The sequence below is a fragment of the Psittacula echo genome (assembly GCF_963264785.1).
Source record: "Psittacula echo genome assembly, chromosome: 7".
Taxonomy (NCBI): Eukaryota; Metazoa; Chordata; class Aves; order Psittaciformes; family Psittacidae; genus Psittacula; species Psittacula echo.
Window position 1 is genome coordinate 38,564,995 of NC_137740.1, and position 144,179 is coordinate 38,709,173.

General features: G+C 43.1%; 4 protein-coding genes across 7 annotated transcripts; 2 read left to right on the forward strand and 2 right to left on the reverse strand.

Moving 5' to 3' along the window:
- Nucleotides 1-6,207: 6,207 nt before the first annotated feature.
- Nucleotides 6,208-86,355, forward strand: VEPH1 (ventricular zone expressed PH domain containing 1; the record flags this gene model as incomplete). Of its 2 annotated transcripts, XM_080623199.1 has the most annotated exons (13): nt 6,208-6,345; nt 8,096-8,311; nt 12,434-12,608; nt 26,916-27,082; nt 28,633-28,842; nt 38,406-38,626; nt 45,323-45,532; nt 46,454-46,848; nt 62,606-62,745; nt 66,673-66,807; nt 72,265-72,382; nt 81,673-81,809; nt 86,119-86,355. In XM_080623199.1, 13 exons carry the CDS (start codon nt 6,208-6,210, stop codon nt 86,353-86,355), a joined length of 2,499 nt encoding a protein of 832 aa, XP_080479325.1. The 2 variants fall into 2 exon arrangements, with proteins under 2 accessions (XP_080479325.1, XP_080479326.1); XM_080623200.1 differs by lacking the exon at nt 66,673-66,807.
- Nucleotides 16,934-21,706, reverse strand: PTX3 (pentraxin 3; the record flags this gene model as incomplete). The annotated part of the gene is made up of 3 exons (XM_080623647.1): nt 16,934-17,544; nt 20,621-21,154; nt 21,559-21,706. 3 exons carry the CDS (start codon nt 21,704-21,706, stop codon nt 16,934-16,936), a joined length of 1,293 nt encoding a protein of 430 aa, XP_080479773.1.
- A 21,063-nt stretch (nt 86,356-107,418) lies between the features above and the next one.
- Nucleotides 107,419-112,634, reverse strand: LOC308224361 (uncharacterized protein; the record flags this gene model as incomplete). Of its 2 annotated transcripts, none has more annotated exons than XR_013957466.1 (2): nt 107,419-108,161; nt 112,343-112,477. XR_013957466.1 is itself a non-coding variant. In XM_080624192.1 (2 exons), the coding sequence occupies 2 exons, from the start codon at nt 112,632-112,634 to the stop codon at nt 108,772-108,774; spliced, it is 375 nt and encodes a 124-aa protein (XP_080480318.1). In that variant the 3' UTR covers nt 108,278-108,771. The 2 variants fall into 2 exon arrangements, 1 of the variants encoding a protein (XP_080480318.1); XM_080624192.1 differs by lacking the exon at nt 107,419-108,161 and adding an exon at nt 108,278-108,854 and having other exon boundaries at nt 112,343-112,634.
- Nucleotides 110,958-125,865, forward strand: CCNL1 (cyclin L1). Of its 2 annotated transcripts, XM_080624190.1 has the most exons (11): nt 110,962-112,976; nt 113,178-113,252; nt 113,455-113,564; nt 119,786-119,906; nt 120,310-120,374; nt 121,707-121,806; nt 121,944-122,048; nt 122,277-122,418; nt 123,741-123,852; nt 123,998-124,096; nt 125,071-125,865. In XM_080624190.1, exons 1-11 carry the CDS (start codon nt 112,710-112,712, stop codon nt 125,417-125,419), a joined length of 1,545 nt encoding a protein of 514 aa, XP_080480316.1. In that variant the 5' UTR covers nt 110,962-112,709; the 3' UTR covers nt 125,420-125,865. The 2 variants fall into 2 exon arrangements, with proteins under 2 accessions (XP_080480317.1, XP_080480316.1); XM_080624191.1 differs by lacking the exon at nt 123,998-124,096 and having other exon boundaries at nt 110,958-112,976.
- The last annotated feature ends 18,314 nt before the right edge of the window (nt 125,866-144,179 follow it).

Genomic DNA, 144,179 nt, shown 5'->3' on the forward strand with positions numbered 1-144,179 from the left:
TTGTGGATATTGCTGCAGGGGTGAGCCAGCTCAGGAATGACTGATCAGAGGGCTGGCGCACCCCTCCTATGAACACAGGCTGGGAGACCTGAGGTTTTTCAGCCTGGAGAAGCAAAGGTGCTGGAGAGACCTTAGAGCAACTTTCCAGTACCTAAAGGGGCCTACAAGAAAGCTGGAGAGAAACCTTTTACAAGAGCATGTAGTGGTAGGACAAGGGGGAATGGCTTTAAACTGACAGAGGGAAGATTTACATTAGGTATTAGGAAGAAATTCTTCGCTATGAAAATGGTGAAACGTTGGAACAAGTTGCCCAGAGAAGTTCTGGGTGCCCCATCCCTGACAATGTTCAAGGCTAGGTTGGACAGGGCTTTGAGCAACCTGGTCTAGTGGAAGGTGCCTCTGCCCATGGCAGGGGTTTGGAACTAGATGATCTTTAAGGTCCTTTCCAATCTGAAGCAGTCTGTGATTCTATGACTTAGTACTGTGTTTGCTTAATCTCCTTCTGAAATGCAGTATTACATCAGTTCACACGCAAGATTGGTTCAGCAGTGTAGTAAGGTTTTAATTGCTTCTTGCTTTGCAGACTAGGTGATACTATAAGGTTGACTTAACATGAGCTCCAGGTTGCTTCTATTTCTTAAAATTCGTTAAATATAGTGAGGGTTTTATCGATTTATGTTGCTTAGCATGGAACGATATTAACAATATTATTGCACAGTTCTACGAGAGTTGCACTTTTGTTTTCAATGGGACTGCAGCATCTGCTAAAATCAAGCAACTATACTTACATTTCAAGTCTTTTCAAAGTTAAGGAAATTATTCTAACTTCCTGCAGCATTTCCTTCAATGTAAATTTATTTTTTTTTATCCTCTCCACTTCTTTTTTGATTTGAAAGATATCTTTTTTTGGTTGTTTGTCCTTCTAAAGTCATTCTGAAGAATCTGTGGTTCTGTTAAACTGTAAGTCTCAGTCTTTTAGCTCAAAGTTCAATTGGCTTTTGGATGTCCTTAGGACCAACTGCCCTTCTACATGGAATTTTTATTGTTAATCTCCTATTATTGGGGGAATTATTTTGCAAACAGACCAATTCAGTTGCTTCAAGCTATGAAACCTGTCAGGCTAGCTTTTATTCTGATTGTTTCTGTGATAAGGACCTTTGGTAAGAACGCTGTGCCTCCAGCAAGCTGAGAGACTCACCTTGGAGGGAAGCAGATTCAAGGTCCAGTATGGCTCTTTTGGCTTGTCATGAAAAGGGAAACTAGATGTTAAAAATCCTTTTGTAAACTTTGAATTAGATGTGGGACTTCAATGCAAACAAGTGGAAACGGCCTGTGTTGTAAGCTGTCTTTTTTTATCTCTTTGCCTCTTTTCCATTGTGTACATGTGACACAAATGTAACTCACCCGTATCAGACACTGATATGGTAATCTATGTCCTATCTGAATGAGAACATATTGGTGTTTTGGAGTTGAGATGATGAGACATCTCAGGAACCATACACTGAAGTGATTTTGTCATCTAATCTGACCCTTTAAAAAGAAAGTTAAAATACGGTATTTTAGAAGACACGTGTGTTATGTTTTTCCTTTTCCTCAGTGCCAGTTACCTATTAATAGGAAACAGTACAATCTTATAGTGAGAAAAGAGAAGTTTAGAGGACAATTTTCTCCCTTTAAGACCTATGCAAGAAAAGTATTTTAGGCAGTGTTACATAATGTAAGTATTAAGAAGATTTTCTATAATTCCATTTCAAAGAGCTTATAGTAAGTAAATGTTTTTCTGTATTGTCCTTAGTGTTGTCTAAAAAACTTACATTAAAAAGTGTCTGTTCATCAAATGGAGAACAGGGCCTTTCTGAGAAACTGTTTTGCAGAAGCACATTGAGTAGAGTATCATTTGCAAAAGGCCAAGAATGGGTTGCTGTGTTTCAGTGCAGCTGATCCAGGGGAGGGTTCAAATGGATCTTTGTTCCTAGAACTGTGTTCTAAATTATGTGTTCAGATTTTGTTGTGCTACTTATGATAGTAAGGTTAAAAGCAAAAGCAAAGTTCTAGCCAATTTGGTATTAATGTAAAATGCTACAGAACAATAGCATTTATTCCTTTGCACAGAAAATCTTTTCTGAACAAGTTTGCTCACTTGTTCTTTTTCCTTCAAACAGTGTGAGTTTACTGAAGTGGTTTTGGATTTTTTTTTTACCTTCTTCCCAGGAAGGATAGCTTTCCACTAATACAGAGAGTTCTGTTTTCTCTATTAAAAACAACTGCCTCAAGTGGAGTAAGCTTTGTCCTAGTAACAGAGCGTTTCATTCAGAGATAAGGCCTCTCTGCATTTAGGTTCCTGTAGTCACCTGACAGAGCCATTGGTAACTTTTAGGCTGCTTTAGTCTGCATTCCTGAAATTCCTGAATCCTGGCACTGCAGCTAACAGCTTCAGGTTCACTGCTTGCCACCCCATTCCACTCGCTGTGCCCCAGTGCTGCCTGGCATAGCAGGAGAGCAAAGCAAATGGTCAGGTTTTGTTTAAAGAGCACAAACTTTGCACCTCTGACCATCACTGAGGATGTCATAATGGAATCATGAACAGGTAAAAAAGTCAGTTTGTATCAGTGGCTTTTTGAACTTTTATTTTTGAATTGAGAATTGCTGCAAATGAGTACAATGGACTTATCTCCTCTCTTCTTAAGCCATCCCCTTCAGTCTGGTGACTGGTGATCTATGCCATAGCAATTATCAGGAGGACGTAGCCTGTTGTGCTTCTGTGTTTGCAGTCTTATTAGCTCTTTTCTCCTTCTGTCCTGTTGCAAATAATCCAACTAAAAATCCTGTGTAATGATATTAGTGGATTTGGGAAAATTAAAAAACACTTACAATAAAGCTTTGGGCAGATCAAATGTAAGGTGCTGCCTATGCTACTGAAAAGAGATTGCTTCATTTAATAGTTTCCAGAAGGTTCTCAGTGTTTTGCATTGGTTTTGCCCCTTATTTGAAACTTCGGGTTTGTTTTGGTGGTTTTTTTTTTTTTTTTTTTTTTTTTGTGGGTTTTGTGGTTTTTTGGTAATTTGGTTTTTGAGGGTTTTTTTGGTGTTTTCATGTGTTCCTCCACCTCCCCTGCCCTGAACAGTAACATAAAACAGGTTAACAGGGATTAAGGATACTCTGTATCTCAATAATCACAAGAGATCTAGTTTGTGACAATGTAGTATTTTGTTCATGGCCTCAAGAAAAGAACTTAGAGGAGTTGGCCATGAATCCACATGAGCCATCTGGAAGTCGTGCTTGGTAGATCTCTTCCTGGCCCCAGAATCAGTAAATACTCTATATTAGATTAGTAACTGAAGACAAAGAGAAAGTTTTAATTTATGACAGTATTTTAATGCGTGTTCTCATGTCAAGATGCACCTGGGTTTGAAACACATTTGCAGAGCTTCCTGCGGGCCGCTAGTGCTCCAGTGGGCAGGACATCTGTGCCTGCCCCACTTGGCACATGCCGTCAAGGTGCCAGTGGCTGTACACTGCTACAAAAGGTTCATCTAATGCAAGCCTGTCTGGAAAATGTGGTGATGTTCAAGGCCTTTGTCACACCCAGCCTCTTCATCACTCTGTCCAGATTACAAATAGCCTATTTTTCATTATATTCCTATTTCTGTTGTGTTTTATTTCAGTAATATATGTCAAATCTCAGACATTTCTCTTTCCTCTCTATAACGCTACAGTGAAATTTTACTCATTGTAAACATAGTCTAAGTCATTCAAGCGATGTGCAGAAAGGCAGACTGATCCTGTTCAAGTAGCTGCTTTTCCAAAGCATAACCTTTGACGCTAACTCAAACTCCTGGATTAATGAATATCAGAGTGTGCCTATGTTAATGTCATAATTTTGTCAGCTGGATGTCATGTATCTCATATTCCTGCAAAGACAGCCATTAGTGGCTAAGATGAAACTTTCAGATTGTTGTACATCTGAAGGTAAAGGACATATATATGCATACATATATGTATGTTCTTCGTATTTAGGTATGTTTGTTTCAGAAATATATTTTTATTCACAAAACAGCGACTAACAGCAGCCTGCTTCAGTTTCTCTGAATGATGCTGTTGTGTTTATCTTCCCAAAATTCACTGTAGAGAAAATATTGATGATGCGGAAGATGTTGGTGTTGAAGGAATGAGAATGATAACTTATGCACTAAAAGATGGCCAACACAGGTGCAGTTAAAGCCAAAGGGAACTTGAAGTGACCATTGGGCAGAACTTGTTTAGAGTGAGCTTGTTGAGCTGTGCAGCAGCTTCCCAGGACACAGGTTACAGCATTCCCGTCTGTAACCTCTCCTTTAAGCTTACTCAGGGGCATGGCACTATGTGTATTTGTGTCCGCTTTGGCTGGCAAAAACTCAGTGTGCTTCTTCTAGCCAGTGTGGCTGCTGTGAGTGCTGGTGAATGTTCTCTGTGTGGTTCAGCCCTTTCTCAGTAGGGTCTCCAACAACAGGGTCTTCTGCTTCCCTGTGTCCCTCACAGCCCTGTCTGAAGTGCTAGCAGCCTCTGGAGGGCACTGCACTTACAGATGCTCTTTGGGGCTGAGAAATTGTGGCTTACTGGGCTTCTTTGTCACTATGAATAGCTTTGGTGGGAAAGGATGGAAGAAGACAGGAGAAGAGAGCTGGGGTTGTTCAGCCTGGAGAAGAAAGGGCTCCAGGGAGACCTTAGAGCAACTTTCCAGTACCTAAAGGGGCCTACAAGAAAGCTGAAGAGAAACCTTTTACAAGAGTGTGTAGTGGTAGGACAAGGGGGAATGGCTTTAAACCGACATAGGGGAAATTTACATTAGATATTTGGAAGAAATTCTTTGCTATGAAAGTGATGAGACATTGGAACAAGTTTCTCAGAGAAGCTGTGGTTGCCCCATCCCTGTCACTGTTCAAGGCTAGGTTGGACAGGGCTTTGAGCAACCTGGTCTAGTGGAAGGTGTCCCTGCCTATGGCAGGGGGGTTGGTACTTCATGATCTTTAGGGTCCTTTCCAACCCAAACCGTTCTATGATTTTATGAAGTGCAGTACAATGAGGAGCTGAGGGAGGAGGGATGGCCCTTATCGTTTTTCCTGCTTGTAGGACCATCATGGATACCCTTGGAAGACTCAAGGACAGACACTTTCTGCCTGCATGAATTTTACCTGCCTTGGCAAAGTTTAGTGGCAGTGTTCAAGCCCTGTGGGATTTTCTGGTCTTGAAGGACCCTGTGCTGTTGGCCTCTTTCTCATGTGCACTGTGGTTGGCCATGAAGACTCTTGCTTCAAAGGTGTCCAAGTAGAGGGGACCCATCAGTGTAAGGCAAGTCCTAGCAGGTTTGGAATAACAAATAACACTTCTGAGGTATGGAAAATCCAAACTTCTCATATAATCAAGGCAAACGTCTCCTCTGCAGATGCTTTGAACACCAGAGTTTGGGGACACAAGTGAAGACTGTCCTCTCACAAGTGTGTTCATGGTGCCGAGCCTGGCTCCACGTGGCCTGGCTTTTGGTAAATTCTCTGGCCAAAAAGTGCATAGTTTCAGCTCAGCCAACTGTTTGTTTTACATGAGTTGAAAAGACTGCAGGGATCATTTTGGCAACAAAGCTGACTTTTTCTGACAAAAACCATTATCTTCTCAATCTTGCTAATGTATTTCTGGAGTCAAGACACAACAACTCAGAAAACAGAGGAAGCAGCTTCACCTGCCCCCTCTAGCTCTGCTACTGGAGCTAGAAACCGCAGAAAGGCAGTTCAGTTCATCTAGTCACTATCCTGCCCAGGTAATATGCATTGAAATGAAAAATACTTGGGTTTATGTCTTAAAAGTTATGTATTGTTTAGCTCATTTTAAGCTATTTAGTGTTTGAAGGCAAAAGGTCCTTCAACATGCAGTTTGTGATATGTGCTTAAGGAGGTCCCTGAATCAGGGCATCTTGTATGCTGTGTACAGACACTATTTAAAAGGCTTTGCTAATCTGAAATATGGCAGTCAATGCATTTGTTAATTCTGCCCCTCACACCCTTTTTTCTTTTTCCTTTTAGATTGGGGCCAAGGAAGTCTTGAAATATGCCCTAGATTTATTCTTCATATTAGATTGATTGCTAGTCCACAGGATTGTTTCCATTCTGTCCTCATCTGAATCATTCATGCGCGTGGTGCATGCAGAGATCTAGCTGAGTGACAGTGAATGCAGCCATGCATCATCTGTTTGGGCTGGTTTTGGCACAAAAGGACCTTTCACGTGCAGGGGATCTTTTCTCATTAGAGGATGCTGAAATTGAAGGAAGCCTCTCTGAAGCTCTTGAACAAATAAGAATAATTAGTTCATCTGCGGTAAGTGAAACACTCTTCTTAATCATATTTCATGAGAATAAATGTATAAATAAAATACTAAGAGGACATGCACAATTTAAGTTTCTAGAAAAGCCTAAAGAATGCCAAGCAAAGTGTAATATTTAAAGATGTGGTAACCAAATCTAGTTCCAACTAGCTGGATTTCCTTGAAAGGTATTTCAAGTTCATCTTTATCATAAGTTTTATTCAATAGCTGTTTAAGGCATATTGAAGAGGTTACAGGTCCACTGTACATACACTGTGTATTCTGTTTGCAGCAGAAAGTGTTCTGAATGACGTTACAAAACCTGACTCATCCGTCAGGACAGCCACTGTTCGCTGGCTCTTCTCTAGTCATTTCTTTGGCAACAGTTACATCAGCAGACTTCAGAACATTAATCAAGTTGTTTTGGCCATTGCCTTTGCTGTTTGTGAAGTACTTCAACTCATCTAACTGCAGGTTATCAGGAACTTGACACAAATTCCCCTTAATATACTTTTTGAGAGAAAATGCAGGCATTCACTACAAAATGTTTTTGCAAACACACCAGTCTGAGCTAAGGAGCTGAAGCATCCCAGAAAGCTATCCCCTCACCTCGAGCTGTGATTCCCACCAGAGGGCTCCAGAGATCGGGGAGCTGCTCCAGCGCTGCCCCATCCCTGCAGCTTGGCTTTGACATGTATTTCTCCCCAAATGGAATAATTCCACAGCAGTGTGGACGGGACTGCTCTGCTCTCCATGTCCACATGCAGCCAGAGACCAGGATTCTTGCCAGGGGTTCACTCTTGTGCCATCCCAGCCAGTGGCTGTTAACTTGTTCACCTCTTTATCAATGGGTAACCTTATACAAAACAAAAAGTGTGTTTTCCTTTTTTTTAGTAAGTGTATGGATTTTTCATGCACTCCATGCAGAGTTTGTAGAGGGCTATCTGTGAATAAAGGCAGAGAATTGCTTTGAGACGGACCGAAACATCATGGCTATGTCTGCAATATGCTGTACCACAGTGCAGTGCAGAACCCCAGGCCTAGCTCTGGAGCTGTGCTTGTACAAGCTAGTGCTGAACTTGGTTCCAGCCCTTTAAAAACATACATGCTTTATCTAGCAAAGCCAATGTGTTTTAATACTTCAGTCTGTCTTTCATCTTTGCTGCTTTTTAGGGTAGTATAGCTTAAGTTAGACTGAGGCACAGTGATTGCATGTTCTGAGTCTTTCAGTTATGGAACAGTGCTGCTATTTCATGCCCACATGGCATCTGTGTCAATAATTACAGGGGATTACAGGATTTTTTTAATTAACTTTTATTCATGTTACACTGATACTAATTGAAACTAAGTCTGTTCACATCAGGGACTTAACATGATATGAAATATTTGGGACCCTGCATTTGGCTGTATATATTGTGGATATAGCCATTTCAGTTTTAAGACGGTTATGGGAGAAGAGGCCTGTGTGAGTGGTTCTAAGGTGTGCAGCTGCAGTCTTTGCTCAAGAAGACTGTACTTCAAGATAGGCTACTAAAAACCATTTGGCAATGCAATACCTCTACAGTAACAAGGACTAAGACCTAAACCAGTAAATTGTCTACGGGATGAATAATTTCTGTGTTTAAGCACACTAACCATTTGTTTTAAAGGTGGAAGTGAGAAAATGACAGTGGACAGTTAGAAAAACTTTGTCTTCAAGTTAATTATTTGGGGCCCTTGGAAAGGGTGGGCATGCATTGGCAACTCTCTTTTCACTTGAACCAGGACTACCAGACCAATGACAATGACCAGGCTGTGGTGGAAATCTGCATCACTCGCATCACCACTGCCATAAGGGAGACGGCATCCATAGAAAAGCATGGGAAAGCCCTTGTGGCTCTCTGGGAGTCATGTCTAGAGCACAACTTGAAGCCTTCTGGGAAAGATGAGGATGCACCACATGCAAAAATTGCATCCGATATCATGAGCTGTATCTTGCAGGTAAGACTGAGCTGAGAGTGTAATGCGTTTGTTGGCTATTCAGTTTCATCTTTTAAAATGTGGTTGTACTTCATGGTTTCTGAGGGAGCATGGGAATGGTTGCATTTGTTTAGAATCAAGAATATGACCCCAAATGTTAATGTATATTATTACAATGTATATGGCATCTATTGCAGTGAATAAAAACTTTTTACGTCTTCCTTATCTTTAGAAATGTCTTGAAGGTTTAGTGCCAGATTTTGTTAATTCTCTGTTAATTCTAAGTATTTGCATTTCATGTAAATATTAAAGTGGGAGACATATGACTATAATTTTCTGTGGTTACGGAAAGATTCATTTGAGACCACTTAATATCAGGGAAGAGGTTATTCTTTCAAATCATTCTGGAAAGCAGCAAAATGCTGAAGATATTTTAGTGACATGAAATTTAGGTCAGTAGATTATCTGTCAGTAAGGAGGATCTCTCAACATTTTGATTGTAAATGCTGAGTCCAGATACAACAGAGAAAACTGATTTCTGAACTAAAATCTATTTTCTACTACTCTAAACAGAGGACTAGAAAGAAGTTATGCTCTGGCCAAGAGTGTTGAAATAATTTCTTACAATATTTTACAAAATGTTAGAGGCAACAAGAAGATCAAAAAGTTATTTTGGTCCTTTGAATGCAAGACCTTTCTTGGAATTGGCTATTCCAAGGCTTTCTAAGAAATAAGTTGAGGGTGAAGAGACATTTGAAAGGGGAGTGTGTGGAAGCCTGATATTAAATCACGGTAAGTTTGGCAGGGGTTTTTGCTTTTATTTGTGGTTTGGTGGTTTTTTTTAGCTGGGACTGCAGGCAACATCTTTCTCTGTTGAGTAAGGAATGTAACACACTGGAGACACCCACAGAGAAACCTATGTGCAGTTCTCTAACTGGAAGTGAAAATGAGGGCTGTTTCTAAAGTTTCAGCTGTGGGTACAATTCATGGGGATGAGTTCCATGGCAGATGCAGAAACAGTATTGTGCTTGCTTAGCTCCTTGTAGGGCATAGTGTTCCATAAACTTGAGGTTCCTCTTCTGCTTTGGCTGAAAGTGTTTGAAGTCCAAAAGAAACAAGGAGTTTCAGAAATAATAACAACAATGCTGAATTTGCTTCAATGAATTTTTAGTTTTGTATGGTCAGTTTTGTTTAATCCCAGTACATCACTCTGAAGAGGCACAAAAAAGTGTATTATAGTATATTAAAAGATGGAAAAAACCTGCTTTTCTGAAGCCTCAGTTTCTGTTCATTTTAATCTGGGAAACGTAGAGATTTATTCTAGCCAGACTAGGTCAAGACTGTGGATGAGGTTTAGCAAGATTTCTTCTGTACCACACTGGCATCCCCGAGCCACAAACCATAACCTGCACCCCAGCGCAGAGCACAGAAGCACATCCTGTGAAAGTCATCTGCTTACCACAGCTTGCCCAGTGAGTGACTGGTTTTGGCAGGGACCCCGCTTTCCAATAGGCAAACATGTTCCTGGAGGCATTGGTTGTGTCGCCTTCTGTCTTGCATCCCTAGAGGTGAGACAGTAACTGGTTTTGGATACCAGTAGCTGCTTAGCTTAAACTTTCCAGATGAGACTCTCTACATCTGCACAGATGTACACACTGCACAAATGTTGTCTTTGCAGTACTTTAGCATTCTTATGAAATATGTTTTCTAAAGTATGCCGTGGCTTGTCTAAGCTTTCAGTTTTTGCTGTTGGTGACTGGGTGCCTAAATCAAGATAGCTCATATCCAAATTTTTTTGAGGATTGCATTCTGTTGCAGATTACTTTGAGAAAGGGGTTCATTGAAGTGAAATGAGCAACTTCTAAAAATACTTTTGCTGCTCCCTGAAACAGAGCTATTATCAGTGAATTCCTTTGCATAAAAAAAAAAAAAAAGGCATAAAATGAGTTTTCATACAATACGTGAGGGGTAGTCGAAGTAGTAATGAACATCTGACAGCTGGGTTGAATCTCACAGCATTTCTGTTGATACTACCAGCAGGGAGGTCCCCTAGGTTTGCAAACATCACTATATCATATTATTGAAATCTGTTTTTCATTGTCACCTTCCCATTTTCTTAAGTATGCATTCATGCCCTGATATTTATAATGGAACAAATGAAACTTTTTTCCTTCCATCTGAATTCAAACATATTCTTAACTATTTTATTTTTATTGTAGGAAAAAAGAATAATAAATTGGTCTTTGGAATTTTCTTAGAACTTTTAAATCCTAGTCAGAAGCTCAAACCTTATCTTCCTATTCTTTTTGCATGGAGTCCTAAAGTATAACTTGGAGGCAGAATTTGGCTTTATTCAATACTGCCTCTCAGCCAAATATAATGAGGCATTATGTAGATTTAAACATGCTGCTGTATAAAGCTCTATTCATTTTAAGGCCTTTTCTCATTAAAAATGTGGCTCTTGGTCATATAGCAGTTGCCATGATGAGCTGTCTTGACACCTGTGTGTTGTTGCAGCCCCTTCTTCCTCAGGGGCCAGCAGAAAAGGACTGTCCCAGAGCAGGTGCTGTATTCTATTGCTTGGCAGGTCTCCCTTGCAAGGAAAAAACATCATAGCCACTTAAACTTGGCTCTTTTGCCTAGTTGAGTAGCATAATGCAGCCTTAATTAGGGTGAGTCCTGCTCTCTGTGAGGCTGATGGCAAAGGCAGTTACTGCTGATGGAGATAGAACTGGCCTAGGAGGCAATGTAGCATCATATATGGAATGACAGATTTGTTTTTTCTCAGGTCCAAATTTATTCATTCAGCGCTGCTCCAGAATGAGCATGTGTTCAGTCTGGGCTGCCTTTCTTTGTACTATTTTCTTGCTTTCTGAAACATCTGGATTCCAGTGGCTGTCTGTGATTTCAGATGCTAATTAAATATAATCATGTTGCAGGATTATTTTCAAAAACAGTGATGTACTCCAGTTTCAAAGAGATGTCCAAATCTGAGTGAAGGGCAGAGAAAAGCACTGATTACGGAGTCTCCAGAGAGAATATAGGTCCTCAGTTACACATAAACATACCCTGCTAGTTTCAAGGGCAGTTATGTATGGGAACTTCATGGGTAATAGATGTGTATAATCTGTGCACGCAATTTCATGTATGCAGATAGTTGTAGAAAACCTTTTATGACCTTAATGTCAAACCCCAAGTGTATGTGCAGATGCCCCTGAGATTGCTGAAGCTTGGTGCCATTTTGACAACAGAAGTTAGCAGTCCTGAAAAATTTCAGTTTACCCTACTGTTCAGAGAAATTGGCTGGAGTTTCAAAAAGTCCTAATTATTATAGGAAAGGGGATGATCAATGCTAAAGCTGTTACCCTGCGAGCAAGTCTCCAAGTACACTTATCCATGCATACTCTTTTTCCTCATGTGACCAGTTTGCCTTTGATTTAGTCCAGTGGCTTATCATGAGATCTTGTTCTGGGAACAGAGGGGTCCTTTCTTCATGTGTTGCCTGTCAGCATAAAGATAGGATGAAACTCAGAGTGGTAGCACACTTCAGTTTAGATAAGGTAAGATGTGACTTGCATTGAGGAAGATTTACCCATGCTTGAAATTGTTTCCCTGAGCCTTGAGCCTGCACTTGGGGCTGGACATGGGCATGGGCAGAACCCTGCGACGCAGGAACAAAAGGCAGCAGTGCCTCTCCTACTGCAGGGAGCAATATTTACCAGTCACCAGCATGAGTGATTGTTCCAAGGTGTTTGCTATGCTTTTGGATGAAAATTGCCTACTCTGTGTCGATGATGGATACAGCTTCTGCTGTCTTCTCTGAAAGCACCAAACACAAAATGTCTTGTTAGAAATGCTACAGCAATTAGCACTTAAGTAGTGCACTTCATATTTTCTCCTCTTGCAGAAGTCAAAAAGAGGTGCATCATTAGCATTTCCTGGTGCAGTAGTTTTAAATTCCTTGACTTGCTGTTTGTTTGAACATGCCTTCAGTAGTGTTACCAAAACATAACCTTTCTTGACTTTTTTTCCTTGTTTTCCCTGTTGTTTTGATTTTTGTTTTTCTACTCTGTTCAGCATGAAACTTTATTTTAATAATTTTTACAGCTCCTTATTTTTCAGTGCTTTTCCATGTTCTTATAGAATTACAACCGACCTCCAGTAATGGCCTTAGCTGTTCCAGTGGCAGTGAAATTTCTTCAGAGGGGCAATAAGGAATTGTGCAGAAACATGTCAAGTTATCTGTCCTTGGCTGCAATCGCTAAAGCAGATCTGCTGGCTGATCACACAGACACCATTGTCAACAGTGTCCTTCAAGGTACGAATGCACTGAGATTTTTGGTTTTAGTCCTGCAGCATGCCCACCATTAGCTTAGTTAGGCATATGTAGAATTTAACATGCTACATAGAAAAATATCTAAGAGGCATGTATGTATAAAGCAGACATATGGACATATCTGCAAACATCTAAGACAGTCTAAAACCAGACTATATCAAAGGAGACCTTTCAAGAATATGTGGATTTACTGAACCTTGTTGAATATGGAAGTTTCATTATAGATTGGATGACCCACAGAGCAGAAAACACATCTGTACTTTTTAGTATACTATACTAATGGACAACAAATTATAAGCCATGATGTGAGACCCTAGCTACCAGGCTCTTATCCTTTCTTTTGGTGTCATTGGCAATACTCCAAAATATAAATGGGGAGGAAATTAATCCCATTCTGTGGCAAAATAGTCAGATGTAAGATACAACAGGATTGTAGTGGTTCTTTAATTTTGCCTACATTATTAGCTTTACACAGAATATTGTTGTTAACTCTGTATGTTTTATTTTTGTGGTTTACCTCTACAAAAGGAAGTCCAATTTAGTTGAAGTAGTAAAGTTCCATGGTATTTGTTACAATACAGTGCTACAGTGATAGTAAAATCATTGTTTGTTTTTCTTCAGGTACAGGTAGTAGCTCTTTCTCTATTCCAAGAACATTGTTATGAACATGTTAAGCACTCAAATTAAATGTGTGCATCCTGTATTTATTAAAAAAAAGGAATCGAGTGTATTATGGAGGGACAGTTAAGCTAGAAAGTAATTTTGTCCTTATGACATTATGGTAAGAGCTTTCATATTTCTGTCTGCTTTGTTTAAGGACAAATGTGTGATAAACATGATAAATATGTATGAGCTATGTGATAATACTAATAGGTAGAGTCCAAGAACAGAATATTGCTAACAATTTTCAAAGCCACATGGATAACTCTTAAGACTCATGATGTTACCATTTATGTGTTAACATTGTGCATTACCACTTGTAACTCAGTGCTATTAATAGGGTAAAAGGTTTTTTGATATGGTCATAGGTTTGGGAAAGTAATGCCCACTCACAACTGAAGGTTTGATCATGACTGTGCCTGCTCGGTTTTGTGTATTAATGTTATTCTACCAGCAGGTGTTGCTGTGGACATCAGGTTTGGAAATTCCAGACTGGAAGAGGGCACTTTGAATAGTCAAAGTGCTTTGTTTTGCAGTGGCTTAATTGCACTGTACATAATTTGTAATTCAGGCATGAAAAGTTTGATTTGCAGCAGGCTAAGAGCTGTGCTTAAAGACTGAGTGTTTGCTGAAGGGAGAAGGAAAGCAAGAGGATAAAGCTGCTAAAGCTGAATTTAGAAAGCAGCGTGGAGACAAAGAGTCCTGTTCTGGTGCTGCACACACATGGCTCAGCCTAATGGCACCAGTGAGACTGATAGTAGACTTTGGCCCATTGCCTGGGAGTGTTTGAGAGCTAACTGGATTTTTTGATTACTTGGGGCAACTGTCTGGCTGCATAATTAGTTTCTTATCTTATTAGCTGAAAAACAGCTCTTTAGAAAGAGTGTTTACCTACTCTGTTGCAGTTACTGTGAACTCAGCTTCTAAATATGCAAGCATCTGTACCACGCTGTCGATGTTGACAGGCCCTGTGCTGACACCTTCCATCAGCATAAGGGATCAGGCAGATTTATTCCCAGTTCCAGTGGATAGCAGGAAACCTACCCTGCAGTCATTGCTGTAATCTGAGACTTCCACTGCTGCTCAACCTTCCAAAGGAGTTTAAGCAAGGAATGTGGATGTAGAATTCAGAGAGGCTTGTTAGAGTGCAAAACTGGGCTTAGCAGCATATCCCAGGCATGCACATCTTGTGTTTGCTCCTTCATTTCTATGTCTGCAGTAAAAGAGCAGGGTTGCCGTGGCTTTTTCATGTTTGGAGCCCAAACTCCCTCAAAATACTATCTGCCCAGGGTTTCCCAAACAGGAAAAGTGACCGTTGACAAATTAAAATAAAGTTAGTCTGGGAAGGAAAGAGAGAAGCATGCTGATAGAGATGACTTGTAGTGCTGGGCAAGAGGGCGTAGACTGTGTGAAAGCTTTGCTAGACCACAATGGTGATAAAGGAATAGCAAAACATGGGATGAAGGGAGTTTTCCAGCTGAGCCAGTGAGAATGAGAGGACTGGCTTTGCATTTGATCATTTGCCAAAGCAGAAGAGAGACAGGAAAAGGCTACTTCCAAGACAAAGCATTTCAGGTATGAAGTACAGTAAGAAAAGTAACCAGGAAGGACTTTCAGTAATCTTTTTGAGGATTTTGCTTTTTCTGCTTTGTTTTATGGACATTTGTTTTCATTTACTGAAGGGCACTGTATGGAAAGAGGATTTGAGAGTGGTTTTGCACATACACAGTGTTGGGACATCAAGTGTCTTTTGTAGCTCTGGAGATCTGTTTTCTGGCTGAAATGAGATGAACGAAGGTAATCTTTCATTGTTCTTTAGTTAAGGTTGTCTACAGCTATGACTTAGTAAGGGATTTTTTTGTCGTACTAAGCATTTATAATTTAGATACGTTTTTTATTACAGGGTAATAGGAGAAATTCCATCAATTGGAGCAGTTATTCTTATCTTAAACAGTGTCGCCAAAACTTTGGAGCAGGTCATATAACTTTAGGTATGAAGCACAGCCCCCTTGAATGGCATAGTAAAGCGGAAATTACCTTGTCATAGCTTTTTCTTACTACTTTGGTATTGTAGAGGAAGGATCTGGTAGCTGCGTCATATTTGGGAATAAGCACAGCAGCAACATGTCAAGAAACTTTTCAAAGTGCATTCTTAGGACGTCTGTAGAGAATGAGAAAGACAGAGAAACATGTGAATACAGCAGAAGGGTAGGCTGCTTCCAGTGGGAATGAGAATTGCTTTGAATAAGACATTCTCAACAATAAACTGTTCAGAGGCTTCGACAGGTAGTGAATAATCATTCTTATCATAAATGATAACATATCCAATGAAAAACTGTTCATCATTTCAACTTCTGCTCTGTTCTCTACACACAAATCACCACCAAAATCTTGGCTCTCTGCATCTGCTTCTTAGGCACTGTATCCAGCCGTATGTTTTTATTCATTTTTGGATAAGCTTGTGATTGTGAGACAAGAAAGCTGCTGCCACCAAATATTTATCAATCAGCCTTGTACAAACTTCCTGTTAGCACCAAACAAGTTGGTTACTTTGCATATCTAAATGTATCTTAAAACAGAGTATGTCCTTCTCAGATGGCCAGCATTATGGGAAGGGTATCGACTGACTTTTTTTTTTTTGTTCAAAAGCAATCCTTCCTTCAGCCTCCAGTGCACGCACGTCAGTATGTCAAAGCATCTCTTCTGTACAAGTGACCGTGTCCACATGGGAGAACTAGAGCGGCAGATCCTTGCACATGGCAGTGTTCACAAGAGGGATTGTTATCATGAAGGGTCTTTAAAGCTGCCTCTAGCTAATGCTTGGATTTCAGTCCTCTGAAGGTCTTTCTCTTTGTATGAGATGTATATGTTTCTACTGGCAGCTAACACTGTATGGTACAAAATGGAAAAATTCAGTTTCAGAGTTTCAGTTCATAAGAACCATGGAAACTTTTAGTATAGTAAAGTACCTTTATTTACAGAACAACTTTACAAAAATAATTTCAATAAAGTTATCAAAAAGTAAATTTACAATATAATACAGCTGCATTTTCTCCAAATGTGACATCAGATTAAGATGGGGAATATCACTCCTACATGTTAGGTCAACCTGTGGCATAAATATTGTTTTAAACAATGAGCTAGGTTTTTTTACAGTCTACAAATTGCTAACAACGGTTAATAAAACACATTTCTTGGTTTATGTAGTTCCTCTGTACAATTCACATTAGTACTATAAACCCCAGTGACTGGAGGAGCTTAGAAGGAGTGCATCCTTCTGTAGAGACTGGTCAGCTGGATAGGTTTGCCTCGGCAGGTATGCCAGGGGCACCATTCAGCTCCGAAATGTCCACAGTGGCACTTGCTTTTATACATCAGAAAACATCGTGCTAGAGAGACAGCAGTCATCTGACCTCAGGAACAGCTTTTTCCAATGTCATGCCTTGATGTATTGTTTTTTCAGTGTTTTGCCAAAACAGCAGGCAGAGAAAAAATCCTGTCTCTACAGTACCTCGTTTTGTAAACTTGCAATGATAATCTTCCTTGGGAATTGGAGCAATGTGGGCTCCTACATGTTTACTTGCATGGATTGGTGTTCAGCTCTTCATGAAATATGTTCTCTGCTTCAGAAACTGCCTTGCCAGAATTTAAGAAATGTACTGGGCTCCTCCGTATAGCAAAATTTCTGTGACTCCCCACCCGACAATGTTGCCCCTCATACTGCATGCATCTTCTCTCTGTGCTGCTATCTCTTTTGCACTGAGCACTCTGTCCCACATGTTAAAGCCAGTTAATTTTCCAGAGAAAGCTAAAGCTTCATCAAATCCACCTCCAACACAGCATCCATTCTTTTCTTGACCAATCTGCAAAATCCCTCCATTTGGAACGGTATGAGCATCGGCAATGTCCAAGGCGGTGGCTGTAAGCTCTCCATTCAGCCACAGGGATGCAGATCCATTCTCTGAGCTCCAGGTGCCACAGAGATGGATCCATTTCCCAGGAACAACTATGTTTTTGACAACTAACTTGTGCTGGTCACCACCAACAACAAGCACTGCAGACTCTTGGCTGAGATAAAGTTGGATTTCATACGGATTTAACTTGGTTCCGTACGAGAAGACAATAGTTTTGTTCAAAGCCTCAGTCACCTTGATCCAGATGCAAGCAGTAAAGGAGCAAAGGGTCATTCCAGCAGTTGGATGAACACTTCCAAATATTTTTTTTGAACGCATGGGGAATAGAATTGCTGTTTCGCACCCTGAAAAAGTTAGAAAGATTGTTAGGTAAATAAAAACTAGACTATTTGTACACATACAATTAGGACCCTTGACATATGCTCACTTCTGGGCTTTTCAAAGGGAGCTGAGAGCTCAGCTTATCCAGCAGCATGTAGGATGTTTTGAAGAAGCTGTCAGATCTAACACTATAGCAACAGGTCTAGGGGCTAATCAGGCTGCAGGAACAAGGCTTAGCTCTTCCTTCATTGCAACACTAGCATCTTCTATATAGGCTGTGCAAAGCGTTATTTACATTTACTGCTGCCTGTCTGCCCTGGTGCTTGCCTGGGGAAGTTGGGATACGCTGAAGGTCTGTGTGAGGCAGGTGCCTTCTGCTCTGACATACCTCTTAGGAGAGCTGCTCTTTTGCTGGTTCACCTAGAGAAATTAGCACTGACATTGGGTAATTATGTTGGATAGGTCTCTCTGTTTCATTTAGGTCTTGGTATAGCCTCCGTGTTATTTTTCAGTACAGAGTGATAAAAACAGCATTATGGTGTGGGGATGGGTTCAGTGGTCTATCAAACAGCAGGTTTAGTAACTGTGCCGTTCCTGGGACAGCAGAATGAAACTGCTGATGCAGCTGGAGAAGCGGAGCAGATTTGAGAAATGGAGCACTGGATAGTTGTGGCTCGAGCAGCATCCGCAGCTGTGTCCTGTGGATGTCCCATGGATAACTGGGCAGCAGAGGGGAAGAGGACATGGGCTACTGAAGAGCAGGCACAGGGAACATGAGCAGGAGCATGCTGAGATGTGTGCATATTATAATGACTCCTATTCCTGACTCTGCCTTTAGGGTTATTGGTTATGACTTTTTTTTGCTTAAGCACAGGAAATGTAGAAAATTACTGATAGTCTTAAAACAGTTCAGCTCTCATCTCCAACTAATCAACATGGTGATAGTAGAAATTAATTAAAAGCACTAAGATAAACTAATTAAACTTGGAAACATAACTGATGGTCACTAAACCCAAGCCATTTTTGGTATTCTGTGTACTATTCCCTAGCTGTATAGTCTATATATGCTTCACAGTCTAGGTGATGGGGTGGGGGTGGAAAGTAGCCCCCTGCTACAGTTAGGCTGGTCTGTTTCTTGTTTAGACAAGCTAGAAGATCCAAAATGTCTAAAATGTGTGTGGAAATTTCTGCTTCAGTGAATGAAGGACTCTTTGTGTCCTCCAGGATTGTGCTTCTGTGTTATTTTGCAGACTGCTTCCTTTAAATTTTGAGCAGATTTTATGTTTCTTCATTGGCTTTATTGAGGAGGGGCATGGTCAGTGAGCAACTGTTGGATACTCCTTAAAATGCTACTTAAGAACACTATTATGAAAAAGCTTTTAATTAACAAGCTTTCAGGCTTTATTATCAAGGCCTAAGTAAAATTAAAATCAGCCTCACTGAAGAACAAAAAGTGTGATTAGAAAATCTCTTAAGAGTATGGCTGGCAGTAATTCAAGATGTGAGAAATTAAAGTCAGTTGCTAAAATTTCCCTTGGAAAAAAAAAAAAAATCCAGAGAGACGCTCTGGAAGTACTTAAAATATATCCTTTAAATTAAAAGCTATGAACATTTTATATAAAACCATGTGGGAACCAATGGAAATAATCTGGATTTCCACTGATGAGACTGAGACTGTTAATGCTGATCAAATTTGTTACTCTCACCTAGCACTGAGTAACTGTTTGCAAGGCTGGCTGTGTTACAGGAGAGAGATACAGAATGAGATCATGCTTTCTGGAAGGCAAGATGTGTTTGGGGAGGAAAGGAATATGCTCTAAGATCAACCCCCCAGTATTGGTGTAATGCAAACATTACTAAAGCATTATGACAAATAAAGCAGTAAAAGTAATTTACCTATAAAGCTGATTTCATGCCCTACATGAATGCACACATTCATATTAGATTGTTAAACACTTCATGTAAACTAATGTTATGTTGAGTATATATTGTAAGTGGCTTGTGTAAGTTGTTGCCTTTGCTTTAGCAGTTACAAGAAGCAATCGTCCTTGCTCACCCATGTAGGAGCTCACGCTGGTGGTGCTGCTAAGTGTTGGTGGTGAGGTTAGTGTAACTTCCCACTAACTTCCTAATTTGCACACACAATGTGGGATTCTGTGAGTGTGAATTTCTGTGGGGTTTTCAAGCTGCAGTAACTTACATTTGTGGAAAAGGCAGTCATTAAGGACATGTTAAAATATATCAGGGTAGGAGCTGTCTGACAGGTAGAGTTATGATCAATATGATTATATTGGGCATGTAGCAATTTTGCACCCACATTTGGAATAGAAGGGGGCTGCTCTGCCATACCCAAGTTGCTGTAGGTGCTTTTTGGTGTAATGTCACACTGCGCAGAAAAATCGACATGAAATTTCAGATATGAGCTCATCTTTCTATGGCCGCCTCGCCTGCTGACTAATGCAAAGATTTTGGAAGGGGAAACAAAACCCCAACAATACCACAGTGTTACTAATTTTTCCATGCTTGAGGAAATGTTCTGTCCTGACAGTTGCCTATGCAGCAAATGTGCCCTCCCTGCTGCGGGAAGCGTGCTTAGCTGGTTGACATCAGCAGCATGTCCTGAGATCTCACTCTGCTCTTGGGCATTTGGAGTTGGTGAGGAGATAATATTTAGTTTAGGAAGAGGAAGGAGTGGGTACATGCATGAAGAGAACAGGAGAGCTCAGTTACTACTGCATATGCAAAGGAGTTACCAGCTGGGAAAGTAAAAGGTGAAAGCATATAATTTGTATGTTTAAAATACATTTCTTGCTCTCTGGCAACCATTTTGATCTGGGACAGCCTGAAAGAGATGGGAGCCTTCCTTGATTAAACCCTTCTTTGATCCCACATTTGAAAATCTCAGCACCTCTTTTTAAAGAACAGATAATAGGTTTTCTCCATATGTGTGCAGGCTGCCCAAAGCTGCTGTGCTGTTCGTAAGATTGCTTTGGAGTCATATGCAGAGGAAGATGCGTAAGAAGGGTGTCTATAGGATATACGTTCTGACAGGGTCACGAACGAGAGCTCTCCGGTAAAGCATAGCACATGTGGACTTACCTCCTGGCAGTAAGTGCTGAGCTGCCCATTTCTGTGATGCTTTCAGTTCTGTTCTGGTTTGCTGTAGCTCTTTCCACAGGGAGTTCAAAATGGGATCATCTCCTCTGGTAGGACTGAATTTATCCTGATGAAAAGCTGTTTCTTGAGCCTCTGGCTCACACCTCCTCAGCCAAGAGCTTTCCAGCCGGCCGAGCCTGCTGGACACATTGTGACTGAGCAGCAGAATGTGCTCGAGAAGCTTTCCTTGCTCAGACTTGTGAAGCCTCTTGGCTTCTCCAGTTGGATCACTGTTACTCACAAGCGCCTGCTCTACCTGTGACACAATGTGGGAAGTGACTTTCTCAACCGTGGCGGCCAAGGTGCCCGAAAGGTTGGTGGTGAGCTGGCTCAGCTCTGTTTTCAGGGTCTGCAGGTCCACCTTCAGGATCTCATCCATTGCCTGCAGCATCATGTTCTCTTTCATCTGCGAGTTCTCAAGCATGATGAAGAGCTTGTCCCATTTGGTGTGCTCTCGCTGGCAGTCACATGAAACAGCTGGAATGGGAGATACAGATGTTGCTATTCCTTTGTACTTACATTTTTAAACAGGAGTATTTGACAAAATCTGGCTCCATGCAAGGCTTATGTGCTCCAGACTGTCAATGTATTTCCCTCTACATCAAAACAGAAAAGTAAAGGAGCGTACATTATAGCAATTCTAAAACTAAGTATCATCGTCAGTCTTTTGCAGGCAACCTAAAAAATAAAGAGGATAAAGAAAATTCCAAGACACCATCCAAGTGCTTTAGCATTTGCTATCCATACCAATCTACTGGTACAAGCAGATGCTTCTTCCTTTGGGGAAAAAAAATAATGTTTGCAACAATAACTGCTATAAGAGCTAGGCAACAAATAATGCAATTCTGCACTTAAGACAAATTTAGTTTAAATCTACTTACTTTCCTCAGTACCAAGAACAGGACCTTCAATTTCATTATCCAGGTTCACATACATGAGATTATAATCATCATCTTCATCCAGAACAGAAACTGAAGCCCTGAAAACACAGAACAGGGTAAGCAGAGAAAGTATTTCTTGGGGCAGCATTCTCTAGCTGCTTTCTGAAAATAGCTGTGCTGTCTGGAGCTTTAGTCCAAGTCAGACTTCAGCAGAGACAAGACTGCGAGTGAGATGCAGTGAGCCCTTAGCAAATGCTCCAAGCGCCTCGGCTTGAATGAATGAGCAGTGCTAGTGCCAGTGGTGTAATAAGAGCACTTCTGACTGTTGGTTTTGGCTGAGAGGAGAAGGGGGCGTGCAGCTTGCTCAATTCCAGCCTTTCAGGTTTGCACTGTGGGAGATGTACTGACTCGCAGAGGGGAAGAAACGGGGAAAGCTGCTCTTGTTAACTACCACTTCCCCTCTGAGAACAGATTGCTGTAACGTGCAGCAATGCGAGGGTGAGCATGGGGGGTGAAATAATTTGCTGCCTACAAGCACTGGCTGCATCGGGTATGTTCTTTTGTGTTATTTGTGAAAAGGAAAGTGTTCTCCGCAAACTCATTTTGTAGTTGGTATGCGCCAGCACTCTGGAGGAAATCTGTAGAAAAATAAACATACCTGGAGTTGGTTTGGATACACATGTATGGTTTAACTCAATATTGTAGCTGGGTTTTTTTGATAGCTATGTATAGAAACTTCTGTTACATACTAACAGTTTACTCTTTAAGAAGTGAACGAGAACTCATAAAGACAGCTTGTTAGCGCTTTGCTTTTCTAGCCCTAATTACCAATAACAACATCCTAACTATGTGGGTGATACATCACTACTAGTATTTTGTTTTGGGAATGTGTAGATTAGCAGCTGCATGACTAGAGTTGATTCTGTTAACTCTGACAAAGACCCCTGAAACCAAGGCACTCCGGAATTAGATGTTAATCTAGTGCTAAACATTATTGTTATTGGTGCTAATCTGTTGTAAATTCTGGAAAACTTTTTAGTTCCACAGGCCATTAATTATTTCAGAGGTGCATTGCTTAGGTCAGGTTAGGTGTAACATTGTACAGGTTATATATGGGCTATGAAATAGAGAATAGCAAAAAAAGTAAATAATACCACATAATTCCATCTAACTTGCAGTCTGTGTTGCCTTTCCACTTGAGTCTCTGGGTTAGCCCCTTGTCACTGTACACACAGTGTGTGAAGAGGGCCATGTGCTCCTTTTCTTGGTCATTCTGCCTCTGATATCTGGGCCACAAGTGGGAGGTATGGCTGCATGAGGCAGCAGAGATGGTGTGTGTGGCCTCAATCATTGCCCATCCTGCAATGGGGCCAAGAGGCACTTTGCAGGTGTCACCTTTTGCTGAGGAGGCAGGTAGAGCCAGAGCTGCCTGTTCCCCAGCTCCCCCAGGCTTGCCTCATACAGCCTGGGGCAGCCCACTGCTCTGGCTGCTGCAGAAGGCTGCTGAGAGTCTGGTACTGCTGCACCAGATGCCTCCCAGCATACAGCCTTGCTTCTGCAAACCTGAGCTACCCACACATTGGACTGTGGGCCACGATACTGTGCTATTCCTGCATGCCACACCATTGCAGTTTCACCCTATGTGTGTATGGGATTTCTGCCATTGTGGTGCCTCCAGCTGGTCTCCTGTGAACACAGAAAATAAATAAGAATGTCAACACAATATGTTAGAAACCTCAAGTGTTTGGTAAAGCAGAGGTGAATGTTTCTGGGGATGTATGTGCCCAACTTGAGTCCTTCTGGGGAAAAAAAAAGTCTTGGTGCTTGGGCTTTTATCTTTGAATACTCAGTTTTGAGTGAATGTCAAACCACCACCATATAGCTCCTCCTGCGCATGCTGTCTGTTTGCAGAGTGGTTTTTACAAGCACTCTGTGCTGCTGGGCTGGCCAGAGCAGAGGCAGAGCCGAAGGCAACATACGCAATTCATATGTGCAGAGGGAGTATGGCCAGAGCACACCCAGGGCATGGTCCTGGGGCAGCTGGGGGGCACTGGCACCATTGCAGCACTCAGTTGTGGTTGCTCCTGCCATACGTGCTTCCTCCCTCCCTGACTTGCAGCCAACTGTGCAAAGCCATTGAATGTCCCCAACTGTACATTAGTTTCTGCCTGAATTGCATAATTCCCAGTGTGTGGTCTGCTTGGAAAGTCTGAGAAAATCTAATCTGGAAAGTACTGGGGGTGAGGAAGGAAAAGGGAAAGAAGGTAATTAAGGAGTTTACTATAACGTTTTTCCATTCTCAGACAACAAACATACTTTTCGGGCTCTTAGTTTAGACAGATGAAGCAAGATTGGAAAAAAGTGGATTTCTTGGGAACGGGCTCAATATTGTTTCTCTCTGCACAAGCTCTGAGATCAAAAGGTTGGTGAGCTGCATGTGCGTAAACCCCTTAGAAACTGGAAAGGTGTGACAAACAGATGGCAAGAGGTACTGGGAGCCAATTCAAAACATGAAAATACAATAAAATAGTGTATCGGGTTGTGCTTCATGACCTTTCTTAAGTTATATTAACAACAGATACAAACTGTGGTATCTGCTTGGATTGTTTACAAGTCCGTATATTCAAATTCAATATTCAATTCAGGTTATTCAATTAAAGGCAATTCCATGTCAGTGAGGTCACTTAAATGTCACTCCAAAGTGATGAAGTTGCTTCTAAATTGCCTTTGCTGTTCATTTCTCTTGGTTAGTGAATATAAACCCAGGAATGTTTGCTGAAGGAAACTGCCCCAATTTGCATTTGTGCAGAGTATTTTTGTTCAGAGAAGTTTCATGGATGCTCTCTATCATGTCGTGTCATGTAAAATTGCATCAGTACTCTAATACATCCAACACTTCAAATCACAGAATCACAGAATCTCAAGGGTAGGGAATTGCTTGAGAGAGTCCAGCGCAGAGCCACAAAGATGATTAGGGGAGTGGAACATCTCCCTTATGAGGAGAGGCTGAGGGAGCTGGGTCTCTTTAGCTTGGAGAAGAGGAGACTGAGGGGTGACCTCATCAATGTTTACAAATATGTAAAGGGTGAGTGTCAGGATGATGGGGCGAGGCTTTTCTCAGTGATGTCCAGTGATAGGACAAGGGGTAATGGGTGTAAACTGGAGCATAAGAGGTTCCATGTGAACATCAGGAAAAACTTCTTTACTGTGAGAGTGACAGAGCACTGGAACAGGTTGCCCAGGGGGGTTGTGGAGTCTCCTACGCTGGAGATATTCAAGGCCCGGCTGGACAAGTTCCTGTGTGATGTACTCCAGGTTACTTGTTTTCTCAGATTGAATAATTAGTCTTACTTTCCAGATACCTTCTGATCTGTGACATCCCAGTTTAGGCAACAGCATGTCTCAGGTTAGTGGCTTGGTAAAGAGTCCTTGTTTAAAGCTGCTAGGTTTTGTTACTCTTGGCTGAATTCGTTTTCTCTACACTTTTTTCAGCTCAGATGAATTTTGCCTGTCCAAGGACATGGGAATTTCATCTTTTGCAATTGTTACTATTGCTCAAATTCAACTGGAGATTGAGGGCTGTGTTCCAGATGGGCAGAAAAGTTCCAGTGGAAACTAAACGTGTGCAAGTGCAAAGGAAGGACTTATTTCTGTACACACTAAATTAGCTGGAGAAGAAAATTTTTAGTGTATTCAGTTACAAAAGCTTTCAATTTCAAACTCAGGTGTGAGTCTAGAAAAGTTGAAGTAAATACATTCTCTCATCGTTGTAGTTCTAACGTTGGATGAATTGGTGCTTTGCAGGAATCCCACGGTATAGTAGTGACACTCGTGAGAGTGGTAACCCTTTTTCATACAGATTGACTTGTACCATCAGGAAGAGATTTACACAAACAATGTGGCTAGAAAATGGCCAGAACTGAACAGTTTGCTAATCTGTTTAGGTAATTAATCAGCAAATCTCTTCCTTTGCAGCTGACTTTTGAGCTTTATTTGTAGAACAGAATGGCAGAAAATCACTATGTCCATGGCACTATAGGTGGGATCTGAACCTTGCCTTTAGTGCTGCAGCAGCTGCATGGAAGGCTCAGAGCTGACTCCAAAGAGAAGCCAATGATTCTTCAAGCAGCAAAAATGCTTCAGGATAGGATGCAGAAGTGTGGCTGGCTGAATAGTGTGGAGGCACTCCTCTGAAGCTTAAGGACCCCTTAAGGATCATTACAAGCTCTTTCACTAAAAGTTGTCTGAATCTGCAATGAATTATATGTTAGTTACTTGCCTCAGAGGTGATGGGTGATATTGCAAGACCTAACAGTGTCTTGTGGTTCATTTTATGTATCTGGTAACAGCACAATGTAGTCCAGTTTGAGCCCCTATATCATTTTTCTACCATCCCTGAAGTGACCTGCTTATCTTCCAAAATTATAAAATTTAATGGGAGAAAAAGCAGCAGGATCTTCCAAAATTATAAGATTTAAATGGGAGAAAAAGCAGCAGGCCAGAGAGCTAGTTCCTATTAGAAACCAAATCCAAAGAGACCTTAAGGACTTTCAAAAGTTTACAAAAAAGGAGCCATACTGCATTTCAACAGGCAGATGTTTTCCATATGTTGTTCAAGTGAAACTTAAATATATTGAGGCAGGCATGTACAGCAATGTGAAGTTATATATTTTGGTATGAGCCTGGGTTTCAATTTGAGTTATGCACAGACATCTTAAGAAAATGTGTGACAGAGGGTTTTGCATATCTTTGTCTGTCTGCAGTTGACTCTCTCTGGCTCCTTTCTATTCCTGGAAATAGCACCCTTAACTATTTACATTCAAATTTATTGTCATGTGTATTTAGTTCTTTTAATAGCTAACTATTCTTTCCACATGCTGCTTATTTAATTTGAAAGTCCAAATCTCAACAAAGGAGAAAAATGGCTTTTATATGCTTTCTAGGTTCTTTTTTCTTTTCTTTATTTTTTTTTGTTAATTTAAATCGCACTTTAGTTTAGTCTAGAACTCAACAGAACATCATCCAAATCTGAAAGCTCCTTAAGCAGCCTTCTCATGATATCATACTGGAGAATGGAAATTATAATTTATAGGATTTTATTTTCTTTTCTCTTTTTTTTTTTTTTTTTTTACTCATGTTGTTATACATGCAATGATTCATTCATTTTTTGTTATTTATTGAGCTTCTCGCCCCAGTGTATGTTTTTCTATTGTGTGTTTCGTGTGTCCCTGGTTTTGTACTGATGGTTCTTTTAAAACTGGTCTCTGCAGGTGTGTGCTGGTTTTCCAGGAAGCTCTTCAAGTGTAGGGTATTGACTTGACAGCAAGTCACTGGCCTCTCATTTGCTCTGTTCTCAGGGAACTCGATGCTGCTGCGTGTCCTGCCTGCTCTGTATGAGAAGCAACCGCAGCCAATAAACCTCCATCTGAGGGAGCTGGTAGCACTGATGGCTCAGCTGGATCAAGCTGAACAACATCATCTCCTCAGGCTCCTCCAGACCGTGGCTAGGCAAAAGGAACTTGGGGTAAGGCTCTGTTTGGAATATCTTATTGCTAAATACCGCACCTCCTTTTAGAGGAGTTTGTTTCAGATGACTGGGCAAGGTCTGTCTTTTAGCCACTCTCCAGAAAATGAGGAGTCCTATAACATGCATGATAGTGCTTTCCTATGTTAATTCTCCATGAATTCTTTAATTCCATTCCACATTCTCCATCTAATCATAAAGAACATGACAATGAGTCCGCTGGACCAAAAATGTTTGTGTTAAACCAGAACTATTTTCATCTTTTTTGGCTCTTTCACTTTCAGCTGAGCATGAATTCCCATAACTATGTTTTTGTTAGACTATATGAACTGTATTAAATTACATATCAAGGGAAATTAAAATGAGTTAGGAACTGATAAGAAGTAAGCTGGAGAATAATTATCTAAGGCAAAATATGTCGTGCTTTCAAAACTGCATGTCACTGACAGCACCCAGTGCATTAGAACAAGGCACAAAATTACCTGCTTTGTGAATTTATGAAATTCATAACATTCTTAGAAAAGAAGAATTAACAGTAGTTAGTATCTAGATAGCCAAGGAAACTTTATTGTAATACACAGTTCCAGAGGAAATATAGCTCCTTTCAGAAGTGAGGGAATTGTCAGCTGGAGGGGTCTGGGGTGTATCTCTGGCAATTGCAGGGCTCCATACTGAAGATGACACAACTGAAGTAGTTTTGTAGTCTAACTATTATTGTCATTTATTACTACTAACAATTTATTCAGCCACCCACCTGAGGTATTTTGCCTGAGTGATAGGTATCAACTTGCTAAAACTGATCATCCCCAAAAAAATGACAGAAGAATGGGTCAGTTTATGCCCCATTTCTGCGTTGAAACATCTTTCACACAGATGCAATAGTTTCACTGAATCAGAGGAGCATAAGCATATGTATGTGTTTAACTGAAGAATAATTATTCAATAGATAGTTGTACATACCACATCCTGTTTGTGAGACAACTTTAAGGACTTGAAAATTGTGTTGTTACAAGGAAGGACAACTGACCTACAGCATTTTTTGTATACAATGAGGACCTTTCCTCAAATTTTTACCTCTCTTCCAGCTATTAACCTTGTCACATTTAGTTTCCAGTGGAAACCAAAAATTTCAGCTAGTGCTTTAATTTTCTGTATCATTGGGGAAGGCCAAGTCTCACGTTGTTTTAATCAATAAAGTATAGGTTTAGCCCAGAGCAAGGGAAATATCTGGGGAGGTTAGGTTTTGTTTTGTTTGGGTTTTTTTTTAATTTTTTTTTTAGTCTTTATTAACAATAGGGTATTTCCTTACTTACATATGCATAACTGCAATATTTCAAGGCTACAGTTACTCTTATTCCATATGTTGAGGTGAACTTTGATTGACCTCAGCAATAGCTCTGTGCAAAGGTCAGCAAGGGTGGAAAACTATTTTACTAAATCAAAGTCTAGTGTTTATTTTTACCACTGATGTACAGTACTTCTTTTGGTTATATGTGTTCACAGCTACAAAATATATTCACAACTTGTTTCTCTCTGATTTTTTTTAATAGGTGCTGAAAGAGTGTATGCCATTTCTATTTGGACACCTGAGAGACCTTAACCATAGTGACATTATTCTAAACATACTTACAGAAATATCCAACTATGAGCCAACAGCCTTAGCCGCTTTTCTTCCGATGCTGAAAGAAATTGGTGAGAGTTTTCCATGTTTGATCGGGCAAACAGCAAAGATCTTTGGAGCTGTTGGACATATTGATGAGGTAAGGTCAAAACCAAAAGAAGTTGTGTAGTTTTGGATTGGATTGTTTGGGGGGGTTTTGTGTGTGGCTTTTTGTTTGGTTGTTTTTTTCTTCTATATCTTGTATTCTCCTATACATTGAAGTATTCCCTTCTTCACAAGTAACCTACCAAAACATATTCTTGGTCATAAGACCATGAGAGGTTTAGACTATAATACTATCAGCATGGCTAGGAGAGCAGGTAGCACAAAAATCCAATGTGGCATTTATTATGACTAAGACTGTCCGCCTGCCTCCTAACCAAGGAACAATCAGGTAGGGTTGATATAGGGGTAAAGGGGCTCTGCAGAAACGGGGTTTAGACTAATGGGAAAGAAAGAAACTTTGTAAAGAATGTAATGAGCATGAAAAAAAAGACTACTTAAATTCTCATAACTGTAAAGATATGTATCAAAATTATTATTATTATTATTATTATTATTTACTGTGTATCTCTGTGCATGTATATGTTCTGTTTATATGAACTTTCTTTTTATGGAATGGCTAAAACTCTCATTTGATAAAAGCACACGATTGTCACTATTCCAGGGGCTCAGCTAAGCTAGGTTGCAGTGTTACCTACATATGAAATTAAAGGCAGAGTAAAGGAAAAAAGTATTTTGCACACCCTTTGTATGATATCATATTTTAGATGCATCTACCCTTCAGAAATGTTGTAATTGTGCAGTGAAATATGAACTTCCTTGTATAGTGTAATCCAGATAGTTTGGCTTTGTAGCCACAGTTAATTGGATACTTCTGACAAACGTCTTTATAATGAAAACACTCAGTGGTAATGCTTGGCTTAAGCTTTGTCACAGGAACATCTTGGTTTGAGATGTAACCCAATGGGAGCATGATGCCTAAAATGGATTTATAGTGACAACTCCTAATCAATTATGCTAATTTCATGGCAGCGTAGCGAATTTGCACTAAAGTTAGTAGCTTTGCACTTTAGTCGTAGCTGTGCAGTCTGGATGCAGAAGCTGTGTTCACTCAATCCAGGTGCCATGAACAGACCCAAACACACTGTGCATGCAGAAACCACCAGGCAGCTCTTAGGTCCCAGAGCTCTCTGCCCTCTCCATAATACCAGCTCTGACAAGCAGCCCAAAGACCCCTGTGTCTCCAGCAGCAAGGGATGCTACTCATTGCCATGGTTTAAACCCAGCCGGTCACTCAGAACCACACAGCCACTCTCTCACTCCCCACCTTCTCCCCCTGATCCTGAAGGGATGGGGAGGAGAATCAAAAGAATGCAATTCCCATGGGTTGAGATAAGAAAAGTCCAGTAACTAAGGTATAACACAAACCACTACTGCTACCACCAATAATAATAATGATAAGGGAAATAGCAAGGGAAGAGATTATGAAACTAAAAGGGGAAAAGCAAAAGAAAACAATAAACACAAGTGATGCACAATACAATTGCTCACCATCTGCCAACCGATATGCAGCCCGACCCAAGCAGTGCTCTGCGCCTTCCGGGTAACTCCCTCCCGTTTATATACTGGGCATCATGTGCTGTGATATGAAATACCCCTTTGGCTAGTTTGGGTCAGGTGTCTTGTCTCTGCTTCCTCCTAGCTTCTTGTGCCTACCCTCATTGGCAGAGCGTGAGACTGAAAAGTCCTTGGTTGGGGCAAGCATTACTTAGCAACAACTAAAACATTGGTATGTTACCAGCGTTGTTCTCAGACTAAGGTCAAAAACACAGCACTGCACGAGCTACTAAGAAGGAAAAAAATAACTCCTACAGCTGAACCCAGGACACTCATGAAGATCTGATATTAGACCTGTCCTGTTGGGACTGAGAAATGCCTTAGACCCTGACGAGACCTGTCTTACCCTCCTGCTTTCCCGAGCTCTTAAAAATACAGCCTGGAGGAGATTACCATCATGAGCTTGTAAACCGCCTGATTGCTCAAGACATTGGGTATCCTGAGAACACCAAACTCCTTAGACTTATTTATGGCACATCATGGTCTTTAATGAGATTTTATTTTCATTCCCAGGTATGAGCTTATGTGCCTTTCACCACTGTTAATAGACATTTTCCTTCCACCTCAAATCATGGTTCTCTAAAGGCAAAAATAATGTTCTGCTGAACTCAAAGAGTTTCTGTTAAGTAATTCAAATGTTTACAGCTATGGCAAAACTCAATTATATAGCAGAAAATGAATGGTATGCAATAAATCTAACCAATTGCTGAAGTGTGGCACTGGTGCCTAACATACAGTAACCTGGATAATTTATTTCAGCAAAAAGCTGAATCCCACAGTTTGTGTCCTTTCAGTGATCTTTGAGGCAAAATTTGCACTAAGTCAACTGGAGTTTGTCAGCGAAGAGGTTGTTGGTTTTGCATTTCTGAATCAGACTTTTTGGTTGTACTTCCTTTGACTCCGCTGGAGGCCAATTTGGAGGGAGAAGTGGGGAGAAGTAGCACCATTTTGCTCTGCAGGGGAAAATCCTCCATATATTCATCTTCTGCCTTTAGGATGACAGTTCTTCTATTTACTTGTTTAGATACAGATAATAATGTGCTCTCATCAATGACAGTGGTCATTGGAGAATCTCCAGAGAGGCTTTTGCCTCCAGAAATCAGTTTCTTTTGGCCCCTAACCAAAGTTAGTCCCTTAAATCTCGGAGTGGATGTTATTGAGGGGGCAAGCTCTGTGCCCCTGTACAGCAGCTTGCCAGCAGCTGTCATGCATTCAGGCAAGAGCTTTGCTCAATGATGAAGGATCAGCGATGCAATTTGAAGCATATTTTCAACACACTGGAGGGAAGGGACCTTGAAGCATCTGAGAGATGGGCCAACACAAACCTCATGAAGTTCAAGAAAGTGAAGCACAAGATCCTGCACCTGGGTTGGGGGAATCCCAGGTGCTACAGGTTGGGCAAAGAAGAGATTCAGAGCAGCCCTGAAGAGAAGGACTTGAGGGTGTTGGTTGATGAGACAAGGAACATGAGCTGGCTTCAGTGTGCACTCACAGCCCAGAAAGCCAACTGTATCCTGGGCTGCATCAAGAGGAGCGTGACCAGCAGGTCGAAGGAGGTGATCCTGCCCCTCTACTCTGCTCTCGTGAGACCTCACCTGGAGTATTGTGTGCAGTTGTGGTGTCCTCAACATAAAAAGGACATGGAACTGTTGGAACAAGTCCAGAGGAGGGCCACGAGGGTGATCAGGGGACTGGAGCACCTCTCATATGAAGAGAGGCTGAGAAAGTTGGGGCTGTTCAGCCTGGAGAAGAGAAGGCTGCGTGGAGACCTCATAGCAGCCTTCCAGTATCTGAAGGGGCCCTACAGGGATGCTGGGGAGGGACTCTTCATCAGGGACTGTAGTGATAGGACAAGGGGTAATGGGTTAAAACTTAAACAGGGGAGGTTTAAGTTAGATCTAAGGAAGAAATTCCTTACTGTGAGAGTGGTGAGGCACTGGCACAGTTGCCTCAGGAAGTTGTGAATCCTCTATCCCTGGTGGTGTTCAAGACCAGGTTGGACAGGGCTTTGACCTGGTCTAGTGGAAGCTCTCCCTGGCCATGGCAGGGGAGCCTGATGGGAGGCAGGGAGAAGCTGTGTGGGGGAAGTGCAGAGGGTTGTGACAGCTCCTCTGCTCTCCTGTTCACTGGCACAGATGGATGTCATGCAAGTCTTATTTCACTTGTTGCAATAAGGCAAATCCTTTCTCTGTTAGCACTTAGTTTTGAGCATGTATTGGCTGAGCAATGGGTGTCTGATTGTTGTGGATGCAGCACAGGAAGGCAATGTACTTGCTATTTCTACTGATCTTGAGCTTTATATTCATTTAAAACAAAATTTATCTTGTAAGAATCAAAACCAGATTTGGTTTGGCTTTGTAAATCTTATTTCTGTTGCAAGGGGATGGGGAGGAGAAGCCAAAATCACATTGTAGTCTGTGAGCCAAATGACGTTTGTTGTTCTCTCCTTGTTTACTTACATCACCCAAGCAAAATTTACTTTTATAAGAACTGCAGGTGACCACATTTAATTCTGCATTTGCTACTCAAGAGTCAATGTCTAGAAGCTTTACAGCTTATAACTAGCTAATCCTCAAATGAGCACAGCTGGGATCAGAACTTAAGGATTTAATTCGGATTCTGTATTTCAGTGTGTCAAACCAGCTCTTCCCAGGCTCTTCTCAGGAGTCTCTGAGGCTCCTTTTGTGCTGTGTTTTGCTACTTCAGAGGGACTGGATTCATTTTGCTTTTGTCATTATTGTTTTATATTAAATACCAAGACTAAGTGAGGACCCAACTGGACATGCATTTCATATATTGTGGAAATTATGGACTACAGTAATGTTTACAAAGAAATTATTTGCAGTTTCTCCTTATATTTTTTAGTTGCTGGTTTGTGCAGATGCACACAGCTACTGTTACACACGCAGCCTGGCCAAGCCTGCATTGAATAATTAATTTTCCATCTCTCTTGTAAGTGTCGAGTAACTGGCATTGTCCTGTGTCATATGTCTTATTTTTCTACGAAGCTGCAAGCTGCTGACTTAGCATCCGACAGCATTCCAGCCTGCTCTGCCGCTACAAGCACTGCGTGTTTGTGGAGATGGCACGCTTTTCATTTGTTTATAGTAGGTTCAGTTTTAGTGACATCCGGGAGACCTTTCGCTCAATACGAAAAGCAACACACAAAGGTTGGCAGAGGTGAACTTTCCAGCATGAGATGCGTATCTCCTCTCCTTTCTGTTTTGCTGAATAATTCTGAATTATGAAAGATCTGCCCTGATTGAAATGTCTAATGGTTACTAGTGCTCCAGTGGCTTGATTTTGTTTCTGCAATCACCTTTGAACTGTATCAGGCCATGAGACTCCTGACATCTGTGTCAGGCTGGCACAGCGCTGTGACTGGACGCAGATTACATACCCTGTGGAACCTCACCACTGGATCTTCTCTGAAGGTTGTCCCCTGTTTTCTGTCCTGTCTCCTTTGTCCTGGGCAGAGGAGCCAGGATAGCAGAAAAAGGCTGTGCCTCAAGCCAGTGAGCACATTTTAGTGAGAAAACACAGGCAAGCTTTCCGGGTGAGGAGAGGCCCAAGCACAGTATAGAGGAGCTTTGGGGTATCCTGAGGAGCAGGAGGTCTCAGGCACTGCCTTGCAGTCTGCTGGTGCCCCAGCACTGCCTGCGAGGAGTCGAGCAGCCACCTCTGCCAGCACAACTGCTCTTTGCTGGAAGACCTGGTGTCTCCTGCCTTTCCTTGGCGGGGAGCAGTGTGTCTGTGTTGCTGATATTCTCAAAGGGTTTGAATGTGCTTCCTGCACTGCCATGCTGCCAGTTCGGTAGTTCCGTCTGGTATAAAAGGGACAGAAAGAACCTTAAAATGGCTGGGTGTTGCATGCTGGAGCCAAGGCGAGTCACTGTTTTGGGTGCAAAAGTTATGATAGAGTTGCTGGGGGGGGGAGGGTGTTAAAGTTTCCCATTTTCTCCTTGTGGAATGCTTGTGTTTCATGGGGCTTTTGCCTCTCTGTGGTGTGGGATGTGGTTTGCTGCCCCACATCACTCGGATGTTTTCACATAGCAAGTTCTCCCTTCACAGAATTATAACTGATGATCTCTCTCTCACCTTCTATTTGTGAGTTTTGCCTCTTTGCCCTAAGAATTTTTATTTCATTTTATTTTATTCAGCCCAGGAGAACTTGAGTGCTTTGTGGCCTGCAGTTTTGAGGTGGTGGGGTATGAGGAGCTATTAGTGGGACATTCATTGGTCCACAATTGCCTGAGGTTGCATCAGACCATATGAGGTGACCAAAGGGTCTTTGTGGATCTTGTGTATTTAGTAACACAGTGGGTCTCCCATAGTCCTCCTTTTCACTTGTAAAGGTTTTATTTGCTTTACTCTGGTGGTTCCTTGTGCAGAATTTTCTCCCACCCTCTTGTGAGCCAAGAGAAGACAGGTCGTGTTTGGATGCTCCCATGCAGATCAGGCTTCTTGAAAGGAAAAAAATACCATTGAATTTCTCTGATGCACAAGGCACCACTCACTGCAATGCAGACAATCAACCTATGATAAAATCATCAGGATCACATCTGGCATCATAAAAGCTGGACAGATCTTAAAGGCTCAGTATATAACAATGAATGCACCCACAAGAAAGGATTAAGATAGTACTCTGGTCTGTAAGTGTAACTGCAAAGTTACAAGTGTTAGTGCACCCAGTATTTAGATCAGGTCCAACTAGAATCATGCAAGCAGCAAAATGGTCCCTGTAGACCACTGCTGATGGTGGTGTCTCACAGCCCACCGTGGCAATGCCTTCCTGAAAACCTCTCTTGTCACTTCTCCTCCTCTTCCTTTTCCTGCACTGAAGCCATGTTATAGATACGCTGTTAGTTCTTACTTAGACACGAACCAGCATCCCCTTCCTGGCCAAGCAAAACAAGTGGGAAATGGATCGACAATGGTAGTGTTGGAATTTTGTTTATTGAGATTTTGACCCTTTATGGTACAGAATGCAAATATGAACAGAAAATCCTTTCTGCTTGCTTCTAGAAATAACCTCTTATGCTTTCCTTGAACTGCTCTTTCCACCTTGGCAGTTCAGACATACCCCTGGAGAGATGAGAGGTTTGGCTGAAAGGAGATCCTTTTATTTAAAGGTTGCTCTCCTGTTTACACACGTCACTTCTGTTGATGTTAGTGACAGTCTCATGGGCGAAGCTGATGTCAGACCTTGTCCCTTAACCATAAATTTGTGCAAAGCAAAACACCATCTTGGGGCATAGGTCAATTGAACATTTTAATAGTTGGGTTTGGTTTTTTTTTTTTTGCCATCACTTATGTTTGAACCAACTGGAAATTGGAATTACTTCTGAAAGCCTTGTGATCTCTTTTTGTAGTCTTCTGAGCCTGGTTTTAAGATAAAGCAAAATACTTTGCCACACCTCATTGCTTGTGGTTTAGATCTTCACCTGCTGGCAGATGCAAGGGATGCTTATAAAAAATACATGAATGCATAAAATAAGCATTGTTAAAATAACAATGGGTTGTGCACATCCAAAGAGGCTGCCTGAAATTTTTTGGATAAAAACTGTGGCACGGATAATGACTGCTTTCATGTTGAATTATTTTGCTGCAATTTTGTTTTGTGTAACAGTTACACATTATATTAGTCAGTAGTTTATTGTTCTTTTACTTCACTCCAGGCGAAGCATTTCAGCATGGCTGGAGTCCAGCTGGATCAAAGTGACATGAAAATGGTCAAAACTTCTCTTCCAGTTAGTCTGCTGCACAGTTTGTTTAGGAAACAAAAATGTGTTTTAAATGCTAATTGAGCCTGTGTTTATCTCTTGGAGGGAGGATCATCTTCCAAATAAACTAGTGAATATGTACAAAAAAGTCAACCTCTTAAGCCATTGAGGAAAAAAAAAGGCTCATTCCATCACGCCACCCCAGCCCATCTGAGGATGTAGCTGTAGTTTTTCCTCATATGGCTGAAGGGAAGCAATTTGTCTGATATGCTTTTCTCATTTATCTCTGTCATGCCACAGTGTAGCAGATCCTTTTTTGTTTGAAATAAGTTGACTTTTTCTTCAAAAAATGTCTGTCTTGTGATGCTCAGGCCACGTTCTGCCAAAATCCCCCATGTATTTTATAGCCCAGCTGTATTTAGAATCAAACTTTCAGCAATTTTTTCTCTTCCGTTATGAGGTCCCAGCAGAGAAGAGGCAATAATGCTATTGCCCCACAGTATTTGGAGTACATGTATGGCACACAACTTCCTCTCCTTTTCTGCTAATATTCTGGGAAGAAGATACTTTTTTATTTTTGCTTTTGCTTGCATTTCAGCACAAGCTCTAAAAGCAAAATATTTTCCATTTCTGTACCAAGTGGATTTTGCTGAGCAGAGACATACCCAGTTACCCCAGTGGAAGATCTGATACAAGCTCCTAAGTTAATTGCTGCTTTCCCTGCTGCTTTTCCCACTTAGACATTTTTAGGACTTTGGGACATGATACACTTACAACGAAGAATCCTAATGCATTTCTTCATCTTTGGGATTCCTGGTTTACTTTGTGAATTTGTACACGTACATACAGAAATAGTTGGAACTGGAATTGTGTGCCCTTGCCAAGTAGAGATGAAAAAGTATCTATGCAAGAAAATACTTGCATATTTAATATTATTATCTGAAATAGTCCCTTTAATCCTGATTTGTGGGGGATGCAATCTGGCTGATAAATTGGCAAGACCACATCCCCCTGAAAAACTGACTAGCAAAACTTCAGCTACAGAGGGCATATCAGACTTCAGTGCATTGGTAGTAATTGATACAACTTGCCAGACAGGACCTTATCACATGTGATAAGATCTTAAAACAAAATCTCATTTTAAATGTCTCTTTGTTGCAGTGTTAGTCACAGGTCTAATCTGAGTGTTTCTCTTAAATGAATTGCTAAGAAAGGAGAGAAACCATGTGATTTATGAGGTACTTTAACCTCTCACCATTAGCGCAAAGAGATTCTGATAGTCCCCCGACTCCTGCTCACTGCACCCTGCTCCTCTGCTGATGCTGTGCCAGAGGCATCCTGCTCAATCTGTGTAGCACTGGTGACAACAGGCTTTTAGGTGACACTGTTAAACATAGCAAATCAGCAACATCCAAGAGCTCCAGAAAGGAAGTCATGATTGGGAAATGTTTTATGGTCTGAGAAATAAATCTTCATTCCTTGCAAAATTATTTGTAACAACTAGTGGCATATGCAGAATTCACTGCAATTGTCTAATGCCCCTTGATTATTTGCAGCTATGGAGTGAACAGTAACATGGGAAAAGCAAAAATCTGGACATTAGCCCATTAATACAGTGGGGCTGTAATGAAGACACAAAACTGCAGCTGGTTGTGGGTCATGCACTGCCACAAACTAGCACAGACCTCAGCTGCGGGGTCCATTGAGCCTGCAGGTTTTAACATGTTTGTGTCTCTGCTAATACCCGTGTAAGCTGAATGTGCAACAGGTTGGGTACAGACACGAGGGAAAAGACCCTCAGGCAGATGATCCCGTGAACTTGAGCAGCATGCATGAGTGCTTGGCCCCTTACAAGAGAGTTTGCCTGCCACAAACAGCAAGGAAAAAAGCAGAAAAAGGGCACAGAAACTGAGTATAGGAAGATAAAGTAGCTTGGCCAGACTCATAAGGCTTATCAAAGGAAAAAGGGGAGCTAGGTCCACTGCCGGTGCTGTGATCACTGAACCAGGCTGATTGACCACGCTAGAGCAATGCAGGCTCCTTCAGAAAGGCTTTAGGGACTCTGATTCTTAAGTCTGAAGAAGAGACAAGGTGTACTAAAGTTAGGCTGGGTTAAGTAATACCAAGAGGAATAAATGTAATGTCAATAGTACACAAAAATAAACTGTGTTTGATGCAGTTGTCTTTTTGTTATTTATCATGGGGCAGCCACTATTCCCCAGTGACGTTTTAATCAACAGCATGCATGCAAATGTCCCTTGCACAAGCAAAAAATGAATTAATTTGTTTAAAGTTGTTCTTCTCTTCTTACATTTTCTAGGATCGAGCCAGAATATGCCTGATGTATTTGGTGAACCAGCTGGCCAACATGGAGCACTCATTTCACCATATTCTTTTGCTGGAAATTAAGAGTCTCACTGACACTTTCTCAAGCATCTTGGGCACCCAGAGCAGAGATATCTACCGCATGAGCAACAGTTTCACAGCCATAGCCAAGCTCCTCGTCCGACAGCTAGAGAATGATAATAAGTCTGGAGCCAGGTAAAGCTCATTTTTGTATGATAAAGCTACAGCCATCTCCGTGGCTGTGTGAAACAACGTACATTTATATTAAATATATTCAAGTTGCAATGAATGAACAATCAGCTGAAAGTAACAAGTACTGCAGTTTCTGTAAGTCTCTACATTGCCATTTTCATATTGATCTTGATATCCTTCTTGTATCATTCCAGTATATACTCACTTAGCCTTTGAATTGTGTTATTTATAGGGTCAGGTAAGCATGCAAAATAGTTTACCAACACCTGATGGGCAACACCCCCAACCTGAGGCGTGCATTTCAAATGCAGGCATAAGGATGATTGACACTGAAGGAGAATTCTGTAATTAAAGGGTGGCAGTAAGAGCTGTGGGTGCACTGCAGACACCAGCTTTGTGCTACCAGGCAGAATGACCGCCAAACATCGTACACCAGAAATTGCGTCATTTGGCACTGAAGAATAAAGAAACTGTTCAAGTTTTAGAACTTAAAGGATAGGAAGAAAGCCATGTCTCAGATAAGTAGACTAAGGCAGCCTAAAATTCTTCAGTTAAAAATAAATCAGTGAAGTCAGGCTACACAGTTATCATTGAGTTTATTCTAGAAGATAGCCACTGACATTGATGAGAACAACGACTGGCATAGCTGCCTTGTAAAGGTTTGCTAAAAAAGGTCTGAAAAAAAATTTTCAAGCTTGCACGAAAAGATGTTCTGTTCACTCAGCTTCTTTCAAACGTCTCTCAGCCTCTATTAAACGTGTATACTAAAGTTAAATCATTTGGAGTGTCGCTGCGTTCGTCAGTAAAAGTACAAGTGTTATTTAAATATATGGCAGTAGTCGCTTTTAATTAGGGAAAGACTTATAATTAGTATTGTGTATACTGAAGTAGGTCAAGAGGGCACAAAGGAATAGTAATTCTTCGAAAAAATTTAACACAGATGTCACAAAACTCATAACCATGAGGGATAGCCTTCGAGACAGGCTTGCAGAGTTGAAGCCAAAACATTGAGGTCATTCAAGAAACAATTAACTGGTATCCTGGAGAGAGTTAAAAATGAAAAACGAAAGGAACCCTGATATAGCTCCTCATTTTACAAGGCTGTAAGAAAACTTCACCTGGTGGCTGTAATCTCAGCTGAAATCAAGCCCTCAGCACTCGTTTACATAAAGCTTCATTGGAGATAGTGAAAAAACTGAAGTGGAGATAGTAAAATGAGCATGCAATGACATACATGTTTTCCAAACCAGTCAAGTTCAACTGGGACAGATGTCACTCAGCAAAGGGGACCAGAAGAATGTCATGTATTCTGGGAACCACAGTGAAGCAGGGCAGGAATTGAGGCTTCAGTAATAAAGTATAATAATTATTCACAGAGCCCATTGTGGTCCCTTGATTTACAATAGAAAATTATTTGTTAAAATGTTGTGATATTTCTATTCCTTATTATCTCATGTGCTTAACATTTATCTCTAGAGCTGAAAAAAACAAGCAAAAAGCAAGAAAAGGTTTAATTAAAATGTTGCTGTTGTGTTTCCCTGTTCCTCTCTAAAATTCCCCTTTGTTAAGGACTGTCTTTACTGAGGAGTAGAAGCTTCTTTATCTGTGTGAGTGTGGTTACAGATGCAACATACTGGTTGGTTGGAGAGTCTTGGTGGGGAGAAGGGAGGTAATTATATTTTTTAGTGGATTTTTCAGAAGATATCCTTATTTTCCCTCAGGAGAAAAATTCTACTGCTTCTACTGAGCATGAAAGGAAAATGCTTTGGTTGTTTGCTTGTTTAAGTTGTATTTGCTTCCAAGCAGCAAGTTTGAACATAGCCATGCATATAAGTGAATGAAAATGTACTGCCTTCTTCGGAGTCTAAGAGTTGCCATGGGATCCAGGGGTTAGACTCTGGAGGGTAAAAAGTAGGGGCAGACCATGAAAATGCACCCACCTTACCCCAGGGCTGCAGTGGGGCTGCTCGGAGGTTATTCTGGTTTAAGGAAGAACAGAGTGTGGCCTTAGGTCTGCAGTGGAAGGAAAAAAGCAACATTCCTCCATCCTATTTGTTTGGGTTTTATTGTGTTTTAACATTTCTGTGGATAAATTGCTGCTATTATGAAACCAGACAAGTCCCTGTGATGCAGCTGTGCTTGCCACGAGGAGGGTGTGAGTGTAGCCAGAAATGTTGGGAAGGAAAACCTGTTCCTGATGCTCCTCTGGGTAAGGAAAGGTGTCCCAGGACATGTCTGCTGCAGCAGGGTCTGCCTTGCACACAGCTGTCTCGAGCCAGTGGCAGAGCCTGGACCCTTTCAAGCAAACCTTTCTGAAATTATTTCTTATTCTCCATCTGTTGCTTGATCTTTTAATTATTTTTTTTTTAATTGTAATTTTATCCCCCACCGATCATCTGTGACCCTGGTTGCTTGCAGCTGCCATCATCCTGTTATCTCAGTGTGGCTCTGAGAGGTCACAGTGAAACACTGACTTTTCACAATTATACTTTTTAGGTATTCGGTTTTATATTTCAGGCCTGTATCAAGCAAAGTATCAGCTAAATCAGACAAGAACAAGTACAACAGCAAGTAAGGCTAAAATAAGAGTTCTTCACTAATTTAATCAGAGTTTATTCTGACTTGTACTAGCATAAATGCAACCGGTCCAGACACTGACATGGAAATACCTTCCTAGCTCCAGAGCTGCTGCAGTTACTGAGCTGCATTGATTTTTAAAGAGTGGCAATTCAGAGTATTTGTGCTGTGAAAGGAAAACAGGATTTTAAAATGTGTGGCTGGATTATAACCATTCCTTTCAGAATCATGTGTTTACATAAGAAGAAACTGATTTCTTAGAGCGATGGCTGGCTTGGAGTTGTTTGACACTGGGAATTTTACATACAGTTAGTGGAGACTATAATTAAAACCATGTGATGCTCTGTTGCCCCTTACTGTCACAAAATTGCAAGTTATTCAGTCTTAGAGGTACTTTTTAAGAACATGGAGTTTTAATGGACTGATTCAACCCAGAAGTATAACATGGTCCATTGAAAGAAGGCAAGAAACAAAAGTAAGATAATTAAATGGCGCTTCCAAGTCCTCGATCTGGGTAAGAACAGAGAATAACAGGCTATACCAGTGCTGCTCACTTTAGTGTAGTGGCTGGATGAAATTATCTTTTTTCCTTAAGGGAGAAGATAGGTCTATCACATGGCATCATTTGGTATTCCTTTGCTGTTCATTTGCCTTTCATTTTCTACAGTGTTCTTTAAATCAACATGTATAGTAGTAAAGAGAGCTATAATAGCATCTAAGACTTTCCTATGCTGGTAAGGTATTATGGTGTGATTTAACTCAGCACAAGCACCCAGAAGCCTGTCTGCATGCAGCATCCCTTGCCACTTCATGTGATTATGCTTGTTCATTGATGAACCCCAAGGACTCACACTTGATCCATTTGTGTTGCCTCCATCCGCAGAGTTGAAGCCCTGGAAGCACTCCCACCTCACATGTATTTTTAGCAATTTCCATTTGTGTATGCTCTTTTTCCCATTTTAAGCACCTGACTGGTGTCATTATAATGGTGGTGGTCTGGAGAAATGCTTTGCAAATTAATGTATCACTCTTGACTTGCTGACCTGTGTACTAAGGTCTCTTTCTAAAGATAATTTTAAAGCAATGAAATGGTGAGTAGCATAGTACTGTCTTTTCAAGCCAGGTCCTTACGATTTCTTTTTAGGTTTGTGCATCCTTTTCCTCTCAAAAACAGCCAGAGCTTTGGTGTAAGCTGATCCTGCTCCAGCAACCTCAGCAATGTACTGAATGTCTCCTGCCAAGATTTCAAACAATAGTTTATTTTACTGTTGCTGGAAGGGGAGGCCAGCAGGAAGGACTGCCAGGCATCCCGTTGGGCACAGGGTGGAGGATTCATTGAATGTTTCACTTGGGGTATGTGCTTTTGGCTTCCTGGGAATTGATAACATGTAAAGCAGGTATACGTGAGAGGCATGCCCAGGGCTGAGCTCTCTGACTTCCTCATGTGGTGCTTGCAGTTGCCCTGAAACTCCAGGCAACAACCAGGTCAAAACCATGGTGGTGGCTTGAGGAACACCAGGCAGCAATGAGCCCTCTATGCACTAACTTACTGCTGCTTCACATATGGCAAATAGGGCTCATCAATGTGTTTCTTTAGGAGAAGGATTTTCTTGTATTTCTTTCATAAAGCCACCAGAGTTCAACAGGAGAATGATGGACAAAAAACCGCTGATGTAAAAGGCCATTTTTATTTCCAAACATCATCAAGGCTTGCTGGTTTGCATCTGTCATTCAAAAACCACATCAGCCCATCAGCCCCCTCTCTGTGGCCAGAGGGCTTCATATATATTTACATACGTAACAAGACATTTTTCTTAGCACTTAGTTCCCACAATGGAGCAGCGTTAGGAGTGATCTTGAAGTGACAGCTTTCTAATGAATTAAATCTTGTCCCACATCTCCAGACAGATTTGTTAGTAAAGGTCAAACCGTCGTTCTTAATTACAGAAGAATATTTTTTTCAGTGTTCTGCACTGTTAATATCTTCTGAGATCTTGCCTAAATTAAAAACAGGACAAAACTTACCAGCTCCTCTGAGAAATATCCTGAGCTGCCTTTATCAAAACAAATGAAAAACTGCATTTTGTGATGCAGGATTTGTGAGTTTGGGTTTTTTTAACATACTTTTTTGTTTCCACAATTGGTAATCTGCCGTATTTGGGAGTTTTTAATAGGTTTCCCAACTGTGAGCATGAAATGTTGAGGCTCTGCTGCTTTGAAAGGCTGTGTTAAAACTCTTATTTGTGGCTTTCCATATCCATAGTTTACAGATTTAGCTATTCAGATGTTTCCTCATCAGGCAGGGAAAAAAACAACCTCCGCCAAACAAGCAAACAAACAAACAAACAAACACAAACAAGTGGTCAGAAGTAAAATGAGCTCTAAAGAGCTGTGGGTAGAGTTTAAAAAGTAAATACTGTCAAATACCCTTTAATTCCCTGAGATTCCCAATTGTCTTCCTACTGTCTTCATGATTTTTTGGTCCAGTTACTCCATAGTTGGAGGAGTAAGATGGAAACATAGAAATCCCCAACAGAAGGCACCCCCCTGAAGAGGGGAAGGAGCAGCAGTGGTTTTGCCACATGTGCTGTTGCTCCCCCAGGAAATTCAGTCCTGGTGTTGCATAAAGACCAAGCAGCATCTTCAAAGAAGAATACAGATATCCAAGGGTTAGGTCTCTGGCAAATGGCTCAATATTTGGAGAAGCCAAGTCTTGCTGTGAGCTTTGTAGGATCCTACCAGCAAACTCCATTTTCAGAACCTCAGTTTTGGGGAATCCAGCAGTCAGACTGAAAACCTTAACCTAGGAAACCTGGATTTGGGCACGGAAAAGGCTGCACTAGGGGTAGGGTGCAACACCGGTGTGCCTGCCCTTGCCCTGGTAAGGGGTGGTGAGTCTGTCACCCTGGGATCCTTCTGCAGAGGGTTTCTGCTGTGCCCTGTGGCTTTGGCAGTAGCGACGACTGCCCCTGCAGCACCATGGCTGGGCCTCCAGAAAAGACAGTATTTTTCACCAGTCAAAAGACATTTTAATGGCTAGAAAGCAAATTTTTAACAGCACTATACCTGATAGCAGATTTCTTTTTGTTCCTTAAGATTAACAGCTTCCCTTAAATTTATTTTAAAGTTATCTTCAAACTATAGAATCATAGAATAGTTAGGGTTGGAAAGGACCTTAAGATCATCTAGTTCCAACCCACCTGCCATGGGCAGGGACACCTCACACTAAACCATGTCACCCAAGTCTCTGTCCAACCTGGCCTTAAGGTTGGTTTTTAAACACCGCCAGGGATGGAGTATTCACAACTTCCCTGGGCAACCCATTCCAGTGCCTCACCACCCTCTCAGTAAAGAATTTCTTCCTTACATCCAATCTAAACTTCCCCTGTTTAAGTTTTAACCCATTACCCCTTTTCCTATCACTACAGTCCCTAATGAAGAGTCCCTCCCAGCATCCTTACAGGCTCCGAAATGTTGTATTAAAAGATTGTATTCTAAAACTAACATAACAGTCAACTTTAAAATAAAACAGCTTGTCCTGCAGTCCTACCAAGTTCATTTTAACTCATTTTCTCTTTCTCTTTTGCTGAACTTCAGTCACATTGCTTAGAACTTTCATTGAGCCTGTTTCTGTACTTGTGCTGAGTTTTGAGAGATGTTTTTCTTACTCAGAATACAATAATTCAGTAGGAACTGCATGTACTTTTGTCAAACTTTTAAAACCACAGACTTTTATAAACTCTGCAATTAGCTTGACTTCAAGTTTATTAAAATAATGTAGTAAGTTGCTGTTTAGCAAGCTAGAGAGAATGGTTTAAATTCAACTGAAAAACTTTTTGCTATGGGACCACAGGGTAAGGAGTGGGGTTTTGCTTATGCAGATACAGCACATGCAGTTTCTTATCTGGTGTTGTCAGAGATGTTCAATGTTTCTGATCCATCTGACAGAGACATTGATTCAGAAGATGCTTTTGAAAATGATAAATCAACCCCTAGCAGAATCTCTGCTGTAATGTAATTATTTTACCAGAAACATAATAAAGGTCACAGGCAGAAATGCAGCATCAGCATCACTATGAACACAGTGTGCCAGAGTTAAATCTCTGCTTTCTACTTCCTTAGGATGGAAAATGATACTGAAACAGAATCTCCTGTACCAGTGGATGATTTAAAATCTGTTATGAATGGAAGTGAAGAGGATGAAAAGCTTCAAGTTAAAATACAGGCTTTTGAAGAGAAAATAAATGTCGACAATGGTACTCCTGGCTCAGTGCGGAGATACAGTTTAGGCCAGGTTTCTAAAGAGGAAAGGAAGGATATGAGATTTAACAGGTATGGCTCTGTAACATGTGTGAGTGCTTTTCATGAATATAAGTTTATAAGTTTTGCAATAAAACTTTATGCAAATGTTGAGTATTTGGCCCACTTGATGCCTTTGGGCATTGTAATTCTAATTTTAACTAAGTCTCGTACCAATGAATTCAAAGGCTGGATAAAGATTTCCTAAATTATTTATTTGATCTCTTGTGCCCTACACCAGTACAAGGGAAAAGGAAAATATTTGCATACAGGTATTACTGGAAAGGAAAATACGGAGACTTTTCTTGAGGATTATTGCTGACAATAAGTATCAAATGTTTGAATGAAATTTTGCCTGTGTGCCTTGAGATGAGTATGACTCTCCTGGGACCCTGGGTTAGACAGCAGCTCAGACAGTAAAATGCACCCACAGTGTCTTCAAGCTGCCTGTGCACGGCAGCTTTGCAGCAGAGCCTTTCTCTTCCTGCTCCAGTATTTGCCTTTTCAGCCACTTCACTTCTACCCTTTTTACTCTTACAGAGGCTTAACTTCATCCTCAGCATACAGGTATGGGGCAATGAAGAACTGGAAGCTGAAATCTTGGTTCAGTTAAATGGCACTGGATGGCATTTTTATGATGTGCTCAATAATACATCTATTCCAGTCCTGGGGTTGTAAGTTTCTTGCACATAGGCTGACTAGCTCCCTCCATGGCATGCAGATGTTGTGATATATTGGATATTATTTAGTTTCATTTGCTTATTAAAGCTGTGACTTGCATTTTGCTTTTGAAATGCATATCTCCCAAAAGATACTTGCTTCTGGCTACGTGAGCCCCACACTCAGCTCTCTGAGCCAGCTGCACAGAGGTAACTCAGAAGAGCATGTGTTTGGGTGATTTTTGTGTCTGACCTCTACTCCAAAACCTTTGTCCTTTCTTTTTTCACCTTCCAGGTCCAAAAGCCTGGCTTTGCATGCAGTCCGCATGAAGGGCGTAAACTCAGAGGGCGGACAGGATGAGGACAATGGGGAGATAACTGCTGGTATCTCCTTCTCTGAGATCTACATCAGCCAAGAAAAAGACAAATTGCCTTTGAATGTTGATACTGAAGCAATGCAACTGGGAAATTCTTTGGTTTCTCACCAAAGTATCGATTACGTGGAATCAGCAAATTTGCCAGACTCTACTAAAGAAAAGGCCCTCGAAGGAAGCACAGAGGCAGTGATGAGCCCCAAGGAATACCAGGATAAGCTCTACTTGCACTTGAAGGAAAACCTGGGTAAAGTGAAAGCATATGTCACAGAGATGGGGAGAAAAATTCCTATCCCTGATCAGTGTGTTGTTGAAGGTAAGAGCTCCAAGCCTTCCCAGTTACGAGAACTTTAACACTATGCTGAAAGTCTTCTCAAGGTCCAAGCAAATGGGTAGCAAAGACCCTCTAGCACAGAGCTCATGGATGGAGAAGAACATTAGTTTTATAAAACAATGTCATTCCCAAACTGCAGTGTTTTGAAATCTTCCAGGACTGTTGTTCTTTTCCTTCAGGGATATAGCTTTTGGCTGTCATAGGGAACAAACCCCGAGCTCTCTAGAAAAGGGCAGGAACTATGACACTGAGCTGAAGAGATGTTGCTGTGGGCTAGGGCTGGCAACACCTCTGGGCACGTCGGTAGGGCAGAAAAGCAAGGGGAATGTGACCTGGCTCCAGTCTGTAAGTTATGGAGCTGTGTGAGCAGTTGTGGAGAGTCAAGTACCACAGACTGTGTGTGCCATGGGTCGCACTTGGCCACACAGGTGTGTGGATAAGCACATGCTAATATTTAAGCCTCCTTCTTGGCATGCTGGGCTAGTGCAGAGCAGATCTGTTTCTCCTTCCTCATTATCATGATATTATTAAATCAGGACCCTCAGGTCAGCACATTCCAGTCTAGACACAAAGCTCCTTGGGGGCACAACAGAATGAGATCCCCAGTGCGTTGGGTTGGATCCTATCTCACCACCTCCCTGGGGTTTAATGTTTTCTGCTTTCATCAGGGGTGGCATTTGTTTTCAAGTAAGAGAAAGCTGGGTTTATGAGACTGTGGGGGAGGCGGGCGATGCACTGCTTGATGGGTCTTTGATACTTCTCTTTGAAGTAAATACTTTAGGTTGGTTTGTGAGACTCTTGTTTACTTGAATTTGTGTGCATCTAACCACTTGCTGGTGGTTGTGAGCTATTCACAGCTCAGCCCTTCAATGGACCATGTTGATTCCAAAGAGTAGGTGACTCCATAAATTAAATTGGTTTGCAGCACTGAACACTTCATCTTCTAATACTACAGAACTTCAGGTCCATCAGATACCAACTTCTGTGGATAAAATATTTGTTTGTTTACTTTTTCAGTGGTGAGGAAATTGAAAAGCAGTTTCTACCCATAAACCGGATATAACTGTATTTTAAAAGCTTATGTTTCTGAAGAGTTTTCTAAGTATCTTAAATTCCACATTTACTGCTTGAAATAGTTATTTGACACAACTAATGATAAAACTTTTGTTTCGTAAAATTACAGCAGAAACATGAGGGTGAACAAGCTGGCTTTTCAAGTGCTGAGTACTATGACCTTGCGTTAATCAAATGCAATAAGTTCAATATTTCTAAATGCATTCTTCAGTTTCCTTTCTGAAGTACTTATTATGATATGTTCTAAGCATGTGACTATTTCTAAATTCATTCAAACTATTGTAATTTCCTGAAAATCCTCAACTAGCATTCTTAGGGAAATTCTTTGAGTAGGGACACATGTGCAGATCAGGAGATTTATGTGACTCATTCTAAATATGTTGAAGAAATCTGGCTCATTACTCAGGGGATTGCTTTGTTAATATTTCAGATATTAAATAAATCACCCCATAAAAACTTTCAGTTATTGGACTCCTGTGATTCCCGCACACTCTAAAGGCCTATTCAAATGTGCAGGGCTTACTTTTCAAATAAGATGTTTAGAAAATAGTCAAATAATTTTAGAAAATATTGATATACATAGTTGGCTAATTTTACATTGCTTATATAGTTGGTCGAACTGGAAATTTAATATGTAAACCATGGAAAATACTAAAAGATATGCACTTAAGAGCACTCTCCTATGAAAGAGAGTACTTAAAGGAAATAGTGGCAAAAATGTGTTGCAAGAAAATAGCATTGCAGTGTGCTAATAACAGAGAGTGCAAACTTCCTCACATACCCTTTTGTTAGTCATGCTTTTCCTGGGCTTTCAAGTGGTAGCTCACACACAGGTCAACAGACCGTTAATGTCAGTTGTAAGAATTCCTGTGTAATAAATGGGTCAAATTCTGTTCACCTAAACGTAATTCAAACCCCTGCTTGCATTTCTAATGACAATGATGTCCAACCTCTGGGCAGACTGTCTGAACATAGGGAATGCTTCATTGCTTAAAAGTGAGACTGGATGGCACCCCCAAAAGGATGCTGTGATGACACACTGGTGAGAGCAGAAGATGCTTCCATGCCTTTGGGTACATCTGAAATTAGCATGTACAGCCCATGCCACATATGGGGGCACGGATACCAAGAGCAATACGAGTGAAAGCAAGAGGTTGCTGAAGGTTTTCCGAATACGGAGTCACTGCCTTGCAGAAGGACAGAGAACATTCAGTTCAGTGCTCAGTAGTTGGGGGGGAAAAATCAAGAGAAAAAATATGAAGAAATTAGATACATCAAATGACATTATATCATTATGTCATTGTCTGCATTAAGTGGAGCCTGAATCTTGAAGGACAAAGGAGACTGGTAAGCAGGAGTATGAGGATACTCAGAGGCCTCCATATGAAGAATGGCCTTGGACTCTGCAGTCCAGAAAAGAGACAAGCTGATGGTGATTTGCAATATCTTAAAGAACTCAGAAGATTAATTGGGAGTGGTGGATCACTGTCTATCCTAATACAAGTACTTGAGAACATGTAATGAAGTTGTCAGGAAGCCGATTCAAAATACACAAAACAGGCACCTCTTAACACATAATTATATGCATGTAATTAAATAGAAGAGCTGATTGCTACAGTACATAAGTATGTTGAAAGGGTACCTGTTTTCAAAAGTGGTTAGGTAAATTCAGGGATCAGAGCCATTCAAGGGTTATCAAAATAATACCACCCAACTCTGGAAATGCCGGAACCATGGATGGAGGTGCCAGAAGGGAAGTTACTGCTGTGTGCTTGTTCTGTTCTTGCACTCCTAACTTAGAGCTCTCTTACTTGCCCTTTGCAAGCTAATACCAGGATAAGGTCCTGGTGGGACTTCCTGACTCAAATCAGAATTGCTATTTGAATGTCCCTTGAAAGGATAAAAATTGAGAAAATTTTTCTTTTTGACCGAAGTATTACAATTCACAATGTCACAGGCACTCTTGACTCTGAGTGTGGGTAAGCGGGCAGATCCGATGACCAGGTCCCCTGCACGTCTTTGGTTGCATCCTCTGCTCTGTAACATTGTCTGTGATTTGTAAACTTTCTTTTTGCTGTTGAATCAGACATTTGCTGTGTAGGTCTTACCCTCACAAAATATTTTTGCTTTATGGGGTGTGTTTCTTCAGTCTTCTTGTTGTCTTATAAGTTCATTTGAATTATGCTGAATGTCAAAATTCATGCATTATTAACTTAAGTGTTAGGTTTTACAGCTGTGAAGGGATACAGATTAAGAACTGCAAGGGTGGATCCATGATCTGTCTGTGACAGTTTGAAGATGCCTCCTATACACATTGAAAAATTGACATGTCCTCAGCTCTCTTATCTCAATTAGTATTTACTATTTTTGGCTTCAAGCAGAGAAGAGTTATGCACTGGGTGATGATCCTACAGCAGAAGCAGGGTTAAAGCTGGGCTGTTAGCCAAAATGTCTTTTACTAAGAAAACGTCTAAGTTGAGGGCATTTTGAAGAACAGACAAGCTACAACGGCTTACCAGATGCGTATGCGTATATGCATATGTGAATCTCTTGGAACTAGCACTGCAGTCAGAGAGGGGATTTAAACTGGGGCAGAAAGAAGGCATTCAAAACCACAAAAATCCATTTATTTTAGTTTGTTTCAGTTTGGGGCTGATGGTTTGGTTCACTTCCTGCTTAGTTTGAACCACTTTGCCCAGATTCCCATCTCTGCCATACCTTAACAATTGAGGCATTCTTTTGTGTCATGTTCATCACTTTAATCCTCTTAATCCTGTGGATCTTTCCCTCAAAAAAAAAAATTAAAAAGAAAGCCACCATGTTTGTGAGATGCTTTAGCTTTCACAGAGCTAAGCAAATAGTTTTCATCTGCCCATATTTTTCCAGACGGGTTGTGATCTCATATCTTATCGGTACCTCCAGGATTTTACAGATAGCAGTGGCCCAGTCTTGTTCAGCTGTAATTTCCTGAACAGTCCTGAATTTGGTTATTGCTTTTCAGCATACACTGGGCAGGAGTTCCGCTGGTTTTGGGTCCCAGTGGTTAAGAGCAAGAGACTGTGTTCAAGATTCCCACATTGCATTTGCAGTTACTCCACTGGCCGCAGTAGGTGCTCTCTGAAAAGTCTTTCAGCCTTTCTGCTTTTCTAGGTCTCAGTGTACCATTCTGAGGAGATAGGGCTGGCAGTGGTTTGAGGAGGTTGCTTTGAAAGGCTTAGGTGAAAGATGGCATTCCTGTATTACTGGTGTTTATTATTATCCCTGTATTACTGGTGTTATGACCTGCCAGAGTTGGCTTCGGGAGTGCCACAACATCCAGCTGGAGTCTGAATCCATTCTCAAAAGAGTGTAACCCTATTACCACTGCATGGGGTAATTTTTAGGTCTTGTGCATGTTGGATGACTTATTCTTGTTTCTCAGATACACAGGGATGGTGGATAAAATGCATGGGCATGTGTATTCTGCCTCTGGGAGTGGCTGATGTCAGATGGTTCCCAGACACAAGCCTGTACAGCTGCTGGATTTGGTTATAATTTGAGGGCAGGTCCTTGTTTTCCACTCTAGTTCTACTTGCTCTTTGGATAAATGCGATAAAACTGCCACCATTAATGCCTATAGCTCAGAGCACTGAGTGTCAAGCAAGATGTTGGAAAGAAAGCGTTTTATAATAACTGCATGTAGAGGATGCTGTGAAGGATTTGCACACCTCCAGCCTGCCTAGACACCTTTTTAAAAGGATAGAGCACAGAGAGATCATTCAGTCCTTGGTCACTGAAGCCACATTCAAACTGCAATGCCATCCAATGAAAAATAACCATTTTATAGTAGTGAGTCACTCCTGGCTCCTTGGTGCCCTACAGAAGGAAACAAACAGCAAACATTTTGTGGGATTAATAACAATGCTGAAATAGGAGGCAGCGGCAGGGGAAACAGGTTGCAGGACGCTGGCCCTAAATCTGGTTGTTGTTACGTTTTATGCTGTACTGAGAGATAATCGGTACCATATGATGGTGTAGATGGAAAAGTTCATTGCTCCCCTGCTGTGCTCGCCCCTGCACCGATCTGATAAATTCCAGCATTCCATAAGCCAAATGTTGATTTGGAACAGATGGACCTCTGGTCCTTCAGTGGGATCACAAAGTTGCATAGGTTCAGGCCAGCATTTCCAAGATCAAGTCTGCTGCTGCTCAGCCAAAATAAAATATTAGTTGGCATTTTATTCTACAGGACTGGCATTTCAAATACATCCCAAATGTGAGGGCAGGCAGTCAGAATAGAAGTGCTAACTCACAGGATGGCCATTGCGCTCATGGTGATCTGTGTTGTTAGACCATGGAGAAACATCCAGTGCAACACACTCATAACTTGCTGCCTTCACGTATGTGATAATAGGAAATCATGTGTGTTTTACACCTAATCTGGAAGCATCAATTTAAACAGGCTGGTCTCCAGATGCCCTTTACCTGGTAGCTGGGAGAATCCTAGTGGGTTGGTGTTATCACTCTCCTAGGGGAAAAGCCAAGCCAGAGGACTTCGACTTCTGAGCTGGGTGGGACCAGGATGGACCTAATGGTTCCTCCTGTGTCCCTCCTCACGCTGCTGTGCAGGCAAGGTGAGCCAGGCTGCGGATGCTGGGCAGAGGCAGCTGAAGGATGCGGCTGGAACACGGGAGCCAGGCACCAGCAGGACCAGGGTATTTTCTTAGGATCCCACTTTCCTGCGCACACCTTATGGGTTCTTTGCACATCTGTCATCAGTACAGGCAGCAGAAATGTAAATGCACTTTTGATTCTGAAGATGGGACAATGTGGCAGAGATACTTTCCTGTTGTATCTTCCCACATGACGTAGGCTTTTCATTGCCCTGATAGTAAAGGGAAGGAAGCTAAAAGGTTTTATAAAGTTAAGCTGATCTGTACATTCTCAAATGTGGCCTTTGCCACTCAGATTTGGACTCTGTGTATTGAGTGCATTGTGGTGGCTGTCCAGAACCCATTACATTTATGCCTTCTCCATGTAACTTACTGGTAACTTCTCTGGTAACTTACTTGAGGTGAAATCTGTCAGACCAAGTTATGGCACATATGCAAAGCTAGTAGTGTTAAAAAAATATAAGCCAGCATTTCCTGAAGCTGGTTGCTTTAAAAATTACCCTTTTCTCCTATAAACATATTTATTGTTTGCACACTTATTTGTAATCCAAAATGAAGAGATCAGACAAAGGAAACTGAGGAAGCTGGAAAAGGCTTAAAACTGATTTTAAAAGTTGCATCCATTTCTTATTCCCTGGTTTCATGTTTATGGCTGGGTTTGATTCTGTTCAGGAAATTTATGAGCATACTTTTACTCCTATTAACAGATTTTATTTAATAGTGAAGGTTTACCAATGTAAATCAAATAATGCATTAATTGTTCCCAGAACCAGTGGCTCTGGATCTATTTGCCTATGAACCTCCAGTTTTAGCCCAGCATATTAAGTTGGAATAAACAACAACAACTCTACTGACATCCTTCTCTGTGTATTTTTTGTTCTTTTCTCCAGGCACAACCACTTAGTAGTGAACTTTAAAACTGCAACATATATTCTCTTGTTTCCTATAGAAAAAACAAGTTGTTGCTGATTCTCTTGCTAGAAGTTTGACACTTGCCAACAGATGTGATGAGAAATGTTTATTGACTGGAGGAGCCTTTCCTGGGGACCTTGATCAGTCCTGGCACTTTGGGGCATTTGGTGACTCTGTGGCGTTTCGTGCCTTCCATTGTGCCTTCCATTGCACACAGTTTTCATCTTTTAAAATCCCTTTCCTTGTGTTACTCGGACTCTCCTTCCAAGCCAAAGCCAAGCTGAGGAAGGAGGAGAACTCATCATTCTTTATGGAGAAGGTGTGCGCAAGTTTCACCAGCCACCACTGCCAGTGATGCAGGAGAGCAGGATATGAGTGCATCCAGGTATGATGCCCAGGCAGAAGCTGTGATAAGGAGCTGCTTGAGTGGAGGGATGCACAGAGCTCTAAATGTCTTGGCTTAGGTCTGCTCTTAGGTGCTTGTCAATAGGGATGATTCATGATAATTGGATAAAAGAAGCACTTGTTCTGTCTGTGCAGTGTGTTACGTCAGATACTCAGCAGCAGCAGATACTGCTTTGCTGCTAATGAGATGAAGCAGAGATATCTTTTCTCCTTTGCTGAGTTAACTGAGCAGATGCTTAGTCTAAACAAAACTCTCATCCCATACCCAGATTTCTCACCTAATAGACCTGCTTTGCATCGGAGCTTGCTGGCTTCTCCCTGAGTAGGGGGTAGATCCAGGCTGGCCACATTTCCACCTGCATGTGGGGTCACAGGATGAGACCCCAAGTGCTGAGAAATTGGTTTCTCTGATGTCACAAATGGGAGCACTGATGAGATGTACAAAATGTGCTGTAATTGTCTCTGAGAAAGTCGAAGTGTGGCTCAGCCAGCAGCCACTCATGGGTGCACAAGAATCTCATTTCTTGCGGCAGTAATATAGTGGTGGCATGGCTACGGGAGTGACTGGTGTGCAGACCAGGGTAACACGTGCATTTACACAGGCCTGTCTATACTAAGTAAGTGCCACAATAAAGACATATCTGGTGTTATATTATCTTGTCCCTGAGCTCTCCCTTGTCTCCTCATGTGTTATCTTTCGATGTGTTGACATGTGCAAGGGATTTTCTTGCCCCAAACAAAACAATCATATCTATCATCCAGCTCCAAGAGCCAGCACTCCTAAACACTCAAAAGGTAAAGTCTGTCTCATTTTGGGTTGTTTTTTTTCTTTTTCTGCAGTCAAAGCCTTTATGAGCTTGTGCAGTACAGAAGTGCTATTAGAGTAACAGATCCAGTAGTTGGAATGGCGTTTCCATAACTCCTAATTTAGGTCATAGAATCATAGAATACTTGGGGTTGGAAAGGACCTTAAGATCATCTAGTTCCAACACCCCTGCCATGGGCAGGGACACCTAGGTCAGATGTGACAGGTTACTTGGTGAAATAGAAATCAGCATCAACACCCTGCTTCAAATTTACTTTCCACATTTAGAAGAGGCAATAGGTTTTAAAGTAAAAAAACGATTCTAGAATCTGTAAATGTGTAGGTTAAATGTGACCAATGTAATAGACTTAATGTCCTCAGGGAAATTAGTTAATTTTTTCCTTCCTCACTCCCTTACATACTTTTGACCAATTATTTTAAAGAGCTGCAGATCCATCTTGGCCATAACTTGGACTTCACCGCTCTAAAGCATATCAAAAGGACCTTTAATCAACATTGGATTACCAACACTCATCAGGATGTGCTGTGTACTGAGGGAGCTGTTGCAGAGCGAGTAGGTTCTGTTGACAGGACTCTCCTGTGTGTTGCACCTTACTGATAATCTGAAAATTTCTTGAGGCTACATTAATCTTTCCTTACCACGTAAAGTCAGGGTGAGTCATTGCATGTTTCCACACATGGAATTACACAGGGATTCAGAGAACTACATTGTCTCCACCCTCTTAGGCTAAGACTGGTTTCTTTTCACCTTCAAAGCTTTTTTGCTAACCCAAGCCTGAAAGTGATTTCTTTTGTTCTTCCTAGCAAAAATTGGTGTATGCTCCCCTTTCCTAGCTAAAGCTACAGACCCTATCCCTGCTCACCCATCAGATTTCCCTTTGTCAGCTGCTGTGCGTTGCAAAGTGCAAATGCAGTCAGTTGTTTTCCCTAGAAATGACTGCCTTCCAATCTCACAGTGTTAACTGGTCTTGCTTGTTTCACAGTTTTTTATATAACTTGCAATGATGGACTGGGAAAAGTATGCAATATAGCTTACCTAAAGCTCACCTGATTTATATACATGTGTTTTAGGAAGCCCAAAATGTATCTTCTTAAACTGTGTATTGTACTCATGAATTACATCAGTAATTCATACTTGTGTATGACATAAATTTATGCAATTCATAAATACTACAATGATTTTAAAAGCACCTTTTTTCACTCAGAGTATGTCTGAGCACAAGCACGCATATGTATGTGTCACATGCATGCTTTGTTCCTAAATGATCATGCCACAGTTCCGATTTACCCACAAGGTACAGTAAAAATGACCTACTGTGATGGACGTGTTGAGGTTTAAATAACGGTTCATTGGGATCCTTTAATAGGACATTATAAAAGTGCAATATTATACTAGAAATATCAAAACCCATGGTGAATGTTATTACTCTGCTACAGTAGGATATAGTGAATAGACTGAATTGAAATTGCTCCATGAGTGGGGAAACACAAGAGTAATATTGTCATTTCTAGAAACATTCAGTGCTTTGGTTTGGCTTCTTATGGTACTGGTGTGTTGGTTTGCAATTGAGTAGAATATAGTGTAACAGTGCTAGATATGTATCTGGGTCATCTTAATTTTCATCAGAATAGGTTTATTATTTAAATACCACTTTCTGCTGACCTCGGGATAACTGAGATTAGCTGTTCTATGTTGAAACTCATAGTTCATTGCAAACCACTGAAAAACACACATAGTGAACTTTGGCTTGTTATCAGAGATTGCCAAATTCAGCACATCAATGCAGAAATAGCTATGAGTAATCACTTATGCCAAAGGTTTGAAGAGTGTCTGAGTAGGAGGCATTTTTTCAGTTGGTATTGACGAATGCTACTTTTTTTCCAGGAACTAACTTTTTGCTCAGCCAGCATGGACTCCAGCCCTTGAAATTACATTTATTTTGGCATGTATTATCAGCCTCAGGATTCTTCTCAATGTCATCCACAATGTCTTGCTAAGCAGTTTGTTCGGGTTTTGTGTGTTTCCATATAACCTTTGCAATTTTTTGTTCTACAGAATTTAGAAACCTCCTTCAGAGTCCCATTAAACACAACCCCACCTAGCAGTGGGCATCCTTTCTCTTAACTGCTAACTGGGGGCTGGTATCCTGGGATTCTGCAGCCTTCTGCTCCCAGCTGCAATTACTTCTGTGGAAGATTGCCCAGGTGGGATATAATCAGCTTGATGTGGACTTACTGTGGACTCACTGTAGGTTACAAGAAATCTAGCTCTGGACTCTGCTGCCTTGCACAGTTGCTAAATGCACTCTAATGTTTGCCTGCAGCCTTTAATTGTCAATTCATACATTTGTAACTGAAAAAATAACTGCCATCCTAACTGAAGAGGAAAGCATTGACTGCCAGCTCCTTTTTGCAGTGGCAGTATGTGGCTTATAGTCTCTTTTAGCTAAGAGTGATTTCCCATAACAAAAAATTACACTTTCCACACAGGAACCAAGACTAAGCCTCTACTTTTGGTTGAGTGTACTGAAGTTAAAGTTTTATCATCTGTGATGCATAAACCAGGGGTCTTTAGTTTGGACCATGCTGTTGGAAGAGCATTCTGTCAGCAGCCTCCTTGGAGCATCATAGAATCATGGAAGGGTTTGGGTTGGAAGGGACCTTAAAGAACATCCAGTTCCAACCCTCTTGCCAGGATCAGGAATGCCTTCCACTAGGCCAGGTTGTTCAAATCCCCATCCAACCTGGCCTTAAACACCTCCAGGAATGGGGCAGCCACAGCTTCTCTGGGCAACCTGTGCCAGTGCCTCACTACCATCATAGCAAATAGTTTCTTCCTAATATCTAATCTAAATCTCCCCTCTTTCAATTATGTCAGTTTAGCAGCATTTGCATCTTTGTTGGCTTAGCTAAGCCCTGGCTTTCTACTGCTGACAGCTAATGGTCATACACACCCTTCTAATAGTATCCCACTGTAGATCTCAGAGTACATTTGCGCTTAGTTGATTGACGTGATCCATACAGCACTTCTACAATTCCACAGGATTTAGTCAATGTGCACAATTAATGTTGTTTTCTTCAACGAGAAGTCTACAAATGCCCAATGCTTGGCATCAAGCCATCACTTTGTGTGGATTCTTTCCTCCTTCAAGGCAACATTCGCCTCTGTGCCTGGCAAACTCGTGGAGCAGATTCTCCTGGAAGGCATGCTAAGGCACATGGAAAACAACGAGGTGCTTGGTGACAGCCAGCATGGCTTCACTAAGGGGAAATCCTGCCTGGCCAATTTGGTGGCCTTCTATGATGGGGCTACAAAACTGATGGACCGGGGCAGAGCAGTTGACGTCATCTACCTGGATTTGTGCAAAGTGTTCAACACTGTCCCACATGACATCCTTGTCTCTAAATTGGAGAGACATCAATTTGATGGGTGGACCACTCGGTGGATAAAGAACTGGCTGGATGGCCGCACGCAAAGAGTTGTGGTCAATGGCTCAATGTGCAGCTGGAGACCGGTAACGAGCAGTGTCCCTCAGGGATTGGTGTTGGGAAAGGTCTTGTTCAACATCTTTGTCGGTGACATGGACAGTGGGATTGAGTGCACCCTCAGCAAGTTTGCCGATGACACCAAGCTGTGTGGTTCAGTTGATACACCGGAGGGAAGGGATGCCATCCAGAGGGACCTCGACACACTTGTGAGGTGGGCTGATGCCAACCTTATGAGGTTTAACCATGCCAAGTGCAAGGTCCTACACCTGGGTCAGAGCAATCTCAGGCACAGCTACAGGTTGGGCAGAGAAGAGATTGAGAGCAGCCCTGCAGAGAAGGACTTGGGGGTGTTGGTTGATGAAAAAATGAACATGAGCCGGCTTCAGTGTGCGCTCACAGCCCAGAAAGCCAACCGTATCCTGGGCTGCATCAAGAGGAGCGTGACCAGCAGGTCAAAGGAGGTGATCCTGCCTCTCTACTCTGCTCTCGTGAGACCTCACTTGGAGTATTGTGTGCAGTTCTGGTGTCCTCAACATAAAAAGGACATGGAACTGTTGGAACAAGTCCAGAGGAGGGCCACGAGGATGATCAGGGGACTGGAGCACCTCCCGTATGGAGACAGGCTGAGAAAGTTGGGGCTGTTCAGCCTGGAGAAGAGAAGGCTGCGTGGAGACCTCATAGCAGCCTTCCAGTATCTGAAGGGGCCCTACAGGGATGCTGGGGAGGGACTCTTTATCAGGGACTGTAGTGATAGGAAAAGGGGTAATTGGTTAAAACTTAAACAGGGGAAGTTTAGATTGGATATAAGGAAGAAATTCTTTACTGAGAGGGTGGTGAGGCACTGGAATGGGTTGCCCAGGGAGGTTGTGAATGCTCCATCCTTGGTGGTGTTCAAGGCCAGGTTGGATGAGGCCTTGGGTGGCATGGTTTAGTGTGGGGTGTCCCTGCCCATGGTAGGGGGGTTGGAACTAGATGATCTTAAGGTCCTTTCCAACCCTAACTATTCTATGATTCTAATATATTCATATTTTCAGCCCATCACAGGAAGAAAGAGTGCCGTATTTCCCAACACCACTGAGGGTGCCTCTCTTTATGGTGTGTTTGGTGAAGCCAAGAGCAGTGACCCCACTTCAGCTCCTCTTTCCATCACTGTTTTACAGGAAAAGAAACATCTTCAAAGTAGCCTTCTGCTAAATGTGCTCTCTAGAGGCACATATGGATGGGTTTTCTTTTTGGCTCACGCATGGGCTAGGGGAGCTAGGACTGGTCTAGGTCCTTCCTCCTGTCTCTTTGGTGGGGAGTGATTCAGATGATGCTTATAGTCCTGTTCAGCTCATCATTTTGACTTGGTTCATGCACTCCCTCTCTGGGAAGAAAGCTTACTGCCTAGTCTGATCCTCTGACCTCCTACTGCCTGCGGCTTTTCTTCTGCTTTCACTATTGCTCCTTCTGCCCCCAATTTGGCTTTTGCACCTGCCTGTAATTAAAGATTAACGAGCACGCCAGGTAATCCAAGTTTCATCTGCTGTGATGTTGCTGAGTTCCTCTGAGGAAGGAGTGCTGTTGTCATTCCTTGCTTTATGGTTACTACAATCTGGTTTGGTTCTTGTGCTCATTTCCAAATATTTTGCATTGCTTTGGCTTGTGTGTGTTTCTTCACAGTGTATGTAGTGACTCTACTGTTTTTTGCAAACTCTAACTTTAATCTTCCTATCCCTCTACATCTCAGATCCCTTCTGTGCCTCAGTGGAGTCTGAGTGAGCTCTGCAGCCCCAGTTTGGTACTGGTGCCCTCCTTTACTCAGCAATTTCAAACAGCTTTGTCAAAGGATATCAAAGTGGTTTCCACTTGCCAGCTTCTAAAGTTTTTTTCTCCCACCTTATCAACCATCTGGCTTCTCTATGGCATCTTTGACAGCTTCCAACATTGCAGTTTTGAGTTTTCCTCATTTTCAGAGACAATCTGACCCATTAATACTTTCATTCTAGGGACCCAGACTTTAGTGCCTCTGGTAAACTCACTCCTTATACACTGTGGTTTATGTGAAATACTGAATTTATTACATTTCTCTCCTATGCTTTCATGTCCCGATAGACAAAAAATGTTAAAACCAACAAGTATTTCAAGATGGTTTGTTGGTGGACAGAAAGGCCTTCTGATATCTGCCTTCCTTGTTCCTGGCTCTCATTGTCAGTAGATCCAGAAGGTCATGCTATTTAAACAGTCTCCTCCTAGCCATGTTCTCTAAAAAGTTATAACTCATTTTTGCAGTTAGGATATTTTCTTACAGCATTTTATTCCTACACCTTCATGGCACAGGAGCTCACCAGGATACCACAGGACTCTGAGTAATGCTGCCTGCACAGATGGCCTATGTCAGCCTTCTCAACTGGTGATTCATTCTGTGGATGCAGCACGGTGAGACCTGGCTGTCCAATGCCACAGGAGCCTGCACTGTGCTCTCTTCTCTTTGAAAACACTTCAGCTCTGGTTCTGTAGGTGTTGGCAGGCCAGGGCCCCGGGAGAGGAGAGCAACAGTGGCTTGGTGCATAGATCTAGTGGGCTCATCAGCCACTGCACGACAGCTTATCTGTCTGCCTATCATTCCTGCCTTTAGCTAGGAAATGAGTGTGGCAGCAGCAGCTGGTGGGTCAGGCTGCTCCTCTTCCCTTCCAAATTCAACTCTCCAGCTGGGTGAAGAGGGCACAGCTCTCTCCTGTGTTTGCATCGTGGTCATGATTCAACGATCTCTGTCTCTTGTTTTCCATGCCTTTTTACCTTGGATAGCTGTTTGTTCCTGTTTAAAGGGGCTATGAAATACCACCACTATTTTAAGTTAATAAAAAAGTCTGAATAGGTTATTCCTAACATGCTGTTATCATTCTGAGTAGTCACCCAAAGACAGAAAATGAGGGTTCAAGGTCAATATTCTGCAAAAATGGAATTGTGCATCTCAAGGGTTTCGTTTCCAGTTAAAACCAGCATGGGAAGTTCAGAGTCAGGTAACATTATGTGACATTAGTGTTCTGTACTGAGCAGGTAATCCCAAATGGCACCTTCAGATTGCATGTAACCACTGTGGGATTTTTATCAACAGGTGACATGGTCACAGATGGCATAAATGGTCAGTATTTAACAGAGTGGCGAGAACTGGAGACGCTCTGTCTGTCTGTAGTGCACCAGGGCTGGGACTGCAAGCCAGACTGCACTTTTGGTGAAAACCTCTGTGTTGAGTGAGTGACACTGAGTCACGGCTGTGAATGGACATTCAAAGGTGATTACCCACCTTTCCTGGTGTGTAACTGTGAATGTACCTGCAGCCTCCTGTCCGGTTGGACCTCAGCTCCGTGCCTTTTCTTCTCCATGTGTTTTCTTCTGCAAAGTCTGTGGCTGGGCTGGCATTGGGGCCAGTGGGCTCTGGTAGTGGCTGCCCTTGCACTGGTTTGCTTATTTGAGTGTGTCACGTTGTGCCTTGCAGTATGGCAGCAGCAATGATTCCTGTGCCTCGTGGGTTTTGCCTCTCAGAATGGCTGCAAAAGCTGCTGCTCCCTGGCTTAGTGTGTAAAAAATGGGTATGACCAGCAGACTTGTAGTACATATGCTTGATAAGAAGTGGGAGTTGTAGGACCTGGACCCCTTAGAAGCCAGGCTGTAGGCAGAGCATCTCTGCATGGGTAGATTCAGGTGGAGCTGAGCTCTGGAGCTACAGCTCCTGGGTGGATGGGGAGCAGGGGCTGGCAATTCAGCTCCCTGAGGTGACACACAGCTCAGTGAATACTCACTGATGCTCTTCTTTGAAATGGTGGTATTTTTGGTGATAAATGTATAAGATGACCTGCACAGAAAACATGCAACATGCACAATAGTGTTGTAAATTGACTTATGCACCTCTTGGCTCTGCGGAATCCACTGCAAATGGGAAGTACTGCAGCTTTTACCAGTGGCTGAATGAGCCCATTCCTAGCTAGGAGATGCAATCCTCCATCCCTACAGACATCAGCTTTCAGCTGCACAAAGTCTCTGCAAGGATCCCACAGATATCAGACTCCCATGTGGTTGTTTTGCAATAAGGAATGGTTCTGACAGATCTGTCTGTTTCGGTAAGATAAATATTGGTATCAAATGCAGGAGAAAGTAATAAGAAGGTAAACAGCCTGACTGTGCACTGTCTTGCACCTTTTGTGTTTGGAAGTAAATGATGACTATGTAAGATTTAAAGCACAGGAGACTAGATTTCCCTAGTATTGTTCTGAAAGCTGCAGGAGTTGACCCAGACTGAGATACCTCCTTAGTAGAAGTGCATGCCCTCACACTGGTAATGAACAGTTAGGTTTTTGTCTTTTATGTAGTTAATTTTAATATTCTGTATATTTATTTCTAGATACTGTTAGAAGCTGTGTAGCAAAGCTGTTCTTCAGCTGTCCCCTGAAGGGCCATTACTGCCTGTACAGTAAATCCAGTTTTACCCTCATCAGCCAGCAACCTTCACTGTGGATCCGTATCATGTTCCTCTTCCAGCAGGTGTGTGCAATACAAATTAATGGCATCCCTACATTGTTCATGTTGCACTTGGAAAGAATGTTTTAACACTTTATCTTGTTAAATACACTTCTAACCCACTGTGCTTTGTGATCCCTGAGATTTCTCAGAAAGTCATTACAGTAAGTTGAAATGATTTTGCATTTTATAAGTTTTTCTATTTCTATTAAACACAACAAATTCAAACGGTCTGGTGAAATTACAAAGTCTGTGGATAAAAAAGTTGGACTAAACCTTATTGTCCTCGTTCAGGCAAAACTTCCAGTAAGTCCCAGGTGCCTTGCAAATGCATAGGAACATTGCAGTAGATTTGCAGGGGAACAGAATCAACTTTGAGGCTGCAGGTGGAGGTTTGAGGTGCAGCACCCACTGGGATTTTTTTACAGCAGACATTTTGATTGAGCAGGATTTGCAAATCTGATCGTTGCTATTCCCCTACCAACCCTACAGCTACTTTCCCATTTTAATACAAACCCAGCCCAGTATTTGGACCTATGTGGACTTTCTAAATAGATTCCAAATAGTATGACATTGTAAGAGAAATCACTACATACATACTTCAAGATTAAACAGGTGGGGTTTGTGTTAAAATAGTAAGCTTCAGTTTCTCAACCGATGTAGAGCTGTTTGCTGTTCATAAAATCAACCAACCCTAAAGCAACCTTAGAAATACAAAGGATTTATCCGAAATGTAAAACATTCACCGCGAGTTATGCTGTTAATTTAACTGCTTGAATCCCTCATCCCTGTGTTAGTCCCTAAATACATACAAGAAAAAGGATTTTAAAAAACGCAGGTTGCTGGGAGTATTTGGGTGTTTCAGTACAAGAAGTGGTTTCTCTGGATCTGGAGGTGCCTGTGTAAGCTGCTTGTGGGAATGGAGACTTTGCTGTAGATGAGGAATGGGGATGGTCAGGAGCCAAGCTGGGAGGTGGTTGGGGAAGGACAGGACAATGGCGGAGCAGAGCAAAGAAAGCAAAGAAAACAAAGGAGGTGAATTACTCTGCAAATGAAAACCTGAAGAAAGAGATTGAATTTTAACAGGACCTAGAGAGAATAAATGAATTATGTTACAGGTGTATCCTTTTATTCCTGATGAGAGGAAAACAGGTATTGGAAAGTATGGACAAAAGCACAAAACCACACAAAAATGTGAAAGGAGGAGCAGATGCAGAGGAGACAGGCGGCAGCACTGGCTTTTCTCACTTGCCACTCTGCAGCCTTTGCTGCCCCTGCCACTGCACTTTAGCGCAGCAACCTCTGCTCTTTCTGTGGTTCATGGTTTGAATCAGTCACACTGACAACATAAGCACTGATTCCACCTTTAATCCCTCATGCCTTGCCTTTTCCTGATCATTTCTTCACTGAAAAATCTCTCCCTTCAACCCCTTCCCAGGTAATTCTGAATTTAGCCCTGCCAGTTCCATCTTTTATCAGGACTATTGAGCTTCACGTAGTTCCCAGCTCACAGGGGAAATATTAATTTCCTTCCCCATTCCTCTGCACTGGGGTGCCCATTCCCTCCTTCCGCATCCCCACGTGTCTCTTTTGGGTCTTGCTTCATTCAGACACTGCTCCTACACACTGGTCCCTCCACTGCCTGCTGCTTTCCCTGCTCTGGGCTGGGTAATTGCATTTGTCCCACTGCAGCGCCTCTTTCACTACAGTCTTGTTAGTTTGTTCCAGCTCTGCCAGTGCTACTCCTGGCCCTGGGCTCCCAAGCCAAGGAGCCCCCAGCAGAATTCCTCTATGCTGCCAGAGCCAGGCTCAAACGATCACAGTTTAGTTTGCCTTTGCAAGCATGCTGTAAACACAGCACTTAATACTCTTTTTTTAATGGGGGGAAGGAGAGAAGAGAGAAGGGAATTAAACAAAGGGTTCCTCTTGTGTTGCACTTGAGTGTTTGAGCCTGCTCTGCAACAGGATGGTGTTTGATGTCAGATAATTTATGATTTTCTTTTGTTTGAAATCCTAAAGCTTTTAAGTACTGGGTATATAACTATTACTAAATTAAATACAGGGCCCTAAGTTCAGCCCTGAGATGTTATTTAAACCTGTGAAATTGTACAATAGATAAATTCGACATAAAATGTATGTATAGTGTGTTATTAATAATTTAAATGAAAGGATGGTGATAAAAATGACGTTTTCAGCAGGTCTGTCATAGATTTACAGACAGATGACTAATACACAGTTTCTGATTGTTTCAATGCTAGTTACCATGTGTTTTTTCTTTTTTTGCCAGTCGCTCCATATTCTGTTTCTCTTTGTGTTCTGCAAACATAAAAGCAAGAGAGACTTTTTGTCTCAGGTCTCCAGAACAGATCCTTAACTTCATGACCCTGAGTTCCATTTAATTTCTAAAATATTAGTGAATAGTTTTATCATGCTTCAAAATCCTTGGATGGAAGTTGTGAAATGGCAAATTATTACTGTAGGACAATAGGAAGAGAAGTATATGTCAGTGAAGATCTGAGAAATTGTCTTACAGTTAAGTGATGATTAACAAATGGGACAAAAATGGAATAAGTGTTAATATTAGAGTGGTTTCAATAGGATGCTTTGGTTCACAGATTCATTCATTAAAATAATCCTCTAATGCTATACTATTAATGCATTACAATTATTAATGATTAAAGCAGGACAGGGTCACATCACTATGGTAGCACCAGCAAGCAAGGGGCTGTCCGATGTGTCACTTTCTAACACTTTCCCTAGAGTCACTCATAAATTTGCCAAACACAAACTAATTGGGCTGCCATTTTCCTGTGCCAGGTGGCTGCCTGGAGCTGACTGCTTCTCCCTTTTAATTTGAACAAAATGATCTGGCTGTTTCTGACAGTTTAGCCGGAAAAAATGCATTGCCTCAGCCATGATAAAATTCCCAGTTGAGTCTTACTGAAATGCAACTGTGTCAGTTGGATGCCAAACAGTGGGATTAGGATTGTTCAGTTTCTGCTTAGAAAGAGAGGGAGGAATGTCCATCCAGGAAACCTACATTAAAAGTAGGTTCATGGTTCATATTGCAAAATCAAATACTGGAAATATGGAAAATCAGATTTGCCTGTGCACTCTTGGCTTCTGCATGCAAATGGATATAGTAGACGTAGAAATGCTAAGCTGTCTCAGCCACAGTAGTGTTCTTGTAACATTGACTTTGTGTGCAGTTAATACAACAAAGAACTTAATGCTGTTGAAATACTGGAATAATTTGATAAGGTTGTATCCTTGCTGTCCTTTGAAACAGGGAGCTTTGGCAGTGAAAGCACCCAACCCAACACAGGTTTCATCTTGTTTTGTGAATGTTCACAGGCTGAAAATTCCTGTACTCTGCCAGCAAAATCTGTGTTGAATGTGTTCTGTGGAGGCTTTTTCTCTTGCATTTCATCCTGCTGTCTGTTCAGTGCAGTCACAATTGTTGCACTGTTACTCTTCCCCACACAAGGACCAAGAGCTGCAGTCAGGTCCAAATAAACATACAAACCTGCAGTGGTTCTAAACATCACTTTGCATTAACTGGTAAACGATGTGTCTCTTCCAGAAAGTTGCATGTCACTGAGATTTGCACCTGGTTCATAGAGGCCACTGCTGCTAGTGTTTTTATAGACTAGTATTTCAATACGAAAATGACATGCAAGCGGCTGCGCATAGTGGTAGTTGATAGATAATCTTTGGTGAGCCGCAGACTGTAAAGACATCTAATGTACAATAAATGAGAAAAGCCCCAGAGGAAATGAAATATTGGAGGATATATCTAATTGTGTGCATATTGATCCATCACAACTCCTCACAGAGAAATGAACTAACCCCCCATTATCCCCATGCCTGCCCCACTGTAAGAATGAGATGCTCTTTGTTAATGACAAAGTAAAAAAATGCCTGAAATCCTGCTTTCAACATTTACTTTAGAGCTTGTTTGCAGAACCTTTGTCCATACAGAGTAATTCTGTGCAAGTCCTTAAAGCCCTGTGGGAGAAGACACAGCTTAAGGGGACACATAGTTTTGAAACTGCCATGATTCAGTCTACATTTCCACACCAAAAGGTAAGTGGTCTTGTTCGGTTTTTTTTTTCCTCAGGAAAAAAAGTAGAACTCTGCCCTGACTTTTAGAACAGCTGAACAAAGACCCTTACAATAGCCACAGCAAGCCCTTGTTGTGTTCAAATCGCAACAAGCAAAACTTCTTTCCCTGCCCCTTCCCTTTCTTTGCTTTAGTTCCGGTATCTTCTGAGCATTTGCACTTACTGACATGCCAAGTCCTCTTCTGGATGGCCGTATGGTGCATGCCTCTGACCTCCCTTTTATAAGAAGCACTCACCTGTGGGGAGGTTGAAAAATGTTCACCAGCCATTGTATTTACAACCTCTGCAAAGGGTCCATGGTGTTCCTTTGTCCACACTTTGAAAGGTCTTCAGGCTAGCTCTCCACCCCCTCCTCCCTGCTTCCTGTGGATTGATCCCAACATGATGAAAAATGGTGATGCTACATGTGGGTGTTTCCCTGCTCACAGTCTCAAACTGTAGATTCAGATTAGCTGCCACTATGGACTGTTTGACAGCCACTTGGAAATTCACCTAGTTAAACACAGACTTGGATTTTATGGAAATAATCATTTGCACAGGCACCATTTGTTACCCCCATCAGTTTAAAAGATTAATCTTTCAAAGCTGTTTACTGTCTCTGGGATTTCAGCAAATGGTATTTCAAAGCTATTAATCAGGCTTCTTGGAAAATGACGCTGTAGGATTGTAGAACAAATATCTATTTATTCCTGAACATCTCCATCCAGCCTAATTGGATGAAGTGAATTGTCAAACATGATTTTAAAATGCTCTCTCTCAGAATAGTGCACCATGAAGATGTCTGACTGAATAAGATTAATTTACCAAGGCTATGGCTGATTTAAAAAAAGGAGTTTTGTTAGGAACACCTGCTGAACCCCCAAGATAATGTTGCATAGAAGTGGGAACTCCTGCTGTGACTTGTATGAGGAGTAGGGCATCCCTGCATCTGAGACCCAGCTTATGGGCCACTTTTACTTAGACAGAGTGGAGCTTGCAGTAAATATTTTAGCTGCTACTGAAATCCTAGCTGGCTCATCCAGCTGCTCATCCATGGCATCTAAAGGCATTAGAACTGCTTTTCTGTTCAATACTGGTTTCACTTGAGTCTGTGCCAAGGTCTACTAGTCAAAAGTCAGAGCTGGTAGAGTATGAAGGAGTTTGGGGTGAATAAAAAGCTTAGGAAAGAATATGCCTTCATGGGTAGGATTAGATGTAGTGCATCACACACCATAATGTCTACAAAACATGCCAAACACCCTAGAAATGGGATTAGTCTCCAGAACATTGGTTGCATAATCCTACTACTGCTCTGATACTAGCATTTGGCCTATTTTGGGAACTTTCATCACTCCGTGACAGTATCTCTGAGTTCCCAAAATATTGGAGCTGAAAAATGACATACTGATCTTCAGTGCAGGGGGGCTGGAACTAGGTGATCTTAAGGTCCTTTCCAACCCTAACTATTCTATGATTCTATGATTTAATGAATTAAGCAGTGAATTGAATTTTGGAAACTCAGGAGCTGTGGATTGTCTAAGAGTCTTTGAAGGCTGAAGAAGGTCAGGCAGATGTAAAACACTCTTAAAGACTTTAACATTCAGTCTTGGTCTCCACAGTATGTTGCTGGATTTACTTTCTCAGTTTTGGTTTTGCTTATTAATACAGAACCTGAGTTTGTTTCTAGTGCAGTTTCCTTTTGGTTTACTGAGAAAAGTGCCATTGAGTTTTCTGGGAATGAGACCTAGTCTTGCTGTTTCCTTTGGCTTTTACATTTCCCAGAAAATCTAGTGGGAATATTCCTTCCATGACCTAGTCCTTACTTTGCTTGACAGACTAAGCTTCTGTTGTAATGTGACTTTTTCATTTCATTAGTTGTTCCCATTGCTAATAGAACTTCTAACATTGTGAATTACTTGACAAAATTATTATATGATTCTATGTTATTCCTCTGCCAGTAGAGCAGGAAGCAAAAGTATGCGGCTGTGGTTGTTTCAATAAGAGTAACACTTTTAATCTGAAATGTTTTGAAATCTGTTGATGTGAATACAGCATCAATGTCATCTGTTACAATTTATATTAAGTTTCGTGTGTTCTGTTATAGCAGTGTCAGAATGCTTTATCAGAATTGAGGAATTTCTGTGCTGTGAGCACACAGGGAAGGTCCAACCCCCAGTAGCCAGCAGGAAGCACAGCGAAGCCAGTGCTGCAATACTGCTCTGCAATCCCTGTTCGCCCTGTGGCCAATCCAGAATAAATTAATGTAGGGTTTTGTTTGGGTTTCTTTTTTTTTCCCCAACATGGATTCTAAAGCATTTTGCAAACCTGGTTAAAAAAAAAAAATACACCAGTGGTTTATTCCAGGGTAAATTTGGATAAATATTTTCAGATTTACATCACTGTAAGCAATTTTCAATTTCAGCCCAGGATGGGTGTGCAAAGGATTGCAGCAAATACCTGGCTTACAGATATTGCAGCAGATACCTGCCTGGTGTTGCGTTTCACCAGGCAGCCTGTTCATGCCACAAAAAAATATTTATACAACATGGCTTAAGATGTGCCAGAAATAAAGCATTTCCAGATGTACATCCTTACAGATTTCTTTTCAGTTGCTTCATAGTTCTTTATCAAAGTATACGCAGGACACATTACAAAAACTAAGCCATTTTTGAGCTTGTTTCTGAATTCTTTGTGGTGACTCATGCTGTGTCAGAAGAGTGAGATGCTGGCTACTTTATGAGTCCCATGTGGTGCCTCTAGAGAGTCTTTTGTTGAGCAGCCTTGCAAGAGAGTAATTAACATTTTTAAGCCATTGTTCTGTTCTTTCCTTTCCTTCGTTTGCTATCTCTGTTTATGTAGCAGAAAGAAGTGCAATGTTTTCGCAGTGGAGTCACTGAAGTTTTCAAGACAAAGGAACATGGTGATGAGATAAATCTTTTCTCTCCAATTGGGCTTTTTTCCCCTGTGCTTCCCCTCCTTGAAATAAGTAGCTTGTTGAGGATTATTTCAAGTGTACTTGAGCACAGAGAGGAAAAGAAAGATTGCTGCAATGACATTTCAGTGCTATTTTGCTTTCAACCTAGAGCTGGCTTATTGCAGGCACTAAAAGGTTTCTTCACAGGATGGAGAAGCTCCTAGACTTTCTGTTCAGTGTCATCTATACGGTCTTGTAATGTCGTGTGCTGACTCACCGACAGCAGTACCACTGTTATTTTGCACATCTTGAATCTTCCCACATACAGGAGGAAGATCAGGGCATGCTGGGGCAAGGTGTACTGCTGGCCATGCTCCGCTCTGCCACCCCCTTCTTGAAGGGAAATCTGTCCCTCCAACTGGAAGTCTGAAGTAGGGAGGAGACTATGGTGGGCTGGTGTGGTCTGTCCCTCCACCCTGGGGAGGACCTACTGGGGATCCCACACCATGCACAAAGTATCTGAAGGGAGGCAGGGACCTGGACTGTTAGATCCACTGCGGACTGAGCAGCTGGAGAAACACAGAGAGAAGCTGCACAGTGCTCCTGCTGCACAACACAACAGCCAGCTCAATTTCTTGAATGTATAGAATTCCTCTTTGGAGCAAAATAAGACCTTCAGCAATAAGAACACCCAGCAATGTATAAAGAGCAGTTATAGAGCAAAATAACCAAGTTTTATCTGTGATTGCTGGTACAAGCCAGTTTGAGTGTGCTGGGTCAGGGCAGCCCAGCAGCCGACTGCACAGACGTATGGATGCAGCCCTGATCCCAGCAAACATGTGCAGGAGGCATAAGGAATTGCACAGCTGAGTGTTATAATGGAGCCCACCAAGGCAGTCAGGGAGTGCAGGGAGCCTCTCTGCTGCAGCCTGGCCACTCATCTCCCACACAGCCTCAGACTGAAGAGCTGGGCTGTGAGGCTGCTACCCTGCAGCACCTTCTTGCAAACAAAGCCAATGTGTGTCCAAGACCTCTGTTGTGTAATCACTGTCTTCCTGTGTGTTACGAAGCCCATTTTTCTGCATGTTGCTTCTGGAAAGGGAAGAAAACCTTTATTGTTTGGAGTTTCTCAGATGATGTGAGCCATGTTTCGCATTCTGCCTTGCCATCCTTCCTACAGACAGCCTAAAACCCATTGGGAGATGGCCTCTGGCATACAGAGGGGGCACCTGAGAGCTCCCACTAAGCTAAAACTCAATGTTTGGCTTAGCTGAACTTGTTATCCAAGGCAATGTCCAGAGGTCTGAATTGGTCTTGGGTGTTTTGGTTCTTGTGAAAACAGCTGTTTCCTGGCTGTTTCTTGGGTTGAAAGAGGCTCTGAAGGAAAGACATCTTGCTGCCGGGTCTTCCTAAGCCACCCAGCCTCCTGTTCCCTCTCCTTTACTACAGCTTGTCTGAAAAGGCCCAAATCAGACAACTACATGTTTGCACAGCCTTGTTCAGTGCTGTGAACTAATGTCCCTGGCAAGGGATTATATTTTCCCCACTGGCTGTGTAAATCCGTGTTTTCTTTGGGCTGCAGCATGCACTGTTGCAGATCTGTGAAGACCCCTCGCAAATAAATAGGAGTGTTTTCTGAGTGGTTCTGGCCGTTCTCTTCATGTTTGCAATAATTTGGTTGCTGATATTTAACACCAACCTTTGTTTAAGTGTGAGATCACAAACTGTTTTGAAATCAAATAATGGGATTTAGAATACACTGAATTATACAGTGTTATTGATTGCCTCAAAAGGAGTATCCTCTGGCTTTTCCCATACTTGAAGCTGCAAGTATACTTTCTGTAGGATCCGTTTATCAGACATTCAGTTTACTTGGCAGATGCATAATCCTTTCCTGGCTTCTCACTGGCAGAATAATGTCACATTTTCCTGGATGTGTTCTGTATGAGTTAAATCAGCCCTGTTGTTGCTGTGCTTTTGGAAATGCTCATATTAACATTTACATTAAACATTGGTACCAGTGCTTCTCACAGGGGGCTGTGTTCACAGCCCCTATTCTTTCTTTAAAAAAAAAAAGTGGTGCCCAACCACTAACTCCTGCTCTGATGCGGGGTTCAGTTGGACAGGAGGAAAACCCCAGCACTGCAGCGTGTTGGCAGCGACCACTACTTTCTGGATCATTGAAAAAATCCTGAAAGGGATGGAGGTAATAAAGGTGGTTCAGCTGGTGGGAAATATCCTGGGCAGCACTGCTGGCAGCACTGCTAAAGAGATACAAAAAATACCAGACCAACCCTCCGCCTCCTGCAGACTAATACATAATTTATATATTAGCTACTACTGATGAGAGAGATATGTCCTGCTTAGCACATTTGCCCCAGTAGGTTGTTTGTCTGCAAGAGACATATGGGAAAGGATGCTAGTTGGCATCAGCTGTGCATTCCTCTGTGATTTTGGGTTATGAGCTGTTAACAGTGCAGTGCTTCACCTCATGAGTGAGTTTGGTTTTTCTCATTATTGGTCTAGGACCTGGACCACGTGCAGATGCACCTGGCAGAAGTGAGGTTCTTTGATTTATTTGGCTACAGCGAGGAAGCAGGAACCTGGCAGTGTTTCATGTGCAATAACCCTGAAAAGGCAACAGGTAAGTCATCTGCCTTCATCCCTGGTGGGCTGAGCATGGTGGTGGAGTTGTGGTGGGTGGAGGATGGAGTGAAGCTTATAGCTAGTTAATGCTGTGTCTCTGGTGATGGTGCCAGAGGCTGGGGAAAAGGGAAAGCAAACTGTCCAGCATAGCACAGGCAGTGTTTGTTTTAGCTGGAATTCTCCATTAAACTCTGGTCTCAGTTTCTCTGATGAGCAAGGCAAGCATAAACTTCCTTAGGTGTGTGCTTAAAGGGATAAAATCCAAAATTAATGTAGACTCATAAATCTGTGTAACTACTAACTTGTATGTGGCATGGGAGGGACCTGCAGCCATCTTGCAGTGTCCAGATAAGGGAGCTGCATCTGCTGGATCAGGTCCTCTGCATATTGCACAGGTGCCACATGTCAGGGGACATTGGCATACATATGACACCTGATTCATGTCATCTTTGTTCTCCATATTGTTTGCTTCAATATGATTGATTCCATAGTACACGTCCTCTTAGGAACAAGGCAGTGCTTAACAACAGCCATACTACTTCAATTATCATAGAATCATAGAATAGTTAGGGTTGGAAAGGATCTTAAGATCATCTAGTTCAAACCCCCCTGCCATGGGCAGGGACACCCCACGCTAAACCATGCCACCCAAGGCTCTGTCCAACCTGGCCTTGAACACCGCCAAGGATGGAGCATTCACAACCTCCCTGGGCAACCCATTCCAGTGCCTCACCACCCTTACAGTAAAGAATTTCTTCCTTCTATCCAATCTAAACTTCCCCTGTTTAAGTTTTAACCTATTACCCCTTTTCCTATCACTACAGTCCCTAATGAAGAGTCCCTCCCCAGCATCCTTATAGGCCCCCTTCAGATACTATATGAAAAAACAGGCTGAGTGGAAAACACACTTTTTCCCAGGTAAAAGATCCTGGTGACATTTTTTTCTCCTTTTTTGTTTTCTGATACCCATATGTTTCGGATCAGCGCACTGAAATTCAGAGGAATGGCTTTTTTCTCAGATGTTTTTTGCCACTCTGTAAAAATCTGCACAATTCTGGCCAAGAATTTTGAATATTTTGGCCAAGCCCTTGAATAATTGGCTGTTTCAACTATTTATTTTTACAGCTAGCATCTCTTTATATTTCATCAACCCTGAATTTAGTAAGTCTTGCAAGACTGGCACAGCCTGTGCCGCAAGCCTGCAGGCATAAGCTGCCTGTGCTCATTTCATGGGACCATCTCCTTCTTCCACAACTCTCATGGGACTCAATGACCATAAAAGAAATCATGCTTTGGGCTGAAATTTCATCTCAGTACCATGCTCTTACTGTGGTTTGTCCATAACGTCAGTGACAGACACATGTCAAGCTACATGGACAATGAATATCTTGCTTAAAATTTCAAAGCTTGATAAAATAGCTTTGTCCTGAGTTTTCAAGGATATTTAACTAGTCCAAAAAGGGGAGTGTTTGTAGCAAGCTATTGATTATGCTGATTGGGCAACTGTAGTAGAGACAACAGAGCAGATGAAGGTGGAAGAGGCAGTCCTTGAAATGACATGGGGCACCATTCCTTGTTGATGCCTTGGGTTTTGCTAATGACACTAGTTTGGAGACATCAAAGGACAGCTGACACCTTGTTTCCCTCCTGCTCTCCTGCCAAAGTACTGCATCCTCTAAGGATAAGTCTAAGAAGGGCTGGAAGCAGGACATGGTGCTTCTCAGCTCTCAAAGCCTTAAGAAGACTAAGAAAACAGAGTATTGAATGGCTCAAATGAAAGCTCAGGTGTAGGAAAGGAATGTGGAAGATTGTGCTTAATGGATTAAAAATCAGGTGAATGACAAATTTGCCTTAGCATTGGTGATGTAGAGCTGCTGTAGCTGGGAAAAGCTGTACCAGAGCTGGAGGCATTCCAATTTTTGGGGGGGTATATAAAGTCTGACATGACAAAGAGAATCTGAAGGCCTCCTTGAATCGATAAGAAACATAAAGGCTGTAAAATATCTATTATTTTCATTCCACAGTGGGACAGACCCTTTGAAATCTCAACTACTTTTGAAAGACAAGAAAGTAATTTCTTCCTCTCAACAATGCTGTTTAGCAACCAAATTCTTCTTAAAGAAGGAATTCAGAGGCAAATTCTTTTTCTGTTATTGTCTTTTGGTTTTTTTAATGTTGGGGTTTGTTGCATTTTTGGATGCATGTTGCAAGATGTCATTTATCCTCCAGACTTAGGAAAGCATTATGCCTTAAAGCCTCAATCTTGCCTTAGGATGCCAGATCAATGATAGTTTTGTTTGGATGTAGCTGGGAGGATTTTTGGAGCTAAGCTACACTTGGAGGCTCAGTTTGTGAGGCAGTTATGCTTAAGCAACGTGGCAGATGTACCCAAAGTAGCAATTAACACAGAGAAAGTCTGAACATTTCTCATGCATTCTTCTGATTGCAAAGCACTTCTTATACAACCACAGTTTTTCAGAAGTGCTGTTAAGTCATCCCAAATTGGTTTTTCCTGCTATACAGGAAGAGCATTCCCACAAATGCTACTCATGTGCTCAAATACATGTATCTGCCCTGACTGTGCAGCTGTCCTCTGAGCTAGGAAAGCCAGGTTACACTATTATTTTTTTTTTTTAATGACGACCATTCAAGGCATTTGAAATTTTGGTAAATGCAGTGTGAGCCTCCTGTTAGGAAAAGCTGGCCTTTAAGAACCTCATTTCAACATAACCTCCTATATTGACAGTTGGCTTCACAAGCTCTTGCACAAAAAAATTCAGTAAAACCTCTTGAAAACTGGAGAGGGAATTGCAGTACATTCCTATTCTGGAAGCTTACAAAGAAATTGCAGTAATCCCTGTGGGCTGCAGAAAAGACATTGTGCCCATGGGCAATGATTCGGGTAAAACTGAGGAGTTTTTATGAATTCCTCTTTAAAAAAGCAATTCAGTCAGAATAGCCTACACCATATTAACTTCTGAATACATTTATCTTTTGCTAGCAGTGGTGATTATCTAGTGAACCAAAATATCCCAGCTATAATGCTCGTTTGAAAATTATAAAAAGTGGCATTCAGTAATGTGTTCTTTCCAGGTTTTCAACAAAACCAAATATGATGATTAATGAGAGAATGAATCCATATTCCCTTAGGTTAATTGAATTTGTCTGCTTGCCACCCACACATTCCATTCTTTCAAGTTAATAGGAGTTTATTATCATTGCGATCATTCATGATTGGACTGAATTTTTGTGGAAGATTTTATGTTTCATCAAATGCAAGATTTAATGCTTTGTTTTTATCTGTCTTGAGTTCATCCTGGAATAGTTTGGAGGGGTTTTTACTTCTTATTCGGTATCCAAACTACTAAAAGACTGATGCATTGTAGTTCTGCAAAGAAAGCAAGATACAACTAACAGAAAATCATTCCAAAGGACAGTTACATTCAGTGTTAAATTGATTTTGGAGTTAGTGTCAATATTGAGACTGTGTAAGAAGCAATGAATATTTTTCATTTACATTTCAATGGAAATAATTTTTCATTTTGAGTTTGGGTAATATTTTTAGCTTCACTCTGTGTTCTGCAGGAAAAAAAAAGTAAAGATAAATATATGGTAAATATAACATTTTGAACCCTTTAACTCCTTTTTTCATCATACATGTCAGCATACCACCACACAAAGTAATTTCAAACCCAGAGATGATGTGATCACCTAGTCTGATCTTCTAAAACACAATAGTCAAAGAATCTAGTCCAATAATACTTATATCAAATAAATCTTTTTCTCTTTGATCTATATTACTTTTGCATATTTTTATTAAGATGTCTAAACCTGATCTTTAAAAGTCAAATGAAGGAGAATCCATGCCTAAGTTGTTGCTCAGCCAATTTAACAGTGTTGTTAAAATGTGGGTGTATGTCTAGTCTTTCTCTAAGCACTGCATCACATTATGCCCTCTCCTGCTATGCAGAAGATCTCTATTTGTAGGCTTTATCATGTCTTATTTTGATCTTTGCTTGGGCAAATTAAGGAGAATATACTTCATTAGTTTGCTGTGATATGAATAATCATACGAAACATCAGGTTTACATCATTCTTGTATCCCTATTCTGAAGTCTTTTAATTTTTCCTTATGCAAGGTGAAGAAACCAAAACTAGACGTAGTTTTCCAATAATTAATATGTGTACAGGCAATGTTCACGCTCCAATTGGCATTTGATTGCATTTTTAAAAAAAATCTCCTATCCATATTAGAAGTGCAAATGCTTCTTTCAAATAACCCTCCTCTGCCATGTAAAGAAGTGGGGATCAGCAGCTACTGAATTTGATTTTGGAAAGAGTACAGACAAAAGAGTAAATATCTGCATTTCTGAGGCAATACAGATTTACTAATTATGTCCTCTGCTAAAAGACCTCCATGCACTTACTCCTACTCTGCACACAGCAGGTATTGAATTGCTACAGTGATGACAGAGTAAAACCCCAGTAAGGATGGGGACAAGCTCCACTGAGATGTTTAGGAGCTGATGCTTTTGCCCTCTTAGGAGAGGCTGAGGGACAAGGGCTGGTGCAAGTAGAGCTGGAGGAGACTTTCATGGTAGTCTGTCCATAGCTCCAAGACGGTCATTAAGAAGACAGAGCAGGGCTCTTTTCAGTGGTGTGTGGTGGTAAGGTAAGAGACAATAGACTGGCTACAAGGGAAAACTTTCCCACCATGAATATGATTGAGCATTGGAACAGCTTGCCTAGAAATGTTCTTGAGATTTGCAAGTCCCAGATGAATAAATTCATGGGCAACCTAGTCTGACCTCATAGGTGACCTTGCTTTGAGCAGGAGGTTGGATGAGAGACCCCTTGAGCTTTCCTCCAGCTGAATTATTCTGTGATTCTGTGAAGTTAACCTCAATGAAAATAAGCAAAAGGACTTACAAAAATATTGGAAAAGATCGTCATTCTTATCTCTCATGAATCTTTTCCTTTTAATCAGACCCTCAGACATACTGGCATCAGATTCATTATAATGACTTCGGAAGCTGACATCAGAATTCCCCATGAGGTTCTTTGTGGATGTACACAAGAAGTGATCTGTTAGCATTGCTGCTAGCCACCGGGTGCTTAAAGAGAGATCAGCATTTCTTTAGGTAAACCCTGGTTTTGAAAGATGTTGGCCATAAAAATCCACTTTAGGCCAAAATGATGCATTCACTTCCTTTCTCATGTTGCATTCCTGACCACCAACCATCTCAATATCCTGAACTTTTTGTGCTTTACACCTTCTTATTTTGGGCTAAGGCATGTTCCTACTGCATTGGAACTGGTATCAAAGCCATTCCCATGGGACCAGGAGCCAGGTAGATGCACTAGATATAACCACTGACCAATTGCCCTTTCATATCAAGTCCTCCTTTTGCTCTATCTAGATGTTTATACAGTTGTCATCATGCTCTGAAAGGTACTCTGCATATTATTCTTTATAGCTGTCATGTAGGAGTAAAAAACCATTTTTCTGTCCCTATCTTTGTCATTTTTATTAAAGTGAAGTTCTCTTCCCTTTCTTTCAACTTTTTCTTTTCCCTTCTTCCATCTTTCTTTCACTCTAAGAAAGTTTGCTACCAGGTGCTGCTGGTTTGAGCTTCTCAGATTCACAGCTTTTTGATCTCTTGTCTCTTACTGGGTAGAATTTGTCATAGCAGTTCCTGACACTTCATCCTGGGAGAAATACACAGCCATGCCCTGTCATTATCACCCACATGCTACTGAGGTGGTAATTTCCCGATGCCAAGCTGTGTATTCGCATGGTGACAAAACATCCTCCACTGAGAGAGTGCTCAAGTGAATGGCAAATGATGGGAATGGCAGGGATATTACCCTATACCTCATGAAGTTATAAATTTGATGGGGCATTTGCACAATAAGCGAAGTATCAGCTCAGATGCTGTTTAAAACTAATTATAAAAAAATACATCTTTTTATCTCACAAAATATAATGCTGATTGCATAAATGGGGAACAAGGTCACCAGAAGATGAAAAGGCTGCTACAAGAGCATGAAGACTTGTACTCAGACCTGCTAGACAGTTGCTGGTCCTATGGGTCTGTCCTTTTCCTCCACTCCCAAACAGGAATGACCCTTAGGATGACTATTACGGGTATCTCAGCAAATCTCAGCTGCAGAAATGCCAGATAATACCTGATACAGCCTTAGAAAGCAGTTTAGAAAGAAAAGAACGCAGCTCTTCTGTTCCCAGGACATGTTTCTCTCACAAAGCTGCTGTTAACAAAATTGCAATGTTACTGTAAAGCAGCACACTGTAAGATGTGGCGCCATCCTGCTGAAGAGTGTGTTGTGAAATGACTGCAGCCTCAAATTTGCTTACCTGTGGCATTTTGCAGTGGCAAAAATTACACAGGGAGAAAGCAAGCCTGTTTACTTTGTCCCGTGCCAGCTCGGCAGTGTATCATGTTGGTGCTGGCATGAAAACGTACAGAAAAGAGCTGCCGCATCAAGTTAGGGATGAAGCAGGCTACAAGGAGCAGAGTGTGTCCAGTTCTTATCATGGAAATCACAGCTGCAGTTCCATATCAAAGCTGAAACTTAGCCACTACCCTTTTACAGAATCACAGAATCTCAAGGGTTGGAAGGGACCTCAAAAGCTCCCTGTCTAGAGAGACAGAAATATTTATACACTTTCATGAGGAAATTGCAATAGTACACACTGAAGACCCCAAAGCCTGCCTCTCTGCCAGTATAAACAGCGCAGGGGAAAAAAATACATTCTTTATCTAAATCTGATGCACTGTATTTGCATTGTTTGTTTACCTCTGCCAGACAGGAGGTAGTGAATAGAGGTATAAAAAAAAGCTATAAAGCCTTTGAAGCCCTAGGTGCTACCTTTGCTGGCTCTGCTGGGCTATGCTCCTCACTTCATGTCTTCAGCATTGCACCTGCCTACTGTATTCAGGGTTCTGAAAGGTTCACTTTCAAGAGTAAGTGTTACTGGGTAAACGTTTGTGCTAAGGTACTGCCAGCCATAGGATAACTGACTACTTCACAGGTGATGGGAAGGGCTCCAAGTCAACTAACACATCAACAAACATCTGTTCTTAGACTGCTTATGCCTTGGACTGCTCTTCAGTTTATCTGATCCATCCATAGAATCATAGAATGGTCAGGGCTGGAAAGAACCTGAAGATCATCTTATTCCAGCCCTCCTACCATGGGCAGAGCTGCCTCATGCTAGATCGTGTGTCTTGTCTACTGGTGTAAAAAATAGAAGGGAAAAAAGAAATCCAGACATGATATTAGAGGATTTTTAAATTGTTTGCTCTACATGTGAAGGGTAGTGGCTTAAGGCTGCTCTGTGGATGTGGTTTATAGCCCGTGGTGATCCCCTTGATTGCTGGGCTTTTTCTGTGCTGCAATATTCCTCTTTGCATGCAAAGTGTGGGAATGCTCTTCCAGCTCTTAGAACCTTGCATGCTTCAAGCTGAGGTGAATACTGATCAGTGAATACTGATGACAGGCAAGCACTGTGGTCACAGGGCTGGAGATAGAGGTGGCTACAACCTTACAAACACACTGTAAAGGAAAGTGCAAGGCTTCCCAATATGCATATAGTGTTCTGAATTCTGAAAGTAATTTTAAATATAGCAATAATTTTGCAAAAAGATAACAAAGAAGGGGTTATTTCCCTTTCCTAGAGACTTTATCTGGTTTTTATTTTTAAGGGAGTTGATTGAAGAAAAATCTGTAGTGACAAATATAAGGTTTTTTCCTAAGGCAAATTGAAGCCACTTTTCAGGCCACTATAGAAGATGAATGGACTGGGAAGTGGCTGAGCTGAAGGTAAAGTAGCTGGGTGTGCCTGTATTTCTGCTTCTATGCCAATTACAGTCATTACAGTATTGATGTACTGTACACTTGCAAGTATTGAATATTGATACTGTACACTAGGTAATTTTCATTACATTTTAGATTTTTCTTGTGCAATGTGCTGCAGCACAGGTCATTGAGGGGGACAGAAGTTTTTGTGTCTCTCCCTCTCCTCTGTCCTCCCCTTTGACTTGGGGCAAAGTTACCCATCCCAGATTTAAAACAGACTCTGTAAGGATCGCCACATGTGTGGCAGAAATGCTGGTTTAGCTCTTACCACCCAGGGTATTGGCCAATGATACGATAATGGTTTGTATGTAAATTTTGCCTCAAGATGGTAAAAACATCAATGCCCTCAATGGGGAACATGGTGAAAAGACCTTGACTGCTCCTGAGGGAGCAGGGTGGACACCGGGCCCCTGGGGCTGAGTGGTGAGTTGCTCTGGCCTTTGCCATACAGATATCAAAATAAATTGTGTTATTTTAAAAGTGTGAAAGTGATAGAAAATGTCATGTTACCAACCAGTCAGTGCTAGGAGATCTACAGGATGTAAGTAACTCTGAGTTTGCTGTAAGGATTATTATTACAAAATGGATCACTAATGTTAAATGACTTCTGAAATATCCCTGAAGAGAGAACTAGAAAAAATAATGAAGATGTAACAGCAAGTGACCCTATAGAATGTAGAGCTAGGTTATTGCTTGAACACTGGATAAGGAAGAGCCGATAACAAACATATCCCTTTCCCAAGAGAAGGAGTCTCGTCTTGGGAGGGTGAGGATGGGAAGCGTCATGTCTGGGAGACAAAGCCCTTGGACTCACCAACCCCTTTCTCAGCAAAAAGTCACATATCTGGGCTGGAATTACCTACGAGAGGTTGCCAATTGTCCCAGTGGGATGGTGCCTGGTCTCTCAGCCCCAAGTGGACATTCTGCTTCTGGCTTTTAATTCCTTCTCCACAGGGCTCCTGCTGCAATGAAGCAAGCTATTGCATATAATGGAGAGTGACATCCTCAAAATATTCCTATCCAAAATACTGCATGAATATTGTACTGAACTCTGTAGTGGGGATTAAAACAGCAGAGAAAATTCCATGAAATTATAACTTATTATTGCAGGGCTGAGGAAGAACTGGGAGGTGTGGTGGGGTTAAGTACATGATGGCTAAGGGAACAGAAAAAGTGATGAACAGAGGAGTTAGAGCTGTCAGCTCCATCTGCTAGGCCTCCCAAGTAAAACATGTCTAAGGGCTGAAATGTCTTTCTGAAGTAACAGCTGCATGCTTGAGGTTGGGAGGAATGTGGCCTTGGAGCTGCAAAACTGCAAAAAACCTTTTCTGCATCATAGGAAAAGCCTGACTTCTGCCTGAGTGAGAGGACAAAAATAACCTCCTCTTTGTATGTTCACCTCCCCAGTTGTAAATCAGGATGGCCAGCCTCTCATCGAAGGCAAGCTTAAAGAGAAGCAAGTTCGGTGGAAGTTTATTAAAAGGTGGAAAACTCGCTACTTCACCCTGGCGGGCAACCAGCTGCTTTTTCGGAAAGGCAAATCTGTAAGTCAGAAAACCATCAATTTGATTTCTCTCTTTCCCTCTTCCCCAGTATCATTTCCCAGCGGTTTTTACCACTCAGCTTTGCCTGCAGTCTCTGTATGTTGCATGGCCAACTTCAGCCAAGGGCTTCTCACCATCTTCAGTTACAGTTTTCTCTCTGGATCAAAAGCGTGTGATTTTTGCAAGTACTCAGTCTCACACTGGCTCTGCTCTTGTTCAGCCAACAAATGCCTAGGGCTCAACATTGTTACACGGTAATTTATACCCTACTAACTGGTGACCTGTGCCTGAGCATTGTCACTCTGCCTCAAGGCATCCTAGGGTCACCTCACAGATATTGCAAAAGCTTCTGTTCCTGAAGGAATTACAGTGGGTTCAAAAATCGTTTCCACTTTCGACCAACTATTCTTTATTTCCTTGTATAAACACAAATCCAATAAATTCTGCTCAGGCAAATATATTTTTTCCACTTGCAAAATGCATGGCATGGGATAGCAAGGTATGTAGCAGCCACAGCCAATGTGCTCAAAAGTGAGCTGTCATTTCTGGGTGCCCAATCTTCATGGGACCAGCAGTGCTCAGGGGCAAGAAAGTCAGGCCCTTCTGAACACCTCAGGGCAGTCTTCATAATCAAGCCACGGTTCACTTTTTTGAAAGTCTTGCCTGCTTTTGTACATTAGTAACTGCTCTTGAGATGATGGCATTATAATTGGTGTTGTTTGTGCAGGAAATGTAAGTGTGTGTAAAGCAAGGTGCTGCTGAAATGTTTTTCTCCCAAAGGAATGCATTTTTTTTTGCTTTCACTTCTATCCTCACCTAAATTCAGAGAAATTCTGCTGAAATGCCTGTGAAATTGTTTGAAATTCATACTGACTGGACTCAAGAGACAAGTGTGTCCCAGGGCATGGAAGAGCAGGTAGCTGAATCCAGTCCTCATTAGTTATTGTTTCTCAATTATTAGAAAATAACTTCAGCCTTTCACAATGAAAATTATTATTAGCCTTTTTCTGACTTTCTAGTGACTTTTTCTGATGTTTTTGTTGAGATTCTGAAGACAGTTTAACCCATAGATGTACCACAACTACAGCTCAGAACCAGCTAATGCTCACTTTTGAAAGAGTGTCAGAATAATTGTCATCCCTGTCCATGGCAGGGGAGTTGGAACTAGATGATCTTAAGGTCCTTTGCAACCCTAACTATTCTATGATTCTATGATTATTTAGCAAGTTGATTGGCTTATAGAAATGTATTTAATGGAATGGCTTTAATTAGCTCTCCAAACAAGCCAGACATAAGGCACATCAGAATACCTTGATTACACCTGGGTGCAATCGCCTCCTTACATTTGCATTCTCAGTGCTCCCCCTATTCATGCAGAGAACGTACAATGCATCACGGGCAGGTGAAGCTGGCAGTTTAGATTGTTGAACAGCAGATTTTGCTCAACAGATTGACTTTCCCTTTTTAACTGGCAAACTCGAGGCTTCTTTGCTTCTTTTTCAAGTTGAAAACAAATACCTGGACTGGTTCTTCAGCCTAGCAGGCTGGCGTCCAGCCCCCCCCAGGGACAGCAGCAGAGTTATTGCGCCTGAGTAATCAGTCTTTCAAGCTGGTGCATTATATCCTGTTGCTCCTACATTTTATATCCTGTTACTTCTACATTTTTGGCCTAAATTCGAGAGTCAAGTCCTGCTGTTAACCATTGCTTGAGTTGCAGCCTGAAGCAAACCTGAGCCCAATGGTTTAGGTTGCACATGTGCCCTGGGCTGACTACTGCAGACACCAACCACAAAATTTAAAGCTCTTTAAGCAGGGCTGGAGGCATGAAGCCTGGACACAGTGGTTTGGACAATAAAAGTGTGATTTTCAGACCCTGCAGGAGGTCCACTCCTGTGCACCTGTGGCACCCAGCAGCAGGACCAGCCCCACACCTTGCCAGCTGATCACAGGTGCCAAAAGCATAGCAAGATGCAGGGTGCCAGTCTGTGGCCAGCTAAAGACGCGGTAGAGACTCCTGCTCAGCTGCGTCTGGTGCCTGTTCTGGTCCTGAAAGCCAGAGGGTTCTTGCCTGGCAGAGCAGGACAGCTCTGTCCCACCATCTCTGGCGCTGTGGAGCAGGGCTGGGTGCTGTGTGGGTGTTTGGACTTTACGCACTGCTTACTTAAAAATACAAACCTAAGACAGAGGAGGTATTGTGAGGTGGCCAGCTGGCTGTGCCTGCTTGTTGCTGGAGCCCCACCATGAACCTTCCCTTCGTCTGAGTAACCATGTGAACAATGTTGGCTCTGTGTAAGCAACTGTATGGCCAGTGGGTAATGGGGAGGCAGGAGAAAACCAAAACATAAGAGGTCTGAGAAAGAGCCAGATCCTAAACTCCTGGAAAATTGTGGTAAACTCCTTCCACAGAAATGTGCCTAGGGTACAGTCAATTTTCTCTAGCAACTTGAGGTCAAACACTGTGTGGTAATAAATCATAGAATCATAGGATGGTTAGGAAGGGAGTATATAATTTTTCCTTGATAGGCTTCTAAGTGTAAGGGTCAGGTTCACAGGGTGCAAAGTTTTGCTTATCAAGTCTATTGCTGCTGTTCTGGCCCCCTCAACTACAAGAAAGACATTGAGCAGGTCCAGAAAAGGGCAACAAAGCTGGTGAGGGTTCTGAAGCACAAGCCTTATGAGGAGCAGCTGACAGAACTGGGGTTGTTTAGTCTGGAGAAGAGAAATCTCAGAGGGGACCTTTTCACCCTCTGCAGCTACTCAAAAGGACATTGTAGTGAGGTGGAGGTCGGTCTCCTCTCCCAGGTTATTAGTGACAGGACAAGAGGTAACAGCCTCAAGCTGCATCAGTGGAAGTTTAGACTATGAAATATTTCTTCACAGGCTTCCCAGGAAAGTGGTGGAATCAGCATCCCTGGAAGTGCTCAAAACCTGTGTAGATGAGGCCCTTCGTGATATGGTTTAGTGTGGTCTTGGCAGTCCTGGGGTAATGGTTGGACTTGATGATCAGTGATTCTATGATTCTAATTGTAGTGGACTATCAAATCCTAGAGAGAAATCACAGCCTTGTGTTCAGGCTTGGGACTTCTTTTGGAAGGTCTTTTCAGATGAGCTTTTCCTTAGAGCAGTAAATTTTTCCTGGTTCATTCCCAGAAGGCCTGAGACATTATTGCACAAGAAATCTCCCTGCGCAGTTCTGGTCATGTTTCAGACCTGAGCTGCTGGGACAGCAAACAAAGCTGGGGCAGGCAGAGCAGCTCTGGAGACTGCAGTTCCCACACCTCAGCCTGTCCAGAGTCATGCTCAGCTCCTGAAAGATGTTTAACCTCTAATTCTCACTCAGATCAGCCCAGATATTTCCAGTATGACAGGAGCAGAAAGCTTTTGGAAAATCTGCCTTACTCCTCTTAGTAAAGTAACTCCTCTTAGTACTCCTAAGTACTCTACTCTTAGTACTCCTAAGTACTCTAAGTACTCTACTTAGTACCCCTCTTAGTAAAAGCATAAGAAGCTGAACAGAAAAAACAAATATTCTTGAGGAATCAGGGCCTTTGGCTTAAACTTCTCACCTGGAGACCCAATTCGTACATGTTTTTATGAGCTCACAAATCTTTTCTCCTGAAGGAAACTTCCATGATTTTGTACAATCCTCTTATGCTCCCTGCATCGTATTTCTTACAGTGATGCTAAGATTTCATACACATACCTACTTTATGTTTTCAAACAAAATTGCAAGGCAGCTGTCCTGTCCCCACTGAGAAATGCCTCACATTCCCGACTCAAGGTATCTGTTCTGTTTTCAGAACCAATAAAAGGAGTTGTTGCTTCCATTTTTGGGTGGAGACTGAGAAGGGGAACAACTTATCACTGCTTAAGGGAAGATAGCTTTCTTCAGTCCACAAGGATTGGCTGGTATTTGTACCTAGGAAGCATTTGCCATTGGCACTCGTGCCTGGCACCATTAACAAAGGTGTCCATTATTAAAAGCCAGAGAAAGGAAAATCTAAGCCCGTGTTGATAGCAGAAGCTGGAACTGAAAAGTGCAGATGCTGAGGGGGAACAGCTCATGGGCATCAATGTGGGCCTTTGGCTGCTGCATACAGTAGACCATGACAGCCCATGTGGGGGAGTGTGGCACTGCATGGGAGCAGGGTTTCTAACTTCCCTAAAGCTCTTTTGTGAAATCTCCATCAGTGCATTTGCCCACATGAGCAACATTTACAAGACCAGTTCTACAGACTTCAACTGTTTATTAAGATGATGGAAACCCTATCAAATGAACTTGGTTCTGTCTGTCTTCCCTGTGTTTCAGAAGGATGACCCTGATGACTGCCCCATTGAGCTCAGCAAGGTGCAGAGCGTTAAAGTGGTGGCAAAGAAGCGCAGGGACCGCAGCCTGCCCCGAGCCTTTGAGATCTTCACCGACAGCAAAACCTATGTTTTCAAGGCCAAAGATGAGAAGAATGCTGAGGAGTGGCTTCAGTGCATCAACGTTGCTGTTGCACAGGCTAGAGAGAGGGAAAGCCGAGAGGCCACCACCTATCTGTAGAGCTGCTGGCACCTCCGTGGCCATGCCAGCAAACCAAAGGTGTCTGGGACCACTCCAATACTGAGCATCCCACTACCATACCCCATATCCTGGACCTCTTTTACTTCCAAAAGCCCTGCTGGCTCCTGGACCATGGGAAACTGTGGGTAAGAGTAGGTGCTATCATGGCCCAGGGAGAGCTTTGTGCAGTGAGAAGTCTAACACGACCAGGTGATGGAGTGCCACCACGCAGGAGTGGTCCCTGGCACCGGGGTCAAACCAGTTTCCACTGCTTTGTGAAACGCAGGTTTTTATTTCAGCCTAATGGTTAGAAACATGCCTGGGCCTCAACACCTCAGCCTCTGCTTCTGAAAGGCACGTGGTTTCAGTGGTTGTAGACACTGCCAAGAGCGTTCGAGCATGTAAGGACTTCGTTTTCCTCAGTCACTGTCTCTCTGTAAACAGGTAATTTTTCTTCTTATTTAATCTCAGTGTACTTTATCCTTTTACTGTTTGTATGTATCTGTGCTGCTCCTTTCAGGTTTGATATTGAACAATTTGAAAGATTTAATATTGATGAAAAATAATTTAAAATATTGAACTGTTTTGATTTTCCTCCTTTCTCCTGCTTTTCCTCTCCTTCCTACCTGAATGTAATTTTTAAAAATTATTTTATTTTATTCTTTTTTTAATTGTCTTCTCCATTCTGTAACTTCTCAAATTTTCTCCAAAACCAGAAAATTCCCAGTTTGCTTTTCCATGTCACTCTCAAATGATTCCAAAGTGGAGAAAGTTCTGTAGAAAAGACTGAAACTAAAAAAGGAAAAGAGGGGGAAATACTGAATGAGAAGTCTGCTAGTGATGAAATGAACTCAGAAATCAGGCAAGGCTGAGCAGAAATAAAATTTGAATTTTTACAACCTAGAAAAATGTGGTATTTTTTGCAAAAGGTATTGCCAAAAAGGTGGATTTAAGGGGGAGGGGGAAATCAGGAAAAAAAAGAATAATGGTGTAATGCTTTTTACTGTAACTGGTATCTTCCACTCCGTAGCTGAGGGAGCACATGGCTTTTTTCACAGCTCCTTGCAGAGCACAGCAATATAATCTGCTTTCAGAAATACTCTCTTGTCGACTTCCTATAGCATTTGCTGGGTGAGTTTAGGTATTGGCTTGTGGCCCAGAGGGCAGCAGAGGCAAGTGAGGGTGGCAGCGCTGCCTGGGCAGCAGTGACAGTGAGGACATGCCAGGCGTCATTAAAAGCACGTGGGGTACAGGGAGCAAGAGGAATGACCTGGGAAATAAATTCAGGTTACAGTCTGCTGAGTAAAGCTAGTGCTGGTGCTGCTGAGCCCAGCCTGTTCCCAGTGGTCACCACAAGGTTTATGCGTCATATCAGAGCTCGCTGTTGGGGTGCAGCTTGAATGGCAGCGTACCTCTGAATTCACAGCCTGATTTTCCCACCATCCTAAATGTTGCCAGATCTCTTGATTTCCCTGGGCCTGCTGCTGGTGGGTGGCTCTGAGAATGGGGCTCCAGCCAGCTCAGAAATGTTGGTCTGCCTGCGTTGAACTTCTCTGACTCTGGGAAAGCAGCTGGGGCAGGGCTGGCATCTAAGGCTGGCTGCCTGGCTGCCTCCAGGAGCCTGGCCAGTAGCGGGCAATCTGCCTTGCTCTACCCTACCCATGGGCAGGGGCTGCAGGAAGTGTGGAGGAAATGGGATCTGAATGATTTAACTTCATGGTTTGGTGCCTTCTTCCTTGATGTGGTTGTTCAGTGGGGTTTATGGCCTGAAACATGGAGTCTTGTAGCTTGCCATATAAATACTTATCTCTTTGGAGTTTGACAACTTGCAAGCACTGGGTGTTGCTGGTGTTTGTCTCTTTGGCTCTGTAAATTGGTACATTACAGGTAGGATGCTAATATTTGGTAATAAGCATTAGCTTGAATTAGAATGAGAAAAAAATGGTTTATGGTACCATAGGAGTGCCTGAGTTCTGCTGGCAGGTCAGAGCTGAGGGCTGCCTGGTCCCTTGCAGCAGCTAGAGTTGGCGGGTCCAGAGAGGTATTTCTCTTCCTGATCCATCAAAGCACCATTTAGCGCAGAAACACCACGAACCTTGGAGCAGCACCGGTGCAATGAATTTCCATTTACAGTAAAATGAAAATTAGGCTAAACTTTGAAAGGTTGTTTGCTATTTCTGTGCCTCACTTTCAAGTTGTTTGCTCTCGTGGGGATGTTTGTGCTTCTTTGCTTGTTTTTTTTCCCCATTATTTTTAATCATTTCCCAGACCTGATGATGATGTTTATGGAGGCTCCAGGGGACCACGATGTACTAGGGAACTGGCAGACAAATGCAGAGACCTTGTGTACTGTGGCTCTGCTGTAGCCACACACGGGCAGGGTGCTGTGAGTTCAAGGTGGAAAGTAAAAGCAAACAATCTCAGAATCGGTTTGGGGCAAGATTAATCTGGAGTGATCGGGCTCTGATGGTGACCTTCTGGTGGCAGAGATGATGTACCTGTTTAGTGTCACCATGCTGCCCTCCCACAGTTCTGATACCACCTTTCCAAACTACCGCTTCAGCCCTGCCTGTGCCACTCAGCTGTCCTCCTTCTTGGCCACCGAGCACCATCTAGACCAATCTCAAATCATGTCTTTTCCAACTCTCCATGTTTTCCCTAAATCCTCTTGGAGACAGTGAAACAAAACTGGTAATTCCTTTCCTATGCTCCTTCCCGGACTCCTGCAGGATTGCGTGTACATTCGTTTTGCTTTGCTCAAGGGTGTCCAATATTTCCTGAGACCTGGTTCCTCCCAACACTAATAGACTGGAGTCCTCCTCCAGCCCCAAGATTCTCCTGCCCTGGGGACCTGTGCAGTGTGTCTCCACCTGGGTCTCCTAACATGTGTCAAACAACGGACCTGGCATCTGAGCTAGGGGAGGTCAGCAAGCCCTGGTCTGAAAAGACAATATTTTATTTCCAACATTCCCATGCTGACTGGAAAAGGAAGTGCCGAGCGACTGCATCACACGGCCAGCAGCTGAGAACAAAGCAGCTGCTGAAGCATTCCTGGATGATTGAAAATCAGGGAGGACTTTAAAGCTAGCCATAGGTTTGTAGATCTAAAAGATAAATTTGCATTCACACTAAAGATGTCAGAGGGGAAAGAGAAGACCTCTGTCAATGGCCCATGCAATGCCTTAACCAGCTCCAGACTTCCAGCTGCTCTTGGCACTCCAGAGAGATGCTGAAATGTTCAAATTCCTGAAAATTCTTGTAACAACTAAAATGTGGAGATGTTAGATCACAGGATGCAGCAACGTGATCAGAACAACTTTGTTAGAGCTAAATTTAATTACAGAAAATATTGAAAGCCCATCCAGGAATTAGCCTATCCAAGCAAATCTATGGACATCTGCATAGGTTGCCTGGCTGGGCAGAGTCTGGCTCCCTGTTGCTTACATGGAATCAGGCAATGTGTGCCTTGGGCCAGTAATATAATATTACAATACTTACAACCTCCGAAACACATGAAGTCAAATCTAAGCTGGATGCTGAAGACCAAAGGTGTGAGGTTTTTTTCAGGAAATGTACCTTTTTCATCCGTGACTAATTATTTACTGTTATCTCGGTATGGGACAGTTTGTCCAGGGTTGCTCATGCACAGAGTATGACACAGCCTTGACGCAGACATCCTGTGGGCCAGGACATCATGCAGCATGTAAGGAGTAAAAATGAAGTCTACAGTAAATTGTGTATTATGTTCATACAAACAATGCAGGTCTGCAGACTGGACTGCTGCCACCTCTGCTGCCTTTGGGTGGAAGTGAAGCAGTGGAGCCAAACCTCAATTAAAAGGCAGCAGTGCAAGGGTAACGAAGATATATATGATGGGAAATTTCCACAACCTCCCTGGCAGATGAGGAAAGGAGATTTCAGTCATTTAATCTTCCTTGTCTGGGACAATAAAGCCTTAATTTACCGACAGGACACACCATTGAGTCTAACAGGAATGAAGTTAATTCATAGGTGTGGACTTGTGGATTTACGTTTTGAAGTTCCAGAATTAGATCCTATACTAAACACTGAATTCCCCCACTGAGGCATGTCACTGGAGTTTGATGATACAGTCAGCCATTAAGAGCATTTTTTACAGACAAAATGGTTTGTATTTCTTGGCATTGATGCCAAGTTTCAGCCTTCCACCTATGCATTATGAGTTTAATGCACCTGCTGATCCATGTTCATGTATGTACAAACACAGGTCGTCACCTATCTACTAGAGTATGGGGATATGCGAATCAGGACTGAGCATTCACTTCACCATCACGTGATTTCCAGGTCTAAGCTACATGAAACTCATGTATGAGGAAACACACTCCTGCTTCACCCGCTGTTCCAAGGTTTAGTCGTCAGCGCTTGGCCATCACTAGTCACTTACATGCTTCCTTTCAGTCTTAGCGTGATTGAAACAATACAGAATGCATAGCTGTGAGAGACCCAGGATTCTGTGCCAAAAAATAAGTGGAGAAAATAAGAAGCTTAGGCACACTTCTCCTGTCTTAAATTAAAACTTGGAATAAAATAAAAGAGAAATTCAGCTGGCAACTTATTCTTGTCATGCTCCTAAAAGGAGAAACACAGAAAACATCAATCTTGTTATGATGAGAGCAGGGAGATTTTAAGGAAAAATAAAAATAAAAAAATCCCACTGCTGCAAACTTTCTCCTTGAGCAAATATAGAAATAGCATTTTTAGTTCTTTTTTAAATAGCATGTATCAAAACACTCTAGATTTAAAGAGCAGCTGCCCTCTGAACTGCGAGCATGTTGGCAGTCACTGCTGCGCTGCATTTTCTTGGTTTGTTTGCAGGAACCATCCTTCCCTCTGTGAAGACGATGCAAGAGCTCCCCACAGCCCGGGTGGAAGGTCCCTGGGCTCACCAGTGTGTGTGGCAGTGCTCTTGGAAAAAGGGATGCAAACGCTCTCCATGGCTGCAGTGCTGGGACTCTGCCGAGCATCTGATCCTCCCTGCCAGGAAACAATCTGCCTTCCATCTTGCACAACTTTTGGTACAAAAGACGTCATTGTCTCTCTGCTTGGGGGTGAGTTCACCTTTGCTGAAGAATCCTATTATTCCAGCAGTGTTTGTGGAGGGAAGGAGCCTCACTCTTATGGAAAGAGGGACAAATCCCAACCCTGGCTGTATGGATACTAAACCCACCTGGTGTATCAGGTACCACACTCCCTCCAGTTCCCCAGGGGCAGCTGTAGGGCCATTTCCTTGGGATCTGTGAAAGCAGGCAAGCTTCGGGGAGGTCCTGGCTGTGATGCTGGGGCTCAGCCAGCCAGTCCCCCCGTTATGGTGCGACATCACCATTTTTCCTTCAAAATTGTGCTGTCATGACCGTCTTTCTTCCTGTGCTCATTTTGGTTACGGCTGTTTGCATCTCCATAAGGCTGATATGAGTCTCCCCTGGCAGACCCATGACCCTGCAAGGACTCCATCACTAAGACATCCATCTGATCATGAGGACTTCTTCTTCTCTCATCTCCAGAATATAGGTATTAGAGATTTCTTGCCTTCCTGTGGCTTGCATGGTTTGACTGCCTGCGGCTGTAATGAGAGGAGCAGTGGGGCCCTGTTTCTCCTGCCTCATCTCTGCTGCATCCAGCCACAGTCAGGGAGAGCAGGCAGCACAGTGGGTAAAGCAAAAGCAGCTTACACTGGCACTCATATCTGCTGCACAGGCTGAGCTGTGTCACAAGTAACACCACTGGTTCCAACACCTCAGGGGAACACAGAGAATGAAGCAGTTCCACGGTAAAAGGTTTGTGAGATAAATATGAAGATTAACGATACTTAGTCAGGCAAATGATATGTGATCACTGATTTCTCAAAAAAACCAAAAAATTTAACTACTTCATCTATTTTCCTGTTGCTCGCACGCAGCTTAGTCTTTGTTTCAAATACATTTGTTCTATTATTCCCTGAGAAATTCTTGTATTCCTTCTTGTGAAGTTTTTTGCAAATGGCTGTTTCTGATCACTTGACACCTACATTGTGCTGGTCAGCTCTTCATGCCCAAGTGGATCTTTCTATGCCCAGATGGCAGGATCATACCTTCTGGAGTCAGATGACAAACAAAAGCAGTCTCCCTCAAACCTCCTTATTAAATTGTTCCCTTCCCAGTGCTAACTGCCTGTGCTTGAAAACTCAAATTAAAATTTGGGACATTTCTGCTGTGTTTACTAAGTCTCAAGTGGATCACATTCTCAAAAACAACTGAACAACAATTTCCAAGGAAGCACTGCGGGAGCGTGCCGGCTGGGCTGTCAGCTCTCCAAGCTATGTGCACTTCCATGGGGCCGTTAGTAGCTCTGCTTGACAATATTTCCTAGAAATATGAACCATAGGTTGTACACCAAAACTGCCTTCCCAGGGTTTGTTTATGAGAGCTGAGCCCAGTTCTGGGAATTTTTCCAAGGAAACTTTACTCTACAATTCCCTCCTGCCCCCCTGAACAAAGCGTTCCTCTGCGTGTTTGACAGGAACAGAATAAAACAGGCGATAAATGCTTAGGTATTGCATACAATGAGCACATGCATTGTGGGTATAAATGGAATAAGCTGGACATTATTTTTCCAACTTTTCCAATTCCAAGCTCAGCAGCCCATGGGAATAACCTTGCCTGCTTCTCGTTGACAGGTCATCTAATTCATCTCAATGCTGATGACTAATACTCCTCGGGTAAAATCCTTGGCCTCGCTGAGGTCAAATGCAAAACTTCTATTAACTCTAATAGGGCCAGAATTTTACTCTGATCATTGCCTGTCATAGCAGTCCCTTTACAGCTTCCAAAAACCACTGGATTTGTCCAGCTGCAGAAACACAAGCCCCTTCCTCCCCATTGATAACCTTCAGGAACCAGGTTTGCAGTGAGAAGTGTATCAGTGAGAAAAGCTGCCTCTCCCTCTTCTACCAGCATCCAGCATCACCCACACCTCCAGCAACATGCACTGGGCAGCCACCCCATGGGATGCTTGCAATGTGGCCACCTTGCAGTGTCACTTCTCTTGGTTTGAGGCAGTGACAGTACTCCAGCTGGCTTTTCATCTGAAATAGTAGGAGGAAGCAGGAAATAAATAAATTTCACCATTTTTGTTTGGGTTTTTCTTTTTTTCCTCACAGCAACAATCCTGCACTGGTTAGTAAGTATTTATAGTGCACCTGTGGAAGAACTGGACATTGACTAATTAGATGTCAAATTACAGCAACACTGTGTTGGCTCAATCATACCATAAATCTCTCTGTTGTCTAATTAGGTAAAGAAAGAAGCAAAATCAGACTTGATTCCTTTGACAACTTCATTGAAATCACATGAAGCTCAACCTGTGGAGCAGATTATCTTAAGTTAGATCAGAAAGCATGTGCAGGAAAACAGAGGGATAAAGCCCAGTCAGCTTGGGTTCACGAAGGGCAGGTCCTGCTTGCCCAATCTGATCTCCTTCTACGATAAGGTGACTCACCTGGTTGATGAGGGAAAGGCTGTGGACATTGTCTATTTGGACGTAAGCAAAGCATTTGACATAGTCTCCCACAGCATTCTCCTGGAGAAACTGGATGCTCATGGTCTGGATAGGGGGATTCTTTGCTGGGTTGAAAACTGGCTGGATGGCCAAGCCCGAAGTGTGGTGGTAAATGGCATCACATTTAGTTGGTGACTGGTCACTAGTGGTGTCCCTCAGGGCTCGTTGCTAGGGCCAGTGTTGTTTAATATCTTCATCGATGATCTGGATGAGGGGATTGAGTGCACCCTTAGTAAACTTGCGGATGACACCAAGTTGGCTGGGAGTGTTGACCTGCTGGAGAATAGGGAGGCTCTGCAGAGGGATCTGGACAGGCTGGATCGATGAGCTGTGTCCAGTGGTATGAGGTTCAACAAGGCAAAATGCCGGGTCCTGCACTTGCGCCACAACAACCCCATGCAGTGCTACGGGGTTGGGGAAGAGTGGTTGGAAAGCTGCTCGGCAGCAAAGGTGCTGGTTGATGGCTGCTGAACATGAGCCAGCTTGTGCGCAGGCAGCCAAGAAGGCCAACAGCATCCTGGCCTGTAGCCAAAACAGTGTGGCCAGTAGGGCCAGGGCAGTGATCATCCCCCTGCACTCAGCACTGGTGAGGCCACACCTTGAATACTGTCTTCAGTTCTGGGCCCCTCACTGCAAGAGAGATATTGAGGTGCTGGAGCAGGTCCAAAGAAAGGCAACAAATCTGGTGAAGGGTCTGGGGTATAAGTCTGATGAGGAATGGCTGAGGAACTGGGGTTGTTTAATCTGGAGAAGAGGAATCCCAGGGGGGACCTTATTGCTCTCTACAACTGCCTGAAATGAGGTTGCAGTGAGATAGCACTCAGTCTGTTCTCCCAAGTAACAAGCGACAGGACAAGGGTAACAGTCTCAAGCTGCGCCAGGGCAGGTTTACATTGGATATTAGGAACAATTTCTTCACAGAGACAGTGGTCAGGCATTGGAACAGGCTGCTGAGGGAAGTGGTGGAATCACTGTCCCTGGAAGTGTTCAAAAACCATGTGTGACATGGTTTAGTGGTGGACTTGGCAGTGCTGGGATAAAGGTTGGACTTGATGATCTTAAAGGTCTTTTCCAACCTGACTGATTCTATGATTCTGCATTTCTGCTGGGGTTTGTCACATCAGGACCTGGACATCCCTGGCCAGCCCCACCTGGGACTGCTGCCCCTGCCTGGGACCCCAGCCCAGCCCAGAGGCTCTGTTCTGCCCCAGCAATGCTGTAGGAGCTGGTCCCAAGTCCCAGCCCCACCAGGGAATCCCTCCAGCCCCACAGAGCCCTGAAAGGTTTCACACAGCCTCAAGCTATCAAAAGATTAAGATTTATTTGCTTCTAAAAATGTGGATACTGTGTACCTGTCCACCTTCTGTGGATATAAAGCCTTCAGAGGGTGGTCCTGGTACTTAATTAAACTGTAACATTTAGTACACACTGAAATCACTTGGCTTTTTTAGCACAGAAATACCAACATGTTTAAGCAATAGCTATTGTTTAAGAGCCAAGTTTTTTATCTCTGCCCTCCATCCCTACCCTTCTCTTCTTCTGGCTCCTTCTCAACAGGGAAATCAACATCAGTATGTGATTTCTGTCTGACTTTCAGGTAAAGTGTGGGGAAACTGGAATCTGAGGGCTCTTTAAAATCCAGGCAATGCTTTTGCTGGCAGTAAGCTGCAGAGAAGATGACTCATTAAGGTTGGTGGCACTGAAGTCCACGGTCACCTCTGGATGCCTTTTCCTTAATTTCACAGTGCATCATTAAAGATCATAAAAAAAAAACCCATAATCACAGAAGGGACGACAATGCCTCTAGGTTAGGAGCAAAAAAAACCCTATTTTCTAGTTACTGGCAGTTATTCATGGAAAGTATGTGTCTGTAAGAGGGTCCTTTGTTTTTACTTATTTTTGCAAAATATAACTTTGTCTTGCCACATAACACTTTTGTCAATGGCTGCAAACCTGTATTTGGTGGAATGATGCTTTATTTAAGAGTAAACAACAGTGAAAAGCCATGTGTCACAAGGCCATGTGTCACAAGGTGCAAAACAGACCTGTAACCAGAGGCCTCTCCCTGGTTGTGATTTGGGGCTTCCAGCACAAGGAAAAGCATTCATGGCAAGTGGTGTTGTTTTCCCATTGAAGAACACAAGTGTAAAGATCCTTTTCTTTAATGCAGGTGGTGCTTAGGCAACAGCAGCATATGTTTTTCCAGCTGTCCATGACTGCACCTCAGTTCTGACACAGAGAAGCCACCACCAGGGTTTGGATGGCTCAGCACCACACCAAAGGCAGTGCTGACTCTCGGCCACGCACTTGCACAACCTGCCAGGCTCCACTTTCCTATTTCATGGATCCTGAATGCTTTCCTTTCCTGTCTACATGGTCTCAATTCTGCCCTCTTTGTTAGACCTTAGTGCAGTACAGACACTCTTCTCTTTTGAAAGGAGGAAGCAAATCTAAAATAGATCAGGAATTCATAAGGAAATAAAGAACAGCGTCCCCTTCATTCAAGCCATGCTTTACCTAACTTGCTCTGGCTCAATGAAGTCCCACTGCATCCCACTGCCATGCTAGCAAGTGATCAGGACCAACACTGGCATCACAGAAATGGTGAAAGCACATTGTCCACCAGTACCTACAATTTGTGTCTTTAAAAACAACAGCAACACAAGCTACAGAAAATCAAAAGCGCTTTCTCAACACATCCCATGTTGTCTAAAGGACTGTGACTGCTACGCTGGCTTTCTGCCGGATGTTGTGCAGTATCAGGCTCACTGTATTTTCACCATAAGCCTTGCAGATCTGGATCCAGATATGTTCCCAGGATAATTGCGTCCAGTCGGTTTGAGATTTCCATGAGGACAGACAGGACTTCAGAGGAGCTCCACAGCTCTGCTGCTCCACAGCTGGAGGTCCAGAGACTTGTCCTCTTGGCACTGCACCAGGTAGGTTAATTAAAAAGGTAAATTATGTGTCTGAAACACCAGAGGGCCTCTGACAAACTTAAATTCTATCACCAAGGCTCATGCCTTGGGTACTCTGAAAGTTGTGTGTCCATAACCTAAGTGCTGTCTTAGCTGAAAATCTGCCTGTCCTGTCTTCCATACCATCAAGAATACTCCTCCAAAGCAGGGCTGAGTCCTGAGCCCCTAGCAGAGCTCACTGACACACCACCAAGGTGTCCCACTGGGTTCATGGCAAGGTTAGAGCCATCAGAGCCTTGCGATGCTTCACAGGGCAAAGGCAAAAGGTTAGGAAGCACCCTTCTTCCTGCTACATGAGAGCAGCAAGAAGGGGCCACAGGAGCCACCCTTATCTCATTGCATCAGTCAAAGTCATTTGGATGCCACAAGCATAGGCAGAATTACTTAGAGCCCAGTACAGGGAACTTGCACCTACCCTGAGCATGTCTGATAATTTTAGGGGACACACTACTTTACACTCATCACTTTGCCAAACATACTACTGGCCACTTGCTGATGATTCTGCTTCCTGACAGAACAGCTGATGCTGACGGATAGGGTAATGAAAAAAAAAAAAAAAAGATAGTAAATATTGGATAGGGAGAAACAATTGGCCTCTAAAAAGTTATTCCAGCCAGAATTCATCAATAGTTTGGTAAACACCTTACAGCCTTCCAGATACTCTGGTGGATAAACAAAAAACCAGCAAATTGAATAGAAGCTGTGTATTCAAAACTATTTATTGCAAACTGTTTCAGCTCTGTTGAGTGTTTCACATCTGGCTGTATGCTGGTTCATTTAATCACTAAGGGGAATGCATGTGAAAAGAAGTCATGCTCTTCAAAAAGCTTATTTCTACTTTTGGGCTTCCCTTTCTGCTATCTATTAACTCTGGATTCACAGCAGCTCACTTTCTCACTTGCAGCCTCCTGCTGCTCCAATTGTCTTTGACAGGGCAATGCAATGGGGGTGGGGAAGGATGAGGGAAAACATTACGATTTTATCAGCAGCCAGTTGTACATACTATTATGAAATGAGAAATAAAACCCATGTGTAAAACATCAGTCCTGGTACTAAACTATAAAGCACATAAGCCCATTAACTGTAGGGAAGGCTGTGATGGGTGGATCAATGGTCTAAGACGAAAACCAGCTGCCCAGCATCTCGCTTCTGACAGCAACCAGTAGCAGATGCTTAAGGGGAACTTAGGAGAAGATAAGATCCAGTGACCCCCTTCCTGCATCATCCTCTTTGCTATCACCAGTAGACGTTTCAAGGACCACTAACACCAGCTGCTTCTTCCCAAATGCTATGTTTAACAACGAAATTTTGCCCAATCCTTTTTAAGGTCATCCATACTCTTGGCCTCCACAACATTCTGTGGCTACAAGTTCCACTGTTTAATCATGTGTTGTTTGATCGTTTCAATGTCGTCATCTGCAAATCTTCTAATAGCAGCAGCATGAAGGCACTGGAGAGCACCTAAGTAATGCAGTCACCCAGCACTGAGGTTTCCTTACACATGAGCCCAGCAGGCACTATGAAAGCTTTTTGGGGCATTCACAGCAAGTGCGGGAGGCAAATGGGAGCTGGTATGTGAGTTTCTTGACTCACTGAAGAAGAGTCAAAGGGAAGGTGACTCAAGATCATTAGGCTTATCTTAAATCTGAAGCTGCATCTAAGCACTTAGATGCAACAGGATCTTCAAGACTTTTCTATTGTTTATTTCTTCTGACCCTTTCAGTCAGAAGGAGCAGCACAGAGTTTCATACCATTCAGTGTAACAACAACCTAAACGACAAGTCCATTGAAATATAAGCAAAATACGTCTTTCCCTCTAGCCCACAAAACAGCTAATCGGCCTTCTAAACTTTCACAGCTCCTGAAGAATTCATCATGTACACGCATCTCAGCTAAAGTATTGTCAGCTGCAAGTCCTGTAAACCTGGCCTTACCCAAAGAGCCTCAACCAGATGAATGGCTGTGAGCAGAATTTGAGGGCTTTGTGTATGTCATATTTTGCCTCTTCCTTTTAATCTCCTTTCTTTAAATCTATGGCTCTAATAATGGTATAGCAAGACCTTTCTTTCCATTTCTGTATCTGTATCAGTCATCTTCTCTAGTCCACTCCCCTTTTCATTTTTTTTTTGAAAAAGTTCATCTCTGTTCTTTCCATCTAAATGATTGAATTGTGATTAATGGAGGTGATGCGAAAGTGAGCACCTGAGCACATGGGATTAAAGTACAACACAGCAGTCACCTACTTGTTTCAGGAAAGACAAGGCTTGCCAGAGTAAGTGTGTTGGCAGAGATGCCTACATTTATATGCAGACATAGTCTATTTATTTGGTAGGGAGGCTCTTTAGAACAGATCTTACAGAAGCCACGGCCATGTAGCTTTTCAGAAGGTACCACCAAGCACATAGATGACTGCAAGGGCACTGGCAATAATGCAGTGTGGCAGCTTTGGCAGAAGGTCTCATACGTTTATGGCATTTTGTGTGATCCACCAGCCTTCAAGGAGTTCCCGACAGAACAGTGGTTTCATTTCTCCAGCTCCTTTCTACCAACTTTACAGACTCCATGGGATAAAGTGTCCCCATGGTAGAGGTTCCCTGCTTCCCTGAGACAACCAAATTATCTCAGGTGTCCCCCAGAACAGCACTGTGACAAGTATGAAGCCATAGGTAGTAAGTGAGAGAAAAGTGAGAGAAAAGAGAGAGAAACGAGCAAAGGAAGAAGTTTCATGGATCTTCATGTAATTCTGAATAAGGAAACAATGAGCAAAGTCTCAGTGGGATGTGGCTAGGTGGAGCGCCTCTGTGTACGTCATAAATCACTGAAGAGGAATAGGTACTGCTAAGTTATTTACTGTGCACTCACAGCTGCTGGTGTGACAAGTTGCCTCCTGCAGAGAATGTGATCAAACACTATAGATTCACTGCATTTTCCATCAGGCCTGGCAATTCTAGGAAAGGTCCAGATATATGCATATTGATTTGATCATTACATTTTGGGTTAACAAATGCAGCTTGACATAAAGTCCAAAAATGCCAGAAATACCTTTTGTCCACCAGTGTATTTCAGCAGCTTGTTAAACGTTACAGTTTGCTTAGGCAGGCTAAAGTCTGGCGGGCCCCAGGATGGCCTATTGGAGACATCTTTATTTGGTCTGATGTTTGAGCTTACACAGCACACTCTCCCTTAATCATAGCTGCATCCCAAAATGTGACTTAGGAAAAACAGCATTGCAAAGCAGTCAGCTGGATTTTGCCAAAACTGTCTGCAAAGTTCCCATTAACGACTGAGCAAACAAGGTTTTCTCATCTCCTAAGAAGCAACTGAACTTGAGGTGGGTATACGGAGGTGAGTGCCTGGGAGCTAGAAGAGAACCAGCTGCCAGTGTTTAGGTAATAAACTGCAGGTGGCAGAAAGCTATAAAATGGGTGGCTGCGGTAGCTGGGGTATGGAGAGTGTTGGCAGAGTTTACTGATTAGTGGTTGTTGATGTAAGAATGAGATGATGGCAGCACAGTGCCTCCTTGTTGTGTGGAATACTGGATGATAAAATGGTGTGCAGGCTCACAGACCTGAAATGTTCAGCAGGAAAAGTCTACCCAAAAGTTCAAGGTTATCTGCTGTAGTCCATGAAGCTCCTGGATTTGCTGGAAGCTGGATGATTATTACCCAAAGAAAGCCACTGTGTGGCCTCCTTTGGTCTTGGACTCTTCAAAATGAGTCCTGCCACTGCCAGAAGCAGGATGCTGAGCAACATAGATGTTTTCCCTGAGGTGGTTCAGCCATTCTGGAGTTATGGACATGACAGAACAGCTGACCCCATCTTCTTGCAAGGCTGTACTTCTCAGTCGTGGTAAATGTTCCTTTGGTTGCATAAGGGAAGCAGGAGAGATGCACTCCTAGTTTTTAATGGTGCTATGCACTGAGCTTTGAATGCATGGGAGGTTATCTGAAAGGAGCAAATGCCTTTACACAGACCTCATTCTGCTCTGGAGTCACTATAGAGAAGGACTGAATATTTGGGGGAGCACAGCCTGTGAAATACATCCAATCTGAAATCATATATTGGCTATCCTGATATGGTGTGGCCATGGGAGAATCACAACTGTCCAGATACATGGTGAGATTCTGATGTTTTCAGCTGACTGAATCACTTAGGTCTTCTATTAAGCTCCAGTGCAGTAAAAATGATAGTTATAGTAAACTGTGAATTTTTGTATAATTGTGTATGCAACAAGGCTTAAAAGGGAACAAATTAATTATGCTGGTCACTTCTGTGGGTTACACTGCAACACCAAAATCAGTTGTCAGGCATTTTTTAAGAGTGTAGAATCAGCATAAATTTTGTTCTGCTACAAGAGAAAGTCAAAAGGTCTTTCTTATAACTCTGCTGGTAATACTTGCAGATGCAAAAGGGGCCACAAAATCAAAATTAGCATGTTTTGAATCTGACATAATATATTACTACTGTCCTACTTGCAACTAATTCAGGATAAATGTGGAATTTCCCTTCTAAAGATCTCTGAGCTTTTCAACTTCTCCATGTAGCTGGCTCAGCACCTTCTGCCACCCTGCTTACGTGGAGGCTTAGCAGTGCAGGATCTACTTGTAACTCCTGGCTAAGCCTCTATCAAAGCTATTGGAGGCAGATGAGCGTTATTTTGGGGGTTTTGTTGTTGTTGTTGTTGGTTTTGTTTTGTTTTTCTTTTTCCCAGTTCAATTCACTTCAAAATCTAGTTTTAACCAAGATCACACATAAGTGTTCATAAGTTCTGCTTAGTTTTGTAGTAAACTGCTGCCTCCTGCTGGGTAAAAGGTCCTATAATAAAGCCTTTCTTCAGTAATATACTGTAAAGTATTGCTTTCTCTCAAAGTGTAGGAAAGGGCTTTGCAGATATTGCTCCATTTGCTGTGAAATAGAATATCCATTTTGCAAACTGCCTAACACAGAAGAAACTGAACTGCCTATGGACACAAGGCCTGCATAAAAAAACAGCCTGATATTTCATGGCAGCATGTTCGTACCTCTGAACACACCAGAATGCTGTCAGTAGACCACCTACACAGGGGTAGAGAGCCAGGCAGCTGCTTTTCTGCCTTACCCTTGTTACAAAACACAGCTACGGCTCAGGCCAAACCTCTTTACTTGTGCCCAGTTTGGTGTGAGTGGAAAGGTGAATCCCTTGGGAACTCTAGCTTTTCCTGCTGCAGTACATGGTGTCGAGCTGCTTCTAAGGTGGTCACTGGCGAATGTACAAGATGTGCTCATATACTTGTTGAAAACCTGTTGGGTTGTTTTATCAGTTTAGAGAACTAGCAAATGACAGCCTTTCTAGAATCTAAGTAAGGCTTGTAATATCTTTGAGAATCTCTTAGATCAGGCTTTTGATCTGTTCCAAAAATGACAGAATTAGTCAATTATATTGACTAAAGGAGAATTACACTAAACAGAAGCCTTACTCCAATATGTATTATTACAGAATATGGGGAAACTTTGCTTCTAATGGTAGGAATCCCTACTTACGTCAATCATTGAATAACATGTGCTCACCTACACTCATAAATAACCTGCTAACATGAATTTTCCAATCTTCCCTTGTTTCTAATTAACTGGTACTGAAAATATTCTGGGATACTGGCATCTCAGTCTACCCTGATAACGTACACCCTGTCTATCCTTATATGCCAATTTTATCTCTGCACTATGGGGACAGGGAGCTTACTGATGATAGCTATAACTTATTACTTCAAATTACCAGTTATTTTATTTGCAAATGTCCTTTAGTCTATCAGTGTCAATATCTGTGAGTATTTAATATTGCTGATAGTTATAAGAATAAGGAAAATCTTGCCCATATATCATCAATTTAATTTCCTCTCCCTTTGCCAGTGAGGTTCTTGGTATCTCAGCATCCCTTCTCTGCCTGTCCTGACGTGTCTGGTCGGGGATGACACAAAATAACTGTTCAAACGCTTTTGTGTGAAATCGCATCAACCCACTAGATGGCAAACAACTACTTGCAAAGCCCACAGAAAGCGTTGCCTTGTATAAACAAAGCCACATTACATTCATCACCTAAACAGGTAAAGGAATTAACTTTATGCTTCTAGTTAACCTCACAGTATAATGAGGCTTGTCCAATAACCACTGGCAAGATGTATTATTAAAATCTCTTTCACATTGGATTGTGAGCTACAACATGAGCTTTCACATAGCTCAGATCACAAGCTACAATGAACAGCAGCATATTTAGCATCACCTCCTTCTGTCAGGAGCACTAAAGGAGTCTTCCTAGTAAATTTCCACTTTACCCAGTGAGTTACTTTTGGCAATGTGATATGTAAACTCTAAGAGGCTGTGCTATTTTTCTAAGATGCCCTACTATGCCCACAAGGACAGAATTTCACACTTCACTGCAGTCAGTGGGAAATTTGCCACTGACTCAGTAGCATTTTTACTCAGATGCTGTAGCAGAAATAATGCTCCTGAAAGAGGAGTAGAGACGAAGAGGCAAGGACCTGATGGACCTGATTATTTCTGCTTTGAATCACTCCCTGAGGAGGAAAAAATAGAATAAAAGACCTCTTGAGGTTAATAAGACACTTGAAAATGCTTTAAAGGCAGAAAAAGCTTGCAGAACCATGAAGAACTGCTTGAACAGCTCACAAGCAGTTACAGCACTTCCTATAGGTGGCCAGCTGATATGTTTAACTACTCCCAGCACTATCACCTCTCTGCTCTGTGCCTTCCTCTGTTTGCCAAATGCTAATTTAGTGCTTGGATGCTAGCAGTAACAACAATTTGTTCAATATTAAAAGCAGTCTTTTGTTATTTATATACAGAAATGCTCCTCAGGCTAACAGAGCTGTGGAAGTTCTTGCTGCAATAAACCAGCCCCAGAACAGGAGAGAGCATGCAGCCCCTTGGGTAACCCTCACAACCCTTTCAGAGAAGTTTTGGGCAGCCCAAGAGCCTTTTCTGGTAACTCTTGCGTGCAGAGAGTGCTGCTGATGCTAACCTTGCCTTATACTCATTTTGTACTGATCCACTCTTCATTAAATACAAATATGCAAATAGATGAAGCGGTGAGAGAGTTGTTAGATATTTACATAAGATGAAGCATTTCTGTACTGACTGTATGCATGCAGGGGAAACACCTGGTGAAACTGCTGGCTGATTGCAGTATGATCTTTTCTACACTGCACAGCTGCTCCTGCAGTCTATCAGATAATGTTTCAAGAGATGGCCACCCTCCCCACCCCACCCCCCACCCAGCCACAGCCCCTGCAGCAGGATGCGGTGCTGCAGCCTCGGCAGGCTCACTGCTGTAGCACAGAGCCCCCCTCAGGCTCCCAAACATGCTCCACAGCCTCACTGTGCCCGAGGAGCCCAGCCAGGCTGGTAGAGACACTGCAGTCGGGCTGGGAGCATCACCTCTGCCTCCTCCTGCAGAGCAAGGTGGCTATTGGACTGAAGTGTCTCACTGTGACTGGATCAGGGCTGCTAACACGATTTGGAAGGGCAGAAAACAAGGCAAGGTTCCCGATGCTCTGAGCCTATAAAGCATGACCCTGTTAGGAAGTTCCTGGGTAAAGCTGTTCAACCTCTAAATGGATTTTAATAGGAAATGCTCGCGTGAGCTCAGTCTGCTTATTAAACTGCGGTTTGTGTGGCCCAAGATGAGGACAGCATGTGTGATGCTGGGTTTGCAGGCTACAAATATAGCAACTAGTAACAGTAAAATCCGATACTGTACCTGAAGCAGCCCTTGGTGACTTGTATGTCCCAACTCGTGCTCCTTGGCTTCCCAGGGCTGCAAGTGCATGACTCTGCTCCACATGAGTGGGATAAGCCTTTCCCTGTCCTTTAAAGCTGTGAACTCCTGATGCAACTCTTAAAAATAATATAGGCCTCTTCCTGTAGTGACAGATATCCTCCTGCATGAGCCAGAGCTAAATCTGTCTCTGATGTGTGCCTTTCAGGATACAGCCTGTTCTTTTCCATTCCATCAGTGCTTGTTTCTGTTCATGCTCTGTGCTAGTGGCTCTGCTGTGACTTACTCCAGGTTAACACCTTGACCCTTGCTTCATTATTCATACACCTACAGCTATCAGTCTGCTCAGTTGTGACACATTTGTGAAAACCACATCTGTGCCCAAGGAGGGTCAGGACTGGAGGACTACATGCCAAGGACAAACTTGGGTGCTTTGCCAGTTAGGGCTTTCACTGTGACAATGACACGGTGCAAAAGCCTCTTGCTGAAGCCAAAGGCTGCGCTGTGAGTTTGGGGAATCTGTCCCGTGCTCAATGTCATGCTCTCTCATTTGCTATTTTCTCAGTTTTCTTACCCTCAGACAGAAATACTATCAGACCCACGGTAACTTCCCCAGTGTGGATCTGTGGCAAATGTTTGTACAAGCATGCATGCAGAGCTTATCAGTTCTTTAAAGTGTGTGGTGACCAGCCAGTGGGGACAACATCAAGCCTGGCTGGGCTATCTCCATGTTCCCAAAACTAGTTGGTGGCGTTACTGATCCAGGGACAAGCTGCCCCAAGGGACAGAGAGATCAGAACTCACTGCATGCCTCTGCGGTGGCAGCTCTGCCTGAAACAGCTGACTGTAAGTTGCAGCACCTCTGGACATGAAATAGTCTGTTTTTTCATGCAATATCCCTCCATATTTTTGGGTATTACCCAATAGTACCAAGTCAAACACAACGTACAGCAGGGGCTGCCTGCTTCTCTGAACCACTTGGCAGCAGAAATATCAATGTATCACTGTTGCACATTTTGGATAATTATCATTATAATTGCAAAGCAATTGTTATACTTTATGCAGATTTGTCTGCCTGCCTGCCTTTTACATGTAACTCCAGCTGCTTGTGAACATACAAGGCCCATGCCATAGATAAACACGACCTGTGGAAGGCCTAAGCCTGCCAAAACTTCTTGCATCCAGCCTCACAAGATGCTGAAGCACAGGGTTCTAGCCTTAAGGGTCAGCATTTCCACATTTTGGGCACTGGGACTTTTAGAGACACAGAAAGGCATGTGTTAAGGCGTAAAGCTGCCATGGTCTAAGGCATCACTACCCAGTAGCCTGCTGTTCCCACTCCTCTGACAGCATTTGGCACTCAGAGTGTCAGAGTTGTTGGAACAAACATACATAATGTTTTCCACTTTGAGGTGCCATTGAACAGGCCGGGGTTTGTCTGCCTCTTCCTCAGGAGAATGGCAATCTTGCCCCATAGGGGGAAGGACGGGCCTGTCCTTGTGGTGACGGCACTGCTGCTACCAGCCCTGCCCTTTTGCAGTTCCCTGCCACGGTTCAAAGGCCGGTGCATTAACTTCAAGTGTCAGTTGTAGCTGGATGCATATCTTGTTTCCTGTTTCTCCAATCAGTGTACTTAAGGCACATAACTTGTGTGCAGATGAAACTGTTGATCTACGTCTGAATATACGTCTGACTTCTGCCATATTGGTGTCTGACCATTATAAGGTCTGATTAAATCAAATTCCAGACAGTTTTTCTTTAATACCAGTATGTCTCAATGAGAAAAACAGGTCTGAGTCTTAAATGCGCTGGAAAACAGGTTTGTACTAAAATAACGTTAAGCATGATGCTCAACTTGCAAATGCATCAAGCCACCATTTGCAAATAGGTGAGCTGGTGAAGATCAGTCCGTAGGAACAGCTTACTGATTTTAATACATGGTGACCATTCTTTATTTACATATTTTGCAGCTGCCTTGTGCTTCTTTGATGAAAGGCTAAGCAATTAGTGTGTATTGTCACAGGAAACCTGAAGCCCTGAGTCCATAAATTCAAAAATGAGACACATAGGCTTCAGTTGGCATCCAGATGCTGCAGAGCCTGCACTAGAGTGTTCTGCAAACCCTGTAAAAGACTTTTACAGAAATGCAGCTCTACTGAGAAAGCAAAAGGCAACAAATATTGTAACTTGAGTACAAGGTTTGAAGAACACAAATATTCCAGTTCAGCAGCATATTTTTACATTCTAGATGACAGCATCCTTGGGGATAAAAGAAGTCTGCTTTCACACAGGAACAATGTTTTAACCTTTTCTTGATAAAGGCTTTACGTCAGTCACCAGCTGTAGCGTCACTGGAATAAACAAGAAATGAGGAATACCAGGAGGAATGTCACTGAAACCAACAGAGCGAGAGACTTAGGGAGTGGAAGGTAAAAGAATCAGTTAACATGAAATGGAGAAACACTTCTATAAAAGGCTGTATTTATAATTACGGTTCTGGCTTCACACCAAGTTATTCACAATACAAACTGCAGGATGTAACTCATGCTACTGAATTCCTCTTTTCTCTTGCAAAATCAGTTAGTAAGAGCTTAAAGAAACCACCCTCTGGGAACGATTTCAAATAATCTTCGTTGTTGCTCTGAGTTGTTAATTTAGAGTCCAAAATTGGAGCCTCTATAAATCTTTTATAGAGGTACCTAACTAATTCTCCTTCAAGTCATAATTCGTAGAGTGAAACACCATTTCTCAAGCCTGAGAAATTTCACTGCCAAGTCGTTTGGTGCCAAGCTCCTCTATGTCAATGCAAACCCAGTATTCAACCTATACTGGAAGTGTACTTGCAATCAGAAATCTGTATAGAGCTGATAACGCCTATTTTTATCACTCAGATGGCAATAATTCTAGATTCTCAGTTAATTTATCAGATTCAGCTTGAAGAATTGAAGTTAATCTCCTAAATGATTTCATTAAAACAAAAATAAATTAACCAACTTTCTAAAATCTCCAGGGTAAAAAAATTAGTTGAATGCAATGAGTAAATCAACCTAACCATAGTCTGTGTTCTCTTAATCTGGTCTATTTGATATGACAGCAGAAACTTTCAGCTATAAGATCATGTCAAAATATTTTACTGCTTAACTTTCTATCACATTGTTTTCTTACATACTGACATCTGTCATTTAATAGGTTTTTACTGTCATCAGAGATACTTATTTTTCCAAACAAATCCTTTCTATTCTGTTAAGGTAATTGCATATTACAATTTGCAGTTCTAAGAACCTGTTCTTTCATTATCTTTAGTGAAACATTTGCAGACAAACCTATGAAGTCCTCAGGGGTTTTTAGGCACTGAGGTGGTCCAACTGCCCACTGGAGAGGAGTTTTAGGGTATCCTAAAATTCACTTCCCATGAGACTCACTCGGAAGCTGGTGCTGCCTTCTTTCCAGTTCAGCCAATGCAGTTCATTGCTCAGCTTTGGACTCTGTAACAGTAATTGGAAGCACGGAAGAACACAATAGCCTTGACACACAATGCTGCAGAGACGTGCAAAGGCTTCAGGACAGACACCACAGTTTCCAGATACATGATATGCTGCTGTATCCCAGTTCCAAGTGCATTTATTTGCTTGGGCAAGCTGGGGAATTGTTCCCCCCCAGAGAGCCAGCCATGGGGCTCCTGCTCCAACAGTGCCTTTTGGCAGCCCTGTGCTGCTCCATGTGGGAGCATCAGCAGCCACAGCTGCTATGGAAGGTGAAGAAGAATGATTAGGGAAGGCTGGAGGCAACATGGCACTGCTGCCAAATCTGCATGGACACCAAAACTGCAAATGTTGTATGCAACTGTAGGCTGTTTATGTGAACATGACACCATTAGTATCCATTTTAATGCCAGTAGTTATCTGCATACAACTGATCTAAAGAAAGAGCTTCCATGAACTGTACAGTTCCAAGGCAAAGGGCACAAAACTATTAAGCTCATTAATGCATTCATATTCATGACTCAAACAACAATTATTGATTCCCATTGTTTTCTATCACAGTACTGCTTCCTGGCAACAAAGCTCTAACTTAATCTGCTGCTTGGGTGACAGATCAAAGTTGTCTATGGTGCACATCTGGGTGGACTTCTACAGCACAGGCATCACTGAAGTAGGTAGCACCATCTGTGGATTGTGCTGCAAAATAAACCATTAACATAACTCTGTGTTTGCCAGCTTGGAGACATCAGGTACCAGCTCACTGGCTACTGCAGGCTGTTCACACTCTTTATTTTTAAACACATTACAGCAAAACTTTCTGACATAGCTAAGACTTCCAATTGTGTAACAGCTATGGGACAACACACTGCTCAACTTCGGTGAACTCAAAAACACATGCACAAAACCCATCAAGAATTGGTAAGAATGGTAGGGACAGGTTGAGCCACCTAAGGAAAGCAAATACATTTCAGGGTTTTAAAACCTAGAAAACTGGAGAAAATTAAAATTAATGCATGATGGGTGTGTGCATGGAAAAAAAAAAGGTAGGCAAATTCCACTGCGATGAGTGACACCTGCTGCTCGCATGACTCTTGTTTTTCCTTCTTTCCAGCCCGTTTGGCACACACTGCTAACTGCTATGAAAATGGAAAGCATTGTTTGCCTTTCACAAGTACCAAGGAACCTGGTATTTTCATCTTCAGAATAATTTGAGGATTAGAGAACTCAGTCAACCACAGCAATTTTTTCCCAGCTCCCCTTTTGATTACTGTTTCTTTAATCTTCAGTATGCTCAGTGGACTGTAAATTGGTTTTGCCATGGCAGAGATAACCTTAGTTATAGTGCTAGCCTTGTGGGTTCACTAGACTTTTCAGAGCTGTGTTAATAAACCAGATGACTGTTAGAGGTTTCTAAAAGGCCAGTGATGTTCTAGGTTGGTGGTGTGGGGTTTTTTTGGGTGTTTGTGGTTTTTTTTTTTTTGTGGTTTTGTTTTTTGTTTTGTTTTGTTTTTTGTTTTGTTTTTTTTTTTAATCTATATAAAATTGTTTTTAAAACCTCAGTGACCACAGTATATGGCTGAAGGGAGGGAGCTTGTGAAAGGACCAGCAAAACAGGATGAGCACACTAAACCTTGCAACTGAAATCCATGCTGAGTCATGAACCTGCAAGTATAGCACCTCCCAATTAAATGCTCCATTTCTATAAAAAGCGCTATTTCAGTGGTGGTTACAGACTGGCTCTCAAACCCCAATCAAAAACAGAAAGGAAGGCTAAAAAGCAAACACTGTGTACTGGGACCTGGTGATCTTTCTAAAAGACTTTCTTGTAAAACTAGTGAAGTTTGACTTATCATTGTAACCGTGATCCAAAATCAGTCTCACACTGAGGAAGAGCAGTGCATGGGCACCTTGGCCTCCTTCAGCAAGGCCATTCCTCTGGAAGCCTCACAGACTAGGTTTCTGCACTCATTTTTCTTATCCCTGATTAAAAATCTTGGATTTGTATCTCTCTCAAAATGCTTTTATCTCAAGCACTTTTACCACAACCCTGGCAGCAGTGATCTACTCTGCTTTGCTTAATTATTATACTGCAGCCTGGCCTGGTTCCATGGAGTTAGGCAACCTCATGGTCAGATCAGACCATGAGGTCCACCCTTGAATCAACGGCACAAATAATTTTTCCTGTGCCCGCTGCAGTGCTGCAACCTTACCCTCCCTGCGGAGCTCCTGGCATGTCCCACAAGGTCAGGACTGCACCTATAAGCCTATCCGACTGGCAGGTGTCCCATGGGCATGTATGAAATTACTACGGCTGGCTAATAGTGAGCATGTCCGCTCCAGCAGCTCTGAGCTTTTCTCTTTGAGATACCACCCGCTGCAGCACGGTCACATACTGTCTTGATCTGCAGTCTCACAGTTTGGTGAGTTGCTGTGGGATTACTGGTAAAGCCAACAGGCTGGCTCGTGGGATTGGGGTTACAACATATTGCTGCGAGTGTGCAGGACACCGGGCCCTTCCAGGGTGGTACTGCAGGAGCATAGACCAGGCAGAGGAGAAGAGCTCTGAACAGCCTTCGAGTAAGCTGGTCCCTGTTCCGGCCGAAGCCTCCGCTGCCCGGCGCGGCCCTTCCTCAGCCAGGGGACAACCGACTACACGCCGCGCCGCTCACACACACAACATGGCGGACACGAGCCGCGATGAGGCGTGCCACTCAGGCCCAGAGAGCCAATCAGATTCCGAAGCTGCCCGCCGGGGCGGGATTTAGTGTCCCGTTGGCTTGCAGTTACAGCCGCGGGAAGTTAGTCCCGGCCGCGGAGGGATATGTCTTGCGAGGCGCAGCGCTGCCCTTCCGAGAAGTGACGCAAGTGTCCAACATTCCTGGCTGCCGCCGCCTGTCGTGACCGCCACACCCGGGCGGGCCGCAGCCGGCGATATCTGTGGGGCTTGCGGCGGGAGGAGGCAGTGGTGGGTGTCATGCTGGGCTCCTCCGCCGTGCCCGCTGAGGTGATGGCGGCTGCTCCCCTTTACCGAGCGGCGTAGGCCGCCTCGTCGTTCTCCTCAGAGCGGAGCGGTTAGAGCACTCTAGTGCTGTATTCTCCCCAGTGTGCTGGCCTGCAGATGGAGCGTTTCCAGGCTCTCAAGAGGGACACCTGGTGCGTGGGGGAGGGCAGGCTAGCTGCCCTCGCCAAAACACTGGATAGCTTTACTTCCAAGTAAGAACTCGGGAGTTGGGGGCAAGTAGTTGGGCACTATGAGATCCTGGTGCTGTATTTATGCAGCTTGCAGGACTCTAACCCAACATTCTGTCAGAGTAATGCTTTTCAGGCAGCATGTAAGATCGCAGTGGAAATGCTTACTACAGTAAAGCTGTCCCAGCCCACTGAAAGAGAAGTTTTCCTCTCTCAAACAGTCTTACTGGAACTAAACCTTGTACGTGGCACACCTGTCATCAGAAATCAGAGGAGCAACTGTGCAGCCTTATATGATGTAACTGGGACATGCTAGTTCGTAAAAATAATCCATTTTTAGTAAGTAAAACTCAGCATAACAAGTATCGCTCACAGCCCAAGGAGTCCCTGATCCTGTGTGTTGTAGAGTGAGCAGCAAATAAGGGAAAAGCCACCAGAATCAGCTCGGCCAGCTGTCACCTTGGACAGTGTGTTCTGCGGGGCTGGGGACCCCAACATCCTCAGGTGACATGAGACAGACACGGGGTGATGCAGTGGATGGGGAAGGTGGGGCTTATCCTCGGCATTTTAACATATGTTCACGTACAATGATTTAACCTGCAGTAACTGTTCTTTTTTTTCTAATAAACTAAGGGTAACATTGCTGGAGTACTTCCTGTCCGGGAACAAACAGCCCACCCTCTTGTCAGTATTGCACCACAGCCATCCTGTTTATTTTCTTACTCGATTTTACAGAATCCCCCCCCCCCCCCCCCCCCCCCAGTGACATGCTCCAGGTGCCAAAGGCCATACTGCAGCTCCAAGGCATGAGCCAGGGAACCAGCGCCGTCTTTAAAACGCAGCTTAACCAACCCAATTTCCTTTGCTTCTGCGGCCGTAAAGCGTGCAGTGCAGCTACTTTACACTGTTGAAACCCTTCCACAGTGGGAAATGCTGTTTAACACAAAGTGAATAAACTACGCCAGCCGCCCACTCCAGCCCCAGCGCAGTCATACCCGGGACAGATGCTTCCACCCCACGGAGGGCGTACAGGCCCATGCGCGGCCTCATGTCTTTCTCGCTGGCCAGAGATCTGCAGGCGCGAGACTCTTTCCCCGGGCCGGTGCCCCCCACCCACGGAGAGCCGGGACCACGCTCTCTCCGTCCCGCTGCCAACAATCGGAGCAATGAGGCCGCGGCGGTGCCGGCAGGCTCGGAAGGTGGCAGGGAGGGAGCCGCGCGCGCTAGCGCTGCCGTGGGGCGGGGCCTGCGGACTTTTTTGCCCGTCGTACCGCGTGCAGGCGTCATTGTGCGCTGCGTCACAGCGCCGGGCCGCGTTAGTCTGTGCGTGGCCGGCTCCGGGTACGGACGTGCTTCGCCATCATGGCCTCCGCCGCCGCACACCCGGGCCCCCCTGCCGCCGCTGCAGCAGCTGCCGCCCCGCCAGTTCCCACCGCCCCTGGCATCCTTATCGGTGACCGGCTCTACTCGGAGGTGTCGCTCACCATCGACCACTCGCTCATCCCCGAGGAGCGCCTCTCGCCCACTCCTTCGATGCAGGACGGCCTGGACTTGCAGTGCGAGACCGACCTGCGCATCTTGGGGTGCGAGCTCATTCAGGCGGCCGGCATCCTTCTCCGCCTGCCGCAGGTAGGTGTGCGCGCCGCGGCTTTCCCGGGGCGGGAGAGAGCATGGGCCGGCGCCGCCATTGTGGCTCGGCGGGAAGGGCGTGTGTGGCGGCTGCGCGGGGGGGGTGGTGGCGCCAGCTGGTGCTTGACACAAAATGGCGGCGGCGGTTGGGCCCGGTGACTGACTCCTGCTCCTTCTTAATTCTCCTTTTTGCGTTGATAGGTGGCGATGGCGACGGGGCAGGTGTTGTTTCATCGGTTCTTCTATTCGAAGTCCTTCGTCAAGCACAGCTTCGAGGTGAGCGCAGAACAGACTAGCGGGGAGGGAGGAGGGGAAGAGCCCTGGGCCCTGTGCTGAGTGACTAGAGGATTTGGCCAGCCACAGGTCAGCCTTCAGGCCACGGTTGTGTTTTTGGTTTTTTTTTTTTTTGAAGTTATGCAATTCTGCTCTTACTGGGATTAAACATATTTTTTTTTACGAAAATTGATTTTATTTTCAGATTGTTGCCATGGCCTGCATCAATCTTGCATCCAAGATAGAAGAGGCACCTCGTCGTATAAGGGACGTGATCAATGTGTTCCATCATTTACGTCAGTTAAGAGCAAAAAGGTAAGATTAGCTTCGTTATGAATATAAACATCTGTTGTCACTAATGTATGCTGCAATTTTCAATTCACAGTGTCTTTCCAGGCTAAGTTCAACGACCTAAAACTGAGAAGGGAGTGCTCATTGGTTTCTGTGTAGGCAGTACAGTTTAATGCTGATGTGTTCTGCTGTTAGTCTTGTTTGCTAGGTAGATCTGCTTTCGTTACTTACATAGCTGCAAGGCATGAGCATTGGTGCTAGTTTTAGCTCCATGGTTGTAGTTTTAGGTCCATTGATACCTGGTTTTTAATGCCTTGTAGTCTTGGAGGGTAGTCTTAGGTACGAGTAACTGGTTAGTGGGTTGCTGTATGTTTCCCAGACTTTTGTGTTCAGTAGTCAATGTTTTGCTCTTGTTAGTATGTAGCCATCTGGATGTTGTCATGGTGCCGATAATGTATCAGTTAATGAAAGAGGAAAGCTTAGATTTTCCCAGTAATGGTAGTGTTACTTATTAGAAAAAGAATTTCTGGAAGGTATTTGGGGAAAAAAAAAAAGGTATGGGTTGGCCTACAGTGTTTGCAGCTTTAATGCCACCACTTCAATAACTAGTGTGTGATTGAGTCTTGGAAGCTGAAGGCATCTTTAGTTGCAAAAAGTGAGACTGGTTTTTTTATGGTACTGAGTGCTTGTGTCAGTGGAGTGTAAGCTTACCTGATCTGTGTGCAGATCTGGATAATTGTCTGCTGAATTGTTAGAGCTGGTCTCAGTTGTGAGTGCTTAATACCGCTTTTCTTGGTGTGTAGAGCAACATACATTTTCATATATGAAGCAAGTTAACGTGACATTGGAAGGAATAAGGAATGGTTAAGGCAACGAGTTTCCCAAGTTGTTATTGAACCTGTCATGTAGCAGTATTAGAGTTTGTGATTGAAGACAGCTGTGATGAAGTAGCTTTCTTTTTCATGGTTGGTAGTTTAAAGCTTAAGGTAATCCATGGTTACACAAAGGATTTTGGTTTTTAGCTGTATTCTTAAATTAATTTTTATTTTTCTGCTCTGAATCACCAGGTTATAGCAGGAATGTGAACTTCAGTGTTGTGTAACCATTTCTGAGGAGCAGAGTAGAAATCTGTTAGGGAAGCCAGCTTTTTCTTGGTGTCTTTATCCTGGTTATGCTTCTGTTGAATCTAAAACTTTTGCCTTGTGCTTGTTTTACTAGTTAGTTTTAGATTAAAGCAAGAATGATTCAGTGTTATGCTTTGGCGTTTAGCTTTGTTCTTTCTCTTTTTATTTAAAGTTGTTATATCTGATGGCCCTGTGAGACTTATGTGAAGTTACGCTGAATGTGAATTCAGTGGTATTGTTTGTTACTGCAGTTATAAGAGTCTGGTTATTACTGAATTATTGAAGCTGTTTCAGTGGTTCGTAATGTTTTGGCCTTGATCCAGGCAGTTAAGGTTAATTAATCATATGCAGTGCTTTTTTTTGCAGTGAGAATACCAATTAGTTGTTTCTTGGTGGTGTGTGAAGGATCAGTGGAACTGAACTTAACCTGTGAACTTGAATCTTTCCAGCTAGCCTGTTGCAAATCAGAATGTCACTTGTGCATGTTACGTGGTGTCTAAAATGCATCATGTCAAGAGAAATCGTGCACTTCTACCCATTATTTTCTGGAGAAATGGGTGTTGCTCTGAGATTCTGAGTGAATCTGCATGAAATTGGTCTTAAAAATGTTAAAGTCTGACATTCAGACTTGCTTTTTCTTTTAAACAGGATGTAAACATTTTTCTGTACTTTTTACAAGATTACAGTTACGTAATTTGTACACGTTATTAACTTCAACTCTTTTTTCCCTTGCAACCGACTATACAGCGACCAGCTACATTTACCAAAGCCTGGGTGATGTGGAGTGGTACATAAAGATGAAGCTGTCGTCATGGCAACAGTGAGTGAAGTATCGAAAATCCCCAAGGAGAAGCCAGTGCTCTGAGAATAGGTCACTGGAATCGGGGGACTAACAGGTTGGCCGCTGGTGAACCATTTGGAAGAACTCCTGTATCTTGTTATAAGCTTTTTTCTTTGCTGTCCAGGTTTTTAGAATACTAGCTTAATTTTGTGGTGGTTTTTTTTTTGTTTTGTTTTGTTTGGTTTGGTTTTTTTTTTTTATCTGAAGCTAACACTTAGGCTATAGCTAGTTTCTCACACACAACCCAGAACTGAAACTATCAGTTAGGCTGCTGTACTTTTCTTTTCACTTCTAGTCCGGCTTCTCTGTTAACTGAAGCTCTTAACCTGCACATGAAGTTTGAGTAGTTTGAGTAGGCTTGCTTTTTCTCTTACACAGTTTTGGGTTCTCAGTTCTACTTTCTGGCTCTGTATAATTGCAGTATGAATTCATGCCTTCACATGGATACGGAAGACTTGAATTTGTAAAGCCATTTTTATATAAATTACTGTGTAAGTGGTCCCTTACATGTATGTGTTTGCAGAACTGGGAATGGCATTGGAATTGTCTTTCTGTAAGACCTGTAGTGAACTCAGTTACTGCTAGGTGGTATTTCTAATGCTGAGACGTAAGAAAAAGCTTAAAAAGTGTTCTGGACAAGCATATTTCTTTTTTGGATCTTTCACGAGCATATGTCATGTAGTATTGCATGTAAAAATATTTTTGTGCATGGAGAAAAGCTCGTATTATGAAAATCCTGCTTTTTAAACAATTGTGTCCTGAAACATCTGTGTTCTGAATGAAGTGCAACTGTTGTTTAACATGTAGAATGTAGTTTGAAGTTGATTTCATTTAACTTAAATGTGCCTTGAAGATGTAGAAAGTCCCTGTGAGACTGGGACCAAATATGACTCCTGTCATTGTATAATCTCACAAATGTTGGTTTGAGATGCTCAGTCAGCTGTTCTTCTGTTGCAGCAAACAGGTTTGTTGTGTTGAAAGTAGCCTGTGTTAATCATACACACTACTTGGTGGTCTTCAAATTGTTCTATAAATCTGCAGTGCTTGTATTTACAATGTTGGAGACAAATACAGAACTTGGTTTCTTCTGTCTTATTGGCTGGCATAAGAGAGGATCTGGTCTTTGAAATGAGATGCTGCTGTTACACTGTGCTTGTCAGAAGTACTCTGCGTTACGAACAAAACTACATGCAAGGCACATTTCCTCTAAAGCATTAGGCATTCCAAAGACACCAAATCTTAATGTTACATCACATGAAGCTGTAGCTGTGTTGAACTTAAGTCTCCTTTGTCAGGGTATATGTAATTGGTTTATTGTTGCAAACACATTACAATGTGTGTTAATCTTTTGAGTTGTTTCACAATCTCTCAATCCTGATGAAGTTTGCAACTTCAAGTGCTAGACTGATTGGCTCTGTGAGCTCTCTGAAAGTCTTGCCTGGAGCTTTAGTACTGATCTGTAAGAACAGATTCAAAGCAAGAATATGTAATACTGCTTGGCTACAAAGGGCTTGAAGCTTGTATCTTATAGATAAACTTAAAAATTGTTTTTCTCTGCTTTGTTACTTAGACCTAACATGATTGCTACTTGGACTGAGAACAATGTGCAGAAAATGCAGTAGCAAAGTTCCTCTTTTTTTCTCAATAGAAAGTTAAGTTTTCCAAAGGGAAATCTCTGAAGCTTCCAGCTTCTAAATGATTATGTGTACCAACACTTCGGCAGTTTATGGCAAAAGTACTCAGTTGGTAAATCTTAATGCAGTGGGGAGCCTGATTTTGCTGGTAATAAGGAGCAAAATAAAGTCTTGTACAGATTTTTATTTTTGTGTAAGTTGATAAATAGCTGCATTTGTTTGAAATGCTGTCTGTATAAACTAGTGATTTTCATGGCTTCCTTACATACTTAGAACTTGTGTGTTGTAAGTGACCAGCTAACATGGGACAACAGAGTAAAGCACACTTTTGAGTGTCATAATTCTAAGTTTCTTACTGCTTTGCTGTTGAACATGTCTAACTGAAGTTATGAACTGTTTGTGCAGTAAGGCTCAGTTTTTCCTGTTGGTCTTCAAGCTACCTGACTATTTTCATAATACTTTCTTACATAGATTTCAGAGAATGCAAAGACACATGGAAGATACACTCTGGCAGGTTATTGGATGATCCTGTGCAGTCATGTTGTCCCAGTGGTATTGGTTTTTGGGTTTTGGTTTGTTGGTGTTGTTTGTTTTTTGGGGTTTTTTTAAGACTGGAAAACATAGCTGCCCTAACTGTTTCATCCAAGATTTGTTGCCTCTGGTGAAGTGTTATGTTAGCAAGATAAGCTGAGCCTGGACACATAAACTTGCTCTGGATGATCCCTTGCAGATCCTGTTAATGCCAGTGATCTCTTGGTAAAATTGTGTAAAGCAACATTGGAAGAAATGTTACTATAAAACCCAGTGAGTTGAAATCAATTGAAAGTGAATCAGAAGAACTTCAGCTTGGTTCTTCTAGTCTCCCACTCCAGAGCAGTGTTCAGACAGCACTTGAAGTGCTGGAGTGATCAGGTAAAATTAAAACTTGGTTGAGAGGCTACCATAAAGAAGCTTTAAAGTTTACTCTTTGCCAGTTTATGGAAAAGATCAGCAGAAGCAAACAAAAACTCTTGTGTTCTGGGTGGGTTATATTTAGAGTAGCTGAAATCACAAACTTTGCAAACTTGGCCTGATGAGTGAGAGTAATACTTAACCAAAGAAGTTGCTTTCATGTGATTTAGAAAAATACTTTGGTTTGGTTTTTTGGTTGGTTTTTTTTAGGGGGCAGAAGCAGTGAGGCTTGTACTTGAATGGTAGGTTCTCTCTGGCACCGAGAAAAGGCAGTTGTTCACATCAGACCTCTTGGGAGCTGCTTCTCAGCCCCTTGGGAAGAGTAGAGGGAGCTCACATTTCAGGTGCATGGCTATACAGCATGGTGCTTTTATTAGTGAAGTGACTAGCTTGTTATCCTTTGCCCAGTGGTAATGAGCATCCTTCCAGGTAACTGGAGGAGTCAGCATGAGTTGTGGATTATTGAAGTTGGGAAGCTGTCCAGCTAGGCTTGTAATAAAATTGCCCCTTTCTTCCTGGGGTGGAAACCTAGGGGGCTTTGAGTGGGCTTTTTTATACTACATGTGACCTAGCAGGGGAGAGAAGTGTGATCCACTTGTGGAACTTAACATTGATTCAAAATAGACAAGTTAGTCTGATAAAACAGACAAAATACACTTTGCTTTTTTTTGAATGCACTTTGAATATTTTTCCTTCTTCTTTCAAAGGTAATGTGAAATAAATTTATAACCAATGCTTGGAGGGTGCTAGGTTTGTCATGTAAACAAACTGTGGTCTATTAGGGTGTAACTAGTCACAAAAGCATATTACAAATAGAGGGAAAAGCCGGTTTGTCTCTGGGAAGAAGTGGATTAAAATGCACAATGTGGAATGTTGAAAGGTCAAGTCTAAGCATGGACAAAGAAAAGAATACAGAATGGAGTGTGACACTTGTGTGTAAAGCATACAGTGGTTAAAAATTGAAAAAAAAAAAAGAAAAAGGCTTTGGAGAGTTCAGGTGTTGAATCTGGAAGGAACTGGGGCTTAATAGTGCTACACCTCGAGATTTGTGAAATGAGTGCTTGGTTTGCAATGCAAGTAGCACAAGTGACAGTCTGCTGGTTTAGGGGGTGCAGCATTCAGAGCCAAAGGCAGATCTGCCACCATTTCAGAGGTTAAATTCCTTTCTTTACTAGGCTTCTTGTAGATCACAGAAGCAGGGCTGTCTTCTCAGGAGATAGGAATAATCATGTCTTCCAGTGCATAGAGAGCTGCAGTTTATAAGGCACAAGCTTGATACTTTTAATATCAGTAAAACAAACCAACTCGTTCTAGCTTTTGCTTCGAAGTCCTACTTAGCGAAGGTAGTTGTATCACACTCCTTTTTCACCTCTGTCATGAAGTGCAAAGGCTCTTTGAGATCTTCACTATAAAGTTGACTTTGTTCCAACAGCTGGACCAGAATAGTTGGCATACACAGTAGCCAAAGATTTTTTTTATTCTTTTTTTTATTTTGGCCATCTAATCCGTAGGTACTCAAAAGCAGGATCTAAACTAGTTTATCTAAACTTGGACAGCACAAGATTAATGCTTAAACTTGCTTGCAGGAGTTGAAAACAGGTTTCTGTTGCCATTAGTTGGTTGGAAGGGAAAACAGAGATAACACTGGTTTTGGATATGCAAAACAGTTTTGATTTTATTTCTTGCAAACTATAGGACTCCAAGCCCCCTGATACTTGATCAGAACTACATAAACACCAAAAATCAAGTAATCAAAGCAGAAAGAAGGGTACTGAAGGAGTTGGGATTTTGTGTTCATGTCAAGCATCCACATAAGGTGAGTTCTCAAAAATAATATAAATATTTTTCTACTTTGATGGTCTCACTGTGAGCTGTGGAGCAAGAAATGCAGGTGTGAAAAAAAAAAAAAAAATGACCTGATTTCATCTCTTTATTTCTTAGTAGTTACGTTGAATGCTTTTGCCAGAGTGCTTGGGCAAATAGTCATTGGCTTTGGTCGAAATTGTTTCCTTGGGAAATGTTGAAGGTGGCTGGTTTTGAAAATCATAGAAAAGTAGTAAGATTAAAAATTGCTTGAACATGATTGACTGACATGTGAGATTACAGTGTGTACTTGGAAAAGGAGGAGACAGTTGTTTTGGAATGCTGCTTGATTATACTGTTGCTTTTTGTGCTAAAACTGAGTTTTGGGTTGTTTTTTTCTTCCCCTTATTCCTCAGATCATTGTTATGTATTTACAAGTCTTAGAATGTGAACGTAACCAAACCCTGGTACAGACAGCCTGGTAAGTTACTTTCCATTCTTTTCCCAGCCAGGAAAATAGTAGCAGAAATAACAAGCCTGATGATCCATATGCAAAGCAATGATATGTAAGTTATTACACAAATCTGCTTTTAAAATATTTTAGTGCTTGTTTCTGCTTACTATTTTCATGGCTTGATTCCAACATCGTAATGGAGAACTCAATTTAACTTTGTTCTTTTTTCTACTCTTTAATTAAAGGGTAGTCCATGATGGTAAGTCATAGAGCTCTGTCCTCTGCACCTCAGCCCATGACCTGGGGATGGCCTGTTTGGCTGCCCTTCTCTCCAGCCAACCCAGTGCAAGCTCTCATCCGAGATTCACTGAAGTGGTCCATATCCATCGGGCAGCATCTTCTAGTTCTGTCTGGGTGTCAAAAGGATTTGTATATTTGTTTTTAGAAGTAACTGTTAAAAATGTTTCTAAATGTATTTATTGCCTAGCTACTGTATGCTGTAGTGTATTTAAAGGACACATCGGGTAGAATTCTGCCAGCGTTTGTTTAGTTGATTTAGCATTTGGCTAAACTTGACTTAAAAAAGAAAATTGCAGTGCATGCAGCATGTTCACTTAGAAGCCGTACTGGGCATGGTTTTCTGTAGAGTCAATACTTACTGACTGCTGTTCCTTTCTTTCTTGTAGCTCAGTAATTTAGAAACAGATGGAGGTCTTTGCTGTTTAAGCGTCTCTCTTGGCATGTATTGCTTGGTAGTGCCACCATGGTGAAAGAACAGTAGCTTAGCGAAATGGGAAACCCATTACTAACTTGCAGGCTTTTTTTCCAACACTCAGGAAGCAAACTGGATGCTTTTCTCTGGATGAAGTTAATGTGACTTGAGGCACATGTAGGATTGAATTGCAATGTTTTATGAACTTTATAGGGTGCATCTAGCCTTTGGAAAATGGTAGGTTAAAAATATACCATGCTTTCGTGCTTGCATTTGAATTTTAAACATACTGATTTTTAAATACAAGAACATTGGTGTTCAAAGCAAACAGCTAGACAGATGAAAAGTACTGTATCAGATTGTTATTTCGGTGGACACTTCACAGTCTAACCTACCTAGGAAGTAGCCATGACATACTATTACTTGCATTGGGGTTTCAAAACAATGGCAGTGATGCACAGTTTGTTACAGAAGTAACAAATGCAAGCATCAAATACCGTAATTCAAAAGCAACCAAATGTTAAGTACAATAACAGAAAAAATAATAAAGTCAATTGAGTCTCCAGTATTGATATCCTTGTTATCCTCTAAATAAAAAGATATAAACTGGAGATCCAACCTTTCATAATTGTTTTGTTTTGTTGTAGGAATTACATGAATGACAGCCTTCGAACAAATGTGTTTGTTCGCTTTCAGCCAGAGACTATAGCATGTGCTTGTATTTATCTTGCTGCTAGAGCTCTGCAGGTGAGTCTTCACCTGTCTTTAGTTAGTGTTGCCTTTGATTGCAAGTAATTTGGTTTCAAGAAAATTAATGAAAATTCTGAAAATGATAGCCTGGTCTGTAATCTCTATTGTTAAGTTTTTGGTTGTGTTATTTTCAGATTCCACTGCCTACTCGTCCTCACTGGTTCTTGCTCTTTGGCACCACGGAAGAGGAGATTCAGGAGATATGCTTAACAACTCTTAAGCTCTATACCAGAAAGAAGGTAACTTCGAGATGTTTGTTTTTCCTATTGAATAATCAGTGCAGCTTGGGCTGTCTCATGGCTGTCAAAGCATGTTGGAAAGGCTGTCCTGTAAGGGGAGTACAAGAACAAATTATGGTAGTCACATTACTGGACATATGACTAAAAGATAATTGAGTATTTTTCACAAATGAAATGGAAATATGAATTGCATTAGTTCAGCTTCTTACCACATTGTTACTTCAACAGCCCAATTATGAATTTCTGGATAAAGAAGTAGAAAAGAGAAAAATGGCCCTACAGGAAGCTAAACTAAAGGCAAAAGGTTTAAATCCAGATGGAACTCCAGCACTCTCAACACTGGGTGGCTTTTCTCCTGCATCAAAACCATGTAAGTATATTTTTTTTAACAGAAGCTTGTTGTGATTAAACCTTCTGGATTTAATCTGTGAGGAGGGATGTCACAGTAGTCTTTCTGGTTCCTTTTGCAGCATCTGTCTCTGAAAATTGCTTTCTCTGCCTTTTTTAATGTACTTGTCAAGTGTTTAACTGGAGTGAAGGAAGACAGCTTGTGGTCAGGAAATGGAGAAGTCATGGTGCCATCTTGGCATTAGGGGGAACACGTCGGTGTAATGTGTATCTTGAACCAGCCAATAAATCTGAGCTCTATTGATAAAGAACAGTTAGTTTTTTCTTGGTGCTTTTACCTCTTAAAATCCTATTGCTCTGTAAACCACCTATGAAATTTGAAGGCCTTTGTGAGCACTGGTCCAGTGATGGTGTGTAAAGTAGAAGGCACAGGCGCTTGCTTGTTTACATGGCCTTTTCAGGAGCTTATTCTGAATGTATTCTGAGAAAGTAGTATTTGTAGCAGTTACTTCTCCTTAAGACCAGTACACCTGAGTTTCCAGAGATCTTTCAGCTGGGAAGTATAGATTTCTCACTAGACAGTGAGAGCTTCTTGTTTCTGTGAAATGGGGGCCTAGGTTAGAAAAGGTAGAATGAAAGCAGGACCTGTGGTGGGGTTCTAGAAGGCTAGCTGACAAAGTGAGGGAAAGCTAGCAGAAGTCTGCCTTTCTGTAGTTCTGCATTAAACCTCTGATCCCTACTGAGTGAGGAAGCTGTGGTTTGAGTCCTGATGCTGCACCTCTGTCTTGCTGTCAGCAAGTATCAGTCTTGCATAGTAGCCCTTCCATTACAAGATCAATCCATCTCCGGGCTTCATCAGCTGTCTGTAGAGACAGATTTACTTCTAAACCAGATAAGCTTTCTGTTTATTATATTTGTTTGACTACTATAAAAATTAAATCTGTAGTTTTGCTGTTCAGTCTAAATTCTTCCTATAGTATTGAGAATTAAGTGTCAAGATAACAATTTCTGTATACGTGGGCTGTAAGGACAGCTCTTCTTTTGTACTACTCAAGCCCTGGTGGATGAAATCTCAGATGAGCCTGGCTGCTTGGCTTGAAGGTCACAGAGTTCTTCCTCCCCCCACCCTCTGGCAGTTGGCTTTAAATGATGCTTCTCCCTGCAAGTGCTGCATTCCAATGTTCTTCTATGAGTGTGCTACAAATGGAAGAATGAAGTGAAATAGTAGCAGTTGTGTTCATATTTACATTTTGTGCAAATATTGGTAAAGGTGTATAAAGGATACGATTTGTTTATGACAAAGTCTGTGAAAAAAGTACCTAATCTTGAACTTAAATTCCTTAGCTTCTCCAAGAGAAGAAAAAGCTCAAGACAAGAGTCCAGTATCTCTGAATACCAAAACCCTTAAAAAAGATCCAGAAGAGAGGCAGCAAGCTTCAAAGAGCCCTTACAATGGGTAGGTAAAAATCTCTTCCTGATTAAAAGAATACTTCTGTAAAAACTGTTTCTTCAACTGAAATACAGTGAGCTACTTCTGAGTTATTTAATGGAAGCAATGAGTACCTCAGCAGTGTAACCTTATTTAATTCCTCCCCCCCAAGCATGAGAAAAGAAAGCAAGAGAAGTAGAAGCAGCAGAAGTGCCAGTCGATCTAGGTCAAGAACAAAGTCACGGTCTCGATCTCACACTCCTAGGCGGCAGTGAGTAGTGCCTTTGTGTCTGGTTGGTGGGGGTTGCAGGGAAGGGGTAGGTGGTTTGGGAGTTGGTGTCCTTTCTTGTCATGTTTAGTTCTCTGGGACATTTCAGCAGGGCTCTTCACTTCCAAGAAGCTGGGCCACTCCAGGTAACTTGTAGATGTGTGGCACAAGTTTCTAAGTGCTGGCCAGCAAAAGTTGGGAGACTAGGGTTGAGCTTTTTAGACTCTTAACATGGAAAAGTTCCATTGGTAGCTGTGCTGTTAATAGTTGAAGCTGTAAAAACTTTGCTGTAAGATGGAAGCTTCAGACTGTGCTAACAGCACATGAGTCTGTGGTGGAGTGAGGATAAGGTAGTTTTACCCTGGTTTATGATCTTCACAAGGAATTTGTTATAAATTAGAACAAGTTTCTTGGAACTTGGTCCACCTTGAAGTAGTGAGAAGTGCCATAGGAGTCAGTTTCATGTGTCATAGCTTTCTTCCAAATGAACCGGAGAGCATGACTTCTGTCAGTGCCACAGGATGAGCTATCTGGGCTCTTCAGTGCACTGCCTGTTTTCTGTGGCTGGGGAAAAGGCAGAACTCTGCAGTGTGGTGCAGCAATAGCTACTGGCTTTATATAGGTACTTTTAAAGAATCTTGAGGCTGACTTCCAAGTTGGAAGCTTCCAGCTTGGATCTTGAACTGTTCCCCTAAGTATTGCTGACTGTCAGATCACTGAAGGAAAAAAGGCAATAACCAGTTTCCAGTCTGACATTGAGGGGAAATTCTTGACAAGGAGGAAGGATTACGAAAGGTGCCACATTCTGGGTTCGGGTTTGGTTTAGGGCTTTTTATTTTCAAAGGAACATGATTCAAAGGCATGTTCTGAGGTGGACACTGTCATTCATCACTTAATGATTATATTTCTCCCTGTTGGAGTAAGTAATTCCCTTCTGTGAAGAAGAGACATTTTAACTTTGAGTGCTTTTCTCTAAGCTACAATAATAGGCGGAGCCTGTCTGGGACATACAGCTCAAGATCGAGAAGCAGGTCCCGCAGCCACAGCGGCAGCCCTCGCCGACACCACAATCACGGCTCACCACACCTGAAGACCAAACACAGCAGGGAGGAGCTGAAGAGTGCAAATAGACATGGTCACAAAAGGAAAAAGTCGCGTTCGCGTTCACAGAGCAAATCCAGAGATCATTCTGACACTGCCAAGAAGCACCGGCATGAGCGGGGACACCACAGAGAGCGGCGTGAGAGATCCCGCTCCTTTGAGAGGTCCCACAAGGGGAAACACCACAGTGGCGGCCGGTCAGGACACAGCAGGCATAGGCGCTGAGGTTACTCCCCGCACCCGCTCCTAGCTAAGCCTGTATATAATAACATAGCAGTGGCCTCTATGTGAGAACAAAGGAACTGATTAGGATTTGATTAATTTAAACCCAATATCTAATTTTCTAAAATGTGTAGAAGGCTCTTTTTTTTCTTTTTGGGAAAGAAACTGTTACCAACTTTTGCACATAAAACCTTAGCAGTATCAAATTGGTGGAAAACAAGGATCAGGTTAAATTGTATGTATTAGAGTTGTGTATTGTTTATTGATATGAGAACTGGAGAATGGATCTCTGTAAAAAACATACCTTATTTTTATACAAGTCAATTGCAGACACTTATATTTAAGTATAGTTATTTGTTTAAATGATGGTGGATACTTTCTTACACTGGTTTTAGTCTGCATGTGTTAAAAGATTTTTACAAGTAATAAAACCTAAAGCTTTTTTTGTACTGCCTGTTAGAAGTCAAATAATGTTGACACTAAACCTAATTCTCTTAACTGCCATCACTTAGACCATTGCGCATTGGGCAGTTGGGGGGTTGATGGGCTTCCAGTGCAAGTTAAAGACTTGGAAAGATCTAGAAAGTTGTGTTCTTCCTTGGGGAGGCATTGGGAAGCTGAGTCCACTTCTGCAACAGTTGGGATAAGAGAGCAGGGATGTCTGGAAAGTTAAACTGCTTCCCATCTGCTGCATCTGACCTGCTGTGGATGGGCTGGTCATGCTACAGGCAGGGGACACCTTTCACTAGACCAGGTTGCTCAAAGCCCCATCCAGCCTGGCCTTGAATGCTGCCAGGGATGGGGCAGCCACAGCTTCTCTGGGTGACTTGTGCCAGTGTCTCATTGCCCTCACAGGGAAGAACTTCCTACTGTCTGATCTAAATCTACCCTGTGTCAGTTTAAAGCCATTCCCCCTTGTCCTCTCACTGCATGCCCTTGTGAAAAGCCTTTCTCCGTAACTCCTGTAGGCCCCTTTAGGCACTCTTAAGGTCTCCCCAGATCCTTCTCCTTCTAGGCTGAACAACCTCAGCTCTCCATAGGAGAGATGCTTGCAGCAGTGGCCCTCTAGACCCTCTCCAACAGGTCCACATGGTTCTTGTGTTTTGGGCCCCAGAACTATATGCATCACTCACTGCAGGTGTTACCTCATGAGAGCAGAGTAGAGGGGCAGAATCCCCTCTCTCAGCCTGCTGTCCACATTCCTTTTGATACAGCCCAGAGCATGGTTGGCTTTCTGGGATGCAAGTGCACAGTGCCAGGTCATGTTGAGCTTCTTGTCAAACAACGCCCCCAAGTCCTCCTCAGACTGTGAATGCAGCATAAAAGAAGCTTTGCTCCTCCCAAATGCTGCTCACAATTGCACTGATCTGTCTGAGAGTGGCCTGGCTGGGTACTTCCACCCACAGCACAGCAGAGGGCCAAGTCTGAGGGCCAAACAAGCTGGTGAGGTGTCTGGTGCCTTGTGGTGCAGGGGAAGTACCAGTCTTTGGCCACGTGTTCTGCAGGTCCCAAAAGGGAAAGAAAAAAATTGTGGTTAAGCAAAAGCTGTACTGGAACTGGTGTGTTCTCGTAAGCAGCTGCCCAGCATCCTGCCAGGCCCCATCTCTATCTGTTCTCTAGAAATACAGAAAGTTTCTTTCTGAAAAGAGGGAAGAAAGAAATGTCTTCCTCTGAGTCTTGGTTACCTCTCGGGTTTTAAAATCTGCAATTCACTGTTTCATGTGTTTGCTGCTTTCAGGATAATATTGTTTGTTGCCATGGAACCTAAAGTAGCTTTTTTTTTTCCCTAGATACAAGTAATTTAGATAGTCTAAGGCAGCGTAAAAACCCAGTTGTGAAGAAGTAGCAGCACAACTGACTCAGGCTCTGTTGAACATCAGGAGTTTGTGCAGCACAATGAGCCATGAAGAGGGCTTGCTCAGCATCTATGTTTGTGTTTCTGCATGAATGCCAGCAACTCCTCTGTGTGTCCAGCGCCCCTCACTCCACAGCTGAAGAGCAGAAGTTAACTTCTGTGTAAAGCTGGAACATCTGGTGATGGTGAATGTCTAGATGCCATCTGCTGCATCTTACCTGCTTGCTGTCAGTGAGCAAGAAGTTCAGTGTTTGTTTTTCCATGGGGAAAAAGAGATGCTTTCAGCCAACTTTATGGATGGTGGCCTTGACCATGCAACATTTCTGCCAATGACAAATGGTTTTGGTTACTGAAACAGCAGCAGCAGATCGTTCTCAAAGCCCTGAGATTCTGAGTGCCCTGCATGGAGCTTTTGTCCCTGACTGAGCGGAGTCATCCACATGGGCTTTATTCTGCACTGCGGTATGTGACACTATGCTTAAACCTTTACCCTTCAAGGTGGAAATGCTTTTATGGTAAAAACAGACTCTGCAATGCCCCACTGCAATGCTGTTTCTGACTGAAACCCTGTGTGCTGGTGGGACTGCAACCATAGAACCACAGAATGGTTTGGGTTGGAAGGGGCCTTAAATCTCACCTAGTTCTAACCCTTATGCTATGGGCAGGGACACTTTCCACTAGACCAGGTTGCTGAATGCCCCATCCAACCTGGCCTTGAACACTGCCAGGGATGGGGCAGCCACAACTGCTCTGGGCACCCTGTGCCAGTGCCTCACCACCCTCACAGGAAATAATTTCATCCTATTTACTCTAACTCTCCCCTCTGTCAGGTTAAAGCCATCCCTTCTTGTCCTCTCCCTACATGCCCTTGTAAAAATTCTCCAGCTTTCTTGTCAGCCCCTTTAGGTACTGGAAGGCTAATTGGAATGCAATGTCTTTCCTGGTTTGTGCTGTACAGCAGTACATTACCGGTTTCCCTTTGCCCCATCCCTGTGCTTGTTCTCTCACCAGCACTGACGAAATATCAGGATACCAAAGAAACCAGTGGCAGAGCGTGCAGATAAAGTGCAATGAAAGATACTTTAGTACTTCTTCTGCATCTTCCCAGCATTTTCAGCAATGCAGTCCCCGGGGCACAGCCATCACGGCAGGCAGGAAGGTTGCTCAGGCTGCACCCAGATGGCCACAGGCAAATGTTTGCTTAATGCGGACAGAGTAGACACCCCGTCCTTGGCAGATGGCAGCTGAGGCGAAGCAGGAACAGGATCTACGGATCACCCCAAGCCCTGCACCTTGGACGCATCCAGAAAAACATTGCTCTAACAGCAAGGGGCTGTGAAAGCCTCGAGCTGCCCAATCTGATCGGCAACCCTAAGTGAAAGGAGACCGTGGGAGGCCCCTGGGTAAGCAAAGCTGGAGCTTGGCAGGTAGGAGCTCAGGGATGGTGGTGACACCTTCCAGTGTCCAGGACCAAGCATGGCATCTTAGTGCCTGCCCTTGCTGCAGTGTGCTGCAGTGGGGACAGCTTCCTGGGAAGTACAGAGTATTCCTGCATCACCTGATGCTGCAGCCACTGTTAGAAATACTGCAATGAAAATAGGGCGCTGCCACTGAACTTTGAAGATCTGAGACCACTAAAGAGGTCCACAGGAACTGGTGGGAAATATTCCAGCTGACCGGTTCTCCTGGGATGCAGGGAGTTTGGCTGGGTTGGTCAGAATTGCTTTTCCTCAAAAAATTATTTTGTCAAAATGTTTTGACTAATTTTTCAACAAAATTATGCAAGTGAGTAAACCCAAGCTGTTGTTGACTATCATAGAATAGTTAGGGTTGGAAAGGACCTTGAGATCATCTAGTTCCAACCCCCCTGCCATGGGCAGGGACAACTCACACTAAACCATGTCACCCAAGGCTTCATCCAACCTGGCCTTGAACACCGCCAAGGATGGAGCACTCACAACCTCCCTGGACAACCCATTCCCAGTGCCTCACCACCCTCTCAGTAAAGAATTTCTTCCTTATATCCAATCTAAACTTCCCCTGTTTAAGCTTGAACCCGTTACCCCTTGTTCTGTCACTCCAGTCCCTGATGAAGAGTCCATCCTCAGCATCCTTGTAGGCCCCCTTCAGATACTGGAAGGCTGCTATGAGGTCTCCACGCAGCCTTCTCTTCTCCAGGCTGAACAGCCCCAACTTTCTCAGCCTCTCTTCATATGAGAGGTGCTCCAGTCCCCTGATCATCCTCATGGCCCTCCTCTGGACTTGTTCCAACAGTTCCATGTCCTTTTTATGTTGAGGACACCAGAACTGCACACAATACTCCAAGTGAGGTCTCACGAGAGCAGAGTAGAGGGGCAGGATCACCTCCTTCGACCTGCTGGTCACACTCCTTTTGATGCAGCCCAGGATACAGTTGGCTTTCTGGGCTGCAAGCTCACACTGAAGCCGGCTCATGTTCATTTTCTCATCAACCAACACCCCCAAGTCCTTCTCTGCAGGGCTGCTCTGAATCTCTTCTCTGCCCAACCTGTAGCTGTCCTTCTCTTTCACCTGTGGCACAGACCTTGGAAGGATGTGCATGGACCAAAAGCTTTGGATGGTTTGGGAAGAAAAACCTAGTGAACAATGAAAGCATATTCTTGATGGAAGTTGGCCCAATAAGTACTGATGAGGGCTTCAGCCCCCCCCAGACCTACAGGTTAGTGGCAGCAGGTGCAGCAGAGTGTGCCATGTGCATTGCTGTTAATGACAGCAAAGGGGATCCTTTTTGGGGAAATCCGTCCATGGTTCCCGCTCCTGCTAGGAAATGTTTGTGAAATTGTGATTTCACATCAGCCCCTCTCATGAGCCACCAAGCCCCCGGCTCTTCTCCCTGTGCTCGTTGTTGCTCCCTCCCTCCAAAGCACAAGCTTGCTGATGGCAAGCTCTTTGGGGCAGGAAATGAACCTGCTACAGCCGCTGCCTGCCCTGCTCTGCCCAACCCTCTCTGCTGTGGGGCTGATGGGCATCTGCACAGTGCTCAGGTGGTGGTGCAGAGGAGCACTGGCAGTTATGGCCCCCTTAGAAAAAAACACTTGTGTAAAGGAAACAGCTTTCCATTCCCACCTCCTGCCTGGCCACAGCCCAGCGGGGCATTTAGAAAAGTTAAAATTAGCAGCTCTTGGCCTGAACAAGAGCAGTTTTTATATTCCAGTGGAAGGGAAAAAAATTGCACAAATTACCATTTTGTCCCAGGGCAAAGGATTCCTCTTCCCAGGTTTGCTGGAGAGGACCAGGGCTCACACAGCACCTGTAGCATGTTCCTGCTTGGTGCTGCTCCCTAAAGCCCCGCCACCATCTTGGCCCCCTCAGGCCTGTGGTGCACCCATCGGCTCCCAGGGCCGCTGCCGGCTGCTCCCGCTGCCGTTCTGGGTTTTATTCTGTAGGTGGAAGTATTGCAAAGCGGACACGAGTATCCCCCTTGTGTGCACACACTCTGCATGCACACACGCACCCACATGCACGGGCTCTGCTGGAGCCTGGCTTGAGCTGCCGTGCTGCTGAATACACCAAAACCAACCAGAGGAAGAGGAGGGGATGAGTGCACTGCCCAGGAGACTGAGCTCTGCAAGTGGTGCAGGCAGAGCAGCCTCATCAGAAAGGGTCAAACAGGCAGAAGAGCACCTCCCTTCAAGCTGAGCCACTGATGGTGGGCAGCCTTGGCAGAGGGCGTCAAGCATCAGATGTGTCAGGTACTGTGGTATCAACCAGGCTAAAGTCAGTGTAAAAGCATCTGCCTGGCACCTGCACCCTGCTCCCTGAGGCCATGCAGGTGTGTCCCTGTGCAGGGGTGTGTGCTACTGAGCACAGAAGGAGACTTTAAGAAACATTAGCAGGTAACTAATATGTTTCCCAAATAATATAAATATCCACTCCCAAACAGTGTCTCCAAGCAGCTGGTCACAGCAGGACTACAGGCTTCCCAAGGGGACCAGGGGAACTTCACTGGTCACATCGCAGTGGCATCAGGATGCTATTACCAGCAAAGGTTTGTGCTGGAAATGTCGACAGCCTCAGCCAGCAGGTAAAGCAGGGAGCTAGGAGTGGGCGTTGTGTGCTCCCACCAGTACCCAGCCAGCATGGAGCGAGCCACGTTGCCCTCTGAATGCTGGATAATAGTCTAAGTTACATTTGCCCTTATGCAACCCTGACCTGTCTGTGTTCTGAAAGTATCTGGCATTCATTTGGTGTACGTTGCAGAGCTCACCTTGGATGCACATGCAGGCAGCAGATGAAGTCTGATGGGAATTACAGGCATGCTGGGATGGGAGCTGGCATCCCCAAGGTGAGGGATTTCACATTGGCTTGACCAAATAACACCTTTAGTTTTAATGCTTCTGGCAAGAAGAGGGCCAAGGCCAAGTGCCTGGTCCTGCTCCTCCAGGCGCTGTGTGGTCGCTTGATGCCTCTAGAGTCCCTTGGCCATGGATGGGGCTGCACAGGGGGCTGTGCAGGCCTGTGTGTGTCTGAGCTCGCCACTACTTCTCTTTCACGATAACCAATTTGTCATCACGTTTCAATTTGAAATCACACCACACACATCGCTGCTTTGTTCAGGCAGCCTTCACAATCACATCACAAACACAGGCACATAAGCAGCGACCCTTGAGGCTGATGGAGTCACTGCAGTCAGAATTAATTACTGTGCAAACACAGAGCGATACAATGAGAGGCTGCGTGTGAGATCTGATTAATGTATTAGTACCAAATATCAGAGGAAAACTTTGGCTGCTTAAGCCAAGACACGTTCTATCACTGCGCTCAGCTCACCCATGCTGTGGGTCAGCCCGGGGCTCCAGCTTTCCCGCAGCTCCAGGATCTGTCCACACAGCTCCTGCTTATCCCAGCCAAAGTTTTTCCCCAGACACCCAGGTGAGACTGGGGCCCTGAGGGGGGGAAGGGGATAAGCTGATGGCAACAAGCACGGAGACTTACGCAGAGCACATGGAGCAAGTCTCTTTGCCTTGATGTTAAAAAGCTCAACTCACATGTGTAGGCTCTTTGATGATTACTTGTGAAAGCAAAATACATCTGCAGGAGTGAAGGTAATTGGTGAGCAAGGGAAATGGTCTGAACTTGTCGGCTAATGGGAAGATAAATTTCATACCCTTTTGAACAGTGTGCCGCCTGTGAGGGCTCTGCCTGCTCTATGGGCTGTGCCACTTCAGCTATGCCTGGCTTTAAGCCTACTGTTTGTTTTTTTTTTATTTGCAGGGTAAAATCATATACAACTGCAATTTCAGCCTTTTCCCCTCAGGTCAAAATTGTTCACTCATTTAGCCAGCTAAACAGCTGGGCTTGGAGGGAGCTAAATAACCTAAGTGCACTTGCACAGAGGGAGGTGAGGGTACAGGGACAGCAGCCTTGCAGGGATGGCAACCTGAGCATCCTGCTTCAAACAGCAGCGTGAAATGCTCCAAAGTGCTGTAAGTGAGTATCGATCAAAGAAATCATATTTACCCGCCAACTATTGCACAGCCACTGTGTAAACATCAGAAGGGATTGACCAAGGCAGAATTATTAGACCGATACCAGTGTTCCTTCTGAGAGCAGCAATATCCAAGTGAAAAACAATCATGTAAAGAATATAAATTCTCCTGTCTCCTGTGGTTTTTTGTGGTCCTACAAATCCCGATGCTGAAGTGTTTCTTTGCTGCAGCAAATGTCTGCATAAACGGAGTAAAGGCTGAGCCCATTTGCCAAACCAGAGAGTTGATCCAGTCAAGGTAGTGCAGGTCTTGGGCAGCCAAATGGCACATGCCCTGTGCTGATAAGGAACCAGGAGAGGAAATCAATGGCAAAAGGATCTTAAACCAAGTGAATCTGCTTAAGGGCTTACACAGATTCCAATACACCCATTCAGTGAAACGGTGCATCCTTCCAAAATACCTATGTGGCTCCAGAACCTCAGGTCTGTATTGATTTAACCAGAAGTTAGGTACCCAAATGCCTTTCATAGCCAGTTTTAGGTCCCATCTTAAAATGATTTAGAGGCTAAGAAGCTGAAGTGTTGCTCAAAGCTTTTATGTGCCACAATACCTCCAAAAAAATCTAAACCCTTACACATCTTATGCCAGTTGGCGATGTTTCAACATTTACCCTCCCCCTGCTGAGAAGACACCTGGCCTGACAGCACACCTGAGGCTGTATATAACTGAAGGAGAACAAACTGGAGGGGAGAGGACTTGAGCTATCACAGGTGTCCCTTTCAAAAGAATGAAATATCTGCTCCCCGGGCAAAGAGCATCCTCCTGCCTCCCTCTGCTCCCTATGGGCACCTCTCTTGGAGCTCTGAGCCTGGGGCGAGCCCAGCCTCAAGCAAGCACTCACAGTATTTCTTATTTTCATCTGCAGTGATTTCATAAATGAGTTGGACACTGCAGGATTATAGCACAGTAGTTTGCCATCAAGGAAACCACAAGCAGCAGCAAACAGAGATGTTATCTCTAACATATGGTTCTTATTTGAGGAAATATGTCTGGTTACACTAATTGACACAATACGGCTCAGGGATGGTTTTTGTTTTATAACTACTTGTGGGTTCCCCTAGCAACAGCAAAGCCAGCAACACGGATACCAGTGCTGAAAACACAACGGCAGGACCCAACACCCTTCCCCTTTGCCCCGTGCACGTCTTCAACAGCCAAGGAAAGTGCTGGCAGCAGATGCTGGCAGGCATTGAGCTTGCACTCCTTAGGCCAGTGAGCCCGGTTGGGAAATGTGAACCCTATACATCCTTTTCAAAATTCCCCATGTGTGAGAGTTTTTAGGAAGCTGTGCTGAGGGATTACTGGGATAACAGCCCTGATGCCCAGCCGGCAACCTCCACTTTAACCCCTGCCTGCAGGATGCTGCACATCCCCTGGAAGCTGTGCTGGGCACCAGGACAAACTCGGAGTAAGATCTCACAGGCCATGGTTGCCCCTTGCTCATGTGCAGGGAGTACAGGTGACCAGTGTCCTGTTTTCAAGAGAATGGAGGAATCTGCTGGGCTGTTGAAAGCTTTTCAAAACAAGGGTTGGACTCCGAGAGGCAGAGAGGCGGCTGGAGGGACTGCAGCTGCCTGGGAGTGTTCCCAGCTGGACATGAGCGACTTGAGTCCTCCTTGATGACAGGCACTGGATACTTTCAGCAGCCTCAAAATGTGCCAGTCTGTAGCTGTTGGTACTTGGTGAGTGCCTCTGGCATTGTAGTGTTTCAGGAAGAGGAGGACACCAAAATACCTTTCAGGATCTGGGCTGAAAGTGATGCATTCCTTTGCATGTAAGTCCTGATGGCTGGTAAGGGTGAGAGTTTGGTTCTTACATGGATGCCCTCCTCCACAGGTGACTTCACAACATCACGGCTACCTTTCAGCAGCATGACATTCCCCAGCATCCCATCTTCCCAGGCCAAAAGCCTGCAGATTATGGCAGGGATGCTCAGTGCTGTGGCAGCAGGGTTACTCACAGGATGTGTCTTGAGATCAGCTGTAGCCTTAAAATGTCCCAGAGCAATTAGTCATATTTGGATACAGGCCTGTAGCACTTCAGTATCTGAACAGAAAGTGGGAGTTCTGCCCATCATGAATTGGGCAGACCTTTGAGCTTGGCTGGCTGCAGTCAGGGCTTCTTAATCCATGTTTATATACCAAAATAAAGTGGCTTGATTTCCCCAAAAGCCAACCAGTTATAGCCTCCAGGGATTTCATTGAGCTCTGTAGTGAATACAGTTCTGAAAACCAGTGACTTCCATGTAGGTACCTAAACAAGGATCTGGGAGTGTAACTCAAACAGGTTTAGTTCATATGTTGCAACGCAGGGTGGGTTACTAATAAATACTCTGATATTAAGGAAATAATTTCTCACCTGAACCCCTACCCTGGCTCTGCAGCAAGCAGAGATGGCATAAGAGGTTGGGATGCTCTTCTTGATAATGAGGTTGGCCCAGGAGAGGACAGGGGTGACACAGCAACTGGGTGAGTAGAGCTGGGGTGGTTGTAAGTAAAATTATCATTATGTAGAAAAATATGAAACAGAAATGTGTTAATCTGATGCAAGCAATGTAAATGATGTGAGCAACTCCATGGCAACAAAATGAAAGCAAAGAAATGAGAAAGCATCTTCTGGGCATCTTCTGCCCCAGGACGATCCAGGCTCAGTGAATACTGAAATGCTTGTCTTGATGGGGGGACAGCAGCACAGCAACGGTGGCTGTTGCACCTCACCCAGCATGGAGAGAAAGCAGATTCCCACAGCTTCCAGCTTTTCAAATGGAAATTTCTAGTTCCTCGCCCTCCAGCCTAAGTTACATGAAATGAAATGGTGTGGAGTGAGCAAATTTGGAGAGTCTTCTGAGGAAAGATGATCTCTCCAGGCACAGTCTTCTTCCTCAAGCCCCCAGGGAAGCAACTTGAATAATAGAGTGTTCCTCAGATCAAATGCTTTCACATTACTACTTGCTTCATCCTCATCTACATTTCTGGGAAAGTAACATGGACATTCAGCCTGTATATTGAATGTTTTCATCTTGTAAGGCTAAAACCAGGTTGCAGACTCCAAGCACATTCTCAACTCAAAGATTTATGAGTTCATCAGGGTAATGAAGGGGGATGGAAAAGCATCAGTACTACACAAGCCAGTAATCCATGTGATCCACATGATTGCAAGGGCTAGCACAACAACTTCATGACATCTTCTGCAGTCTAATCCCATTTTCTCACCACGTTGCACCAGGAGGCTGGGTAAACGATGCCAATATACTGGATTGCCCTTTAGGCTCTCCTTTCCAGATGTAGAGACTTTTCAGACACAAAGACAAAGTCAGGTGGAAAGAAGAGAACAAACCCCCTTGTTTTAACTGGTGGATGCTGTTTCCCTAGCCCTGACTCATCTGATTAACCTCACATTCATCCAGCCCTGGGACTGAAAAGCTCATATACGATTGATGAACACCACAGCAAATGAGCTCCCTTTGCACGATGTCCTGGAGGCTGCATAGCTGAAGCGATGGCAGATGAATAAATAGCAGGATGTCCTTTCAACAGCAGAGCCCCTCAGCTGGGAAGCCTTCTGTCATTCCTGGCCTCAGCCTCTGGAAGGAACTGGAGATGGAGAGCACAACAGCACACACAGAGGGAGACCAAGCAGGTAAGTCAGCCTCCGTTATGTGGCAAGAGAGAGTATCCAGGCCATTGAACAAGGACACGTGTGTGTCTGAGGCATGTTTAAACATGCTTTGTATTGCAGGAGAATTGGGTGCAAATAAAAATTATTTAATGCCATGCGAAATCCTAGGGAACCCAATTTGCAAAGTGACCTGATATCAGACTCCTTCGTTGTGTGGGTTAGCAGGCAATCTGCATCTGCTTGTCACACAGCTTGGCTAAGATGGAGTTTGGAAGGTTTAAGGTAGGGAATGTGCAACAAGATAGGTGGCAGGCTGGTGTTAGCAATGTGACTGAAGATTTCTTTATGAGTTGTCTACAGGGAGAAGGGAGAGGGTGTGGGAAAGCAGATGTTCCATTGCTAATTGGGTTGGTTTACACCTTGCTTCATTATGCTTTTGCTGATTACCACAAGGCCAGAAATTAGTTTTCACCCCTAGATGTGTTATTTTAACCAAAGTCACTAAATCAGACACTGAGGTTGTGCACAGCTAAAGACAGGGCTTTGGGTGAGAAGTGCCAGCCCACCACCAGTGTGTCCTGCTCACACTCTCAGGGCTGTGGTGATCATGGGTGTTAAGGTCCAGGAACTGTTTTCCCTGGCTAAGAGGGATGACCTTTGCCTTTCAGAATCTGTGCTGTAATCTGGTTTCTGTACTCTACGCATCGCCTTAGGGCAGCCCCTTCTGTTTCAGGAATCTGCCAAGGCTTTTGTCCTTCCCTGTTATTTACAGTGCTGGCTTTTAAGTTTTTTCTGTAGATTTAATGCTTATTACATAAAACACGAACTGTGCTGTGCTTGTGGTGAGAGGCTGTTCTGCAAACTTTCTGCATGACCCTCCCCATCCATGGATCATCCCTATGTCTCTCATACTGCAGCTATTGCACAGTCAGTGCGCCCTGCGGGTCAGGCAACACATGCACCCATTCAGCTCCTTCTATGAGGTCCTGTGGGCAACGTACTGCTTCCTTGAGAGATGGATGCACAGCAGGTTTAGTAACATCCTTGCCCAAAGATAGCCAGAGGAGAGTATTTGCGTGAATTTCTATGAATACAAACTCTTAGAAAAGCCTGGTCTTCAGAAGAAACTTTTTATCCTTTGGTTTTACAGCACAGGAATTAAACCCCACCATGCTCCCATGTGTACAGTTTTAGCAGATGAATTACTGCCTCCTTCTAGCTGCTCCCATTACTCACAAAGGAGGTGCTATTGTTACTTTTAGATGGAATCTACAAAAACAAAACCCAAAAAAGACATGGGCAAATATAATGAAGTTGGCAACTGCTGATCTAGGAAAGCACTGAGGCAATATTGCTACTTGGTTACACTCACAGCACCCATAAATCATCCTCCACATATGACCTCTTTCTGGACACTTCTCAGCTGTTGCTGATGATCCTTTTTTGGGTCCTTTTCCCAAAACACACATGTGATTCTTTGTTCAGAACTTTACGATGATTAAAATGACCACTCAGTCCTGGTAACTTAAAACAAATCCTGCACAATGCTTCCCATGCACAGGAAACAGCTGTATAAATGAGAGTTGAAGAGGATTTCCATAAAAGCCAGTGATTCATGAACACTTGTATTGAGTGAGCAGGGTCAGCCTCAGGTTCCTGAAGAGCTTCCTCTGCCGGAGTCTCCATGGCATCATGTGCGGTGTTACCAGAGCAGCAGAAATTTACACACCACAGCTTTGGGGTATGTTTGATCTACATTTTCTGCTGCCAATTAAGTGCTGCTCAGCTGACCTGGACATGGAAAAATGTGATCTCATAGTCAAGAGAGGGCAACTTGCATGTTAGGAATGCTTTCAGTTGGTTTATTTCCCAGGTACCTGTACAATGACAAGGACATTTGGGCAGGACAGAGAGCACAACCCTCAAATCAACCCCATCAGCAAAGAAAAACCTGCTGCACTTGCAGTAGATCGTAAGGCTCCTCTCCTAGTGCCTCTGTGGCCACTAGATTTCTTCAGGGACTCTTTCCCCAGAGTTCAAAGCAAGTACTTGTCAGCTGGGCATTATTCATCATAGTAAAGTGGTGGTAGGCCAAAATAAATCACTTTCCATATCACATAAATTGGGAGATGGAAAATACCATTTAGGTCATGCAGTTCATCAGCTCCTGCCAGCACAGGGCTGCTCCTGACAGTACATTTTCCATCACTTTTTTCCTGTCCATGTTGAATGACTCAAGCACCGGGGCTCCACCACTCCCACAGAGATCTTCCATGGCTGACACAACTCCATGTGAGGGCATTTTCCTCTATATTGCACTGAAACTTTCCTTTGCTAAATGTCATCCCGTTACTCCCATTGTGGACCACCCTGAATTATTCCACCACTTTGCTGATGTTTACCACCCTCAGTTTTTATTCTGTGCCTACCACCAAAGTGTGTGAGTACTTCTGATCTTCAGGTACGTCCCACATAAAAGAAGGCAGTGTGGCGCCTGGTGCTTAGAGAACTGGCCACAAAGACATCTTGGGCAAACCATCTTCAGCCTGTGCCTCATTCAGACAAACCCAAAAAACCTCTAAATATATGAACTAAAGCCACAAGCATAGTATGGCTGTTGCAGAAGAGTTGAAACACTCGGTACCCACATAAATCTAGCTAAAAGAAATTGAGTAGTCTGAACTGCTATAATTGATGAGGAAAACGAGAGAATGGTCTTCATCACACATAGAGGTCCGGTGACACTCATGGGACACATTTTCTGGTTGTATGTAAACGAAATGAACGTGTCACTCACATAACCTACTTCCAACTTCCTGTCCTAATTAAACTGCAAATATGTGCGCTTCATTTTAGAGTCTTACCTTTGTAAAACAAAGGTGTGGGTCAGGACACTTTCAAAAGCAGGGGACACTCATGTAGCAGCTGAATGCACTGCCCTGAATGAACAATTAGGTTTACATTAAAAACATCAGAAACTTGGCTTCAAATTATTCAAGGGTAAAGCTGCAGGCCTGCATCACGGCAGGCAGTGCAGGACTGAGCAAGGACTGCAAATCGTGCAGAAGCCAGAAATACCCACCATCCTCACATACTTTATAAAGCCACGTATTTCCCATTATCCCTCATCAAACAACTCCACAGACCAGAGTGACTCCGGCATTACGAATGTGCCTTGGAGCTGGTGGCAGATGGGCAGGGACAGTGCAGGGCTTGGGAATGCCTGGCCCAGCAGCACTGGTACTCCACTGCCTTGCATGGGGAGGACTACCAGATGCTCTGGCCAAGAGTTGTGTCCTCCTGAGGACATGCTGAAATGGCAATTAACTTCTGTGTATATGTGCATTGTCAGTAACACCTGCCCCGTCCCTGGACTGCAGGGGCCCTGCACTGCATCCTCCCCTGAGATCCCACAGCTCACCCTATAGAGGGTGCACCCCACATATACCCTATATACAACTGCACTCTATAGAGACCCCTGTGCTTGTGTGGGGTGTCCACGTGGGAGCTGACAAACCTGCTGGGAAGGATGGACCAAAGGAGGCAGAAGATGGTGACTCATGGCAGAGTGACAGGGAGAGGAGGAGGAGGGTGGAGAGGTGACCTGTTTAAATTAATCCTTTACGACTGCACTGTCTGTGTTGCACTGGAAGAAAAAGGAAAAGAGAAATAATGACAGCAAGACACAGGCTTCCCAATTTCACTGCCCAGCCCCAGATAACCTAGGGTCCTTCACCTTGCAGGTATCAAGGTACATGCACCACCAACTGACCTGCTACAGCAGTTTAACCACTTAGGAACTGTTTTGCTTAGCCAACACCTGAGATGCCTATGTACAAAATATTTATCCGTAGCCATAGCTGCAGTAAGCAACAACTACACCAACTTTTCAGTGTCTGCAGCAGAGCTGGTGGAGCCTCCACCCCACCTCAGGCATTGCCCCTGAGGCGATGCTGGCCCCGGGGCTGGGACAGGGGAATCACAGATCAAACAGTGCAACGGGAGTGCTCAGACCTTCCCAGCTCACAGCAAAGCCTGGCACAGACTAACAAAGCCACATATCAGTGTCAGCAAACAGTGCTCGCTAGCTTCATTTCTTCCTCACGGAGGGCACAGATGGATGGTGACGTGTATCCAAAGTCCACGATCTGTTCATGGCATCAACTGAGATGTCGGGTAAAGAGGAGGGGACAAAGCACATTTCTTTCTGTGAGCCAGCAGGGCACTGCCAGCACCTCTGGAGTTAATCAGTGATGCTCACATTTTCCAAAGCTTTTTTGTAGGGTCTCTCCAGCCTGGGGCAGATGTTGCTGCATTCAGCCCCTCGTTCAAATGTGTGAGTTTACTTAAAAAAAAAATAAACTAAAATACACAGGCATCTGTACTGCCTCAGGCTCACTTAGCACGAAACCCGCCTGCAGTCCCATCAGCCAGGGTTCAGCCAGACAGCGAAGATTTCCCTCCTGACTCAGTGACAAGCAGGGGAGAACACTATGACCTCCAAAGCTCCAGCCCGAGCCTCCGTCTTATACCCATGGGAGGGGGTCAAAATCTGGACTGTCCCTGCCTGCTGTTTAAAACCTAAATTAATACTGAACACCTCCTGCCGTGACTAAAGACGGAAACCTGGAATAAAGTGGCTTTCACAGGCATTCCTTCAAGGTCACCCCCAGCTCTTGGCTGGTTCCCCTCTTCAGACTCTTCAAACTATTGGGCTGTTTTGACAAAATACCATACCACTACAATGGAGACATCATTTTGTGTTAGGCCTCCTCACCCCTGCAGATGTGGTCTCACAAATCAAAGCTTTGTGCTGAGATGCCACTTGAGGAGACCTACCTGTGGCTGTGTCAGGACATCCAGTTTCACTTTAAATATTGTTTAAGACCAGCCCTGTCTAGGCTGGTCAGTAACCTCAAAGTTCCCTTTGAAACACTCTACTCCTTGGAGCACACATCACATCACCTGGGCTTTTCACCACATCTGAATTTAAACTCTCTCAGGATCTTAGCATGGCATCTTGAACAAATTACAGCCTAAGCAAAAAGATGTACAAAACCCAGTACTAATAACCTGTTTATTCCCAATTTTGGTTTTGATTTTGGCTTTATAATGGGTATGAAAAAGGGCTGGACTTCAGGTTGTCTACATGTTTGTGTTTGTGCCTAGAGCAAGCAGCTTCCAAAGCAGCCCATGAAGGGAACACTTACAAAGGTATCCCTGCCATGCTTCCTGACCTAACTGCTTAATTATCTTCTTCTGTACTTTGTCCAAAAGTTGTTTGCATCATTAAAGACCTTTTACACTCCACTGACTGCAGCTGGTGAGTCCACAGCAATCAACTTCTTATTTATACCAAATTGTTCTTTAACTCTTACATCAATGAATTCAGGAGCTTTGAAGCATTTCCAGCTGTAGCCAGCGTACATACCCCACAGCATCGACATGAGGGTGTGCACCTGAAGTGTCTGTTGCCCTTTCCACACTGACCACGTGCAATAATCTGCATCATGCACGATGGCGAACTCGGGTTTTTATCACTGAGTCTCATAAGGTATTGTTTTCCAGCCCTAGAAAAGTTTAAGGTTTCCACAAATAGGAAAACAAAAGTGAAACTTTCCAAGGACTAATTGGATTTTACTATAATTACATCACTAATTGAATTCCAACCTGAATAAAACATATCTTTAATGTTCAGTAGTGTTAAACCAGGATATCCTATCAACTTGAAAAACATTAGATGTCTTTTTGGAAATAGGGGGCCCTCAAAACAAACCATAAATCTGTGGGTTTGAGAAACCGGGGTTTTATAGGCTAAAATGACTTTGTGTCATCACTTACATGTTCCTGACATTTAGAGATCAATTGTTTTTTAGAAGATATAAAAATTACACAAGCTTTCAGAGCAATCAGCATGACTCCATCACTTTACAACCTATTAAAAGAAAAAGCACGCGTAAGAGGAGAGTAAGAATTAGATGGCACCTGCAGCGCGATTTGGGGCTGTTTTTTTATTCTCTAGTATGTTAGGCTATGACTCACACAAAAATATGATAATTTATATTTTGAAGAGACTGGTGCAGTGCTCAGACCTGACACAGTGACATTTTCTAGTGCAATTAGCTAAGCTGCACAACCGAAACAGCTTCTGCATTAGCACATCCGTTTTATTCCTAATTTTGTTTAGTGTTTGACAGTGAATAGAGGATGAATAAAACCCCAAGTAGACTATCTGTTTATTCATGACCTGTGGACATGGGGTTATGCTGACATTTCACAAGCATAAAGATGGTTGTGTAGGGAAAACAGAGACGCTCAGAGGCCTGGAGCACCTCTTCTATGAAGACAGGCTGAGACAGCTGAGCTTGTTCAGCCCGGGAAGAGAAGGCTCTGGGGAGACTTTAAGAGCAGCCTTCCAATACCTAAAAGGGCTGACAAGAAAGCTGAAGAGGGGCTTTTTACAGGAGCCTGCAGGGACAGGACGAGGGGGAATGGCTTTAACCTGACAGAGGGGAGATTTATATTAGATATTAGGAATTCTTCCCTGTGAGGGTGCTGAGGCACTGGCACAGGTTGCCCAGAGAAGCTGCAGCTGCCCCATCCCTGGCAGTGTTCAAGGCCAGGTTGGACAGGGCTTTGAACAACCTGGTCTAGTGGAAGATGTCCCTGCCCATGGCAGAGGGTTAGAACTGCATTGTCTTTAAAGTCCATTCCAGCTCAAACCATTATAAGATTCTATGACAACAAACCACTTTTTTTCCTCTCTGTTTGCTGTATTCCAGAGCTGCCGTGCACACAGACCAGTACTGCACTGTAAAATGGCACTTGCTACAGCCTGCAGTACGACAAGCAAGTGAATATACAGCGGCTCCATGGTGTGATGGGCTAGCAGTGTAAAAGACCTGCAATTTACAGCCTATGCAGAGGGTGGTCATGTACAACCCCACAGTAAAAAGGCAAAGAATGAAGGTGATGTACACAGTGCAATCCACACCCTGGTAACATCCAAGTCTCATAAATAAATAATAAATAAAGTTTGTAAGATGCTCCCTCCAAGCCCTTCTCCACTTCTAATGGACACCTGAGCCTTTATTCCAGCTCAGCCTTGACTCCCTGCCCTAATTCCCACCTGTCTGTTGTACCAGACAAAGCACTGAAGCCTCCTTCAGAGAACAAGAGCTGTGGAGCGCACAAAAAGGGCTGTCTCACAGAAGGTGCAGGGATACGGTATAATACACATTGTAAACACTTTTTATCTTGATATTTTTTTAAAGCAAAATTTTTTAAAAGTTCTAAATATGCTTTTCTGGACTTCTCCACGGGAAGCACTCTGTGAAGGCCTGCCCATTTAAACTAGTGTAAAGCAAATCATAACAGGCTGCTGGGAGTGACATTAGCCAGTTAACCTCAGGGTTAACACGCATTTTTGCCAGCAACGTGCTGTTGGAACTCTGGTTTTGCCACACTGTTACAACGCAACAGGATCCACTTAGGTAGAACAGAAGGTGTTGCTTTGGGAAGCTGCTCAGCGATTGTCCTTTGGTTTACTGGGAAGAAATACAGTCACATCCTGGCACTGACCTTAATTCACCACACATTCATGGCTCCAGATGGAAAACAGCAAGGAGGGAACGTTTGTTGCGCAGTGGTTCAGAGGATGGAGGGTATCTCTGAAGAGACAAGCAAAAATAATCTGCGGGAACTGGCCATGCTTGCCTGGAAGATTTTTTTCATTATCTGGGAACTGTCACAGTGCAATGCC

What these genes read in the sequence shown, in the direction of transcription:
- CCNL1 (XM_080624190.1), top strand. Translation starts at nt 112,710, where the DNA reads ATGGCCTCCGCCGCCGCACACCCGGGCCCCCCTGCCGCCGCTGCAGCA. An exon ending in CGTCAGTTAAGAGCAAAAAG is followed by an intron (nt 113,565 to 119,785) that starts GTAAGATTAGCT and finishes TGCAAACTATAG; the next exon opens with GACTCCAAGCCCCCTGATAC. An exon ending in TTCTCCTGCATCAAAACCAT is followed by an intron (nt 122,419 to 123,740) that starts GTAAGTATATTT and finishes TAAATTCCTTAG; the next exon opens with CTTCTCCAAGAGAAGAAAAA.